Consider the following 121,896-nt stretch of genomic DNA (forward strand, 5'->3'; position numbering starts at 1 on the left):
CTGAAAAATAAATTGGCCTTTCCTGCAGTTGTTAAGGTGGTATCTTCTGCTAGTAAAAATAGCTTCATCAGATAGAAAGGAGTTAGTTAAACCAAGTAATATTTTAAAGCTGGGCTTTGCTGTCAACCAATATCTCATTACCACACACACACAACAAGCACGGCAGTGTAACAGGACAAAAACATGATGATTTTAATTGGATTTTTTTCTTCTGTCATTGGCAACTTCCTTGGGACCTGCTTTCCTGTAAGCCAGCATTCTATCCTCATCAAGGGGAATGATACACAAAGCTCTGCCTCGCTACTACCCCCGTCAGACTAAATCAAGACAAAGGCCTAGCATAAAACACAATGCTCAGATGTAGCAAAACAGCAGCATGATTCCCAGCCCCTCTGTAAGACATCCTGACAGCTGTGCAACTCACCTTATCAACTGGCAGAGCTAATTGTTCTAAGTGCTTCACCCAGGCAGTACCTTTCAGGAATGAAAACAACAGCCAGAAGTTGGGTAGTTTCTTACTAGGCATCATTCAGACAGTAAGCTAATGCCAGCTGCTGACTGTGGGCTTTTCCATGTGACTTCCTGAAGCAAATAAAGAGTTAACTACACCATTGCTTTTTATTCCTGGACCTCTGCTGTTTGAAGTTCTTGAGGCATGAAGCTTTCAACTCATCACAAAGTAAGATGAGATTACCTTGACTCCTGGGGACCTCTTGATTTGTTGTCTTGTGTCAGAAGGCACAAGACAAAGCTCACGTGGAAAAATATTGCTCCATATTCTGGCATCAGGTGCACCCACTCTCCCAGCTGGGTAGGAAAACTCCTCTGCCCTGTCATTCTCTTGTTTTCTTAGGTAGCAAGCAGCCAGTGTGATTTTCTTCATGTTTCTCCAGAAGCAGCCAATGTAAATGGTGTGTACTCTGCCCATCAGGTCACCCCAGGTAATTGTACCTTAGGCAAACGTAAGGCTAGGTTTATTCTAGGAGAGAAGGGAATGAGTCCTTGATCACAGCTTGCAAACATTACAAAAGTGCCTCAAAGTGCTTTTTCACTTAGGGGAAACCTAAATATACAGCAAACATTCGTCTCCAGCTATCACTTCAATTTGAAACATCCCTTAGCCATGGCAACAAACAGTCAAGTCAACTGCAGTCTGTCTTTAGAGGGCTACTTTTAGAAGGGGAGCTCAGCTCCAGTTCACAGCTCCCATTTGTCTGGAGGCAGAGGTTTCCATTGCTGTGGAAGCAAACACATTTTCCAGCACTGCTTGGCACTTGTTACTATGCCAAGGAAATGGGCTCAGGGTTTGTCAGGGACTGACTCCCCTCTCATACACAGAGGGATGCTCGGCATGCTACTACTCCTTCCCACGTTCACCTTCTGTTGGGAAGACAGCTGACACTACAGGCCTGTGGCACTGCAGCTCTGCAGTTGTAGCTTGCATGGGACATTTCTTATTGCACATCAGATCTAGCTCTTTTGTCTACCCATCTTCACAGAAACCCAACATCCCGGTATAAGGATGGACAGCTAATGGTTTGTTTCAAAGATTATTGCATGAAGGATCTCATCTTAGTTTTGCATTTCCATTTCTGGCCTTGGCTTCTCTCTGTTTATCTTAGAATTTCATTTTGTTCCTCTGTGTTCTTACAGCCTTAGTAATTGCTCTCATTTACTTCTAACTTACACTTGCCTGAAACCTCCTAACTCATCTCTCTTAAACCTACCCCCCCTTCCTTTATTTCTCATCCACCTGAGAGGCAGGCTCAGAGCTAGGGAAGTTGCTGCTTGGTTTGTTCAGCCCTTGACAGATTTTCATGTGCCAGGAGCACTGCTGTTCTCCAAGCTGAGAGGCCTCTGTAAGGGCACACAATACATCTGGCATGTTATGCTGTCAGTGTTTGATGAGCTGAAGGCTAGGTGGTTCCTCCTGCAAGTCTTGCTGCTTCGGGAAGCGTGGTGTTCCTGAGGCACATAGCTCAGAGCTGCTGATAGCAGTGGCTGATTCTAACCATCCATCCTTCATCCTACATCCTACAGTTTGGTAAATAAAATCTTCAACAACTAGCAGATGAAATGTGTGCACACATATATGTGCTGCAGGAGGAGGGAGGAAAGTGCAGGGAGTCAATGTCATAAAGGAACAACATGAAAAATTAGAAGCAAAGGAGGAAAACCAGGTGCTTGCATTCTTTTACATCCTAGCCTATAGCACCTCCTTGGTGCTGAAGTCCCATTGTAATCCTTGATTACAGACCAAAGGTAACACAATACAATAAGGCTCCTCTGAAAGTTTACTAGCTTTCTAAAGGGTCACCTTCTTAAAGTCATTCCATGACTCTCTCAAGCGTGAAAACCACAGAACATAAAGGCTATAAGGAGGAGGTAATACTGCAGAGGGGAAAGTACAGAATGGGCTTTTAAAGCAGTCTGTTTGCACTGGAATCAATGAACTAAAGGAAGGCTTTTATTCAGGAATGGCCTGATATGAAGATTCTTAACTCAAATTTTGTTCTACTGTGCTCTGAGAAGAATTTTCTTTTGCTTATTCTTCAGGAGGCTGAATATCAGTATTTCATTAACTAGCTTTTGTAAGCAGGCACTGCCTTCAGACGTTAGCATAATTAAGGTAGTTCATGGAAAGTACAAATATGAAATTCAAATGGACTTTAGAAAGGAAACACTCCTAAATGAGGTAATGCACTTACCTTAATATGAAGAAGATGAGGCATTTGAAAGGAGCTGCCTATTTGTATTGAATTCAACACACCTACAATTTCTGCTTTCCTGAAAGAATACATGACTATGAGAACACAATGAAAATTAATGCAATAACAACCTGGTAATGCATTCAGGAGGCAGGATAAAAGCAGAATAATCCAGTGAAACTCTTGGCCTCCAGAGATGAAAGCTGTTTCTTCAAAGTGGGAATAATGCAGCAGTGAACCCAAAATGTTTTTGTCTTCAGACTGGCACGGAATCACACATCTACTGATAGGTGTGAGCAATAAAATAAACACTTACACATGCTTAGCACTGAGAATTCAAGATAGGGAAGAGAAATTAATAAAGATTTGGCAAGTTGAATCAACCTGGAGGGACATCCACTTGAGAAAAGCTGGGTAAACAGTTTTCACTCTGAAACTGAGCCAGAAGTCAAAGGGAAGGGGAAAGGAAGCAGAAAAAGATAACGACGCTAGGTCTGAGTTAGCAGACGACAAATATTTGCTTATTGCAAGCAAAGGAGAGCTGATATAACCCTGAACCCTACAAATATGGTCAACAAGTTCAACTAAAAGGTTCTCTGGGAAGGACTCAGAAAAGCAACACACTATTCTGCATAGGAACACGGGTTGCTCTGTGTTTCAGGTTGTTAGTGAGAGGAAAGCACAGGGTGGCCCTGAGGTGGACTGCTAATGGAAAACTTCTGGATCAAGAGTTAATAACCATAAGTGCTAATTCTTCATTAAGCTCTTGTAATCCCCAAATTGCAGATCCAAAATTGAGTCCTTCTAGTCTTGTAACAACCAGGATTGGACTGGTGACTGCAACTAAAGGAAAGACAGAGCACTAGAAACAGGATTTTCCTCTCAGCTTTCTAAGACATCCTTTCTGCTGCATCCCAGTGACTCCTTGTGTCGTTTGACCTCCACATCAGAACCTACAGCAGTGAACATCCAACCTCTTATTTTCAAATGGGATAAAAAGCTTATGTGATGTCCTCATACAACTCAAAAGTGCAATGGAAAAGTAGTGATCTCCATTTCCTTCTGTGGACTGCTGAGCTAGGCAGCTAACTCTGAGCCACGACGCTGGGGTTTGAGAATGAGCAGCAAAGAGTTTGCTTTCTTAGCAAATGCAGGGAAGGCAAAGAAATACTTAGCCAAATGCATTAACTTTTTCCTAACTGGGACACAGTATTCTTGTTTCCAGTGTCTAAGCAGCAGATTGTGATAAATGTGCTTGAAAATCATGATGGAAGGCGAAGGAAAGCACTCTTCCTTCAATGAAAGTGACTCTGTTGCTGTATTGATGGAAAAGACGCAGTGGCTGCTGCAGTTGTGCATCAGGCTCCCGATTTACAAGCAATTATAACTGGAGGCTGAAGCCACTTCTTCCTCTCCCTTCTTGGACATCTGAGTCACACTTGCTCAGTTCTGCCATCAGGAAATTCGAAGTGACCATCAGTTAGAGCTGTGCAATTTAAAATCATTCTGAGATGGAAAATGTCTATTAAATTAAGAAGGGGAAAACCCACAACCTTACAAAAGTCAGGAGTAAGTCATAGGGAAATTCTTATGTAGAAATGAGGTCAGTTCAGTGATTTTGACAGGAACATAGGCTGTTTTGAAACTATTTGGGGAAAAAAATGTAAAGAAACAGAGTGCACTGGGATCTCTCAAGTCTGTCAGCGCAGTGAGATCACACAAACCCTCCCCTTGGACACAAGAGTCACCAAAACTTCCTTTAACCGGAAAAATACTCCTTGCAACTGGGCATGGGAGGAACTTCCAGCCTTTCCCTTGCAAAGTTCTGATTGTCAGATTGTTTAGAGTTGAGAAGAAAAGTTAGGAATATCTTCCTCTATTTCAACACTTGAAATGCCTTTTCATGCAGCCTGGAGTTATGCATACAGGCTCAGAAAGCATAGAATGCTTTACTTCCTCAGTCCTTCACTCTTGCACATGCTTTCAGCTATTGGGAGGGCTCAGGAAAGATGGCCAAACTGGAACTGACACACTTTGAGCTAGTTTGAGCAAGAGAGCTGAGTCATGGTTCCCATAACTGGTTAGCTCTATTTCTCTCCTTATTTACAACTCAAGATCAAGAAGCCCACGTGGTGCTATATCAAATGATGCTAATGCTGAAGATCAGACACATGAACAGTGGGGCCCCAGCAACAGAAATATCTTTAGCTGCAAAATTAAACTAAGAGATTATAGCTGTCACTGAAACAGGCTCATAAAAATATTCTTATTAAATCTCTCCAGAGGGCTGAGGAGCTCATACACTAGTTAGGTCACAGAATCACAGAGATGTTCAGGTTGGAAAAGATCCTCAGGATCACCAAGTCCAACCCAGAACCCTACTCTACAAGGTTCACCCCTAAACCATATCCCAAGACACCATATCCAAACAACCTTGAAACACATCCAGGGTTGGTGACTCAACCACCTCCCCGGGCAGCACATTCCAATGCCTGACCACCCCTGCTGGGAAAAAAATCTTCCTAATGTTCAGTCTAAACCTGCCCAGTCACAGCTTGAGGCCATTCCCTCTCATTCTATCACTAATTACCTGGGAGAAGAGACCAGCACCAACCTCTCTGCAATGTCCTTTCAGGTAGTTGAAGAGAGCAATGAGGTCTCCCCTCAGCCTCCTCTTTTCCAAACTAACCATCCCCAGCTCCTTCAGTCACTCTTCATAGGATTAATTCTCCAGACCCTTCCCCAGCCTCCTTGCCCTCCTCTGCACTCACTCCAGCACCTCCACATCTCTCCTGTATTGAGGTGCCCAGATAGCTTTCCAGCCACGCTTCCCCAAGCCTATAGCATTGCTTGGGGTTGTTGTTACCCAAGTGCAGGACCTGGCATTTGTCCTTGTTGAAGCTCATCCCATTAACGTTGGCCACAGATCCAATCTATCCAAGCCCCTCTGCAGAGCCTCCCTGCCCTCATACAGAACACTCCCACCTAACTTGGTGTCATCTGGGAACACCCTCTATGTCTTCATGAAGGTCATCAATAATGATGTTAAACAGAAGTGGTCCCAACTCTGAGCCCTGAGGAACACTACTTGTGGCCAGCCACCAGCTGGATTTAACTCCACTGACCACCACTCTTTGGGCTGTTTGCCCAGCCAGTGCTTTATCCAGCAGAGCCTGTGCTCATCCAAGCCACAAGCAGCCAGTTTGTCCACGAGAGTTCTGTGGGAAACAGTGTCAAAAGCTCTTTGAAAGTCTAGGTAGACAATATCCACAGTCTTTCCCTCATCCAATAGTCTGTCATCCTGTCATAGAAGGAGATCAGGCTGGTCAGGCAGGACCTGCCCTTCATAAACCCTTGCTGTCTGGGCCTGACCCCCTGGTTGTCCTCTGTATGATATGCAGTGGTGCTTGAAATGACCTGCTCCATGACCTTCCCTGACCCAGGTCCTGAAAGAAAAATTGTGAAGTATCACCCCCAAGAATGGATATCACCAGGAATTCTGAATAGTTTCTCCCACTCCAACAAAATAAAACAAAGGTCCTGAATATTTGCTTAGATGTCTATTCCTAATTGGGTATCAATTACAGGATAAAATTCAAGCATGAAAATGATACCATGAGGCTTGCACAGCCTCAGGCAAGCTATTTGATGTGCCACTGCACATGTGGCCAGTGTGTCAAAGACAGGGTGAGACTGTGGAGCTGAGGGAATGCAATGTGCAGGCAAGTGATGCCCAGAAATATCTCCTATTGATTTCACAGAATGCCAGGTTGGAATGCCAAGGACCATCTGGGCCAACCTTTCTAGGTAACAACATAGTTGAAATGAGGTGGCCCAGCACCTGTCAAGCTGAGTCTTCAAACTGTCCAATCTAGAGGAATCCACTGCTTCCCTTGTGAGATGACTCCAATGTCCCACTGTTCTCATAGGGAAAAGATTTCTTCCAGAGTCCAATTGGAATCTCCTGAGTAGTAACTTGTACCCGTTACCCCTTGCCTTTTCCATGTGACTCCTTGTAAAAAGGTGGTCTCCACCAGCTTGGTAGCCACCCTTTATACAGTGGCACCTGGTCATAAGGCCTCCCGTAAGCCTTCTCAAAGCTGAACAAACCCACTTCCCCCAGCCTCTCCTTTTGTTTCAGAACAACAGGGCAATGAAATCCAAAGAAGTCAGGGTGACATGACTTGTTGCAGGTTTCCCCTGGAAAATCTGTCTCACCCCTCTTTCCCAGAAGTGCTCTGTATTTGCAGAGCTGTGCAAAAGCTTCGGAGGTTATGAGACTCTGCTCAGATGGCTGAAAGGAAGCCATCTCTCTTTCTCTCAGTTTCTTCCCTGAATTCATAAATTCAGGAGAAAGAGGAGGAAAAAAATAACAAAAAGAATGAAATGGCACACTAGTGGATGTGAAAGATTCCTGTTAGGGAGGTAATGTGCCAGCCAGGGAATGACTGCATCTAGCTGGTGAGACAGACTCCTGGGCTGCTTCATGTGTGGGACCAAACACATCAGGCAGTGGAGGGGTATCATGTTCCCTGCTTTTGAAATCTTTCATGGTTTTCACTGCTGGTGCTGCTCCTAATGAGAGTCACTTGTATTGTGTCAGGAGAAGAAAGCAGAGCTCTCATGCTGCTGGGGATGAGCTGTAAATGAGTCAGTATTACAAATCAAGCCATACACTGGAAGGTGCTGGTGCAGGTGCTGTGCAGCACAAAGGAGGCAGCAGATTAGCAGAGACCTGGCTCTAGGCTTACTCCTGCCAGTACCACACAAGCCATGGCAAGGCTGCTCCTGGTTGTACTGCACTGCAGCATCGAGCTGGCATCTCTCCTGGCTTCTGGGACTGAAGCACTGCGGGGCTGTTGGTGGAACAACTGCATCTGCAGATGAACCACTGCAGAGAGGAGCAAGCATCTCCTTGTGCTCTTATTTGCTGTTTTCCAGTTTAGGCTAGCTTTTATGGATCTCTAGCACTCTGTAGCACTGACTAGTTTTGGAAGCATTGCTAAAGACCTTTTGCAATCTTTTGAATGTTAGAAGTGAAAGAAGAGAAGTTGTTTAAATGGGAACTTAAAAAGAGGATCTCCTGCTCACGTGCCAGAGATTCATAGACTCATAGAATAGTTTGGGTTGGAAGGCACCTTGAATATCATCTAGTTGCAGCCTCCCTGGTATGGGCAGTGATGCCTTCTACTAGACCAGATTGCTCAAGGCCTCATCCAAGCTGGCCTTGAACACCTCCAGGGGAGGGGACATTCACAACCTCCTTCCTGTGTCTCACTACCCTCACTGTAAATAATTTCTTCCTAATACCAATGTCTTGTGTGAGTGCCTATTCCCCTCCATAGCCAAGCACCTAGAGAGGGCAGGGAGCCCTGCTGGGTTGTCAGGTGTCACATTACTGGTTACAGACCTTCTGCCCATTACTCACTTGCTCTCAGTGGACATAATTACCATCCCCTACCAGTAAAGCAAGGCTCACACCATCAGAATGACTCAAGTCACCATACCATACACCATATGAAGAAAGGCTGAGAGAACCGGGTTTGTCCAGCCTTGAGAAGGCTTAGGGGACACCTTATCACCATGCAACCATCATCATGGGTGGTTACCAGGAGGGTGGAAACTCCCTTTTCACAAGCAGCCCCATGGAAAAGACAGGAGGTAATGGGCACAAGTTACTGCCAGGGAGATTCTTGTAGGACTCCAGAAGAGCAATTTTCCCCATGAGAACAGTTAGACATTGGAATCCTCTTGCAAAGGAAGCAGTGGATTCCTCCAGGCTGGACAGCTTGAAGACTCAGCCTGACAGGGATGTCTCATTTCATCTATACTATCACCTAGAAAGATTGTACCAGATGTTCCTTGGGGTCCCTTCCAACCTGGCATTCAGTGATTCTGTGAAGTACAAGGCAGGTGGGGAGGTGCCTACATCAGTGCAGGTATGCTGCAGTGCACCATAGGACTGCCAGGCATGCCTAAGGTAGCCAACATCAAATTAGCTGACTCTTCCTCTGAAGACCATCATACACAGTGAGACGGAGTGATAAACAAAACAGCTGAGACACAGACTTGTCCTGCACGGGGCCACTGAAACCGAGAGCCAGTCAGGTGTGGCTGAATCCCAGGTTGGCATGCTGGTTGCTTTGCTCCAAGTTGCTCTGCCTCTCTTTTCCTGTACCCTGGCAAATGCTACAGGTTGGGAAGACTGGAGGGAGGGAAGAAACTGGAGTTAACACAAATTACAGCTAGCAGTAAACACTGGCATGCATAAGCAGAAACTGCTTTTAAGGAGTTCTTCATTAAAAATTTAAGTTGAGTCAAGCCTGATTATGGTCCTGCAAAGGCATAAACAGACCTGCTGTCAACCTTTTCTTAGCTTCCACTCCGTGCCTGCTCACTTGGCCTCAAATTGTTTACATGTTAATATTTCCCAGACTGATGGCTCTTTTTCAGTTCTTTGCCACGTGCTTTATTTGCTTGCTTCCAGCACTTCAACATTTTTATTGGTGCATTTAATAGTTACAGGTTTTTAAATGAAAGCTATCAAAATGTCTGCTAGATGCATTCCCATTTTATCAGGCAAGCACAGTGTGAGGGCAGGCCGTGCTTCCACAGGCTTTTGAAGCTGATCAGGATCAGCAGGAAAATCTGTGCTAGTTTCTTCTGCTCTTCCTCTACGTGAGCACATTTTCCTGCAGGCTGTTTCTGGCACTTGGTGCTGGCTGCACAAGCAAATTTGAACTTGCCCTTGGCTATTCAGGCTTTTCCAAAGCCAGTCTAGTTGGCTTGGGTTGTGTCACAAGATCCATTTAAAATGTCTTTATTTAACAGGAGTTTACTTACTTATCTTTATTGAAGGACATGGACATCAAGTGATAGAAGATGGAGCTGATTTCAAAGATGCCCAATACCCAGACTGCTGCAGTGGGTTTTACAAAAGCCCAGAGAGAGAGAGGGGCTATGAACTGTCATGAAAGGCTGCCTAGGCTGGAGGCACAAGTGGCCAAGCATTTGTGACTGCAGTGCTAATCATGGCTTTCTGGGTTTCACTCCTGTTATCTATCCCAAATTTGCCACAGAAGTGCTTCATTTTGAATGGCCTGCTTTCTACCAAAAGCACAGACTACAGGCCTAGTTTAAGCTTTTAATTGTCAATAAGAAACTCTGGGCTCCTTTGACTTTTTGCCACATTAGGAGACTTAGCTTCATTTCCAAGCTTCACTTGAGCTCACTGTTGATTCACAACTGCTGTCAACAGGGTCCTTACGGACACAGTGCCTCCAGAGAAACAACCTAGGGGCTTTACAAGGAATGCTTCTGAAAAGCCGCTCAAAGAAAGTGATCCAAAAGGGTTATGGAGCTACTGAGCAAGACCTGAGTGGGTTGAGGAGAGGATTCTATGATATTAGACAAAATGTCTTTCCCCAAAAGGTTGTCAAGCCCTGGAACAGGCTGCAAAACATAGTGGTGAAGTCGCCATCCCTTGGGGGATTGGAAAGCCATGTAGATGTGGTGCTGAGGCACGTGGTTTAGTGGTGACTTGGAAGTCCTAGGTTAATGGTTGGACTTGATGATCTGAAAGGTCTTTTCCAACCAAAATGATGCTCTGGTTCTCTGATCCTGTAACTTCACACCCATGGCAGTAGGATGCTCATCCTTAGATTTATTGCAGGAGGCTACCAGAGAAGCCTGGTGACATCACTGAAACCCAGGCACAGTTAAAAGTTCTGAGCAAATTTTATATTGCAGAAAAATAGCCATGGAAAAATACCAGTGTCCATTAGTGAGCAGGGAAAAGGTCAGCAAATGATTCATTTGCTCAGCAGATCCAAAGGCGAGCCCCAGGTGATGATTTTCCTCACAATAACAGAAGGACAATATTTTCTCATCTGTGTAATCAAGAATCTAATCCTTTCTCTTTGTGAGTATAAAATGTAAGGCTCTTCACCATAAGCTTCTGTAAATGTATAAACCATACTCTAATGAAACTGACGGGCAGTAAGCATTCTGTTTTCCCAACACTACAACATGCAAACCCTGGAGGACTGGCAACTCGAAACAAGGGAAAAATAATTAGAGGCTCTCAGAAGTTGATCTGTCTTTCCAGAAGGGGATCAGAATAGTAGTTTTGAGAGGAAATTTCATGAATCATTCTGGTTTCCAACTCAACTGCTTACTTTTCACTTAGTCAAAATCTCAAGAAGCAAGCACCACTGTTTCTTCAACACAAACATCTCCTGCTCGCTCTCCTTAACTTCTAGAATACAATTCAAGTATTAATTGTTAAAATATTAACATTTTTAGATTAACATAGGAAAATTCTAACTTAACTTAATGAAAGCTTAAAAAATGTTTCATCTTCCCTCAACTAAGCATGGGTGTTCAAGAAGGGAGGGGTGTTCAAGAAGGGAGAGGTGTTCAAGAGGGGATTAGGTGTTCAGGAGGGGATGGGACATGGCACTTGAAGCCATGGTTTAGTTAGTCACGGGGTGTTGGGTGACAGGTTAGACCTGATGATCTCTGAGGTATTTTCCAACCTTATTGATTCTATGGTTTGGGTAAGTTGAGTAACACCTCAGACCATTGGCAAGCATCCTGTGGTCTTGATCCCTAAATGCTTGCAGTGGGACACCTGCATATAAAGACCATAATAAATGCTGTGCCTCTAAAAAGAGCTGTAACTTCTGTATTACTGTGAATGCTCATTTCAGCTCAGAAACCCTAAGTTTGGTTGGTTCTTCCCTGGGTTTCCCAACAGCTTATGCAGCAATGTTGTCACTTCTCCCAGGCAGCCAGTGCCAGAACAAGAGGACACAGTCTCAGGCTGCACAAGGGAGGTTTAGATTGGATGTTAGGAAGAAGTTCTACACAGAGAGAGTGATTGCCCATTGGAATGGACTGCCTGGGGAGGTGGTGGAGTCACCATCATTGGAGGTGTTCAGAAGGAGACTTGATGGGATGCTTGGTGCCATGGGTTAGTTGTTTAGGTGGGTTGGATTGGCTGATGGGTTGGACACGGTGATCTTGAAGGTCTCTTCCAACCTGGTCTGGTCTATTCCATTCTATTCCATTCCATTCTATTCTATTCTATTCTATTCTATTCTATTCTATTCTATTCTATTCTATTCTATTCTATTCTATTCCATTCCATTCCATTCCATTCCATTCCATTCCATTCCATTCCATTCCATTCCATTCCATTCTATTCTATGGTCCAGCCCTCACATTTCAACCTGACTTTTCTTCTGAGGCTGAAGTTTTAGCTGCCATGACAAGGCTGGAGTTGCAGCCCTGCTTCTGCTGGATGTGAGCGGAATGTTGTAGTCTTGCCTGAGATACTCTTCTCACTTTCATAGGTTTATGAAAAGCATTTCAACCGTGGAAAGAAAAGAACAACAGCCAAAAGTGTCTTTTGCCTGGCACAAATGCTAGGCAGTGACATCAACTTACTCTTAAGACAGAGTCAGATGGCTGCACCCTGGGAGATCCATACCGAATCTCTTTACCATTAGGTTTCAAGTAGTCTCCCTTTTTTATTTAAGTAGTGACTTTCTAATGAGAAACAGCATGTAGCATTGTTAAGCTTGATTAGGCAAATTTAATTGGCTATAGTTAATGTATCTGTGAAAAAGACAAATACTCAGTTTAAACATGGTTCTTAATCTCTCAGTAATTTAGAGTAATTTAACTAACCATGAAGTCTTTAACTTTTAATGGGCTGTATTTCAAGGAGCTTCCTCTTTTTGTCTCTTCAGCTGTCACTTCAACGTTATACACTTCCATTTCTGACAGCAGTGACCCCAGTCTTCATGACTCACACAGATATGGCTGTACCACTTTCCATACCCCGATGGTCTGGATTCCTTTCCTGTAAACCCTGGTATCAAGCCCATCTTTTGTGACTATCCACTGCTCTCTAGTTTGGAGGTTTACCATTAAGGATCACAGCTGTAATTAGTCTCTCAGCACACCAGCAGTGCTTGCTTTGATATTTATCTCCTTTCTGTCCCTGTTCATTAAGCTGCTGCCTTCACACAGCTCCTTCCACTGTCGGAGTCTGCAAGAAGTTCAGGATTAGAACAATTGAACCTCACACCACAGAGCTAGGTCGGTAGAACGGATCTGCTTCAGGAGTATTCTAACATTTTTAATCATCGCTTTCCCACCAGGAACTTAGCTTCTTTTTACTTAAATTCATTCAGCTTCATTCCCACTTTGGCAATCCTCAGCAGCGAGATGGCAGCTCAGGACACTCAACATTTAAACAGTCAGCTACAAGCAGCTACCAACCACAATTAGCCTTAAATGCAATTGCTTCTCCTCTTGTTATTTCATACTTCTATCCCAGCTGTTATGGCACACCTCAACACCTACCTGCCTACCCTGGCTCCACAATTCTAGCTATTAGTTGCTCTCTGTTCTGTTAATGCTTCTAGTTTTTTCCTCACAGGCTTGTGTTAATGCTCACATAATGGTTCAAGGTGCCTAAATGCCTTCTGATGCATGTCACTTCATTTTCTATTGTATTTTATCAAATGAACAATCAATCAACTTAAACACATCACGTTCTTTGAAGTATGCACTGTGGATGCTAAAGAACCAACAGCTCTTTGAAAAAATGGGACCTTGCTCCAACTTATTCTGTGTATTTCAGCCCTGTTCACATTCTAATTGAAACCCAGTTTTAACCCACAAGGTTTTGCTTCATTGCTATTGAATGCTGGTGTTCAACCAAATCAAATCGAAGGTGATTGTTGGAAGAGGCTGAAGGCTTCAGTTAGGTAGATCTGTCCACCTGTCCTCAAAACAGAGCACAAGCATGACTTTGCTAAAGGGTAAAAATACTCTGCTTTCCAGCATTCAGAATAAACACCACATTTGGCTTTTCCCTTTTTCAGCTAAATCAGGAACAAGCAGGACCAATGGACACTTAGGGACTGGACAGGCAAGCAGGTTACTCAATGATCTATCATTACTGATATGCTTTCTGCGTTCCTGCTTCTTGCAAACCAGAGGGGGGAAATTATGTTCTACAGCATGCTTATCATAAAACAAACAAACAAAACCAAACCCAACAAACCAAAACCAAAACCAAAACCAACCAAACAAAAAAGCCATCAAAAAGCAGGCATCAAATTCAGCACATCCTGTCATACACAGAATCACAGAATCACCAAGGTTGGAAGAGACCTCAAAGATCATCAAGTCCAAGCTGTCACCACAGACCTCATGACTAGACCATGGCACCAAGTGCCACATCCAGTCCCCTCTTGAACACCTCCAGGGATGGTGACTCCACCACCTTCCCTGGGCAGCACATTCCAATGGCTAACGACTCTGTCAGTGAAGAACTTTCTCTTCACCTCAAGCCTAAACTTCCCCTGGCGTACACACACAATAGTGAACATTGCTGTTCTCTCTTTGCATCTAAGTTCTCTCTTGCAGTGTATTTCCAAAGGTACCTGCACTTTAGAAATGTGCAATCCCATTATTTCTGCCAGGTTTCATTAGTGCATGAAGCAAGCCCCCAGGCATCATGCTGGTCATCCTTATCCTTGCGTAAATGAGCAAGCTTTTGAAGCAAGACTGCATAAGTTTCTCTCAATGAGGTTGAAGAAGGCTCCTCACTGCAATACACAGTTCCATTATTGCCTCATTCTTCACAAGGGACACCTCTGGCAAATTCTAGAATTATCTGTAATAACCTTTTCTCCTTTACACCACAACAGAGTGAGCCTGCCAGCTCACAGTGTTACCTACCATGCAAGGGTAAAGCCTTGCCTCTTGTACCGGGAGCTTTAGTCTGTTTTTGCAAAATATTCCATTGCTGTTAAAGATGCCTCCAAGCTTTGCCTCAGTGAGTTCCACCACCACACTCCTCAGCATTTTACCAAATGCATTCAATTCACAGAATCGTAGAATGGTTTTAGATGGAAGGGACCTCAAAGATCATTTAGTTCCAATGCCCCTGCCAGGGGCAAGGACACCTTCTACTAGACTAGGATGTTCAAGGCTTCATCCAGCCTGGCCGTGGAACACCTCCAGAGGGAAGGGAATGGAATGGAATGCAATGGAGTGGAATGGAATGGAATGGAATGGAATGGAATGGAATGGAATGGAATGGAATAGAATTATCCAGGTTGGAAAAGACCTCAGAGATAATTGAGTCCAACCTATCATCCAACACCATCTAATCAACTACTCCATGACACCAAGCACCCCATCCAGTCTCTTCTTAAACGCCTCCAGTGATGGTGACTCCACCACCTCCCTGGGCAGCACATTCCAATGGCCAATCTCTCTTTCTATGAAGAACTTCTTCCTAACATCCAGCCTAAACCTACCCTGGTGCAGCTTGAGACTGTGTCCTCTTGTTCAGGTGCTGCTTGCCTGGGAGAAGAGACCAACCCCCACCTGGCGCCCCCACCCCCACCATCTCATAACTGATCTTTGCAGAAGTTCATTAGTTAACTGCCCCTGATAGTTCTAATATTTCCCTTTTGTTTCATCTCATTCAGAATTACTTGCCCAGGGAGGTGGTGGAGTCACCATCATTGGAGGTGTTTAGGAGGAGACTTGATAGGGTGTTTGGTTGCATGGTTTAGGGGGTGTTGGATGATAGGTTGGATGCAATGATCTTGAAGGTCTCTTCCAACCTGGTCTAGTCTAGTCTATTCTATTCTATTCTATTCTATTCTATTCTATTCTATTCTATTCTATTCCATTCCATTCCATTCCATTCCATTCCATTCCATTCCATTCCATTCCATTCCATTCTAACAGAACACTCAAATTTAATGTAGAAGCATTTACAAAAGTTAAAAAAATGGATATTACATTCCTTCAATACAAGACCACAAAAAAAGTGCTTCATTAATGGCCTTTGATGTCTGTGAAGGAAAATCCTTATGCAACTCAACAACCTCAAGGTGCTGTGAGCAAGCAGACCCTCTAAGCATCCCAAGACAAATAATGAACATCCAAAAATGAGCTTTTCAAATACACCCAGAAACTTGTTTGTAACTTGTTTAGAGTTAATAAGAACTCAACAGGTCAATTTAAATCTTCTGACATAGATTCCTGTTTCAGCCTTCAAAGAATGGTATCCAGAGTCAAGACTTACTTTATATTGGTGGGTGGCAGCACTGCATGGCCAGCTGCCTGACACTTCAAATCTTTCCATGGTCCAAACCTGTTTGAAGGTTACTGCCGAGATATTCTTCCATTTTCCTTCTTCACAGCTTTAGTTAAGCACACAAGGCCTTGTTTTAAGCCACAAGACCAGCTTAAATGATGAAGCTGCTGCTTTTTAGAGAGCTCCTCATTCCATCAATCCATTACACTTCACACCTTGTCAAAAGCCAGTGATGTTTAGTCAATCAAAGTCTGTGAGTGTATATGTTAGTGTATAGCTTTGAATTCTGCTTTTGCTTCAAAAATCAATACCAGTTGCCTTTCCAGGATCAAATATTTGGCTGCTATCAAGCATTTTTTTCACTGTTTGAGTTTCCTGTGTAATCCCAACCTGCAGCATGAGCTACCTTGGCTGTTTTCACTGAGGTCAAGTTTGGTGTACAGCTGGTGTTTATGATGATATCAGCTCTGGGTATCCCTGTACAAACAGACCTCACCTACATGGTGTAGACACTTGTTTAGCCAAACAGTATTCTGGAGAAGTTAACGGTTGTGCTGTTGCAGAGAAATCAAATGGCTGGATCCTGATGAACAAGAATTGTCATGTTTTCCTTATGGAGAAGGAGAAGGAGAAGGAGAAGGAGAAGGAGAAGGAGAAGGAGAAGGAGAAGGAGAAGGAGAAGGAGAAGGAGAAGGAGAAGGAGAAGGAGAAGGAGAAGGAGAAGGAGAAGGAGAAGGAGAAGGAGAAGGAGGAGGAAAAGGAAAAGGAAAAAAAGAAAAGAAAAGGAAAAGGAGGAGGAAAAGGAAAAGAAGGAAAAGGAAAAGGAAAAGGAAAAGGAAAAGGAAAAGGAAAAGGAAAAGGAAAAGGAAAAGGAAAAGGAAAAGGAAAAGGAAAAGGAAAAGGAAAAGGAAAAGGAAAAGGAAAAGGAAAAGGAAAAGTCCCATAAAAGTTTATTGTGACTCAACAAATTCAGATACCATTTTAGAAGCCCATGTTGTGGTTTGTAACTTCCTTTTAATAACTTCCCTACAAATCTCTTCTTGGGCTCTAAGATTAAGGGAAAATAGCCTCTTTGCCTCAAGGGTGCCAGAGCCCTGCAGCTGGCTGCACAGAGAGGTGATGGAGTCTCCCTCTCTGGAGACTTTCAAGACCAGTCTGGATGCCTTCCTGTGTGACCTGCCCTAGGTGATCCTGCTTTGGCAGGAGGGTTGGACTCAATCATCACCTGAGGTCCTTCTAACCCTTGCCATTCTATGAATCTATGATTCAGCTCCTTTATCTGAGGACAATAGCAGACTCATGTCCCTGCAGGATACATAGACTCTCCTTCACTCTTAGAGACCCCCAAAACTGAGGCCCTGATGCCAGTTCCCTTGTATGGATACTCAGGAGGAAAAAGCATACTTCCTCACTCCTTCTGAAACATAATTTGCATGTGGGACTCCCTTCTTACAACCCCAACTACCATGATAAGAAAACATCACTGATGCCCTCTGCCAGGTTCCTCTCCACTGCCTAGCGTGCCATATTCATCCAGGGGTTAAACATTCCACTGTGCATCATGCAGTCTCTGTGTGTGATAAGATACTGAAGGTTTGCATTTCCAGTGCTTTTGTTCTTCCCTCTCCCAGGACAGTCCTTCTCTTCATTCTGACTTTTCTGGCTTTACAGTGTGCCCTGCAGAACCTGTTCAGCTAGTTTTCTGTTTTCCTCCACACCAGCCAGGCACAGCCTGCTTTCCAGCAGCACTATTCTGCCTTCTTGCTCACTGAACTTTGCAGTAGGATTGATTGCATTCTAATAAACTGGAGAATGATGGTGGAATATACCTTGTTTGGCAGTCTGGCACCTGACCATGGCTTCTTATTGCATCAAGCTCCCTACAATCCTGTATGCCTTTAGAAAACCATGCATTTGATATTGAGATTGGGATAAAGGGCTACATCTCTTTGCAGAGCATAGATCTGTAATTTTTAGTGGAGATCTTAATGTATCAGCTTGGAGCTTGTCCAGTATTCTCTTTTACTCAGCCCACAACTTTCATGCCAAGCATTAAATGACAATAATTGACATGTTCTGGCAACCTGAATGATCCAGGATCGTTCCACAGACAGCCTGACTCCTTCCTTTTCCCTTTTTTTTTGTGAGCAGGTTTCCAGCCAGCCAGTGTTGCTGTTCAAAGCAGAAGGGACAGGCTGGGATGGACTTGGCTCCGTGCCATAGCACAGGGGTACTGCCCAAGCAGCTCACAAGTGACCCAGAGGACTGCAGCTAATTTGGGATGCTGGCACTGCAGAAAGGTGCTCCCATTGTGCTTGAAGCGTGAAGAGCTCTTTGAGAAACCTTTGCCTCTCAATCCTGGCAGTCATGTCTTCTCAGAACCACAGGATCATAGAATGGTTTGGATTAGAAGGGACCTTAAACATCATCTAGTTCAAACCTCCATGCCATGGGCAGGGACACCTTCCACTAGACCAGCATGCTCAAGGCCTTGTCCAACCTGGCCTTGAACACCTCCATCAACACATGAGTTTTTCCTTAGAGCCTCTGAGCCATGCTAAAGGAGTTGTTACTCATACACAACAAAGTTTTAACTAAAGGATTTAGTTTTAATTTTGCATAATGGAATAAAAGCTCAAAACCTTATTTTCTTTCCCCCCTGTAGAGCTTTCAGGGCTGTCAGAGTTAGTCACTTCTAAGTGTGCACTGCTCCAAGTATGTCATTTGCAAGAGTTAAAACCTGACAGTTTTACTCTGATGAAAATCCTGCTTTTGTCACCTGGAGTCTAACATGTTTGCCCTCTCCTGCTCTATCCTGTAGTTTTTGTTCTTTTGTTCTTTCCTATGCTGTTGGTAGCTACATGCACAGATCTCCATTTTCAGCCTTTCCCAGAACTTGCCTACACAAAAAGTCACATTTAAGTTCCAGAGCTCCATGGGGATAGGAGGGCAATGTGTGTTAATCTTTCCATTTAACCTCTTCTGCAGCAGGATGGCACATTTTTTTCATGACATTTTGTTGGGCATTAAAGCATACCATTTTTTCCCCCCCCTCAGTGCAGCAGCAGCAGCATCAGCAGTCACTTTTTGGCCCTTATTAAGTAAAAGTGAAACCATATGGCTCTTCTCTTAATTCTAGAGATACAAGCATGGGGGGAGGGGGTGGAATCTAGTTTTTTTCCTGTTATTGGGAGGAGAGAAAGTCTATTTTGTCCTGATATTCAATTTATACTGAAATTGTGATTATTATTCTTCTTTTCCATTGGAATATTCTCTCAAAGCATACTGGAAATGTTACTTTGCAAAACTCTTCAAATAAGTCATAATGTACACAATCATTTCATGGAATCTTAGAATCAATAGGGTTGGAAAAGACCTCAAAGATCATCAAGTCCAACCTGTCACTCAATACCTCATGACTACTAAACCATGGCCACATCCAGTCCCCTCTTGAACACCTCCAGGGATGGGGACTCCACCACCTCCCTGGGCAGCACATCCCAATGGCTAACAACTCTCTCAGTGAAGAACTTTCTCCTCACCTCCAGCCTAAACCTCCCCTGGCACAGCTTGGGGAAATCCTGTGTCAGAATATCATAGTAGTTCTAAAATTACATGGATTATGTCTTGCAGCATCAGTTCTAACACAGAAGTGTAGCACATTTCAAACACTACTCCCTTGCTATAACAATTTTTGTTTGCAGCATCGCTACTGCAAAGTTGTGCTGCAGGTTTTAGACCTCTATCCTGGCAGCCTTAGCATGGAAACTAGCTTTTGACACCTACTAGAAGGTAGAAATAGCCTGAAAAGAAAAAGCATGCAATTATTTATTTTTCTCCAAGACAGAAGGAAAAGTTGCACTGCTGGATGACATCCTCCCCCCCCCCCCCCAAAAAAAAAACCCCAAACAAACAGAAAACCCCAAACAAACAGAAAACACACAAAAAAAAAACCAAAACCAACCAACCCACCACACCAACAACAAGAAACAAACAACAACAAACTCACCACAACAACAAAATATACAATTTCTTTTGGATTTCCCAGAGGACAGAAAAAAAAGGAGGAAAAAGGAGGTTTATTTCTAATCCAGTTTATGAGGATGAACTGCTGGACTCACTAGCATTTTCTTCTCCTCACAGTGGTAATACCTATTTACAGTCAGACATTTCTCCTTTTTCCTGTGGAATTACCTATTTACAATCAGACTTCCCCTCTTTGTCCAAGTTGCCAGCATGTGGTTATCAAAAGGAGAAGTCCCTCATCTCTTGAAGCCATTGGTTCAGGTTTTGGCTGGCTCATGTGTTTGCCATTCAGTGTATTCCTCAGCTCTAACTTGTCTTATTGCCCACAGATAATAGTGCACTATTTCTGGGTTTTCATCTGTCAAGGACAAGCTGGCATTTAAGGGCTGGTGACTCTTTTGCATGCTTCCTTGTGCCAGCCCTAGAAAGGCTTCTGAGCAAAGGAGAGCTAAACTGCTACCTAACCAATGATCCTTTAACTTATAGCAAAAGTGACTTTCAGCACATCCAGGAGGAGAGTTGCTACTCGTCAGGATCAAGCAGGGTTTGTGTTTTAATCTAAATATATGCAAGTAATCTGAGGCTTTGTTCTGTGTTCAGATGCAGTGCAACATAGAGCTTTCTGTGCTTGTTTTATTGTGTGGATTTGAGCAGATCTGAGGCAGCCACCATCTCTGTCCCCGTTGTGCCTCGGGGTTTATTAATTGTGAACAATGGGTCACTGTCTCTGAGAATGAAGAGAGGCTAATGCTTCCTAAGTACATTATTGCCTATTCATTTGCCCCTAAAATTGTTTGGCTGAATTTCATCTGTCCCTCCATCTGTGAAATCATCATTTAGCTGAATGGTGATTATGCAGTTGCTTTTCAGTACTTCATTACTGTTTAATAGCTGTGCTGCCTTTAAAGGATTGCCTTATTTATACCATAGCTCAACTGCTTGAATCAACTGTGGCTTCATTTGTGATGAACCCTCTTCCCATCATCAAGCTGCCCTGGTGAGAGCTCTAGAGCAGCTCTAGTATGGACACTGGAGGCTTTTTTTTGTCTCCCTGTGCTCAGACCTGAAATGAGCAAGTTTAAGCTTGTTTCTCTGCACCAACGCCATCACTGTGGGCATTGAACTACAAGTGAATCTGAACTGGGATTGAGCAGGGTTGTAAGTGACAACAATTAACTTTTACATCATTTCCATGTAATTTATCCCTCACTCCATTTCTTAATCACAGGGAGCTTCCCTGGGCATAGAAAGCCTTAGATAAAATGAGCACGAGCTTCCATCTAGTACCACATCTTAATGCTTGCAGAAGTACCAGGACCACGCTGTAAAACTCCTTCCTTTACTACCTATATCAAAACCTCAGCTTCACAGAATATTTTATAGCCTTCATAGCTGGGATGTATCATCATACTACCATGCTTTTTCTTCCATTGACACTAGTTGAAAGTTGTGATTGAGTGATTGATTTGTTTGTTTGTTGCTAAAGGTAGTCTTTTGGGAAAGAATTATGTTCCTCTGTGAAGAAAACTAATCCATCTTGCAGCTGATTTCCTGGCAGTTTCTGTGCCCAGTTCTGGGCCCCTCAATTTAAGAAAGATATTAAGACATTTGAATGTGTCCAGAGAAGGGCAGCGAGGCTGGGGAGGGGTCTGGAGCACAGCCCTGTGAGGAGAGGCTGAGGGAGCTGGGGGTGCTTAGCCTGGAGAAGAGGAGGCTCAGGGGAGACCTTATTGCTCTCTACAACTACCTGAAGGGAGGTTGTAGCCAGGTGGGGGTTGGTCTCTTCTCCCAGGCAACCAGCACCAGAACAAGAGGACACAGTCTCAAGCTTCACCAGGGAAGATTAGGCTCAAGGTGAGGAGGAAGTTCTTCACAGAAAGAGAGATTGGCCATTGGAATGTGCTGCCCAGGGAGGTGGTGGAGTCACCATCCCTAGAGGTGTTCAAAAAGGGATTGGCTGTGGCACTTGAAGCCATGGTTTAGTAGTCATGAGGTGTTGGGTGATAGGTTGGACTTGATCTCTGAGGTCTTTTCCAACTTTGTTGATTCTATGATTCTATTATTCTAAGAAAAAAAATGTACAGAGCAAGCAGAGGTTGTGTTGCCCTGCTAGTCCTACAACAGGCAGTGTCTGGATGTCTCCTTGTTAAGCATGACCAGCTTTTAGTGGGTACATTTCACTCCTAAGCCACAGTCCAACCTGAGCCAAAAACACTTGATAATCACTTGGCTAATTTCCATCAGGGTACCCTTTCTGCCTGGACAAAGATGAGGACTGTCTTCTAAAGCTCTTTGGTCACAGGCAGGCAGGTCTCTATTTTCCAAATGTATGCTGTTAATACCTAACAAGTCCAAAAAGTATTTACTTTAAGTTGTATATATTTTGGACTTTACCTCCTCACAAGTTACTCTGACATTGGAGAGGCACAACAATAAACAAGTCACTTTCAGTGTCTTGCAAACAAATGAGCCACAGCTCTCAACTGTGGACGGGGGCGGGGGAAAGAAATGAAAGGGGGAAAAAAGCTTCCTTTTGGGAAGGCAAAAAAAGGGTCACTGTTCCCTGCCACAGGCTTTCCTACCCAAATGGAATTTAGATCTACACAGCACAATCAAAGGAGATCTTATTGCAGGTGATGTGGCATCAGTCGATGTCTTCTGTCAGGCAGGTAATCCACCCAGGACCCTGGGGACCTGTGCTGGGCACAGGCTCTGACACCTGCAGCTCACAGGGGAATCACTGCAGAGCTGCACAGCCAAGTGTGCATGGCCACAGCTCTATTACTGCTCTCTAGGCAGAGCAGTAGGGATTTTCCTCAGGAAGATGTATTTCAATATCTGATGGGGACCTACAGGAAGATTGGGAGGAGGGTGGGATTGTTTATAAGGGCTTGTGATAGGATGAGGGGCAGGGGAGTGGAGCAGGGTAGACTTAGGTGGGACATGAAGAGTGGTGAGTTACTGGATTTACTCTGGGTGATCATGCTCTGGCAGGGAATTTGGACTTGATGAACTTCAGAGGCCCCTTTCACCCCCTACCATTCTTGGATCCTGGGATTCTGTGATATTATATTATTATTATTGGTGGTGGTGTTATTATTTTTCACTTCCCACAGCCCATTGTAAGCCTGTGCACAGTTGCTTCTGTTTTAAATCAAGCCAGCCATATTGGTTGGAATGATGCTTGAATACTGATACATGAGACAGAATTAATTTTAGACAGCATGTGAAGGCCTATTAGAAGCTTATTAGTGAAAGTTCATTTGTATTACTTCCTGACCATACTCCTGGGAAGCACACAGGTAAATGCAGTACACCCTGTAGCACACACCAGTACAGGCTTCTACTTTCTTGTGCACAGGCACGACAATGCCGAACTCCATTTGGCTCTGGACCTAGCCTGCTCTAGGAAATCTGTCTTGGCAACTCCACGACAAGAGGCTAAACAGGTTAAGTACACATTTCATCTTGTTTGGCTGCTAGGAAAATTAACATTCAGTTTGACTCCAATAAATGGTAAATCACAGGAATGCAGCCACTAACACAGACACAGCTTCAACAGCCTGCCAGGTGAGCAGTGCAATGTAGCATGTGCAAATGTCTAGTACCCCCAAGTACCTCCTTTACCACTTTGCCTCTTGATTTTACCTATTTGGAGGTTCATTCATGATTAGGTCTTCTATCAAGCATTAGGAAGAGCTTAGAAGTATTTAATTCCCATGCTTTGGACAAAATCATTCTTGTTTCATTTAAGAAGGGAACTATGTCATTTCAGAGTTACCAAGATAATCAAGCATTGGAAAAATACCTGGGCTTGTAAAAGTCATGTGCGTGATAGGTGACACTGTGGAGTACTGTGGCACAGATCAGGGAATTTTAAAGAGCTAGTGTTGTCAGAAGAGTGTCAGAAAAGTTCTGTTACTAAGAACTTTTCATCACTAGGATTTCTTTTTTAACCTGAAAATGTCTTTGTTTTGATAGTTCACGTTTCTCTCAATAATCAAGGAAATAATATCTATGATTGAACATCTATACATTACCCTAACTCTATAGCACATTTTACTTCTAGGAGGCCTAAGAAAGCCAGGGAGTGTCAAGGAAAAAATCTCTACTGTTCAATTCAATGTCATCCATTACACCCTTGCCCTTTAATAGGGTGGTGTTGAAGTACAACACATAAAGTTGCATTTTGCAGTGAAAAAAGGCATCATTTTCCCTTGAGACAAATGAAGCTGTGTTACTGGAAAAGTATTTGTACAGCCAATGCCAGCCTGTGTGAGTTATATCAGACAAAAGGTTGCCCAGGGAGGTGGTAGAGTCACTGTCCCTGGAGATGTTCAAGAAATGTGTGCACAGGGCACTTTGGGACGTGGTTTCATGGCCACAGTGGTGTTAGGTTGAAGGTTGGACCTGATGATCTTAGAGGACTCTTCTAGCCAAAGCAGTTCTATGATTCTGTAAACTCAAGCTGTAAGCTCATTTATGACTAACTGCTTGAAGACTTGAGGAAGCTGAGAGGACTGGAACTGCAATGTTCCTTCCATTCTCTCAGCAGAGTTCTGGGGAGCATTAGATAAGCCTACAAATCAGACTCACGTTAGGCACCTAATCCCTCACCTAAAAGGACAGCTGCATGGTTGTGTATTTAATTAGTGTGTGCTTACATGCAGCAATAAAAAGATAAACAATTTCTTCTTTTTCTAATAGAAGCATTTTCCCTTAATTCTTTGCACTGTAATGCTGGCATGTGAACAACAATCTTTGGCTTGTACATCCCCCAGAAAAAAAACAAGGGAAAAAAGTCAAAGGAGAGCATTTTCCACAAGAGAAAACGAAATCACCATTTTTTCATCAGAGATACTCACCACCTTGCTCCAGCTCTGTAACATTTAAAAGGGTGAAAAATTAAGATTGTGGTGGCCAGGCTGCCAAACCTGATGCATCTCATTTTCCTGGAGGAAGAATGATACAAAAAGCAGTCTTGAATCTTCTAGAAAAACAGACAAAAAAGCAAATAAAAGATTCAAATCCTGCCAGAAATAAGACTAAACAAATTAATCCTATCCCAAATAAATAATCCTATCCTGAATGGCTTCACCACAGATTTGGAATGGAATGGAATGGAATGGAATGGAATGGAATGGAATGGAATGGAATGGAATGGAATGGAATTGAATTGGATTGGATTGAATTGAATTGAATTGGATTGGATTGGATTGAATGGAATGGAATGGAATGGAATGGAATGGAATGGAATGGAATGGAATGGAATGGAATGGAATGGAATGGAATTAACCAGGTTGGAAAAGACCTCTGAGATCATCGAGTCCAACCTATCACACAACACCATCTAATCAACTAAACCATGGCATCAAGCACCCCATCCAGTCTCCTCTTAAACATCTCCAGGGATGGTGACTCCACCACCTCCCCAGGCAGCACATCCCAATGGCCTATCTCTCTTTCTATGCAGAACTTCTTCCTACCATCCAGCCTAAACCTCCCCTGGTGCAGCTTGTGGCTGTGTCCACTTGTTCTGTTTAGTTTCAGTGCTGAGGCTTTGCAATTTCTAGAGAGGAGAAAAGAAAGGAAGAAAGAAGTTCTTTTTGTTAATGTTAAGGGAAAGAACAAGAAGCTGTTGGTGTATTTTGGCCCTGTGGTATCCAAAGAAGCTTTTTGCACCTGTCCTGAAAAATAAAATTATAATGAATAAAAAATAAAATGACAAATGTTCTTCCTGCAGCTGATTTTTGGTGATACAAGCACAGCTTCCCCGAGCATACCCTGGGATCTCCTTTGTAACTCTAACTCCAGCTATCTTCTCATGAGAAGTGGGGAACATTTTCAGAACTAAGCACGCTCTTCTGCCGATCCTTTCTGAGTCCAGCAGAGGATAATGCTTCTCTTCCTCTTTTTTTGTTTAAGCTCTGTTGTTCTTCTAGGAAACTCTACAGACCATAAGAAAATGTTTTAAACTTATTAGAAGGAAATCAGAAGCAAATTAGAAAGAAATCTGAAGGAAATGAGAAGAAATGCTAATGTCTTTGTGACAGTCTTTGAAATATACCCGTGCCCAAACACAAGTTTAACTTGGGGCAAAAAAAACCCCAACCTATGTTTCTGATTGTGGCAACCCTGCTGTCTGTGTGAAGGATGTATTGCCCAAACCAGCACATACCTTCCCAACACACTCGGACTGTGAGCATAGGTTCTCACCACAACAGCTCAAAATATTTACATCTTGGGAGACAAACTGTGGAGCCAAGTAACGCAGTTTATGTTACAGAGCTGTGTAACTGATAAGTGAAGCTGGAAAGCTCAGTTGCCTTTCTGATTAATGCAGCAATTAAACATAATTCTGCAAATTATTCCAGTGCAAACAAATTCCAGTACCTGAAGGGGGCTATGGGAAAGCTGGGGAGGGACTTTTTGCAAAGGCTTGTAGTGACAGGATGAGGGGGAATGGATTTAAGCTTGAAGAGGGAAGATTTGGACTGAAGAAATTCTTTGCAGTGAGGGTAGTGAAACACTGGAGCAGTTGGCCTGGGGAGGTTGTGGATGATCCCTTCCTGGAGGTGTTCAAGGCCTGCTTGGATGAGGCTTTGAGTGACCTGCTCTAGTGGGAGGTGTCCCTGTGCAGAATGGTGGGGGGAAGGGGTTGGAATTTCTTCTAGGTCCCTTCCAACCCAAACAATTCTATGAATCCATGGTAATTTAAAATAGTTCTGCAAGTATAGCACTGCTGAATTTTCCAGCAGTCATTTCTGATGTAGCTGCTCTGATTTGCTAGGGGAAGCAGCTCGACTGTCTCTGTCAGCCACCTCAAGTGTGCCACTCATCCTCGTGTTCTCAGCTTGGCTGCGTATCTTGTGTAGGTGCCATGTGAGGGCTCTGCAGCACAGCCCTGTGAGGAGAGGCTGAGGGAGCTGGGGTTGCTTAGCCTGGAGAAGAGGAGGCTCAGGGGAGACCTTATTGCCCTCTACAACTACCTGAAGGGAGGTTGTAGCCAGGTGGGGGTTGGTCTCTTCTCCCAGGCAATCAGCACCAGAACAAGAGGACACAGTCTCAAGCTGTGCCAGGGGAGGTTTAAGCTGGATGTTAGGAAGAAATTCTTCCCAGAAAGAATGGCCATTGGAATGTGCTGCCCAGGGAGGTGGTGGAGTCACCATCTCTGGAGGTGTTTAGAAAGAGACTGGATGAGGCACTTGGTGCCATGGTTTAGTTGATTAGATGGTGTTGGGTGATAGGTTGGACTCGATGGTCTCAAAGGTCTTTTCCAACCTGGTTAATTCTGTATGTTGCAGCACCTCAGGATTGTCCCATCCCATGGAGACAGCTGGCAGCCCACTCCAGCCATGGCAGAGCATGCCCATCCCTGCTGCCCACACTGGCAGCTAGCCACACTCCAGCACCTTCATGGTGCACCAGGAAGGACGTTGCGCTCCTGAAACCTTGACGTTTTTGTTTGCTTACAAAAACGAAAGGGTGGCACCCTTGAATCGAAACACATCATACAGGCAGTTCTCCTGAAGAGAGTGGAAACTGAATTTGGAAGTGTAACAAACTAGCAGGTTAACTCTGCACTCTTTTGTACAAATAGCTCAAAGTGATTCCCAGGACATGATAACCTTCTTTGTCCCCGGTTACAGGTGGGAAAACTGTACATCAAAACCGGCATGGGAACGCCAAGCCCTGACACTTGAAGGTAATAATGCTATCTAGTTGTGATTCTAGCAAGGCTGGCATGCGTGTGCACATTTGATTCACCACCACTGAAGCACTGGCAGGGATGGATTTGTACTCCAAAGCCACACTACATGTGTAACAAGGCTTCATCATTCTTCCTGCAGGCTAAGGAATGTCAGTAGATTGCTTCACAACATAATGAATGTTTGTAGTAATAATTTCCTGGGCTGGCTGCTATTTAATAGCCTTTATTTTCCTGTAAGCTCGTGGAGGGTATCAGTGGTGGGCAGGTTCCTGTGAAATATGTTCTGTCAGAATGACTATTAATCCATTGTCAGTATGTTTGTTGCAGCTTTCACATGCTGTTCCTGCTTATGTGATGAGCTGGTTTCATACAAATTTACACACCAATTAAAAGCTGGACACTTGCAAGGGCTGCACTGAATATTCTTATTGATTAGCCAGGAGCTGGCATGGCTCTGGGCTGTGTCAGTTTTATGCCTCTCCAACGCACATTGCTTCCAAGTGGCTCGTGATTTACTTAGTGCCAATCCACAGACACTTTGCATTCTTCCCCTCCATCTGCCTGTGAATCTGCAGTGTCAGAAGGCATCACATCCACCTCCCAAGGGATTAATTTCCCAGTTATCCAACAGGGACAGAGTGAGCAACAGCCTTCTATACACAGACCTGCCAATGTGCTCAGCCTCTGCTGCCCCCAGGGCAGAGCGAGTAATGTGTTCCCTCTGCTGCTGCCTCTGTAATGAAAGCACTGCGAAGGAGGGAAATCAGAGCTATTAGGAGCTCTGCCGAGAAATGGACCTTAGATCTCTCACTTGTGATTTGAGCCGGTGACCTGAAGATGAAGTCCTTGTATGCTTTTAGTGAACCTTGGAGACAGCCAGGCTCGGCAGTTGAAATACATATTTCTTTTGTGTTCACCATGTCCAGCACACAGTGAGTTCAGCGCTGTGGTGCTGGATTGGGTTCTCGGCAGCAGCGCCGGCCAGGGAAGTGCTCATTGCCCATTGCCACTCCCTCCCTGCACCCCACTCTCTCCATTGTGTAGCAACAATTGTTTGTGCAGTGAAGCAGATTTTAACACGGAGTGCCATGAAAAAAATACACAAGAGAACAAAGTGAGAGCTACATAAGCCAGTATTGGTGCCAAGATTAGCTCTGCCATGCTCTCTGCTCATCCTCTTCTAGCTCTGATGGCCCTAAATATTTATACATTAACAACTGCTGGATGGTGCAGAAGTTATTTGCACATTCCAGAGCTTGCACAATAAATCTATACAGTGAATTAACAATGCCATAAACTTATCCTCTGTATGCAAACAACAGAGCTCAAACACTAAACTGTTAAGTTGGTGGTGAGGAGCAGCAAGGTACAACAAGGACAGCAGGAAACTGACCTGAGCTCTGACAGTTCTGTCCAAGTTATTTATAAGTGCTGCACTTTTATCCCTTTAACAGGTAAGAAAAGAACAAAATCACCTTTTGCTGTTAAGACCTGAGCTCTGGAGGGATAAAAGGAGCCACAGAAGTACAAATTTCTATGCTTACTCATTTATATTAAGAAAGTATCAGGGTTTCATTAATGTTTTGCTTTGTTCAGAAGAATGAGATCCATATCTTGATGAAACAAACCTTTCTCATCCTACTCAGATGACCAGAATGTGTGATTCATTTGCTGCATTCTGCAGCCTTAAGCTTTGCAATAGCTTTTTCTGTAGCCCATAATGGGATGGGCTATGATCTCAGAGTCTGGAAGCCTAGGGCATGATGCAGGATGGGGTGGGAGATCACTACTAATGTACATTACATAGGGTTTTCTTTGCTTCATCAGGTGTCACATTTCCTTTAACCACTGTTGGATGAAGACCTGAGTGTGGCATTAGGAAGTGGTGGGCTTTTGGAGTTGTCCTTTGGCCAGTGATGCAGTAACACCAGAATCTAGCTACTCCTTGACCCAGTAACAAACACCAGGATGCACTTGTCTGCAGGGAGTCATAGATTCATAGAATGGCTTGAGTTGGAAGGGACCTTAAAGATCATCTAGTTCAAATCCCCCTGCCACAGGCAGAGACAGCTCCCACTAGACCAGGTTGCTCAAGGCCTCATCATGCCTGGCTTTGAACACCTCCAGGGAGGGGGCATCTACAACCTCCCTGGGCAACCTGTTCCAGTGTCTCACCACCCTCACTGTAAAGAATTTCTTCCCAATATCCAGTCTAAGCTTCAATCCATTCCCTCTCATCCTATCCTATGTTTTATCAGGGATACTTAGAGGGCTCACAACCCTGACTAGCTGCAAAGCAACATCACCTACTTGTTCCCTTTTAGAGAAACACCAAATTCTTACTGCTCTAGAAATTACAAGTTCTTATCTTAACTACTTTATCTTATCTTAATCCCCTTGGGGGGGTGAGGGAAAGGAAGAAGTAGTTTCTGCACTCCTGGCTGTAAGACTAACCAGCCTGCTAATTCTTTAGCAGCGTGCCCAGCCAGCTTGTCACTCAGTGCTGCAGAGGTTGGTATCCATTCTCTCTTGATCTATTCCATTTGTATTGCTGTCTCTCATCTCCATTCTTATCAGAAAACCTTAGATTTGCTCTTCACTAATCCACTTTGATGTAACACCATCCACTGACTCACCCATTAGCAGGCAGTGTCAGACAAGGTTCTGTATTCAGGACAGCTGTTTCCAGCTGCCTGCAGCACAATTTTCTGTTGGGCCAGGCCAGAAACATGTATGGACATTGCATTCCTAGTAGCCACATGTTGCCTACACACACACATACTTTAATTGTTATTAAGCATCCTCTAATGTGCTGATTATTAATACTGCCAACAGTGAAAATGAGCTGTACTTACTAGATGGGAGAGCAGCTGGTGAGAGGTTTGGAGCACAGCCCTGTGTTGAGAGGCTGAGGGAGCTGGGGCTGCTTAGCCTGGAGAAGAGGAGGCTCAGGGGAGACCTTATTGCTCTCTACAACTACCTGAAGGGAGGTTGTAGCCAGCTGGGGGTTGGTCTCTTCTCCCAGGCAACCAGCACCAGAACAAGAGGACACAGTCTCAAGCTGCACCAGGGGAGGTTTAGGCTGGGTGTTACAAAGAAGCTCTTCACAGAAAGATTGGCCATTGGAATGTGCTGCCCAGGGAGGTGGTGGAGTCACCATCCCTGGAGGTGTTTAGGAAGAGACTGGGTGGGGTGCTTGGTGCCATGGTTTAGTTGATTAGATGGTGTTGGGTGATGGGTTGGACTTGATGATCTCAAAGATCTTTTCCAACCTGCTTAATTCTATTCTATTCTAAGAGGTTGAAAAATTGAGGAGACAACTTCCCCACACCAGTTACAAAGTGCTAAGGATAGAACATCAGGAAGGGGTAAATAGTCTCAACCTGCTCAAAGTAGGCTTTGTGACCTGCTCCATCCAGATGCTGACCTTGACCCAAGTGCATTAGATTAGCCTCAGATCTGCTAACATCAGCCTCTCCCTGCTGAGAAAAGTCCATCTACCCTCACTGGTGACATCCTGATAGGCTGAGATGTGTCCACTGGCCTGGCAGCAGAAAAACCATCTAGAAGCAGGGTGGTAATAGCTCCAGAGCACTTGGAAATCCAGCAGTGGAGGGAAATGCCCTGAGTGGACAGACATGCCACACAGAGGAGTCACAAGAAGGTTGTAAAATGATCTGTACCTGGCCTATAAATATCTAATGAAAGGGGGGAAAAAAAAGAGTGCTTCAGGAAAACAGAAAGTTATATAAATGTATTGTCAGGTTTCATCCAGCGTGACTTCATCCCTCCTTTTGCTGTTGTTTATGTTGTAAAAGGCTGTAGATGTGCTCAGTGTGCTAACAAGAGTAATTACTGCCTACTTGCCATTTCCAGTGGCTTGTTTTGCCATCCAAAAGCACATCCTATTCCATGAGTTCTAGCAAGCTGATATGCTACCAAGACTTCCCTATAGCAAGCTTGCTTATTGAAGCAAATAACACTCTGCTGCTTAACACCTGCTGTGCAGGTCTTGGAGCTTCCTAGTTTGTATTAAGATCCAGAGAGGCCTAAAACCTAACCTAAATGAGGCAAAATATGCTGTCTGCAAAATATTCTGTCTGTTAAACCAGCAATACAGATGTAGCCTCCTCTGGATCCACTGGTGAGGCTTCTGCAAAGTCATCAGAAAGATGGCACCCCTCACTTTTCCTTCTTTAGGCTTAGGGCTGATGGCTTCCATGGGATGCTCAGATGAGTATTAACAAAAGCATCCATGACAAGACATTTTACATTCTGCATGGCTGCCCACCTCACTTCTGAGGTTGGAGAGGGGAAGCCAAGTACAGGAAATTAAGTTCATCTGTGTCAGTGATGATGTATGGCATCACAAAGTACTTTCAGCATTAATTACATCACTGGGGAATGAAAACAAATCTTCCAAAAGGATAAATGGAGATAAATATCCAAGGAATATTGCCATGCACCTTAGCTGGTGCATGGAGGGCTAAAGTGGACTCTGAACAGAATCCAGCTCTGAGAGAAGTTTTCTTCTTGTCCTCCACAACATTTGCTGTTGTTTCTGAAACTTTATGAAGTCAAAAAGTTGGCTTTGGCATGACTGAACCCAAGGCTATGTCCTGAGTAGGCTTCAGACTCCTTAGTGCAGAGCAGCAGAACTATGAATGCTAACTCCACACGTCAGAAATATCACCACCAGGGCTGGGAGCAAAGGGGGATTGCTTCTATCAGCCATGAGGTTCAATTCTGGAAGTTTAAACAGATCATGAAATTACATCACTTTTCAAAACCTAGTCTTCAGTACCTGTAGAGTGAAATAATTGTATTGCATGAGTCACAGAATCACAGAATGTTAGGGGCTGGAAGGGACCTCGAAAGATCATCCAGTCCAACCCCCCTGCCAGAGGAGGATCACACAGAAACACAACCAGGTGGGTTTTGAATCTCTCCAGAGAGGGAGATTCCACAGCCCCCCTGGGCAGCCTGTTCCAGTGTTCTGTCACCCTCACAGTGAAAAGGTTTCTCCTCGTGTTTCCATGGAACTTCCTCTGCCTCCATTTCCACTCACTGCCCCTTGTTCTGTCACTGGGCATCTCCGAGAGGGGCCTGACTCCATCCTCTTGGCACTCACCCTTTACATATCCATAAACAAGAACGAGGTCACACTTAGCCTCCTCCTCTGCAAGGTAAAGAGCCCCAGCTCCCTCAGTCGCTCCTCAGAAAGATGTTCCACTCCCCTAATCATTTTTGTGGCTTTGCACTGGACTCTTTCAAGCAGTTCCCTGTCCTTCTTGAACCGAGGGCCCAGAGCTGAGATGCTGAGGGACATGGTTTAGCACCAGAGCAGGTAGGGTTAAATAACAGTTGGACCCCATGACCTTAAACATCTTTTCCAAACAAAAGGATTCTCCAGTTCTAAATATCTCTGTCATGGGAACGATGTTTGCTCCCCACTGCTCCCAAGAGAAAACAGGGAAGATAGGCACCAGCTTCATCTCTAGTCAGTTCTTTCATGTGTCACCACACTTAGTGTCTGCTTCTCTGCTGAAGCAGTCCTTGGGCACTTGTGGAAATTTCAGTCAGTCACTTCCTCATGCTTTGCTGGCTCTTTTTGTCTGCAGACTGGTATTTCTGCTTCATGCTTTGTATTGTTTTCTCCAATGAGAAAAGGCACTTTACCCTGCGAGCTAAAGGTAGCACAGGCTGTTCCCAGCAACATCACTTTAACATCAGCCCATACAGAGAAAGGTTTTGTTATGTTGTGTTGAGCTGCAGGGAACTTTTCTAGCTTTGCTTATGCTGCTCCTACGAGCTGCTGCATGCAGCTCTCTGAAATGGCTGTCTGCCTGCTAGGAGCTGGCTTTCAGGGGATGGGAACTGGCATTTAACATCCATTCCCGTACAACACTATAAAGGAAAAGGTGCTTTTTATTCTCATTTTCACATACAGCTTTTTGTTTGTCCTCCCAGGCTGAAGAGAAGGTTAAAATTAGGCAAATGCAAGGCAAACACGTCACTTCACTTGCATGAATGCTGTATTATGCTCCCATCACTTTACACAGACATTTTTCTGTTAACCTGTTAGAAAATAAATGGCTAGCTCTTTGGGGTGGAAACTGTCTGGTTTATGTTGTTGTTTTTTGGTTTTCCCCTTTGTGTTTTCCTCTTAACAGGGAAAGGAGGCTCGAAAGAGGGGAAATAAAAATGAGCCAGAAAAATGATGAATGACATCTGAATGAGTTGCATGGGAAAGTCAGAAAGTTCCAAAAATAAGGGCACTGAATTAGGATGGCATCTGTTAAGAAGTGAGTGTAACAGAATTAAAGCAAGATGTGGATTAGAACTTCGTATTTCTAGGGTACAACACCAAGGAAATGATAACTGAAACAAAGATCTGAGGAGCCAGTAACGTACATTCCATTTAATATGGATTGAAGAGAGAGAAAAGGAGCAGCTAGGCTGAGGCTGTGTGAGCTGAGACAAAGAAAGTGCATGCTTTCTGACTGTGGTGTGCCTTCCACAGGAATGCAGACAGCTGAGGAGCTGGAAAAGCTGCTACACTGATGACAAGGCAGAAGGACTGGAAAAAATACCCAACCTACTGTATTCTACTTGCCTGCCTTAGCCACTGGGTGTTTCTGCCCTGGCTGGTCACTTGATGCAGAGCCTCAAGCCAGCTGTGGAAGGTGAAGGAAGAAAGCAAGCCTGGGCTCTGAAAAGACTTGAGCTGCTCAGGGGGCATAGGCAAAACAACGAGCCAGATAATTTTTAAGGGAGAAAAAGCAACACTGGTCAGAGCAGGGAATGACTGCCATTTGTTTTGTTGCTGGCTGACAGTTCAGTTTCATTTGTGGTTAATGTAAAACCTTTAGACAGTATTTTCAATCTCAGTTGCTCAAATAAAGGCTTTTAAGTTCATTTTCAGCACAGAAATGAAGGAGGCCTGGTTTTCAAAGGCAGTGACTTCAGCAAGGTTTAGTGGTACCATGTCAGGTCCCAGCTAGCTGACAAAACATGGAGTTGGGAGGGCAGCCGTAGTCAGACAAGTATGAAAAGTCAGGCCACAAAATCTACTGTTGGAGGCCACGTGAGAGCCTGAGGTGTTTAGAGCAAAGCTTTGGAGGAAAGCAAGCCACACCAACTTTTTGTTTGGTGTCAAACTGGTTGGGCTGATTGAGGCAATGCATGACACCGCTGTATCAGTAGGCAGGCGGGCAGCACAACTCTGAATGTCCGCAGGCACGCAGACACTTAGGGTTTTCTCTCCCCATCTGCTAAGTCACCTGGTTAAAAACCTCAGAAGCAACTGTTTGCGAAGAAATGAGTCACTGCCATGTCACAGTCCAAGCCCCCAGCTAGTGTCAGGGCAGTGGGGGCAGCAAAGGTCACTGAGCAATGCCGGGTGAAGTCAAGCCTTGGACCAGAGCTCCATCCCCAAGCCAGCATGCTTCTCACACAGCTTTCCTTTCCCTTTCCTCATGTAGAGCCTTTGAGGTGTGCTAGCAGGAAAGAGACAAACTTGCTCATGAAATGCAACGCACTTTCTTGCCTGAGATGGTGGAAATGGCTTAGCCCTCGCTCTGTGGGGTGACTGGCATGGGCAGGTGTGTTGTGGGGGCTGGAGAATGGAGAGGACTGAAGCAGAAGGATCTGTAAAGTTCTCACCTGTTTGGAGTTTGTGCCCCCGGGAACAATGCGTGACAAATCCTCGGATCACCCACGTTCTTCCTTTTGAATGTATTGCCTTAAATATCCCTTTTGTTTGTCTGTCCAGGGGCGAGCTAGGAACTTCTCAGGGAGTAAATTAAATTGTTCTTTTGTCTCCTGAATTGCATTTTACTTGCACTGCTCTCTGGAGGATAAAAGCTCCTGTAGGTTTCCCTTCTAATCGGGAGGCAGAAGTCTTTTGCAGTATTGACTCATCGACGAATTAAGTGAAAATGTTTAAAAAGCCCAAACAAACAAAGTAAAGGAAGTATCATTTAGTTCTTCTAAGGCAACTGCCAGTAATTTATTCCACCCCATTAAATTCTGACTCGTTAAAAACCTGGGATGCAGCTATTTGTGAGGAAAACTAGATCATCATCAGTCCTTGTTGACTCATGCCTTTTCACATTGCTGGAATAAACACTCGGTGTGAATGCAAGAACTTTGGGGGTTATTTTTTTACTGCTGTTTCTAAGTTTCATCTGTCCAGTTCAACACTTTCTAACATTGATCAGTCTGAAAGTCATAGAATCAGAGAGTTGCTCAGGTTGGAAGGGACGTTAGAGATCAAGGGGAAAATATTCAGCCAGGGACCAAGGCAAAGGAAATAATTTGGTCCTTGTCAGACAAGGAGCACTGCACACACTGTTACTCTCTGGCACTTTATGAGATGATACCTCACTTACAGGTTCCTAGCAACACTAGAAAGGGTCTCATGAGAGTTATGAAGGCAGCTGCTAAGCTGCCTTGTTGAGCATGATGTATATGATCAATGAAAAGCTGGCAGCCTTCATAGTGTGGATCACACTGGTGTTGCCACATCTGGGCACATCTTTCATGGCCCCTTAAAGGTCCAGGTGAACATAACTGCTTTTATATATCAGCATCTGAACGCATCCTTGTGACAGGGGCTAGAGAAAGCAAAAAGCACCATAAACAGAGAGCAAAGAAGTCCAAAGATACAATTGCCATGTAGATTTCTGCTCTGGCAGGGGGGTTGGACTCAAAGATCTCCAGAGGTCCCTTCCAAATCCTAACATCTTGTGATCCTGTGATGGCTGAGAGAGGCTTTTTGTCCACACCACTGCAGAGCCACACAATGTCCTTCAGCATAACTAGCTGCAGGATGAATTTAAGTGCTAGCTGCATAGCTGGTTAGACAGGACATGACATCTATGTTCCAATCCCTGGATTAGTCCTGCAGTTTGCAAGAGGCAATCCCTGAGGTCCCCTTTGTAACTGTTTCTCATCATCCAAGGATTTCCTTTGGATTAATTAACAGAAATCCTGGAAATCCTTTGCATTTCCTTTCAGCAGCATACAGAAGCAGTGGAGTCCTTTGCCCCACCTGCAGTTGGCTTTCCACCATTATTTTAGAAGTGGTGATTTGGGAACACAGATAAATCAATATTAAAATGACAGCTGTCCACCACTCCTAATTCATCTCTAATTCATGCTCAGCTGCTGCTGCTGTCAGGATGATTTTGGATCTTATTTGTATTTAAACTTGTGTGAGTGGAGGTGCGAATTGGGCACGCTGTTGCAGCTCCTCGGATGCAGCCTCAGAAATCCTCATTCCAGAGATGCTTCTTGCTCACCAGACAAATGTGAACAACTTTCTTTTCACTAAATCCTCCCTAGACAGTGAACTCCTTCACAAATTGCTATCAGAGGATCTTTCCAACAGCTGACCATTTTAAATCCTGCTATTGTCCCTACCTGCTGCAAGTAGCTTAGCCAACTTTGAACCAAACCCGGAGTCTTTTCACTGGATTATGCATTGCAAAAGGCTTTGGATTATTTTGTATGACTGGAGCCCTTATTTATAACAAGAAGATTATGGTATTAAACAATAAAGAATTTTTTGACTCATGAGGGTTCAGATATTTTAATTAATTTGCTAAAAACTTCAGGACAGAAGGCTCTTCGTAATCTTTGAGAGCAACTGATACCACAGTAATTGCATTTCTGAACACTTAAACACAGTGCACAGATCCTGGAGTACTGTGCCCAGCTCTGCAGCCCCTATGACAGGAAGGAGATGAACACACAGAGAAGGGCCACAAGGATGATCAGAGGGCTGGAGCACCTCTCCTATGTGGACAGGCTGAGACAGTTGGGGTTGCTCAGTTTGGAGAAGAGAAAGCTCTGAGGAGGGCTTAATGTAGCCTTCCAGGATCTGAAGGGGGCCTACAAGAAGCAGGTGAGGGACTTTTTAGGATGTCAGGCAGTGATAGGACTGGGGAAATGGATCCAAGCTAGAGGAGGGTGAATTTAGATTAGACATTAGGAAGAAGTCCTTCACCATAAGGGTGGTGAGACACTGGAAGAGGTTGCTGAAAGAGGTGGTGGAAGCCCCATCCCTGGAAGTTTTTAAAGCCAGACTGGATGTGGCTCTGGACAGTCTGATCTAGTGGAAAGTGTCCCTGCCCATGGCAGGGGGATTGGAACTAGATGATCTTTGAGGTCCCTTTCAACCCTGACAATTCTGTGATATTCTGGGTGGCAAAACAAGTCCCACTCACTTATGCTGTATAGATACTGATTGCAGCACTGGGGTTGCCAATTTGGCTACTAGTGTAGAAAAACCAACACTTGAGAACTGATAAATTTTAGCAGCAGTTATTATTCTATTGTTATCAACACTTACATGTGTCTGCACCACAATAATTCCATTTCTTCATGATCATTTATCCAGGGAATGAGTAAACCAGATGAAATCCACAGTGGTAGAAGAGGATGCCCAGTGAGAAATCCATCACCAGAGCTTCCACAAGCACTGGATTCATGAAGTTTCATATTCATTAAATTAGTACCCATAAAGGATTCACAGATTCATAGAATGGTCTGGGTTGGAAGGGACCTTAACAATCATCTAGTTCCAACCCCCCTGACATGGGCAGGGCATCTTCCACTAGACCAGGTTGCCCAGGTCTCCATCCAGCCTGGTTTGGGATACCTCTAGAGAGAAGGCACCCCTGAGCAACCTGTTGCAGTGTCTCACCACCCTCACTGAAAAGAACTTCTTCTTAATGTCTAGTCTAAATCTCCCCTTTTCCATCTTAAATCCATTCCCTCTTGTCCTATTACCACAAGCCCTGGTAAAGAGACCCTCCCCAGCTCTCCTGAAGCCTCTTTCAGGCACTTAAAGGCTGCTAGAAGGTCTCCCTGGAGCCTTCTCCTCTCCAGGCTGAACAGACCCAGCTCTTGGAGCCTGGATAAGTACTTGAGTGGCAGGAAATCATTTTTTCACCAGGGATGAGACATGAGAAGTACAGATATTCTCAAAGAAATCTGACTACCTTATTTATACCACCACTGACCTCAGCTCACAATCCCTTGCCCCACAGGAGTTTTGGGCCAACCTTTACTTCAGTGGCTGTGGCCCACACAGGACAGTAACCTGGTGGCATTTCTATTTACTCTCAGCAGCTTGCAATCTGCATTGCCTCACCATGTCCTCTCCTACCGTAATAGCCAGCGACCTTGGAGTGAGCTGAACCATAAATAACTTCTAGGGCTTATCAGACAAGGAACAGTGTGGAGAATAATAAAACTGTTGCTGTACTTGGTATTCAGAGAGCTCCAGGTTAGCCTCACCTCCAGCGAGGCAACTAACTACCGTATGATGAAATACAGCAGCAGCTCCTTTCCCAAGACAGGGAGCCACGCTTTGAGAACAGATGGTGCTACTTTTGATGCCAGGACTTCTGAACTTCACTGTTTGTCCAACTGGACAGAGAGGACCAGCTCCCAAAATAATACATGTGAGCCATGATGTGTGAGCTGTGCACACCTAACCCTTGCTCACTCTGAGGACCTTTTATGCTGCTAAGAAGCAGAAGACACATGACTGAAAATCAGTTCCTCTGTGATTTTTATTCCTCCAGTTCATTTATTCTTAACTCTGTTTCCATTTTATTCTTCCATTCCTTTTCATTTTATTTTATTCCTTTCCCTATTTTATTGCAATTCATAGATTCATACAACCACAGAATGGAAGGGATCTTAAAGATCATCTAGTTCCAACACACACACACACACACACGCAGGGACATCTTCCACTAGACCAGGTTGCTCAAAGCCCTGTCCAACCTGGCTTTGAACATCTCCAGGTGTTGTCTCCCTGGGTGACCTGTTCCAGTGTCTCACCACCCTCACTGTGAAGAATTCCTTCCTAGTATCCAGTCTAAATCTACCCTCTAGTCTACATCACAGCAACAGCTTTATTCTGCCCCCAGTAGAGATGGTGTCTAAAGCTGGTGGAGGGGTCCATAGCTCTTCATTATGGCTTTAGTTCCTCCTGAAATCACTGCCAACACTTCTGTGTCTTCAGCAGCAGCATGCCCACAGTTTGCAGCAAAGCAGAAAGCAAGATTTTTGTTCCAAACTTTCCATTCCTGGAGGCATTCAAGAAACATGTGGACATGGCACTTCGGGATGTGGTTTAATAGCCACTGGTCAATGGCTGGACTTGATTTTAGAGGTCTTTTCCCAACCACAACAATTCTCTGATTCTATCTTTCACTTGACCCAGTGGTGACCCAAAATGCAGTTACATCCAACATGGATCATTGATATTTGCTGTTCCAAAGGAAGGAACTGAGACACTGAGATGCTTGGCATGTCTCAGGATTCAGCCATATCAATCTTTTCAGTCTCAGTTGCTTTGTCAGCACTGTAATACACCAGAGTATTATGATCCACACTAAAAGAGATGCCACACAGAGCTGATCTCTGTGAAGCTTCAGTTTCTGGAAAGAACAATTCCCATTATTGGTATTGATTATTTTATACTTTTGTATTTAGCAATTGCTCTGAAAGGAAAGTACAACCCTGAAAGGGAAGTGTAAAGCCCTTCACAACAGCCTCAAGTGCCTGACAAATGCAGTTTCACATAACCTGCAATCACTAGCTACAGGGGACCCTGCTCTGCTCTCAGCTCTAAGAAATCCCTGCCATAGTCCCTTAGGAAGGGCTGGGGTGGCAGGGGGAAGGCTCCTGAAAGAGCCAACACCAACCACAGGCACTGCAGCTCTGGCCTGGGTGTGCTGACTGCCAAAAGATGGGAGCTCATAGAATGGTTTGGATTGGAAGGGACCTTAAAGATCATCTTGTTTGAACCCCCCTGACATGGGTAGGGACAACTCCCACTAGAGCAGCTTGCTCAAGGCCTCATCCAAGCTGGCCTTGAACATCTCCAAGGAGTGGGCATCCACAGCCTCCCTGGGCAACCTCTTCCAGTGTCTCACCATCCTCACTGTAAAGCATTTCTTCCTAATACCCAATCTAAACCCACCTATGCCCTCTGACCGCTTCTGCATTCACTTCCAAGACTTCTCTTTTCTTTCCCTTAAATAAACTATATATATATATATAAGCCACCTCTGGCTTTTCTTGCATTAGAGATACATTTGTGTTTTGGGTTTGAAGACTCAAAACGGCTCTTGGTACAAATAAAGATACATTCCTGAACAGGAGACTCAGGGGTGACCTTATTACTCTCTAGAACTACCTGAAGGGTGGTTGTAGACAGGCTGATGATGGTCTCTTCTCCCAGGCAGCCAGCACCAGAACAAGAGGACACAGTCTCAGGCTGTGCCAGGGGAGGTTTAGGTTGGATGTTAGGAAGAAGTTCTATACAGAGAGAGTGATTGCCCATTGGAATGGGCTGCCTGGGGAGGTGGTGGAGTCGCCGTCATTGGACGTGTTCAGGAGGAGACTTGATGGGGTGCTTGGTGCCATGGGTTAGTTGTTTAGGTGGGTTGGATTGGTTGATGGGTTGGACACCATGATCTTGAAGGTCTCTTCCAACCTGGTTTATTCTATTTCTATAACATAGCTCCTTAAATAAGGAAGTCTGAAGCCCACAAAGATCAAAGTGGGGAAGAAAGTGTTATGTTGAGGAAGCTGGTCAAAGTCCCAGAATTACAAGGCATCCGATGCGGCATAATCAAACCTGGCCTCTTACAGTTGGTTCCAAAGTCACACCAAAAGGCAGGTGTCAGGACCTGCAGGACAGGTTTACTGGAAGTGCACCACCTCTGAAAATAGCATGCAGCAAGGAGGAGGCAGGGAGAGGGAACCCAGCTGAGCTAGCAGGGAAGCAGTGAAGGAGCTCTGACTGAAGAGCACCCGTTTTGATTTCCATGTGTCTGGAAGTAATTGTCATTTCACATTTGTTAGCCCAGAATACCTCAGGAAAGCAGCCCTTTTCTTCTTTTTTAAATAACCCTCACTAATGCACAGGAGAGTGCTGGCCAGTGTGCTTGTTGCAGTTATGCAGTGGGATCATGGCATACACTTGGGGTTTGCATGAGGAATCAGATCTTCCAAACAGGACTCGGTCACTGCTCGGTCACTGTGTCTCTTGCACAGGTCTTTGCAACAGCATCTTTAAACCTCTGAACCCCTTGTTTTGCTCAGTTCTTATCACCTAGCAGCCCACAGCTCTAGCATACCTGTTATTTCCTCTTCTCTGAGGAAAGAAAGAATTGAGAGCATAATCTGGTCTTCCATTAGCCTGCTTTAATTAAAAACATATTGAATCTGACAGTTCTGGGCAAGGCTGGAGGAAAACTGAAATTCAGCCTGATCATTTCTCTACTGAAAATACAATTTATTAGGATGAAGTTAGCTTCTTCATAACTGAGAATTACAGTATCCTATAAAGTCTCTTGATACTCACATTTCATAACCAGCACATTTCTATAAAAGAGCCAAAAAACAGTCTGAAGAGAGAGGAGGAGGAGGAGAGGGAGAGGGAGGAGGAAGTGGTGGGGGAGAGAGAAGGGAGAGAAGAGCAGGGGAAGGGAGGGCAGTGGCTTTTTCTGTAGGTTTCAAAGCAGTATCACTTCTTGCAGCAAAACAACACTGTTTTACACTGAAAGGGAATCTAAACTGACATGACTAAACCAGTACCTAAACATCTGACTCAGAACCCAAAAAGTGCAAAAGAAAGCTCCCACTGACAATGGTGTTTTCTCTCTTTTTATGTGCATATATGTAAAGCAATCATTATTATGGCAGTGCATTTACTTGTTCCTCTCCAAACAATCACATTTCTATGGTAATCTTCCTTATCTTCAGAGCTTTTATCTTAGCTTTGCAGGATTTCCACTGTACAACAGCACTCTTCACTGAGGGCTGCCAGCGATGCCATAACTCATCTGTAGATGTTGCAGTAAATATTCTTCAGGGCAGCCACTTTCCAACATGAGAGAAAACCTCCAGTGAACCTCTTCTTTTGGATCTGGATTCTGCAAACTTAAAGACTCTCAACATTGGCCAACACAGGTATGTAACACGAGTTGGATCCCTGCTGGAAATGTTCTGCAGCCCACAGCACCAGATATCTTGTTTTGATATTAAAATGGCTGAAGAAATGCAGATGTAGACAAACAACATTCCCCATTTCCAAATGATATGATTGCTGCTCTTCAGAAAAACATCTAAAACTCCTAGCCATAGGTACCCAGACAGCTTTGTATTTCAACATGAATGTTCACTAGAACATCCAATAGCTTTCCTGGTAGATTGGTGACTTTTACTCAACTGTTAACTAGGAGTATTGAAGTAAAATGCTGAACTCAAAACACAAGCAGATTCCCCAGATAATGTCATTAGCTCCTTCTTTCTAATTATTGCCAACACCATATGATGTGACTCATGCATTCACTGAAAACACAAACCCATTGGAAGTGATTCTTTCCTCACCTCAGTCATCACCAACAGCCATACCAGGAGAAATTCATCGAAGTTCCATTCCTCCCCTTCTCAACAGGTCTGCATCTGTCCAGCTATGAACTCACTATATTCAGTGATTTATTAAATCATTGCAAGGAATGAGATGAAGTTTGCTGGAATGAACAAACAAGACACCAGTAAAACACACCAGAGCTTCATATATGTCTAAAAAAAAACCCCACTTGTTATTACTTTAGTGTTTGTATTGTGTGTACAAACTTGCTCTCATTGCATGGTCTCCACTCAAGATTGGTGTAAGTGACTATATGGTAATAAATGGATAATAATGATTGGTGTAAGAGACCAGAGTCCTGGCTAGCTGTCTTAACTAACATTCTTTCTTCAAGCTTTGAGTTTCTGCTCTTCTGTGCCTGTTATTACAAACACCCTCACATTTGAAGCAATCAAATGCCAGGCATTCCCACGGACAAAACCAGAGCTTAAAAAGAACTCAGAGAAGATTTTGCACAGTTCACATGTCAGGCAAACTTCTGCAGGCTCAAATTGCAGCAGAAGACAAAGATCAGAAATTCCTAGAGATCTGCACACACACATTCACCAAAGTGGTCTCTGGCTCTTGAGTAATATTCATGCAATGCTGTGCAGGCACAGAGGAAACAAAAGGAAGTTTACAAAAACCTCCTTTGAGAAGACAAAAGCAAGGAAAGACAAGAAGCCTGTATGCAGATTCCAAAGTTGTTTCAGTCATGGGAATGCAAACATGGGTCAATCTTCTTTTTCAGTGAGATGTAATGAAGGGACTCATGCATGATACAGGCACCAAGTAGGAATGATCACGGTATAACAATGGCACGGACACTGAAAATGCGAGGATTAGGCAGAAATGTAATGGAAGAGAAGTCTCAAATCATGTCAACATTACCTGCACAAATAAATATGTGTGTGTGTCTGTCTGCATTATGTGCAGCCTCCCTTCCCCTGACTTCTCACACAAAAAACTTTAAGCAATTTGATCTTTTCCTGAATCACTTGATGCTTCCCCCTCCGAATTCCCCCTGACAAGTAGAAATGCCATCAAGCAAATGCAGTCATATTAAACAGAGCGATGAACAAGGGTCATTTTCATCTGGCAAAGAATTCACCTATGAGGTTTGCTTTCTGCAGGTACCAAATCTGCAACAATCATCACTCAAATCACAGAATCACACAGAATCACAGAATGTTAGAGGTCGGAAGGCACCTCCAGAGATCAGCGAGTCCAACCCCACCTGCCAAAGCAGAATCACCTAGGGCAGGCTGCACAGGAACACATCCAGGTGAGTTTTGAAAGCCTTCAGAGAAGGAGACTCCACAACCTCTCTGGGCTGCCTGTTCCAGAAGTGTCTCCTCATGTTGAGGTGGAAGCTCCAGTGTTCTAATTTGTACTGTTCTTCCTTGTCCTATCACTGAGCACGCCTGAAATAAGTCTGGTACCTTCATCTTGACACCCACCCAGGTAATTATAGACATTGATAAGATGATATTTTGTAGTGTGTGAGGGATAGATACTGTCTTTTCTGTGGCTGTATTAAATTGTAGGAGTGATTTAAAAACATAGTCCACTGTGAGGCTGAGGTCTTAGAGCTCCTCACTCTGCTTAGTTCACCAACTCATAGCTTCTGGGAGAGTTTCAAAGAGGGGAGTCCTCAGCTTTGTGTTTGTTCTGACCCCTGGACATCAGGCACCCCCTCCTCCTCACCAGCACCACGGGGTAAGATGACCTGCCACCAACTCACATGCTGCCATGCCAGTGGAAATAATGCAGAAACAAATGCTGCTTCACACTGAGTGAGAGGCTTCGCCCATTGCCTGGGGCTCAGTGAATGGCAAGCTAATCGAGTGTTTTTCTATAGAGTGCTTGAGCATGCACTTAGATTGGCTACACTTACTCTGAAATCCTGGGCAGCACTGCAGTGTAATTGCTGGTGATAGCAGTGTAGATTATAGTCTGGGTAGATCTTAACGTAGCCAAGATAGAGACCAAGATAGAGACCATGTTTATTAGTGATGTGATTTCAGCTTTATATCCCCGTGGTTTCAGAGGTACAACAAATAGCAAGGCTAAGGCTGACACTGATGCCTGCAGTGTCTTTTTAGCACAAGGATTGAAATGGGAATGTAGATTGAATGTAAATTCTTGAACAGCACTTGTGCCTCATACACATGGGCATCAAGCCATGCTAGACACTGAATTTCATTTTCAGGCTGGTAATTTTGTCATTTGGCCACATCCTATATCATCATCAGAACACAGATTAGACTCACAGTTTTGACACCTCAATATTTACGATTACAACACCTCCTTATTTTCATTTGCCATCAGTACAGTCAGTGCTTTGAACAGTAGGAAATTATTATGGTTTTTTTATATGGGGCATCACTTAAATAGTAAGGATTTTAGCTGCTGTGCATAAGCAGTAAGGATCTAAATTGCAGTAGGAAACACAAAAGTGAGCAGAATTATTTCAGTGTACCTCATCACTCTACTGATTTAGCATCAATCCCAGGGGGAATGTCATCTATTATACACCATTGTTCCTCCTTTTTTTTTTCCCCCCCTAGGTCTAACTTATAGATTCCAGTGACTAAAAGTAGTAATGGGATGCAAAATTTTAGAGTATGCTTAAGTAGCTATAAGAAATTCAATCAAGATATCCTTCTGAGCCACTATTTAATTCTTAACCATGGCAACAGGGGATGTCTTCTGCTGAAGTTCTTAGGCTTTCCAGACAAACTTGTCCAAAGAACTCGAACTTCAGGCCACCAGCAATCATTGCTGTACCTAATAAATTAACTACAAGGATAAATCTCAATATTCCAGTCAAATACTCTATCGGGGGGGGAAAAAAAATCACTCCTATTAAGTCCTCAGAATTTTTCCACTGGGGTTTTATTTTAACAACCCCTTTTAAAACACCTCAGCCACACCAGTCTTCCTAACACTGTGGTTTAACTCTTAGTTAAACTTAGAGGAATATTTCTAGGGAACTAGACACCTGCAAAACATCACCTTTGATTGTAGTTTGGTACTTTTTCAGTTAGTAATTTGGTTTGTTATGTTCTGTGATAATTAGCTCTCCTTCAACAGAAAATGGCTGGACTCTCGAGATCAGTGGGGGAAATGTTCCCTTTCAGCAGCTCCAGAACAAGTGTGAGACTAGTCAGTGATGTCAGCTGATATTGAGTCACTACTGTTTGATATGGATACAAAACCTTCATCATAATATGACAAGAGTAACCTGGGCCAGGTTCAGGAGCTACAGCTCAGTATCATGCCAGAAGCTTTTGTGCATGGCACTAAGCTGGAAAAGAGAAGGCAGAAGGTCAGTACAAAATGACTGCCTTCATGTCAACGTGCACGGGTCTCCAAAATGTTAATCTCTCGTGAACTTCATCCTTCAGTGGAACTAAAGGGATTTGCCATGTGGATTAAAAAGGTAGGGGGTATGCTTTGCAAATTACTGTCCTAGTGGGATGCCAGAAGACACACAAAACACCATCCAGCTTTCACATTTGAGCTGGATGCCTCTGAACAGAGAAGCCTTAGAGTGGAAACTGGATTCCCAGCACCATCTCTATAATCAGTTAGGGCCAAATCTCAGGAAAGAGTAGTTTTAGGCATCAACTCATATGCACATGCATGCTTATGTGCTCATTGCCATGGAGGGATTAGTAACTGGACACACCATTATAGCAACACCCAAACAAGCCTGGGTGTCCTTCAGAGCCTGGCACCCCTGAAGGTGTCATTTTAAATGACATATAACCAGAGTTCTGGCTGGGATTCATGTCAAAGGGAACCTCAGCAGGAAGAGAAGGCTGATGCATATTAGAGGCCCTAAGGATTCCTAACCAGACTGTTAGCTACTTCTTGCATAGCCCCTGACACTGTTGGTCTCTGCAGCTTCCCTGGAAGCTAAAGGTATTTATGAATCACTTTCACTTGCACAAGACTGAAGTCAGTAAAAGGTGCTACACTTTACAACACATGAATTTGTCATTTGCACCTACAGCTGCAAACTCTGAATTACACCAATCCTACATGGAGGTGTGCAGCTCAAAATCCAATGTTCTATGCTTTTTTTACTTAGTCCAGTGAATTTTGTTCTTATGAACTACCAGCAGTTACACATTTGCACCCACATGGTGATTCTAATATCATTAGTTATTTAATCAGGATGAATCTGATTAACCAGCAGCTGGATTTCATAGAGAGAACAATGAAAGTTTTTTGCTAGCAAGAGAGCTGGGTTTGAGTGTTCTGGTTTGGAGTGATCTATGAGTAGTCTGGAATCCTGTAACAGGAAGGATTTTGTAGAAAATAGCTGGCTGCCTGATAGAGCCAAAAAGTAGCTGCTGCAGCAGTAAATCTCTGCCATAGTTTTGCATAAAGGCATCTCTGACTGGCTAAAGTGAGCAGTACATTTCAGAAACACAAGATATTAACATCACAAGTGACAAAAGGTGGCTATTTAACCTGCAAAGGGACACAAAGTGCCATGAAATTGAATTCTGTGATACATTTCCAAAATGGGGGGGGGAAAAAAACCACCTAGCAGATTAATGTTGTTTGTATATTTCCAACAGTCCTGTAGTCACCTTGTGCTTCACATTGGCCATGAAAGGATGGCAGAATCAAACCTGGTAAATATTTATTTAGCTCTAAGGTATTAAGGCTAATCCCCTCTGTTTTCCTTTCACACAAATGTGAAATAGTTGGCACATGCAAACTTCAATTCACTGGTGAAAACCTACAGGGATATAGAACCATTTCAACTTACAGAGGTGATTGCATAAGCAGTTACAAAACCATTACATTTTTGCTGCAATATAGGAGAAAAAGGTTTAAACTTTGCAGTGCAGTGGCCCTTAGTTGACTGGTGGAAGAAGAGTCTTCTGCACAAAGACCAAACCCCCAGCATTTCAAGGGGAGAACTTTGTACTGAGTGTTTCTGTGCTGCACGCAGGAGCCAGCAGATGCTTGGTGGAGTTCCACTGGATTGGCTTTACATCAGTTCAGGGGAAAAAAAAAAGAGTGAAAGAACATGGCCCAAATCCATGGATTTTTGTTTTACATCAGCACAGCTTCATTAAATAGTTAACACTTGCAGAGTTTGGAACCGTGCCACGCATCTTAACTCTTCCTTACCCAGCTGATGAGTTTTGCGTGCCATGCTTCCACGTCAAAGCTCTGAAGTTGGGCTCTGGTGTGTTGCAAATGTATCTTCCAGATACCCAACAACTTTTCTGCTGTGTAGCTGTCTGCTTCTTCAGCACATCTCCAGGCACTGGGGAAATAAACCAAAGCCAACTGAGGAATTAAAGCAACATGCCCTCCTAATATCTAACAACACAAGATGGCCCTAAGCCAGTCTTTCAATGAACTCCATGAGCTCTTGATGAGGTCCTCACCGTGACAGCTTTATCCTACAAAGCTGCCTCATCATCCCCCACACATCTTTCAAAGCAGAGAGTGAATTAAGCCAGGTTTCTTCAGAGCCCTGCCTCATCAGCACTGGTTAGGCCACACCTTGAGTACTGTGTCCAGTTCTGGGCCCCTCAATTTAAGAAGGACATTGAGACACTTGAACGTCTCCAGAGAAGGGCAACGAGGCTGGGCAGAGGCCTCAAGCACAAGCCCTATGAGGAGAGGCTGAGGGAGCTGGCGTAGTTTAGCCTGGAGAAGAGGAGGCTCAGGGGAGACCTTCTTGCTCTCTACAACTACCTGAAGAGTGGTTGTAGCCAGGAGGGGGTTGGTCCTTTTCCCGGGCAATCAGCACCAGAACAAGAGGACACAGTCTCAAGCTGTGCCAGGGGAGGTTTAGGCTGGAGGTGAGGAGAAAGTTCTTCACAGAAAGAGTCATTGGCCATTGGAATGTGCTGCCCAGGGAGGTGGTGGAGTCACCATCCCTGGAGGTGTTCAAGAGGGGATTGGACGTGGCACTTGGTGCCATGGTTTAGTAGTCATGAGGTCTTGGGTGATAGGTTGGACTTGATGATCTCTGAGGTCTTTTCCAACCTTACTGATTCTATGATTTCTTTCTCTACTATGCTCCAGTTCTCAGACCCTAGTAAGGCTAATCAGGGATCCACACATGGTGTAGCCCTCTTTCCTTCATGGCATCACCAGTGAGCTCTTACAAAAACCATATCAATCACTTTTTCACACAGTTATGCTGCTTCTCTTTCCTTCCAAAGCATAACTAGATGGAAATTGATATGCACACACTAGGTTATTTCACCTGCAGCCACCACTAATACAGCAGAGCAAACTATAATTTTTATTCACATAATTGCAATTAAAAATCAGAGGGGAAGGCCTTCTGATCCACTGGAATGCAAATTGGACTTTTTCTGTGTACACTGCTATTGAAATGTTGCAATTTGTTCTCAGATTGTGTACCTCTAATTATTTCATCTTTTAAAAGAATAGAGCACTCTCCAGTGAAAAATGGGGGGGGGGGGGGGTTTCAAAGGAAAAGCCAAAATGAGTCACTAAAATAAGTCAAAATAAGCAGTTGGTGTTTCTGGAAGGAACCATTTCAGGCCTTTTTGTAAGGCCTCCATATTTTTTTCAGTCACAATTGTTTGCCAAATTACACTTATTGGAGAGAACAATTTTGGTCACTTTAGAACCATACTGTCAGTAACTTTTCCAGTAATTGGGGGGAAAAAAAATTTACCTATTCCTGCTGCTACAAAAATAACAGATGTAAACGTATTCACTGCAAAATGAAGTAAATGAAGTATTTCTGCTTCACTAAAGTGGTCCAGGAGGCACTTTCCAAGCTGTCTGCTCTTAAGTCATGAGTGGCCCATAGCTACATCTAAAAGCAAGCTTTCTGGCACCCCATGGATATAACACTCTTCTATCTCCCAGGCTGAGGTTCCTTTTTTGCCCAACTTAAGAGTCTGCATTTGGGTCTCCTAAAGCCTGGTGAAACAGGACCTGGAGGTGCTGGCTGACAGGAGCTGAATGCCTCCAGGGAGGGGGCATCCATGATCTCCCTGGGCAACCTGTTCCAGGGTCTCACCATCTTCACAGGAAAGAATTTCTTCCTAATATCCAGTCTAAGCCTCTCCTCCTCAAGCTCCAATCCATTCCCTCTGGCCCTACCACAGTTCTTACAGTTCATGTCATTACCAGTGAAATTGTTTATTGTTGCCTCAGGTAGGCTGGTTTCCTTGCTCATTTCTAAGATGATTAATAAGAACATTATCATTAAGAATTCCAGTCATTCTGAATTTGGAGATCCTTTTCTATTCATCTGTCATTCTGAGAGCTCACAACCTTGATGAAGACTTCTCAGGGGAAACTGAAGAGATGCAACTGTAAAAATCAGCTAAAATGCCTGTCAGGGTTTGGACTGAGTATTTGAGACCAGTCTCAGCCAAGGATCTGTGGAAAAATTGATCATGACTGGTTACACATTTTGTGCTATTCAAGTGTGAATATTATCTGTCCTGATGAAAACATCCTTGCTTTCTCAATTAAATTCTACGTGTTCTTGTAGGCTGGTTTTTATGTTGGCATTTATTCCTGAATACCACTTCTCCCCAGCAAGATCTGTTAGAATCACTGTGCTGCTCACACAATCCTCAATATTGATGCAGTTCATCTAAACCCCAGTCTAGCAAAGACGTCCTAAAGCATCCATTCTTCAGCTCATGGAAAAGCATCTGTTTCTGAAATCCTCCAAAGAGTCACAGGGTCACAGATTTCCAGGTTGGAAGGCACCCCTGGGATCATCTGATTCAACTTTTCTAGGTGATAGTGCAGCTGAAATGAGATGACCAAGACAGACTTGGAGTGGTAGAGGTCAGAGATGATTTGGACTATCTATGTTACTTCTCTGTGTTTCCTACTGTGTTTATTGTGAATTTCACTTAATGAATTGAAAGCAGGGGGAGAACATAACTGATTATATTAGAGAAGCCTGAAAAATACCATAAAATGGCCATTTTGGCTTGACACAATTAACATCCATCACTGTCAAGGCTAATGGCAGAAATCTATAGAGGAAGTGTGGAGACTTCTCTGCAAATGCAGCTCCTGAATTGTCCGCTGCCCTTCCTGAACTGCATGGAGTCATTCACACAGTGCTAAATAGTATTTTGTGCTGTTGTTCATACAATTAGGAACAGGTAACAAACACAAGGGCTTGATGTGGTAGGTAGAAAGAGAATGGATTGAAGCTTGAAGAGGGGAGATTTAAACTGCATATTAATGAGGGTGATGAGACACTGCAACAGGCTGCCCCGGCAGGTTGTGGATGCCCCTCCACTGGACAGGCCAGGTTGGACAGGGCCTTGAGCATCCTAGTCTAGTAGGAGGTGTCCCTGCCCATGGCAGGAGCTCATAACTAGATGATCACAGGGGAGTCAATCTGTGCCCTTCCAACCCAAACCATTCTATGATTCTATGAAACAGTCTTCTATCCCTGTAGAACCAGGAGCTAATGGGGCTGAGGACTTACTGCCCCAGGAATGAACACAGCCACTGTTGTGGAGCTTCAAGACTGGGTAACTCTGGAAGAGAAATGCAAAAAGCAGGATTTGTCAGCTTGGCATCGTTCTTCACGCTCATCAAATTGTTTTGAGAGCTTAGCTGGAGCTAAAAGTGAAACAGGATAGCAGCTGGTGTGCAAAGATCCTTAAACAATGTTTGGTAGACAATGTAGGTGAGGAAAGCATGGCGCTCTGGCTGAGGGAGAACAGCAACAAAGACCTCAATTCATTTTTGCCATCCTACCTGTTATGCCAGAGAAAACAAAGCAATCACAGCATTGTTCCTTTCAAGTGCAAAGTGTGACTGCCTGTGGCTCATCCTGTCTGCTCCTTCTGCAGATTAAAGCTCATTTTGGTTTTCACACCAAACTATAGACACATGAATAAACCATTGTTTAAAAAGCATGGTGTGCTGCAAGGCAGATGTAAACGAAGCACTTGCAGCCCAGAAGTGAAATGGATATCCAAGCCATGTGCAAACAGCCCTAGGATTGGCAACTCTCAAAAGCCAGGAGATTCCTATTTAAGGCTGGATCCTTAATTCTGATGGGCTTCAAAAAAGAGACACCATACGCTCAGGGGTGGGAGCAGGGTGGATACACCAAAGCTACATTACATAGAAGCTATCATGAAATCACTGCTGAAGAATTGATCCCAGATGACATGCTGTTAAATGTACTTGGATGCAAATGAGCTGACAAAAAAAAACAGAGAAAAGATAATTAAATATCTAATGAGGCCCTCCAACCTGCTGTTGAAGGGTAGAGTTGAGGATGCAGCTAATTTTACAAGGCATTAGCTGGTGTGAGTTCGTGGGCAGCAGAAATATGTTTTAGAACCTTAGTTTCTCACGGCATTTAGATGTACATGCAGCTTACAGCAAGTCTGCTTTCTTCTAACCAGGTTCTTTTCAAACTTGAAGTTACATGTGTTCTTTTCACCACTTAAAGCAGTATTCTTCTTTGATTGTGTCTGCTAAAGGATGGCATTAGAGGAGCATCAGGTGTTTGAGTTTTACACACAAAATCATGGAATCACAGAATGTTAGGGCTTGAAATGGACCTTGAAAGATCATCTAGTCCAACCCTCCTGTCAGAGCAGCCTAAACTTCCCCTGGCACAGCTTGAGACTGTGTCCTCTTGTTCTGGTGCTGGTTAAAGTAGTTAAATATTGACTACTGGAGCACAAAGAGGAGGATTTAGAATAGAATAGCATTGGAAAAGACCTTTGAGATCTTGAGTCCAACCTATCACCCAACACTATCTAATCAACTAAACCATGGCACCAAGCACCCCATCCAGGCTCTTCCTAAACACCTCCAGTGATGGTGACTCCACCACCTCCCTGGGCAGCACATTCCAATGGCCAAACTCTCTTGCTGGGAAGAATTTCTTGGTAACATCCAGCCTAAACCTCCCCTGGTGCAGCTTGAGACTGTGTCCTCTTGTTCTGGTGCTGGTTGCCTGGGAGAAGAGACCAACCCCCAGCTGGCTACAACCTCCCTTCAGGTAGTTGTAGAGAGCAATAAGGTCTCCCCTGAGCCTCCTCTTCTCCAGGCTAAACAATCCCAGCTCCCTCAGCCTCTCCTCACAGGGCTTGTGGTCGAGATGGACTTCAGCTCCAGCAACACTTTCACTGTGAACTGGTGGACTTCTCTGTGCAAAGGCACACCTGGGGACAGACCAAAGACTGCTGAGGTCAAACTAGAGCTTTAGAGATATTCTTGGGCTTCTAACATCATCTATTAAAAAATTGTACAGAAATGGAGTGCTCTTTGTACACAGAGACTTGTTTTTAAAGTTTAATAAGGTTCCTTCAGTTTACAAATGTTTTTTCAAAGGATCAAAAGCTTGTGGGTGCTTTCTGAGCCACTCTTTTCAGACTGAAAGTAGAGGAGTAAAGTCTGAATTCAATTATACATGTAAAAAGGATAAAAATAGCTGTCTAAAATTAATGCATATTCCTCTTTGCCACTCAAAGTTTTAAAAGACTTGATCTAGAAGTGATTTAAAACATGCTTGAAAATCATTCAGAGACTGAAACAGAATCACAGAATGCCAGGTTGGAAGGGCCCCCAAGGACCATCTGGTCCTACCTTACTAGGTAATAGTAGAGTTTCATTTCCATTCAAGCCAAAACTAATCTTTTATAGCTATTAAAAAATGGCATAAAGAAACTGCAATGTGCATTGGCTTCAGGCAGCAGAAACCTACAGGTGTAAAAAAGGGGCTTTTTTCCTCACTGAACCATGGCATGTTTCAGTCCTATGCTGGCTTCTGAATTTGCTGAAGTTAATCTGGTTTCAAGTCCAACCCATGGACTTGAAAAGCAGCACTACAGCAGGTTACTGCAGTTACCTTGATGCATTCTCATATTGTACATATCCTAGGACACAGGCAAAACTTTTGGCTTCATGTACTCCACTCACCATACTCTGCTGCATTTAACAATCAATTAGTTGAGGAAAAGAGAGTGAGAAAGAAGAAAGGCAAAGTAATAAGATTAAACCATTTGCAGCAGCTAAAACCTCACCGAGATGTGATCATTTCTAAGGATGAGAATAAACGCTCTCAAGGAAAATGAAAAGACCAGGGAGGAGCAGTTCAGAAGATGAAGGGAGAAAGCCTGAGCAGAGAAAACAGTAAGTTCCTCTGGGGAATTCTAAACCTGCTTATTCTCCCATAATTAAATGAAGCCGGTGTAACCGTGCTGATACTAAAAATGACTAAAGGCTCCCATTAAAATGAACCTTAAAACTCCCTTCCTCTTGAACCAAGAACTCACCTCCTGCTGGGAGCTGGATCCCCTGCTGGATCATGTCAGTGATTGAGACAATAAAAGGATCACTGTGAAATGTAGGTATGCACTACAAAAACCATTGGCATAGATTCTGATTATTATTTTTCTTCCTGAAGTCACCTTTCTTCTTTGTGACCCTGCAGAGAAGCAGATTCACTTCAGCTCTCCAGTCACGAGAGAAACGTCTCTGGGGACATCTTACAGGGCTGAAGCAGGACTGCCTTGGGTAAACACCTCCTCCACCACACCACATGGGGGCTGGGTCAGGAAAATCAGCCAGGAGCTGTGCCTAGTGCATCATTTTGAGACCACTGCCAAAGGCAGGGAATTGGCACTGCAGCACAGCAATGTCCAGCTGGCACCCAAGCAGACTGGCAACAGCCTCTGCTGCTGGCTGACAGTTTTGGATGGGGAGTAGCCCCAGGGGGAGTGACACAAAAGGCAAGACTTAGCATCCTCCCTCTGCCACATCAGCTACTCCCCAGCTACAGATCAGAGTCCTGTCCTTCAGGTTTCTTCTCACTGTACTGCACTCCTGCTTCTGAAACCTAGTGGCAGCAGCCCTCACTCACCATCTCTTCTCCACCTGTCCCCTTCACTTTCCTCTCTCCTGCCTTCCTGTACTCTCTTCATGCTCATCTTCAGTATCAAATGTGTGTGCCTAGGAAGAAATGTGTTCATTTTAGAACAAAATGAGCAAATTGTGCACTTGTCCACACAGACACTTTCAAATCAAGGGTGTTTTCTGTTTATTAGTATAAAATCTCACACTTCAATATAAGTATGCACAAACAAATAAAGGAGAGAAAGGCAAGGAAATAGGCAGCAAAGACTGCAGTGAAGAGAATCACAGAATCAGGGAATGGTGGGGGTTGGAAGGGACCTCTGAAGATCAAGTACAACTCCCCTGACAAGGTAAGTTCAGTTATGACAGGTTACACAGGACACATCCAGAAGGGTTTTGGAAGTTGCCAGAGATGGAGACTCAACCACCTCTCTAGACAACCTGTTCCAGTGCTCTACCACTCTTAAAGAAGTTGCTCCTCATGTTTAGGTGGAACTTCATGTGTTCAGAGCAGAAAGAAAATAGGAAGCACTGTCATGAAGATATTCTCCTGAAAGGAATCCTTAAGTTTTCTGTCCTCTTTCTTAATAAGGCAAGTGGCAAAACAGGGAGTTCTAACTGGAAAGCAAACCATCTCCTCACCTACTGGTTTTTGTCTGCCAGAAATGTATGAGAATTTTACTTATTGGCTGGGAGTCTTACACCTCTTGGCTGAGGCAATGGAAATCTCAGTTGCAGACTGGATGATGTGCACACCTGACCACAGGTAAAGAAGCATCACGTTGGAGAGTGACTCTGTCGGTAACTGCATTGCTCTTCTGTGAAAAAGGCACGAGCTTTGGGACTTCCCTGAGACACAGAAATGCCCGGGCACAAATGGTGAGAGTGGGGCCGCTCTGCATGCAAGAGAACCAGTTTCCTAAGGGTGCTTTGCAGTGAAGCTAGAGCCAGTCACTCGGCTGTCTCCTGAAAGGGATGCTCTTTGGTTGAAACAAGATTTAGGGATGTCCTCTTTAATAAGCAAAGTACTGGGCAAATGGGTTTGAAAATTATCATATACTGTGTGGCTGTATGCATGTTATTCTTGGCTAGGCTTGCTTATGACTGGAATCAAAATATTGTGATAGATCTTTCTAGGAGATGACAACCCAGATGATTCTGCACTACACTGTATGCAAAGAGCTGGGAAACATGAGAACAATCCATCTTTGCAATACATCCTGAGACATTTCTTAGTAACAGTCCTGTTTGGAGAGCATCTTAGCCCCCCCAAAAAAAAATCCCTCTGTGTATCCAACACAACTTAAAACAGAATTTGCCAAGGATAAGCCAATCTCTATGCTCTGAGGGGTGTTGGGGGTGTTGTCTGAGCCCTTCCAAGTGTGTTGCCGGATGCTCAGAGCACTGAGTCCACCACTGGGTCACATAAACATGCAGCCCACGCTCTCCGGTCTTGCTGGGACCGCTGTCAATCACGCCTGCTGCTCAGCCTACAGAAATGCTTTGCTGTGGCTTTCCAGACAAGGAATCAGACAGGCACCTTTCTCCATCCAGCACAGAAAACAGCACCTCTGGTACAGTTCTGATGAGGGACACCCCGAGACACAACTATTCTGCCTTCAGCTGGAGGAAGGATGCAGAAACACAGCCTCCTGTTAGCAGACTGCAGAAACTCTGTGTAAGCAGATCTCATCCAGCTGGAAGTGCGTGGAGAAAAAGGCAGCTTTGGTGTGGGGCTGGTTTGGTGTCACTTTGTGTGGAAGGGCACATTGTTCTGCTGCACATCGAGGTGCACATTCCCACTGCAGTGAATAGTGCTCCTCTCCAGCAGGAACCCGGGCTGTCACTTCCAATGCTATGCATAGCAGTGAATTTCACACTGCTCCAGGACTTTGTTTCCAAAAGGGTTAAGAATAGAGAAGCAAATCCTTGCCAAACACCCTGCTCTAAATTAGGGGTAAAGGCTTCTTTTTTTTCCCTCTCACTGTCAGGGAGGGCAGGTGGGTGGACAATAGCCAGAGAGGGAAATCTGGACTGGATATAGCATTTTGTACTTTTACAGTTCAAAGATGCCTTTGAACAGGACTGCTGCCAACTGTAGAAAACATCTTTCTACAGCAAAAAATATGCCAGTAACAATTGCTTTACACAAACTGAGGCTGTGTGCCCTATATGTATTTATTCAGTACTCTGCAAGATTAATTGTTTGGAGCATAATGCCTTCAGGAGTGTGCTAAGCACTGGGGAGCCAAATTTAGCCTTGATATCATGAAGTCAAATTTCCTTGTGTATCACAAAGTCCCCAGGATGCCTGATTACAACAGTGCTGAATTTGGCACTGGAGGATGTTACCCACAGACTGGGCACAGCTCTGTTTAAATATGACACACTGCATTTGCTTCCTCAGCCTGCATGAATCCAGGTACATATTTTGGTGCTAGACCTTCAGATCACTTGATTTTTTAAAAGACCTAATGCCTTTTGAATGAAAAGAAATGAAATTCTAACAGCAGATGACAATTTTATTACAGGTGTCACAAATGGGATTTTAAGGGTTGCACTCTCAACTGCTCTCTAGCCACATTTATTATGCCTTCAGCTGTTAACAACAAAAGGTGATTTATCTGTATGGGACTCATCTATACAGGGAAATGGAACAATTACACTCAGTTAAAACATCTACCTGGAATGTGACATCAGCAAAGCCACACCAGCAGCAACTACTCTGCTGCAATTACACTGATCAATTTTCCCAGGTAAAAAAGCTCTTAGTATAAATTCAGCTCTAATGATGAATTCAGTATTATATTTATCCAGGTTTATTGGCATGGTGGAATATATTGGTTTCCATGGAATCAAAAGATTCAAACAACAAAGGATCAGGCTTTAAAAATATCAGCAGAGGAGGAAAGTGTCTTTCTCCCCTTTTATCAGTCATGCAAATCTGTTTGGGCACTTTTTTGGACAGCATCCACGGCAATCCTGACCCCAAATCCCACAGCAAATGGGCATGAGGGGGATTAGAGTTATGGAATTACATTGATTCCACTAAACTTTGGATGTTCTCTCAGTTATGTTGGTTTATCACAAACTGCTGATGAGCACTGAACATCCAGCACCGCTAGCAGTGCGTCTCTAGTAACTCTTAGCCTGGATTCTGTTTCACAGTTACAAATTAATGAGACCAGTTAATTGGCAACCATTCAGTGTAGCTGAAGAAGGGAAGAAGAACATCCCATTGTGAGCATCTGACAAACGTAGTCATGCATGGCTTTGAGGGACACTGCTGTTCATGGCCACCATTGGAGCATGTTGTGGAATATTGCTGTGTGCTGGGAACACACAGTGCTTATGTGGAACCTGCTCCCAGCAGATGCCACAGCAGTAGGGGTGGCCTATATTCAATGTTTTCCTTCAAGCTTTGCAAGGACAGTACATCTGACATGGAAAAGCACACCTACACATTAAAAAAGCAAGACTCCTGACCCAATGCTTTTGAGCTTCTGTATTTTGTTGTCAAAAATCTGATGTGTGCATAGTGGTACCCAGGCTGTCCTTGCAAGGTATTGCAAGGCTGGGTAAAAATATGCCCTGCAGCTCCAATTGCCTCATCATCCAGATTGAGGACTTGCTTCTAGAGCTCCCTAGATATCCTGTAGTGAAGACTGGGGTAAGTTAGGGAACATCTTAGTGTCTTCCAGACAGTCAGGACACAGACACAATTCAGTACTGGAGCTGATGTGTGGTCAGTGTGGCTATGGACACCTCCAAACTTTGGCTTCCAACTTAAATGTATGGCTTCTAGGACTTCCAGTACCTGAAGGGAGCCTACAAGAAAGCTGGGGAGGGACTTTCTACAAGGGCTTATAGTGATAGGACAAGAGGGAATGAAGATTGAGGAAGGCAGATCAGGGTATTAGGAAGTAATTCTTTACAGTGAGGGTAGTGAGACACTGCAACAGGTAGCCCAGGAGGTTGTTCGTGTCCGCTCCTGGAAGGGTTCAAGGCCATGTTGGATGAGGTCTTGAGAAAAATCTGGTGTTGTGGAAGTTGTCCCTGCCCATGACAGGGGGGTTGGAACTAGATAATCTTTAAGGCCCCTTCCAGCCCAAACTATTCTATAACTCCGTGATTCTACAGATCCATCAACACCATGCCCACAACACTGACTTCCAGACAAGCACTGAGATTAACACAGAATCTGTCTCCTAGCAGAGCCACCTTTAATTTTGTGACCTGCTTACAGCCTGCTCTAATTCTGAGCCAGCTCTCCTGGGGCCCTGGCAAAGGCAGGAAGCCCCACTTTACCTCGGGAGCCTTAGCCTACCACCTTCATCACAGCGCTGATGTCCTCCTCAGGGCTGGGCTCAGGGCTGGGCACCACCACTGCTTTTAGAGAAGCCATGCTCTCATGGATGCTAGGCTTGCCCAGAGCTGTGCTCCAGCTCATAACCCTACAGGTGACAGTCCTGCCCTGATGCCCCCGGGCCCCGCAGCCCCTCTGAGAGGGCTGCTCGGGAGTATCTGGGGCTCCTCAGCGGTTTCTGCACACGGGTGGTCCCAGATTCCCTGGCTCTGCCAGAGCCCACCTGTGAGCACCATCATCTCACCCAGGTTTAGGATGGGGTCCGCACCTTCCCGACCCCCTGCGCTCGACGCTGCCCTTCGGCTGCCCGGCGCTCGCAGAAGGCAGGCTGGGAGGTGTCGCGGGAGCGAGTCCCTGGCATCGCGGCGGGGACTGGGCCTTTCACCGAGGGGTCTGCCGGCGGCGCAGCCAGCGACAGGGCACAAGAGCGGCGAAGTTTAACGACGGGGCCAACCCGGGGCATCCGTTGCCAGGGGCCCAGACACGAACTGCTGCGTCCCGCGGGGCAGGGCACGGCCCGGCCCGATAAGGGGGCTCCGCCAACCGGCATCGGGAGGAGCCCTGACCGGCACCGAGCCAACAGTCTCCGCTCGCGGCATGAGCGGCAGGCCGGTCCCAGCCTGCGGGGCGGCTCGGCTCCCTCTCTGCCGCCAGCCGCTCAGTGCCTCGGCAGGGACCCGGACAGCGCTGGGAGGCGGCAGGACGGGAGAGACATCAAAGACCGACAAGGTCCGGGGAAAGGACGGCGCGGGGCAGCGGAGCATAGCCGCGAGGCAGGCCGGACCACGGGGAACGGCGCCCCCGGCCCCGCTGGAGGCGGCGGCGGGCGGGGCGGGGGGCGGGCCGGGCCGTACCAACAGCGCCCGGGGGAAGCTGTGCGGCCCCCGCCCTCCCGCGCCCCTCGGCGCTCGCGCTGACGAAGAGACCACCGACTCCAAAGCGGCCAAAGCTCTGAGTATGAGGAGCGGGCCGGGACTGGCGACGACGAGGTGGCTTATCCCGAAGGGACGGAAAAGCGGGGCCGGGGCCGGGGGTCGGGGTAGGCGCGCACAACGCACGCCTCACTCCCCCTCCCCGCGGCGCGGTGGTGCAGCCCGCCCGGAGGAGGCGGGAGCGGCGGGCAGCGCCTCCCTGCTCAGTGACACACGCCCGGTGCGGGGAGGTGGTGGCTGGTCGGGCAGCGGTAGCGGGCGGGCGTCGTAGCGGCGGCGGCTGGGAGCCGAGCCCGGAGGATGGCAGGGGCCGGAGCTGCTGCGGACTCTGCGGCTGCTTTTCCCCCTTCGTCAGCTCCTCCCGTCCTCCGGGAACTTTCTCCCGTGGCCAGCGGCAGTGCCTTCTCCCGGTGGCGGCGGCAGCGGCTGCGGGTGCGTTCGACGGTGCCCCCCGGTCCGCGGCTGGGGCTGCTGGCGCTGGTTCTCTGCCGCTTTTGCTGCGGTGAGTGAAACTTTCCCGCGGGCGGGGCAGGGTGAGGGGCGAGCGCAGGAGGAGGAGCGACGCCGGGCCCCGGCGGCTCCGGGCGGCTCGGCCAAGTTGGGGGAAAGTTTGGTCGGCCGGCGGGGCGGGGTGGCCGTTCTGTGCCGCCAACGGCGGGGGTGGCTGGGACGGGGCCGGGGCCGCGGGAGCGGCGCGGGGGGGTTGGGCTAGAGCCGCAGCCCGCAGTGCCGGGGAGACCTCGGCCGCTTTCTCCCGAAACACTCCGCTCCCGACGCACTCCACGCCCGGAGGTGGACGGCGATGGGGGAGAGCAGGCCGGGCGGCCCGGAGGCCGCGGCGGGGCGGGGAGGGCCGTGGCGCCGGGCTCCTTGGCTGCGGCGGGACCGTTACTTGCCGGGGGCCGCTCCGCCGGTGACTCCGCCAAGTTTCTGCGGCCGCCGGCCCCGCACCCCGGCTGGGGAAGCTCGGCCGGGGCCGGGGCTTCCCTCCGCGGGCGGCAGCTGCCGTCCCGAGCGACGGGCCCCGAGCTGTGTGCGGCGATGCTCGGCCGCGGCGGGGCTCCGTGTGCCCCGGGGGCTCCCCGGGCAGTAGCGGTGCGTTGCTTGGCTCGCATCGCTGCTCTTTCTCCAGCGGGCTGAGACCGGCGCAGGATGCTGCAGGCTTAGGGGTTTAGATCGCTTCTCTCTTGTGCTCCACGCCGCCCGCATCCCCGGCAGCCGGGGGGGTACTGCGGGCCCCCCGTTGGGCTGGAAACCACCGGCGCTCCCCTGATCCCGGAGAACAAGGAGGCACCTAGCAGCTGCAAACTAAATCCGAGCAGCCTTTATTGTGTTGCTTTGTGCCGCATGCGGTGCAGTGCCTGTGGTGGTGTTCTCGCAGCAGTGGAAGGTGAAGAGCAAAGTGGACTTATGCAGGAGCACACCACCAATGACCCTCCTGCTGTTGTGTTCCCAACGCAGCGCTGAGCAGTTGGCAAGGAGGTTGCGTTGTAGGACACACCGTGTCCTTTCCCTCCTAAAGGAAGGAGGAACAAGTTAGAGGAAGTAATCTCAGGAGGCTGGTGTGATAAAAATACCGAAGAACTTGTAAGGCACCATAAAGCAGTTGTGTGGTTTCTGAGAAGGGCTCTTTCAGGGAGTTGAGGCAGTGCTGCTGTAAGATTGTGCTCCTGCATGGAGTAGTCTCCCCCATCTGGCAATGATGTAGCTCTCAGAAAAGAAGATCATCGCTAATTTCAGCTTAAACAGGCGTTTGCTGCAAGATTCCTGATGTTCTTCTATCCCTAAAGAAAGGCTGTTATGGGAAGGACAGAAGAGCGGGTCTTGATGCACAGAGGGTTTATTTGACGGAGGAGGAGAGTTCACTGCCATTCTTTGTTCTGATGGTGAACCCCTTACCGTTTCAGCTTACCCAGAGCAAATGTGCTTACATAAATTTTGTTGAGAGGACAGATTTGATCCTGGTCAGACTGTGTAACAACTGCCAGCTCTATTGTTACATCGCAGGAGCTCTGCAGGACCTGGTGCCTGTCTCCTTAGTCAGACGTTACTGGGATGCTTCCTTAGAGAAGTGAACTAAATGTTAGTGAAGCAGCCTAAAAGTTGAATTGCTTCTGCAGAAATCCTTCTGTGTTACACAGCGTTAAGTCCTGGCTATAGGATTAAATCTCTACTTTGATGGCTTGCTTATTTTTCTACTAGATTATCCGCTATTAAACTAAGTTGCTGCTAAAGTAGCTGAAACAAGATCTATCACCCTCTTTTACGTTCTTGTTACGTTAAAAAGCTGTTCTCCCTCCTCTCTACAGTAACAGCCAGCGTTTTCTTTCCCCACGTGTAAAACCTTGGAGCTCTTAGTTGATAACCAACACTTACTGTGCAGTATTTGGCTTCGTTTGTGGTAAATCGTTTTCGGTATTAAGGTGCAACATTTCGAAGCCTTAATGTTTGAAGGCTTAGTTTCTATAGGGGTGGGCAGCAGGCTTTTCTCCTCCTTTTCTGATGGTGATTTCTGCTCTTTTGTGATGAAAAAGGCCAAGCTGCAGACTTGACATAACTTTGCCATGCTATTTTTACTTGCAAATGTGGAGATAACATTGACAATGAACTCGAGAACACCTGTGTCAGGCAGTGGCTTACTATTTTAGCTTTGACGGGTGTAACAGGGATGTCAGTCTTCCCAGATTCCTTTTGGCAGCTGGGAACTTGACTGATAACGCTGTAGAACACCTGCCCGAAGTGGGCATGTTATGTTGAAATAATGCTCTTTTCAAGCCCAACACTTTGAAGTATCATATATGGATGAAAGAAGACTCCCAAAGGACCAGTGGTAACTTTTGGAGTGTGAGGTGTGGAGCAGGGGAAGGTATTTTATCAGTGTAGTCTTTTTTTTTTTTTGATTACTTTGGCCCCTGAATTCTGCCACATTTAGTTTTATTCTTTCTGTAACTGCCACAGGTGAGTGTGAAGGAAAAGTAATGTGATGACTGTGCCTTTTAAAAAGGCTTTAGGTGAGCCCGTATGACAGTGGAAAGAGAAGGTACAGGGCAAGGGGGGTTGGACTTGATCTCTTAGTCCCTTCCAACCCTTACTGTACTGTGATACTGTGAAACCATCTATAACGTGAAGCTGGAGAGAAGGAAAGGCTGGTGAGCTAGGGTGTAGGTGGGGCAGTGCATAAAACTGTCCTGGGAAGAGAGGGAGGCACTGCACTGGTAGAAATAGCAGAGTAACATCAAACAGAATTAGAAGTGAATCTGGATTGTTTGGTAAACAGCCAGAAAACTGAAGCCAAATGTTTGTCAAGTCTGTCCTCAGGATAATTCAATGTACTATGAGGTGTACTCTTGCAGCAGCTCTGTTTTGTTGTGGAAGCTCTGTCATGTTCGTGATCACTGTTAGGGGTGCTCCTGTAAAGTAAACATGAAATAACAACATAGGTGCTAATATTTTAATGAAGTATGTTGCAGAGGCTTACAATTCTGGAGTATTACTGAAATATTAGACAAAACAATTTCAGCTTGTCTGTAGCATCTCATGGAAATGGTGCAAACTTGGGCTGCTCTGAGAGGAGTGGTTATAAAACCCACAGGGAAAAGGTTACAGGAATCATTCATTTTGGGAGGAGTGAAAAGCAAGGATGCCAACTAAGGTTTTGGCTTGTGGGGTGCAGGTATTGCCATATACACAAGGGTGAAGTGTAATGGTATGTGAGTTGGTAAGAGCTGCTTGCTTTGAGTGCTTTAGAAGAATTGTGATGGTTGTTTGGCCACTTGTGCTCTTTATTGATTTAAGCAATGTGTTTGTCCCTTGCCTCCTTAAATAACTTAGATTTGTCACGGACTTTGAAGATTGATATTGAACAAAAGGAGGCTCTAGCAGGATCTGTTTCTTGTAAGATTCCAGAGTCAAATACCCTCTTCAGAAATATGGCCAAATTTAGGTTGTTCTCATTCCCATCCCCTTGCTGTAGTGTTGCTCTGAGGCTGATATTGGGAAGCATTTTTCTGTAGCAGGAGAAGCAAAAATATATTGTCTTTACAGAGCATCTGTGCCAGCTTATTGCCTGTCAGGTGCTGGGCATGGAGCTCTTAATGTATGCAAAATCACAAGTGAATACATCTGCTGTGAAAAGGGAAAAGGAATTGGGGGTGTGTTCCCTCAGTAAACAGTGTGTGGGGCTGGAAGAACAATTGAGTAGAAGCTTTAGAATCCAATGTCTGAATCTCAGTTTTATGAAACAAAACCAGTAGTGAGTGGAAGTGGAGTAAGAGAAATATAAAAACCAATGTGTAAGTTAGCAGAAGATAACCTTGCTAAGCTCCAGCTGCTTGCAGTCCTGTTAGTAAATGTCCTATTTTTAGCATTGATTGGGTTGTTGAGGAGCAATAAAACTTGGGAGTGTCACTTTCCATCCCCTGCTACACCAGATTGTCGCTGTGGAGGTAGGTTGACCTGCTGTCCTGTGTTTGCACACAGGTTTGTCCAAACAGAGCTCTCTGTCAGAATGTGTGGCTGCAAACTGGTTAGAGAAGCCTGCCCAGAAGTGAGGGTGCTGAGATTGCCGGTGGCTTCTGCTTGTGCCGGAGTCCTGGGACATGGGTGCTTGATGATGGGCTGTGTGGTGGTGGTTTGTGTTTGTACTTGGCCTTCTTGTCTCCAGCTTTGAGTGAACGTGTTGTATTGAATCAGGATTGTTTGAGCTTTCTGTCCTGCTGATTGCAATACTGAGCATTGTATAGATACTAGCACAGAGGTTCCTGTGAGGAGTTTTCTTAGCATCCATTTATCAGGTCCCTGTCTGAGTGGCTAGAATTTCCTGGGCAGTGAAGAGTAGCTGTAGGTGCAATTTATGATGTTTTTGTTATGCTATGTGTTGTTGAGTTCTGTTATTTGAAGGGAAGGAGGTATATTTGATCTTTGAGGGTCCAAACTGTTCTATTTGGGGCTTTGGGGGGAGAAGGTTAGCCCATATCAAACAGGATTTTGGCAGAGTACTTACTCGAAGGACAGTTGTGTGCAGTGCCTCAGGTCACAGCTGTTTTGGAATGCAGTAATGGGGTTTTTTTGAGAGAATGATCAAGATGATGAATTACTGGATTAGACATGATACAGGTGAGTCAAGTTTTCTTGTTAGAGGTAGAGGGATTATTAACACTAGCTGTTTCTGGTTAGAAAGCAGGTGGACTCTCTAGAAAAGAATATGGAAGAATGGAAAGAGATTTCAAGAATAGGTAAGAAAGCAGACAGGAGTAGCTGAGTGTGGGTAAAGTACAAGGAAATAGATGAGGAGCAATCAAACAGTGGCATGTGCAGTAAAGACTATCAGGAAAGTGCTGGTGGTTTTTCTGTCTAAAGAGAGGTGGTAAAAGTGCTAGGTGAGAGCTTGTCTTGCTCCCTTGCATGGGAAAAGGTAGGGAAGGCATAATATGAGTTAAAGCAAGATGTGGCTGTGTATGAGTAAGGCTCCTGAGTGGGTCCATGGCCAATATTTACTTTGGTCAAATCACTGTCCCTAGAGGTGTTCAAGAAGTGTATGGAAAGCACTTTAGGATGTTGTTCAGTAACCATGGTGGTGTCAGGTTGATGGTTGGACTCGATCTAGAGGTCTTTTGCCATTGAAACAATGATTGGTTCTGGAAAAGGTAGGCCAGTGTTTGCAGGTGATGGTGAAGAAGTTCAAGGCATAGCACAAGGTTCAAATCCTAGTAAACACCAAGCATTTAAAAATTATCCAAGAGATTAATGCCTCAAGGATTAATATTTAGACTGGGGACAGTTTCAAATGCGAACTCTCAAATGGATCTTTCTGTCCTGGAGCTACCAGTGGAATGAAACTAGCAGCAAAGTAAGAAACTGACACTCCTGAAATCTGGCCTCTGTTTCTTCTACTTCTGATTTTCCAAGTGTGGGGAACTGAGTAAAGTTTTAATCAACATGCTCTCAAGAAGGTCATTAGTTTAGGTAGTGAAAAGTAGCAAGCTTCCAGGCTGGCATCGTCTATCACCACTACAATCTTCTCTTCAATATTTCACTTCCAGTTGTTATTTTAAGTAGTGTACAGAAGAAAATGACATTTACATTCTGTAATACCTTTAAAATAGCATGGTTTTGCATTCTCAACAGAAAGGGCCACTCAAGTGTAGCTTGTATTGACTGGTATGCTAGAATTACCTGCAGCAGTAGATGGCTCTTGCTGATTGCCTGCGCTGTCCCCACCCCACTCCCCACATATCGGATTTTCATTATCAGGCAGTTAAGATACTTTTGTATGTCTACAGGGGATCACTGTTTTTCCCTTTCCTATTAGTCAAGGCTGGTATAACATGATAGTTTTTGAACTTGTCATTAGTATCTTCCAGGGATTTGCTGGGCAGATCAGAATGCTTTCCTCGAGTGACTGTTGGTTTAAATATGTAGGTAGTGCTGGTGCCTTCACTTTGCTGCAGTGGCACATGCAGAAAAGTGATTGAGATGGCAGTCTCCTGCCACATACCAGCACTTGCTAGAAGATGAACAAAGGCTGATTAGACAGGTCTGCACACTTGGCATGCCTACAGATGAAGGGAAGAAACCAACTGAGCTGGGTCAACCAGTTTGTCCATTTGGAATCTGTTCTTTCCACTAGGCCTTCAATTGAAAAATTGCAAATTAGTGTTTGACTTATTTTTTTTACAATTCTCATTAGTGTGGACACTCTTTGCCCTCTTTTGCTGCTTTTTTTACTTGCAATACCACCTGTGTTGCATATGGTTAAGCTGAAAATTAATTATTGCTGGGACAAGTCTGCTGGATGAAGGGGTGCTGAGGAAAGAATAGGGGGGAAGCTAAGCTGAGAGTGTTGAAGTTGGGCAGCTAGCTTTTCTTGATTTCTTTTTGGAGTACATCATCTGCTAGAACAGTTTAGTCAAACATCACTTAAATTGCATCAAAGGCAAGGAACTTCCTCATAACAGCAGAGAACTGAAGGTGTAACTGAACTGGGGCATGTGTTAAGTTGGGATAGATTGAGTTTTGTTACTTTCCTCCTATGTCACCCGTTGGCCCATCCCACAATGAAATTACACTTAGTCAACAGTGCTGAAGATGATTACTAGAGGTCAGAAAAGCAAAGATCAAGAGCTGTTAAGCTTAATTTCCTTTTTGAACAGCCTTGTAAAGATTGGTAGTATTTGCATTACAAAAACCTATTGCTTGCCCCTTCACCGGTGATGCTGCTTCTGTGCTTTAAACTCTTCTCTGCACTGAAACAGAAGTGATGTTGTGACCTCAGGAAGGTACCTCAGCATTTAAAGAGGCACTGTGGATCTAAGGAACACAACTGTAAAGATTTGGTGAGGCGCTGTGGATCTGAAGAACTCAACTGTAAGGACTTGGTGGTTGTGACCATACTATTACTGCATAATAGGAAAAGTTTCCATGTGTTATTGGTAGCTGAGGTAGCATCAAGTAGTCTGCCTCTGGGAAGTAGCAAGAGCAATCAGTGTTTTCATGTCAGCATTTAATAGCACTTTCTGAGGAACTGGAATGTAAGCTGTTGTCAAGAAATAGTAGGTTTCATATAAGGTATTGTAAAAGTTCTACTGAGATTCTTGTACCTTACAGAAAGAGAACTGTGGGACTTGGTGTTAGTGAGTTCCCTTGCTGAGAGCTACTGTAAAGCTGTGAGCTCCAAGGCTCAAGAGGCATAAATTGATGTGGCTGAAAATGAGGTGAAAACTGAGTTAAGTGAGGAAAAGAAACTGTAGTGTCTCCACAGTTTGTCACCACTGCTCTTCAAAGAGGTCCTCAGTGCTTGCTATAAGATGTGACTGTGGGCGGAGGAATAGCAGTGAGTGGTGTTAACCTTGAGTGGCTTTTAACAAGGATTCCTTAAAACATCTTGTAGCCAAATTGGTGAGATGTGGTTTAGATGAGTGGGTTAAGTGGGTGGAAAATTGCGTGTGCTGCTGGACTCCAAAGGTTCTGATCAGCTGTGGAAGTCTACCTGGAGGCATGTTGCTGGTGACATGCCTTTAAGGATCAGTGCAGGGGCCACTTGTTTGCATTCCAACTCCTCTTCTGGGTCAGTGATGCACTTTCAGTGATTCTGTGAATGTTACCAGATCTTGAGAGAGGTAATTGATAGGCTGGAGACTGTGGGGCTAGTTGAATGGAGCAGTGGTTGTCAGAAACCTCATGAAACTCGCCAGAAGCTAATGCTGAGTCCTTCAGGAGTGAAATGACACTGTACAGCAGGACAGATGTGGTGCTAACTGGGGAAAAGACCACAGAGGTCCTTATGGGTTGGGGTGTACTTCTGTGGTGCACAAAGTAAAGAGTATACTGGGCAAGGTCAGCCAGGGGAATGAAGCAATATTCCTCCACTATTCTGAGCTTGTGAGACTGCATCTGGAGTGCTGTGCCCAGCTTTGTGCTCCCAAGCACTGGAAAGATCCAAGGTGTCTGTGGAAGGCCACCAAGAGTCAGTGGGACATGGTGTATGGAAGAGGGGCTGAGAAGTGAAATTGTTCAGTCTAAAGTGGGGATCTTCGTTGCTGGCTATGGCTGTTTATTAGGAAAACAGAAAATGAATAGAGACTACTTAAATGTGCTCAGGTAAAGGAGAAGAAACAACAGACAAGCTGCACCACGGGAAGTTCTAATAATGTCTTAGGAGTAAGCTTTCCCACACAGTGAAGCAGTGAAACAGGCTGTGGAATGTCTGTCCTTGAAAACATTCAGAACCTGGCTGTGGTATGACTCTCAGCAACTTGATCTGACTTCAAAGTTGGCCCTGCTTTCAGTTGGGGATGGGATAGAGTAACCTCCAGAAGTCGCTTTCAGTCTCATGAGCCTCATTTGTGCATGGGCAGGCAGGAGCTGGCACACTGCAGTTACTAGCCCTTGAAACCTGGAAGTAGTTGGAGGTATTTTTCTGAGATCAGAACATCCAACTGAATTCAGAAACAAATTTTTACTCTGAAGCAATTTGACTGCTAACAGTGTACTTTAAATTTGAGTCCCATTGTTTGTTCCTACTGTAAGCAATAACTTCTAGGGAATTCGGTAATGATCTGCATGCATTTCTTCTGCTGCTCCAGTGAGCAGTCAGTAAAACCAGTCCCTGATGGCACAGAGCTGAGTGTGACCATGACAATACAGCTTGGCAGTACATTGAGCCACTCTTATAAAGCATTTACATGCTTGGCTGTTGGTTAACCAGGCTTCCTGTCTTGATGCAGCTCCTGGGCAAAAAGGGTTAATTCCTGGAATAGCTCAGTTGAGGATGGCCTTATGAGCTAAAAAAAAAGCCAGCAGTGTCAGCAGTGCAGGGGACAGCAGGCACCCACATCACTGTCATGTCAGGGGTGACCCTTCGGGTCTGGGACAGCTGAGATTTAGCCACTGCAGTTTATGCTTTGCTGCTCCTGAGAGAGCCTTTCATTTCAGATTTCATTGTATGTGTGCAGTTGTTAAAGATTGGCAGATCACTTCTTCACTGACTTGCAAACTTTGAAAGTGAAGTTAATGTTTAGCTGGCTTTCTGAACTTGGGACTTTGCCACTTGATCTAATGCCAGCTGTATCCTCCCTTCTCTTCAGGCCTCACTGCTTCCCAGAGGAGGGGGTACATGGGAAGACAGAATATAAAATGTGAAGGAGTGGTCTGCTGAAGGGGATGAAGGCTTTTTAGGGGCTGAAGGGACATTTAGGAATGTCACACACGTCAGGCTCCCTGACCTGTTTTGATTGGTTCTCTAATGTCATAGATTCGTAGAAGGATTTGGGTTGGAAAGGACCTTAAAGATCATCTGGTTCTAACCCCCCTGCCATGGGCAGGGACACCTTCCACTAGACCGGGTTGCTCAAGGCATCATTCAGCCTGGCCATGAGCACCCATGGGGTGGGGACATCCACAGCCTACTTGGGCAACCTGTTCCAATGTCTCACCACCCTCACTGTAAGGAAGAAAATTTCAGTATAGAAGGGACAGCTCTGGGGATAGGGATTGCTGAATGTTTACAGCCATTGCTGAATGCTTTGCAGAATTTCAGGTCCTTCCTTAAAATGAACTTCAACAATGAATATATGTTCAGTGATGTTCACAAGGCTTCCTTTGTAGAGAAGTAACCCTCATATATTGTCTCTGAGCTGACTGTTAGTGTACTTGGACACAAGACCTTGGCTGTGTGGTGCTCCTTTTTCTTTTGATGTTAGATACTTCTGAAAGGGGTAGGGGATGCAAATCAAGTGTAGGAGTAAAAGGCTTAGGGTTCTAGTAACTTTCAGAATGCCTGGAAAGTGACAGCTTGTGTAATGTATGTAATTGTCTCATTATGGCAGGAAATGCATCTGGGAGTAGGTGATCACTCTGACTGAAAGACAAACGAAGCTTCTTGGTTTTCAGACAGCAGAAAAGTTGGAGCACTGGCTGACAAAAATGATGAGGTGTTACTGTGTCCTGAGCAAACTTTCTGTCATCACCTTGAATTCACAGCCCTGTGGAGAAGTGGAGCTTTCAAAATAAATCTTAACTGAGCAACACCAAACTTAGGCCAAAGCATCAGGTTATAACTTCCTAATGAACATGCTCAGGGTGAGTTCCTCGTCTCAAAGCTGAGGGCTGTCTCTCCAGGCCTTTTTGGCTTTTTTGTGGTCAAGAGTGAGGAAACCAGTGATTGGAGTGTGTCACAGTGACCTAACTGAGGAGAAGCTGATGCTAATGGAGACTTTGTGTGGGTTCATACACACAGATCTAAAGGCTTTTAAGAGAATTGACAGTAGCTGAATATCTGCTGTTGGATCAGAATACAAGAAATAATAGAGAAGATTGATTATCCACTGTGAGCTGGCTGTGGCTGTCCATCTGATGGAGAGGAAAACCTTTCCTGAACAGAGGAACTGAAAAAGGATATAAATAGAAGCAGAAAATGGTGAGAAACATTGGGTGGGAAAACAGCTATCTAACTGAACAGGACATTCAAGTTAAACCACAAATGCAGTAGACCTGAGGATGAAAATAGTACTTGAAAGTGCTGTCTTAAGTATATATGTAGTGGGTAAAAGCACTGGTCCTCCTCCAACAAGCAACTTTTGGTTTCCTAATTGCTGATTTTCAATGCTGTTTGTAGCACTTCAATGAGTTAGCCACCCTGGAGGTCTTCCGAGTCAATTTCTTCTTGCTGTTTTTGGTGACTGCTTCCTCTGCTATTGTGTTGGTTCCTGGATTTGCAAAGCAAATGAGGGTAGTCCGGAAACACAGGTGGGGGAGAAACAGTGAATCAGCATGTTGCTAGTAAGAGGACTGGGAATGAGACTTAGAGGACAGTGTAATCTTGTCAGAGTAGTGAGATCTGAGGAACCTAATGGTCATGAGAGAGCAAGTGGTGTAAGTATATTGAATGAGTTGTTGAAAGCAAGCTCCTAAAAGGAGAGCTTGTAATTGAAACATGTAATAGCTAACAAGATTTTGAAGGGATCCTAGGTTATTACTTTGCCTGTTTATAATCTTAGAATTGAGCTGGCAAAATTCTTGCAGAGATCCTGTCTCTACCCCCATGCAGGAGCTGCCTAGGTTACTTTTCTGTATGCAGTTACTTGGCAGCCCCACCAGGAAAAACAAGTGCAGTGCTCCTTTTGACCTCTCATTAGATCTGTCAGGTATTTTGATTGTGTTTAAACTGGATGCTACCTAGAAGGACTTTAACCTGTTCCTCCACATTGGTTTGTCTATTGGCTCATCTTTTCTTCCAAAAGATTCTGGACTGTCTGGAACTCTTTAAATTCTCTAAACAAAGTCTAGTGTTTCATTACCTATTGCCCTGGTACTAGGGCATTTCAATGTAAGTAAACTGGAGTGTGAATTACTTTGTGGCATTGAGAGAAAGTGGCTGTATTTCTATGGATAACTTTTGATCTACTTATTTGCCTTTACTCCTAGTGTTTTGAGACATGGGACTCAAGGCAAGATGTTCTCTTGCAGTCCTGCATTTGAGTCTGACCCATTTATCAGAAAGAGTACCTTGTCCTGCTTTTTTCCTTCTAAAGGGGGTGGGATTGAGAGGCTTGTCTGGTGGAACAGACATTGGGATGTTCATTGCAGAAGAGCTGCCAGCTGCTCATAGCTTTCCTTAGTAGCTTAATGTGCCTTGGAAATAGCTGAATGCTTAGTACGAGGACAAACATTGATGCCTTAATTTGCTGTGTGTTCCCATACAGAGAAGATTATAATTGAGGAGTGTGTACAACACTGGTGCTGGTATGGTTTAAGATGAAATTCCAAGTGGAATTTTTGAAGTTCATAAAACTTGGTAAACATTGTTGGTGAGCAGTTTTATAAGGTTAAAGCTTTAAATCTCACTGGATTTCTAAGAGTGTTTTTCACAACTCATTTTGAATCATGAGCCTAACCTTTCTTGAAACATCCCTCTAGTGTCTTGGGTTGTGTTTAGCTTCCTGCTGCTTGATACTAAAGGTCTGTGCAGCATGGGAAGAACCAGAGTATTCAGGGGCACATCTCTGCCCCACATGAAGGTAATGAAATTAGAACAGGAGTGCCAGCTGATGTGAATAAAATGGCCTTGTGAAGTAGGAAAGGGGGCTCACAGCCACGCCTGACTGCAACAGATACAGAGCTTTTGTGAAGCTCCAACTCATGACTGTAGTTGGACTCAGGCTGTGTTGATGCCAAACTCTTGACCCTTCTGATAGGTTTCCTTGCTTTCTGTGATGAAAACACCCATTTTGCTGAGAGATGTTTGTTGTGGCACTGTAGAGGCTTGCATGCCTTTACTGCCGTGACCTGTCTCTATTGGGATGAGAGTCTTTTGTCCAGTATTGCATTATCTGGCCTTCTAAAAGGCAAGTGTGAGCCTTCTCACTGTGGGTGCTGCCTAGTGAGTGGTGACTGGAGACTTCCTCAGAAATATCAGTTACCTACCTGCAAATAGCCTTGTTACCTAGATGGTCATTGCATCAGCAACCAGAGGAAGATGGCTCACTGCCCCTTCCAGCAGCTGTGGGGCATGGAAGAGTGAAGCAACAGGAGCCTGTTGGTAGAATGGTGTCATGTTTTGTCAGCTTTACCCTGAGAAGCAACAGGTGGAGGCTCAAAATACTTGAGAACTCTACAGAACACCCTATCCTAGCACTTAACTGACAATTTTGCTGTCTGGAGCTTGATGTTCTGAGTAAAACTCCTGCTTGAGCAAGAGTTAACTTCTGAAGAGACTAAACTCTTCATGCGTCCTCATCAACTCAACCAGTTCTTGTGACCAGTGTCTTCAGCTTCTAGATTGCTTGGGAAATTCTACCCCTGTGCAACCTTTTTTTGCCAGTTTTCAAGTAGAAAGCTGTGTCCCTTACTATAGCCTGTGTAAGCATGTAGGCTGTAGTCACCTGCTGGGAAGCTCCTTGCATAGATGCATAGAATGGTTAGGGTTCAAAGGAACCTTGCAGGTCATCTGGTTCCAAGCCACCTGGCATTGGCAGGGGCACCATCCACTAAACCAGGTTGCTCAAGGCCTCTGTGTGTTAGATAAAGACTAGAGTTTGGTTTGGCCCACTTCTAGATATAAAGTATTAACATTCAGAAGTTAACAGATTCATTGCCTAGTGATGAATGTGTGAGAGCCACAGCAGTGATGCATTGGTGCAATTGGAGAAATCTAGGAATAACTCATTATTTGAATAGTTGTGATAATGTTCCTAGCTCCCTTTTGGTGTCAGGTAAAGTGGGCCTCTGGATTCAAAAGACTGGAGTCCCTAGAACATGAATGAAATGGCAAATGCTGAGAAAGGCTGGGAGGACTTCTTGGAGGTGTTCAAGAAATGTGTGGACTTGGCACTTTGGGATATGGTTTAATGGCTGTGGTGGTGTTAGGTAGGTGGTTGGACTTGGTGACCTTGGAAGCCTTTTCCAACCCAAACAATTCTATGATTCTGTGACTTCAGACTATTCAATTGCCTGTGCCTCATGTCACTAATTCATTCTGCCTTCCAAACAAGGTTTGAAGAATTGCTCTTCTAGGATGGAAATAGCATACCTTTGGTTTGTGGTTTGCCAAATAAAAGTGAGTGCTGTGCAACAAAGGGAAGCTGAGTCTAATGAATGTAATGTGTGTGGAAGCCAACCTCATACCCACTTTCTGCCCCAAAAATCTCCATTGACAAACTGGCACTGGCTTCAAGCAGTGGCTGTGATAAAGCAGATCGTTAATAACACTAGGTTGTAATATTTTTCTCTTTGATCTAAGTACAGTTTCTTCCCTAAGCACTTACTTAACTCTCACTGAAAGCTGGTGTAAAGAGCATTTTGTACTGCTTAATCCTGAATTCCTGAATGTCCAACATTGTTCAGTTCTGATTCTTTTTGACACAGTAATTTGATGGTGCTCTGGTGCTCAAAAGACACACACTGACTTCTTCCTAGCAATTTAAGTGTATATCTTTATAAAGCCTCAGGCTTGAGGTTTCAAGCTTGTTTTCTGCAGTGTCTGAGGGATGTGATTCTGTAGGCACATTGGAAAATGCCTTTAGGATGGGCAGCTGTGCTCTTGTTGCCTCAGCGGCATTGCTGCTTGGAATGGGCTGTTCAGAGAATCAGCCAGCTCGGAAAGCAAAATCAAGAGGAAAACAGGTGAGGTTTTGTAGGCTGGGCTCTTGAAGGTACCTAGTGAGGGATGGTAGAATGAGACTGAGTTCTGCTGTCAGCTAAAATTAAACTGACCTCACAATAATGCTCAGCCTGACCTCAGAAGTGTTTGATGGGAAGTTCTGCTGACAGAGCGACTTGCTGTCCCCAGAATGGGATGTTCTTGTTTTGCTCTGCTCTTGATTGGAACCCTTTCTGTTTTCCTTTGTTGGGGTGTGGTAAGGTCAGATACAGATTGGTTAAGAATTACTGGTGAGCAGCTTCTGGTCATCATGGTCAGTATCTGATCAGCTCTCCTTCTGTGGCTTTTAGTGCTAGAAATGTGATTTAGGTGTTTTGTTTACTTTGCAAACTGCTTTTTGCCAAGGTGAGAGCGGTCAATACCTTGCTGGTCTGAATCAGGTTCTTTCAGTAGTCTGAAACTGGAGAGCCAGTGAACACAATGTAAATCTTGATTCAAAAAGTGGTTTGGAACAGATGCTGATATCTAATGTGTGTGTTCTATTGTCAAGGTTGGCTTTCTCATTCCATTTGTTACCTTCTTAGAAGTCTGAGCAGCTTCCATGTAGGTTTACTCACAGGGCTTTTCTGTACTGAGTTTGGAGCCTGTAGTGGTTTGAACCTGTGGTAGTTTTAGGCTATGCCTTTAAAATTTTGTTACAGATTGGAAACTGTCATTTCCCTGGTCTCTAACTAACCAGGGGAGTGGCTGTGTTGTTTGTTAATTGTGAATGTTGTAAACCCTGTCTATTTTGTACATATTTGTTGCATTCCATTGTAGGCTGCAGTTTTGTCCTTTCGTGGCAGGAGGTGGTGTAGAATGCTGAGCTCAGAACGCAGTTGCTGCTGTGGAAAGGGGTTTAGGTATTAAACAAATGTTTGGAAGCTTACACAAACACTTGACTGTACCTACTGGTGTGGGTTTACTCTGCTAATGCACCTTGGAGTGCAGCAGGAATACTGCATGTGTATGATGGTGCATATCTTTAGTGGGAGCTAGGATGCCTTACCTGAAATGGAATTCCTAGGTTAACTATCACTGTGATTGGGGGGGTGTCATTTCTCGGGTTGGGGTGTCTGGTTTTGTTGCTTTGCTTTATTAGTAGTTACTGGAGTGGCAGAAGTTTCCCATTAAATTATCTTTGTTGGGAGTCCTGTCTTTTAAAAAATAAGTGCAGTAAATAAAATCTGCATTTTTTAACCTGATGGTCTGGAGCAGCACTCAGACTGCCAAGGTAGCACATCTGATGACTGGTTTTTGCAGTAGGACTCAGTATATGCAGTGCTGCATACACCAGTTACACGAATATCAAGTAATTTTTATAGGCAGTTGTGCATTAGTGATAGTATTCTCTGAAGCATGGTTGATCTGCACCTGTTTTTCCTGTTTCAAGTGTGCTTTGTAATGTTTCCACACTGCTGTGACTCAGCTAGAATACAGCTCTTCAGAAGCAAGCAGGAATCCTTTATGACAGAGTTGAACCAATCACTGAAGAAGACTTACTGTGGAGACTTAGACTTAACCCTCTTGTATATGAACTCTTCTCCCAGGCAGCCAGCACCAGAACAAGAGGACACAGTCTCAGGCTGTGCCAGGGGAGGTTTAGGCTGGAGGTTAGGAGGAAGTTCTACACAGAGAGAGTGATTGCCCATTGGAATGTGCCGCCTGGGGAGGTGGTGGAGTCACCATCACTGGAGGTGTTCAGGAGGAAACTTGATAGGGTGCTTGGTGTCATGGTTTAGTTGTTTAGGTGGGTTGGATTAGTTGATAGGTTGGACACCATGATCTTGAAGGTCTCTTCCAACCTGGTTTATTCTATTCTAACAACTGCTTTGTTTTTCAGGTGCCTTAGCTGGACCAATTGTTCACCCTCAGGAGAAAGCAGTTTGGGGGAAGGAGGTTGAACTCAAATGCATAATCGATGTGAATGAAACCATAACACAAGTTTCTTGGGAGAAGACACATGGTAAAAGTTCACAGACTATTGCAGTACATCATCCTAAATATGGAATATCTATTCAAGAAGACTACCAGGGGAGAGTGTCATTTAAGAACTACTCACTCACCGATGCAACAATCATCCTAAAAAACGTGAGCTTTTCCGACGCAGGAGAATACATTTGCAAGGCAGTTACGTTCCCCCTTGGAAATACAGAGTCATCAATAACTGTGACAGTACTGGGTAAGTCAACTTCTTCATGCAAGGAGATGACATTGACAGCACAAACTGTTAGTGGCATTCTGCAGACTTGTTAATATGTTGTGGTTTACCTTTTTTAACCCAAAGAAAATATAACAGTCTATTCACCTGTCTGTCGTAGCAGGTGTCTTGGTATTCTTACTAATGTGGCTGAGGAGTCTTCTCTTGGCTCCTGCTCCTGTACAGCTTGCTCTTTAATTGTCCAGGCATTAAAAATAAGTAAGTACTTCCTGTTCAGGCATTGTGCTAATCTGAAGCAGTGTCCAAATGTTTAGAAGTTAGACCTGGCAGTGCTGATCCTGGGGACCTCTGTGTGTGTGTGAAAGCTGCCAAAGACAGACTGAGTGACCACCTTGACCAAATTCCCTCACAAATGTGTTGCTAATATGGTGGAGTAGGGTAGCTGCTTGAGCCTGGTCATGCAAACTTCTTTGCACAGTACCAATGTGAAAGCAAAACTGCCTGGACTACTACAAGGAGTTGTGGGAAGGAAGAGGTAATCAAAGGCCTGTATTGGTTGTGGGTAGTCATAATGTGAGGCTTACATAAAGTAATTTTTTTCCATAAACCACACTAATTTTACCTTCTGGATGGGTCTGCCTGGCTGTCATACAGTACTACAAGTACTGAAGCACAGCTAGACTTAGGAGACAGTGCAATATGAAGTGAAATGATTTGATCTCTTTACTTGCCCTCTTCCTTAAGGTATTACACCCTCCTGTAAGAGGGTGAGTGACTTCTGTGTCCACTGCAGGAACTCAAGGGAAATCTTCTCCAGCCATGGTCTTCAGTGACTTTGTTTTCACAAACAAACCTTTTATCATCTTTTTGGTCTTCAGTTTCTGCTCTCCACAGCAGCAGAACACTGGGTGAGGTTGATCAGATGGTTGTACCACAGTATGTAAACTGCCTTTCACCACAAGGTGGGGCAAAGCAAACGCATCAAAGCAAGTGGCTTAATCCGATTTGAAACTACTAACTTGAGAAGTTTGGTGATAGACAAAGGGTGTAGCCTCATGGCTCTTCTGTCTGTGCTGCAGGTGGCTGTGTCTGTTGCTCGTGTAGCAGACTTCTGATTTCAGGTTTCATCTGTTGTGCTTAATCAGTGCGCAGTAAGAGGCTCCTGCTGTTCTCCCTCATCTCTCCTAGTCAGTTCTAATTTCTGAGATTTTAATTTCACAGAACCATTTGAGTTGGAAGGGACCTTAAAGGTCACCTTAGTTGCAGCCCCTCAGCCGTGGGCAAGGGCACCTTCCACTAGACCAGGCTGCTCAAAGCTCCATCTAACCTGTCTTGGAACACTTGCAGGCTTGGAGCCTCCACAACTTTTCTGGTCAGCCTGTTCTGGTGCCTCACCACCCTTAGAAGGAAGAACTTCCTCCTAATGTCTAATCAAAATCCATCTCCTTCCAGTTTGTATCCATTACCCCTGGTCCTATAATAAATATGGTTTCTTATATATCTATAATATATTGATGTATATAAATACAAAATCCTATTACACATACAATAGAAGCAGATCAGTTGTATCTGCCCTTTCCATGAAGTACTGGTGGACAATGTGAGATGTGAGTACCCCTAGAATAAAGCCCTAGCAAATATGAAACTGCAGACTTGCAAGCCAATGAACCTGTACATCACAGTTTTTCTTTTTACCTTTATATTCCCCCCCTCAAAAAAAAAAAACCATGAGAAAAAGCTGTGTGTTGTTTCTGTGTGTTGTTTGGGTTTGTTTGGTGTGGGGTTTTTTAATCTGAATTTCCTCTGGTTGTGTCCACTTTGCCCTTCAAATTTTAGGTTTGTGGAAAACTTGAAGAGGAACTTAGAAAGCAGAATTACAGCTTGTATGTTTATTGTGTTAGATACAATCAAAAATTGCAGTTAGAAAAGGTAAATAACTATGTCAGGCATGTAGTGCTTCTGATTATATATATATCACACTATAAGGTTGGATATTTATTTCTTCATAGTTTATGTAGATGGTTGCTGATAGTTGTAAATAAGCCTCTCAGTGATTTGGTGCCAACAACTGGGAAGGAAAGCAGTTGAGTCCATTGGACATGTTGAAAAGATCTGTAGATGCTGCATTAGTGACATGGTTTAGTGGTAGGCTTGACAGTGTGAGGCTGACATTGGGCTTTTGGTGATCTTAAAGGTCTTCTCCAACCTTTAGCAATTCTAGGTAGCAGATGCTTGTGTGCTGCAAGGCAGAGACACCTCAAGGCAAATGCAGGAGAAAATAACTCCAGGACAAAATGTCCACTATTTGGCCCCAGTGCACTGCTCACTTAAGACCATGTTTAACTCTGTTTTACTCAAGCTTACCAGACTTGCCGTGTTTGTTGCCTTTGTTCCTTGTTTGCTTCATGTAGTGCTTTGTGTTATCTTGAGGAAATGAACTGGAAAGAAGAGGTTAATATGGTGAAAACACACAAATTACTCTTGGGTCAAAGAGATGTATTGACCTTGGCCAAAATGGTTCTTCAAACTGGGGGGGGGAGGAATGGCAACAAATGTTGTCTTGTTTCTTTCTCAAGGTACTGACTGAACTGGCCAAGGTGGTGTTTGAAGGCAGAAGAGGTGGTGTGTGGCAGGATAGCTTGCAGAGCCCTAATTTTGACTAACTTGAGCACTGTACATGACTGGTTTTAACACTTGGTTCAGTTTGGCTCTATTATCTTGCTAAGCTGGATTTCTCAGCATGGGTATTGATAAAATAGCTAGCCTGCAGAAGAGCAAGACCTCTTACCAGTGCTGCAAGGGAAGAACAAGCTGTACAGATGGGAAAGTCCATGGTGTGCATCTGTCAGCATGAGCAGACATGCTAGTCTAGACGTTTTTACAGTAAGGCATTAAAGGAAGAGAAGTGTCAGTGTGGAAAATAGGCCTTCTCACACAGGTCTGAAAAAATCATGGTGTTTGGAGAGTGCAAGTTGCAGAGAAGTATACATCCTTCTTAAGTACCACTCTGGGCCAAGAAAAAGTTATCCAGCAGATAAATCCCTGAACTGTCTCCTCTCAAAACAGAAGATAAGTTCAAAACAACCAAACACACCTTAAAAAAAAAACCCAAATAACCCAAACCCCCACACAACCACCCAAACAAAACCATTGAAAGAAATAAATCCCAAACACTCCACAACAACAGCAGAAAAACCCAAACAAAAATCCCCTCAGACAACAGCAAAACAATTTAAACCCAGTAAGATTGTCTCCTGTTGTGAGAGGTGAGATGCCAATGGATTAATTAACATGTTTATCTCCATCTGTGAGTGAAACAGCTAGAAAGGTTGCAGCACCAGATTTGCTGCTGATTTTGCTTGAGTTGCTGGGGCAAAGCAATCCTGAACAACAGTGTACAGAGGTATGAGAAGAGAAGGGTTTTTGTCTCCTTTTTGGTCAGTGGCTGTTGTATTATCTTGGAGTTGATGTGTGATTTATGGGAAGACAAGACATGAGAAGCCTAATCATTTGTGAAGTGTTTTAAAACCCCAATCTACTAAAGCACCAAAAGACACTGGCCTGGGAAAATGTGTATTTTATGGAGTAGCTCTGAATAGCTCAGCTTTGTGTCAGTGTAAAAGTTCAGAATTCCCTAAGTGCTGCACTTCAGCCACAACAACCCCAGGCAGTGCTACAGGCTGGGGTCAGAGTGGCTGGAGAGCAGCCAGGCAGAAAGGGAACCTGGGGGTACTGGTTGACAGCTGACTGAACATGAGCCAGCAGTGTGCCCAGGTGGCCAAGAAAGCCAATGGCATCCTGGCTTGCATCAGGAATAGTGTGGCCAGCAGGAGCAGGGAAGTCATTCTGCCCTGTACTCAGCACTGGTTAGGGCACACCTTGAGTCCTGTGTCCAGTTCTGGGCTCCTCAGTTTAAGAAGGACATTGAGACTCTTGAACGTGTCCAGAGAAGGGCAACAAAGCTGGGGAGGGGGTTGGAGTACATGCCCTACAAGGAGAGGCTGAGGGAGCTGGGGTTGCTTAGCCTGGAGAAGAGGAGGCTCAGGGGAGACCTTCTTGCTCTCTACAACTACCTGAAGGGAGGTTGTAGCCAGGTGGGGGCAGCTGGCAACCAGCATCAGAACAAGAGGACACAGTCTCAAGCTGTGCCTGGTGAAGTTTAGACTTGAGATGAGGAGAAGATTCTTCCCAGCAAGAGAGAGTGGCCATTGGAATGTGCTGCCCAGGGAAGTGGTGGAGTCACCATCCCTGGAAAAGTTCAAGAGGGAGTTGGATGTGGCACTTGAAGCCATGGTTTAGTAGTCATGAGGTGTTGGGTGGTCGATTGGACTTGCTGATCTCTGAGGTCTTTTACAACCTTTTTGACTCTATGAACTGAAACAGGCCAAGCTCTCACACTTCAGATATCACTTGAAAACAATGTATGCTTTTTTCCTAGTAATGATGATAGTCTTAGGAGAAGCTAGGCTTTTTAAATGAGTCTAGATGCTGTTCTCTGGCTCCTATCACCTTGATACTTGAAAAGATTTTCTTCCTTAAAGCATGGGAAGTGGAGCAGCACACTGAGTAGTCTGCTTTAGATCTGGAGATCTCTACTGCCTTAATTAAGACTTCTTGTTGACTTATGTATCCTCTTAGAAAGGGGTAGTGGAAAAACTCTGAAGCTGTGTGGTCTTTTTGCTTTGAAGAAAATTCAAAGGGAGAGAGTATATTAAACTATTTCCAGCTGAAATGGTTTGGGCCTGTAAGATGTGGCATGAAAAGCTAATGATACCTGCTAATTTAAATTATCTCGTGGTGATGGGTATCTTGGGCAGCGAGGTGGAATACAGCAAAAATGAGTGTTTTTGTGCTTCAGAGACAGAGAATGGAAATTTGAGTGTTTCCTCCTGCACTCTAATAATGCAGAAGCTGTTGAAAAGGTTAATACTGGTGATTCAGAAGCAGCAAGATGGTAATGTTTACATTAAATCAGGGAAAGCAAGTCGCGAATCAGATAGCAAAGCTATAAAGTGTTCATCTATCCTGGCTCCTGAAGGCTTTTTCCAGGTGATAGAATGCTGCCTATATACAGTAATTCAAATATCCAAGTTTAGTGCAGAAAGCTTTAGCTGTTGCTCGTGTTGGAGAGCAGGGAATTGAGTTTTGGAAAGCTCTCATGCTTGAGATCTGGAATAGTAGGACTTGGAAAAACCCTGTTGTTGGTTAATTCACAGCAGGGCATTCAGAGCAGGCATTCACAGAAACAAAGCAGGCAATAACCCCCTCTCAGTATCTGCCCACAAACCCTTCAATTTGCTAATAAGGTATATTCTTGAAGCACTGCTAAACACAGAACAAAACACATCATTTTATATTAGCCGTTTTGTGGCTGCCTTTCTTTGTAGAGTAATTGAGCAAGTAATAAACCACCACCTTCAGCCTTGAGCAGTGTCAGAATGAGCAGCAAACAATCAAAACCTGATCCTGCCACTGAACTCACTGAAGCTGAAAATATTTGTTACCCAATTATCTCTTGAAAGTGTAGACAGGTGAAGTGTCTTGCACAGGTATTGTGAACTCCACTCTGTTTAATTTCAGGATGTGTGAGGCAGCTTCAACTCCATGGAAAGAAATTCTGTGACCTGCACTTCTCCCTCCAAAGGCACAGAACAGAACCTTCAGGAGTTGTCCCTGCTTTGTGGTTAGTGAGGGCTAGACCACTGAGATGGATTCTGAAGCTTTGCAGTATGTAGTGGTGGTTTCATTTCAGATGACCCCTGTAGCCTCATTAGATCAAAAGACAAGGATTATGGAATGGGAAACCTGCATCTTAAGGTACTGATGATAGACATGGGCCATCCTAGACACTAAAACCTGGTTTTCATCTGAAGCATCAGGTAGTGTTTTTGACTTAGGCTGCAACTGGTAGATGGCTTGTACAGGGATGAAACATGTCTTAAATAAGGAAATGCACTGAAAAGCTTTCCAGTCTGTGGTTTCAACAGTAGACTTGTACCTAGGATCTTGGCTTCCTTTTGAAAGGAAGTGTGTTTTCTCACCTCTACTATGGTGAGCTGAGCAGTGGGGTTTACAAGGCAATCAGGTCCTTCCATTGGTGGATTTCTTGAGTCTTGGATGTAGTCTTGAGTTGTGGTGGTGTTTTCTTTGGTTTTGATTTCCCTTACACCATGTCCCAAAGTGCTGTGTCCACATATTTCTTAACTACCTCCAGGGATGGTGATTCCACCACCTTCCTGGGTAACCTAGTCAAAAGAATATGTATAGACAGAATTATGCTTATATATAGAAACAATATAGTTCTGTATCAACCACATAAAATGTATATAGAAATTACTTACATTTGTCTACCTACTGTATTTTATGTATCATGTACATACACAGATAAGTTTTGTAGAGGTTAACTATCCAGTTCTGTGCCCCTCAATTTAAGAAGGCTGTTGAGACACTTGAATGTGTCCAGAGAAGGACAATGAGGCTGGGGAGAGGTCTGGATCACAGCCCTGTGAGGAGAGGCTGAGGGAGCTGGGGTTGCTTAGCCTGGAGAAGAGGAGGCTCAGGGGTGACCTCATTGCTCTCTACAACTACCTGAAGGGAGGTTGTAGCCAGGTGGGGGCTGGTCTCTTCTCCCAGGCAACCAGCACCAGAACAAGAGGACACAGTCTCATGCTGTGCCAGGGGAGGTTTAGACTCGAGGTGAGGAAAAAGTTCTTCCCAGAAAGAGAGTTTGGCCATTGGAATGTGCTGCCCAGGGAGGTGGTGGACTCCCTGTCCCTGGAGGTGTTCAAGAGGGGATTGGACGTGGCACTTGAAGCCATGATTTAGTTAGTCATGAGGTGTTGGGTGATAGGTTGGACTTGATGATCTCTGAGGTCTTTTCCAACCTCAATGATTCTATGATCCTTTTCATCATGGAATGAATTTTTGATGTACTGATCAGCAGGAGCTTAAACTGTTGATGGTGGTTGTTAACCCAGTGAATTGGGTAGCTTTGAAGTGACAAAAACTAACAGTATAGAGTAATACTTTTGAAGTGTTCTGCTGCTTGGAAATGCAGCAGAATCTGAGCTTTCTGGAAAAACTGAAGTAGAGTTTCATCCCAGCATCTTCAGTTGTCTCTGAGCCATGGTAGCTGAGGTACTGTGCATGGGATGGCAAACCTAAGCGGGTTGGAGTTCTTTGTCAGTGCATTCAGTGTAGTGAAGGAGTAACCTTCAAGTGGATGAGTGGACAAAGGTGAAAGATTTCAGCAGCTAGAAGCTGTCTTCTCTGCTGTGTGACATGGGCTTAATTCTGGGGTATCTGGTTAGCATGGGCTTTTGCAAACAATTAGATCTTGTTTGACTCTTCTCTGTAGCAACAAAGATGTGGAGTCTTGTTTAAATTTGCTTCTCTTCCCCCCTTAGTTGAACCTGTTGTGAGCTTAATGAAAGGACCAAGCCCTCTCATAGATGGTGCCAATAAGACTGTAGCAGCCACTTGCACAGCAGCCACTGGAAAACCTGCTGCAGAGATCGACTGGGAAGGAGGTCTGGGTGAAATAGAATCCAGCTCTACTGTCTTTCCAAATGGAACAGTGACACTTGTAAGCCAGTATGTGATTGTCCCGACGCGATTTGCAAGAGGAAGACTCATAACTTGCATTGTGAAGCACCCTGCTTTGGAAAAGCAGATAAGATACCCTCAGGTGTTGGACATACAGTGTAAGTATTTTGTAAGGTGGTTAACACCTGGTCTGTATCTTGTAAGCCCCCTCTTTATCAGTGTATACCTTCTACAAGAAGCAGACGAGCGCTTAGGGGGGGAAAAGGGGAAATTGAAACTACAAACATACAGGTGATAAGAGGTAGGAGAGTCTCTGTATTAAAATAACAGGAAAGAAAAAGTAAATCCAAAGCCAGAATACTACTATGCTGCTGGGTTTTGGTTTGGATATTGGCTGAAGGGTAAACATTGTTATTCATGTTCATATTTGACAATGAAGGGATTACGGACGAAATACCAAACCCCGTTTAGCCCTGAACTGTTTATAGTGCCTTGCAATTCCAGCTGTATTAAAAAAGGAATGCTAATGAAGATTCATGCTGGAGGTGACAAGTTGACAGTAAGCCCTCTGGGGGGTCAGTCAGTTGTTTTCAAATTACTCACTAAGCTTTTCCCCCTCTAATTTGCATAAGGAAACAAGGATGTATTATATACCTCACTAATACTTGTTTGTCAGCTTCGGATTGCTTCTGTAATGCAAACCTGTACCAGGCTTGCTTAACACGTTTGGGCTTTACAACACATGAATGTGGAGCAAGAGGGCTCACAACCCTTCTTAGCTGAAAACAGTTAAGACAAATAAGCTGCCTTTTTTTTTCCCCTTTTTGACTACAGTCAGATGTTTTCAGGTTCATCCTTTGGTAGCCTGCCTTCAATTGCCTAAATCATGGACATCTCTCAATTCAATTCAAAGTGCAGTGGCTGAGAAAACTAAACTTTGCTATTACCCTTTGACTAGAATCTCTTGTGGGCTTCTTTTTGTTCTGTTTGGCAAAGAATCACTTAGCCAGGCATAAAACAGTGATTAGTACTGGGTTTATTTTGTCACAGAGCCATTCCTACAGAAATGGAAGTAAAGGTTATTTGTTCCTATCAATCTTTACTTCCTACAGAAGTAAAGGTTATTTGTTCTTATCAATGGCAATGAAGTTCTTATTTGAAGTGCAATGGTCTTACTTCTTTTTGTGTGAGAGTAGTGCTGAGGCATGTTTCAGAACTTCTAACATTGTGTAGGAGGACAGCAGGAAGGGAGAACTGAAGATTCCTTCTGTTCTCTACTGTTCCTTCAGTTCTGTCTTATGCTTACAGCTTTTGTAACTGCTCATCCATCCCTGCTGGAGGGGCCTTTATCAGATCACACTGGCACTTCTGTTCTCAGGGTTCTGAATATTTCCCTAGGTCTTTCTGGCTTATCTGCAGTGGCCTTGGTTTTTAGAGCCATAACATCATAATTCCATATTATGATGCCAGTGGATAACTCTTAACCTCTTTTTAACTGATACCTGTGATTTATGATTTCCTAATTACCTGGATTCCCAAAATGCTGATTGTGATCCTCTGCTGTGAGAAGTAGCTCTCAATTACTATTCCTCATTCCCAAAAGACCTTATTAAACAGATCTTGTACTTCTGAAGCCCTCTCACTTTTCCCCAAGTGCTGTATGTTTGCTAAAAGCACACAGAAGGACAGTTGCACTGGCAAAACAGCTATTCCTGATCTACTCCTCTGCTGCATATGGGTGTGTTGTGGCTTGGAGGAGAGAAGGGGCAGGGAGGGAAGGGGAGGAAACAAACCAACCCAACATCTTCTGCTGCTCTGAGCAGAACTTGGATTATCACAGCAGAAAATGCCTCTGTCCCTTGGAGGCAAGAGCGACATTGCTTTGCAAAGATAGTCATGTTTATTTTCCTCAGTAGTATTTTAAAACAGCTCTTGTTTGGAGAATCTACTGTGACTGTTGATAGGTTGCTTTTTTTCTTGTCAGATGCCCCAGAGGTCTCAGTAACTGGCTATGATGGAAACTGGTTCATCGGAAGAGAGAACGTTCAGCTCAGATGTAATGCTGATGCAAACCCATTACCCATGGAATTCACGTGGACCAGGTAAATACCTACCTAAAGGGACTTGCCACATGATGGAAATGGTGTCATCTCTTACCACAAACACCTGAGTAAAAGCTTCTATTGGGTTGCAGTGCTGTTACCCAGCCTTTCATAAGGAGTATGTATGACATCCTGGCCTGTATCAGGAACAGTGTGGTGAGCAGGGAAGCCATTCACACCTCGAGTACTGTGTCCAGTTCTGGGCCCCTCAGTTTAGGAAGGAGGTTGACTTGCTGGAACGAGTCCAGAGAAGGGCAACGAAGTTAGTGAGGGGCTTGGAACACAGCCCTGTGAGGAGAGACTGAGGGAGCTGGAGCTGCTTAGCCTGGAGAGGAGACTCAGGGGTGACCTTATTGCTCTCTACAACTACCTGAAGGGGGGTTGTAAACAGGCAGAGGTTGGTCTCTTCTCCCAGGCAGCCAGCACCAGAACAAGAGGACACAGTCTCAGGCTGCGCCAGGGGAAATTCAGGCTGGAGGTCAGGAGGAAGTTTTACACAGAGAGAGTGATTGCCCATTGGAATGGACTGTCCGGGGAGGTGGTGGAGTCGCCGTCGCTGGAGGTGTTCAGGAGGAGACTTGATGGGGTGCTTGGTTACATGGGTTAGTTGTTTAGGTGGTGTTGGATGATAGGTTGGACACGATGATCTTGAAGGTCTCTTCCAACCTGGTTTATTCTATTCTATTCTGCCCTGTATTCAGTGCTGCTCAGGCCACACCTTGAGTCTGTGTCCAGTTCTGGGCCCCTCAGTTTAGGAAAGGTGTTGAGATGCTGGAACATGTCCAGAGAAGAGCAACAAAGCTGGGGAGGGGTTTGGAGCACAGCCCTGTGAGGAGAAGCTGAGGGAGCTGGGGTTGCTTACCCTGGAGAAGAGGAGGCTCAGGCAGCAGTACAAAATGCTTCTTAGTATGACTTAGTTTTTAGAGCTTGGCTTGGATCGTTCCTCCAAGTTCTATTAAGATAATGTTTTTCTTAGTTGTAATAATGGTCATCTGTAGACTGCTTGCTAGTGCCAGCAAATTTGGAATTGAAAGGATCTGGCACAGAAACCAAATCCTAAATGTTCAGTTACTCACTGAGAATATCTGATGAGAGCCCACTGATGGTGTCGGAGCACAGGGAAGAAATTTCTCTAGATTATACAAGACATGATATTTAAACTAGTTATACTTAGAATTAAAAGTACCTGTTTTGTTTCAGGTTGGATGGACACTGGCCTGAAGGATTGCTGGCTGTCAACAACACTCTGCAGTTCAGCAGCCCATTGACTTACAACTACACTGGGACTTATATCTGTAAGGTGACCAATTCCCTTGGTCAGAGAAGTGATCAGAAGACTATCTACATTCTAGGTATGTCTGTCGTCTCAGCAAAGACAGGAGGTTAACTTGGGGGTTTGTTGGTCAGTGGTTGAAATAACTGAGCAGCAAGTTGATGCATAAAATATTTGTGCCTTTTAATTGTGTGAGAAGCTATTGAAAGTATGGATTTGAAAGCTGCACTAGAACCTGGGATTAAACTGACTCTTCAATAAGAGCAATGCAGAGTGAAAATTCTGCTTCTGAGATTACTCCTTTCTCTTGCTAGGTGAATTTAAGTGTTAACCTGCACTTTCCAAGACATTGACTGCAATAAACTGCACCTTGTTTATGATACATTTCTTTAAACAGGGGAACAACTCCATTTAGAGAAGTCAGAGATCCTCTGCTTTAAGCAGGGTAGGATTATGTGACAGGTGTGTGCTGTGCTCCATGTACTCATCACCTTTGCTCAGGATGCAGATAACCCAGAGACTATGAAGTTGTGTTCTCATACAAAACTCTTCCTGATCTGCTTAGTGTTATAGGGCAGACTTGTGTCTGTTTAGCACCATGGCTGCTGAAAAACATCTCCATAGGTATCAACCCAGTATGCACCCTGACACCTTTGTGAAGGAGCAGCACGACAGAGTGTGTATGAATGGTGCTGTACATGTACCAGAAAGCTCTCTGGATCTCCAGAATGGAAAGGGGGTGGTAAAGCATAACCTCAGCTACCTGGAGACCATACATGGTCATGATTCTACACATTCTAGGCACTGGTGAAAACAAATGCTTCAGCTGACATGAATTTCAGTTGTTAAAAGCTTTGTTACTCTTGGGAGTGTGTAGCAGGACCAACATCTACAAAATACAGGCAGCTCAGAATTAGTCTGGTGCTATGTTGGGCTTGATGATCTCAAAGGTCCTTTCCAACCTGGTTAATTCTATTCTATATCACTACAGCTGATCAGTTTAACATTGAGACCAGCATCCTGCACCCTGGACTAGGTGCTGTAGAGAAGATTATACCAAACTGATTAAAAGCACTGTGTGTTAACTTCTAGTCTATAGGAGAGTTGATTAAAATGAGAGAGGTGAGGCCATCAAAGTTATAGCACCTGTATTGTTTACAGAAATTAATAGTTAGCACATGCATTGTAACTCTTAAGAACAACTCTTCAGTCTGACTGTCTCACTAAACTGAAATGCACTGAAAATGGTTCAGGATGGGTGACTGAAACAGCAAAAGTGTCCATCTTAAATAACAGTCATTCAGGGTGCTCTACAGAGACAATGTAGAGACTGGTATGAGGAGCACAGAAAATGAGAGTGAAGTAGTAAACTTGAAGTTAAACTGCTCATCAGCTTAATATTTGACTTGACATCTAGTAATGGTGAACATGGCACTGCTGTGCTGTAGAGGGATCATTTAATTAGCTTGTTTTTCTGTCTTAGCTGTGTTCCACTCTATAAACCTTGGCAAAAACACAGTGAAGCTTGGAAGCTATCAGACAAAGCTGTATGATCACACCATCTTTTGGGTTTTAATTATGAAGCTGTCAAAGAGGATTTATAAAGTTAATGTTTCTGAGTAGTCATGGTGTTGGTAGAGAAAACAAATAGGAAGTTGGAATGTGGTGGAATTGGAATGTAAGCTTAGGAAAAGTGCTGTTGTTCCTAATACACCTTGTTTGAAAAGGAAGCTCTCTTTTTACTTGTTCTTAATACTCTTGAAGTGGACTAGGGAAATGGAAGTAGCTGACAAAGGACTAACTGATAGATTGGCCAGCTTTCAGTGATGGGAGGTGATACATGGATATCTGGCTAGTGAAATACCAATGTGATGTTTGAAGCTATTGACTCTCTTTTAATATTGGTTTTAAGACACAGATACTTTGCTACCTCTTACTTGATCATTGTTAACCAGGTTAAATTTGGTTTGGTACTTGGCTAGCAACAATAAGTCATGATTCTCATGGAGTTCAGAGGTGATCAAGTGTTGTTGCAGTTCCTGTCTTAGTCCTGCAGCAGCAGGTTTTCCAAAAGAAGCTGTCAGCTTGCTAAGTGAAGCAGCTAATCCTGTAATCTAGGCCTGCTCAGGGTTTTACAGGTGAAATCGAGCTTTATTTCTTACCTTGGTGTTCTTTCACCTTCATAGTGCTTGCTGTGGCCTCCTCTATCCATTTGCAAGAGGGGTGAACATGAGCCTCACATTCAGATGGGAACATAGTTGTTGCTTCTGTAATCTCTTTTGGAAGAGTCCACTTTTTGTCCTCAGTGAAGCCATTGTTTGGTAGCTGGCCATCCCAGCAGCTCTAGAGAGATTCAACTTGGAAATGCAGAATCGCTTCATCTAGAGTGGCTGCTCTCAGGGTACCAGGTCATTGCTTTTGTTTCTCACTATGTAGATGTCCCTTCTGAGTGTGTTGTGAATTCAGGCACTCTTGCATTTTCTGAAGTGTATACTGAAAGGGATATTGATAAATTACATAGTTCCTGTCCCAGGATACCCAGACCTTGCATGCTGCCTGGTATAGCAGGCTTGGAACTTTCAGCGCTGTTCCTGAACATTGCTTGCAAGCTTGAGGTTATGTTCATGATCACAGCTTTTCTCTTGTGTCCCAAGGAAATGCCAACACGTTTCACTTGGTGCCTGGAAATCCCCACTAGAAACTGCTGAAGTGCAGTGAACTTGGGAAACGGATGATTGACTCTTGAGGAAGAAAGTGTTTGTTCAGGCTGACACCAACCTTACATTTATCATGCTTCCAAAGTAAGGGGAAGCAAACTGAATATGATCCAAAGGGAAACTCCAGTATGGAACCTATGTAGACAGGACTTTGTGGGGAGAGGGTTAACAGTGTCCTCACTGACTACTTGAGTTTAGAGTGGGAATAGTTGAAGAAACAAAGATGCGTTTACAAATCAGACCTTTAGAAAGCCTCTTGCATGCAGAGCCTGCTTTTCCTGCTGTTGCTGTAAGGCAGCTGCAAAATCAGCTTTTGAGCAGCTGAAAGTAAGGGCTGTTTATATAATGCTCAGCCACATAACTATCAAGTACTTGAATTGTTAGAGTGCTGTATTTCCCTTAGATGCTGTAACTGCAGGTTAAGAAGCAGAGGTAAATATGGCCCTGTGATACGTATGCAGGCAGATGCCTGCCATCAAATGAGGACTGCAAACACCACCCTGCATTTTGGAATGCAGGTAACTAATGGTAGATCCTTCTCTTGCAGAAGGCAAAGGAAAGGATATGGGAGTCGAAGCATGGATCTTGAATTGTGTGGGGTTTGTGCTCTATTTCTTAAATGAAGAGAACTAGATTTTACTATGGTGCTTGAAGCCATGTGGGCTTTGCCTGTATGAATGCACAACCACCAGCCAAGGCTTTCCTTTCCAAAACTTTGTTTCTGTAATGCTCAAATGATAAATTTTAGTGAAAGGAGATGTGGTGGAGTATTGAGTTTTCTTCTTACTGGTCACCCTGGCACAGTGGGCTGCATCCAAAATGGTTTGTGGTTTAAAAAATCCTGTGTTGTGTAGTTGATTTTTACAGTGGTGTTTGTGTTGATACCAAAACTGAAGATTTTGGAGCTAGTTTTCAGATTCTAAGGATAATCCATCCATCTCTTTTCCCATTCAGCTTTCTCATTGGCCTTTCATTGCTTCAGAAGCAAAGGTGGATGCTGGACATCTGAAGGAGTCTACTGCATGGGGTTTGAGGAGTGGCAGTGCAGTGTCTGGGGACATGAGCTGTATGACACAGTCAGATGTCTCTACTGAACTGCAGTGTAGAAACTCACGTGCCCAAAATAAGTTGGTTGCATTGCAAGAACTGGGAGAACTGTGTCAAAAAGAGTCAGTGAAAATACCAGAGTTAAGCTGTTTAAAGTTGCTGCTAGTTTTCATGGGAAATGTGTGGAAAATAAGTAATACAGGGAAAACTAAGCCTTGTGTAGAAGGACTACAGTGCTTTGGTTGAGGAGGTATTAGAGCTTCATGTGAAATAAGGAGCAATTCTTGCTTTTCTTGATAGGAAACTATCAAGACTCATGCCAGAAAATATGGTTTTGCTGTTTTGAGTTTACTCCTATCCTATTTTAATGAGGATGGTAGATATGGAATAGTAGAAGGAATTGTTTGTGGGTCTTCAGTTATCATTACTACGGAGTATGTGTAATAAGGATTTGAACAGGGCCCAGAACATAGCAAGAAACAAAAACACAGATCCTAACCCCACACTTTGTCAGAATTGCTGCCACTTCCTAGCCTGCAGATGTCGTGGTTTGTGCAACGAGCTTATGTTGGTGAAAGATGAGAGCTATTAAGGTTGTAAGTAAAATGTTAGAGCAAATCAGGAGGAAATGGATGCTTTTGAATAAAGTGTATTTGAAGCAACTTAATGATGTGCTTAATGTTTTGTGGGAAGCAAGACAGAAGAGGCATTATCTCAATTTGGAAGGTAGTGCTTGAGATGTGATTTGCAAGCAAAGTGTTATGAAGCGGAGGCGAGGAACTCTGGCATTCCTGGTCTTAATGTTGTTGTTCCATTTGGGAGCTTGCTTGGTGCAGGAAGGAGCAAAATAAAAGGTTAAAAAAATTTAGTTTTCCATTCAGAAATCCTAGGATCACCGCAGAAACTAACTGCCCATGTTCCTCTTCAAAGGCCAGTTACAGCTAAGGAGGGATGACTTTAACTTTGTCACTCTTCAGCACTAAAAGGCACTGACAGAAATAGAGAGCTATTCTTGGGTTTGTAGTCTAGGACTGCATATAGACACTGAATTCATGCTACATTTGCAATGAATTTAAGATCAGAATGCTCATTAATGCTTGGAGATAATGCAGCTGCACAACCTGAACAACTGGTGGATGCAACAGAAGTTTTAAGGGGAAAAACTTCTAAAACACTGATATTGATACATTGGTAACAGAGTGTAATTGCCACTGTTTATTTCACGTGTCTGATGGTTACATTTGCCAGAATGCAGATATTATATGCTTGTGAATGTGTGTTTTTTTTGTTGTGGGTGTAGAGGAAGACCTCAGAAGGAAACAAAACAATTACAAAGCCAGTTCAAAAACCCCAGAGAGTGTAGCCTGAAAGAAGATATTGCTGGTGCTTTCTGAACTTGTATTTTAAGCTAACAAATCTTCTCTAAAGCCAAAATGTTTTTTCAAGGAAGAGGATTTTGAGTTTAACTTCTTGACCAATGGATTTGTGGGACATGGGAACCCTGGTAAACTTGGATTCCTTAATCTCTGCTGCTTTGTTAAATTATTAAACTCACCCTAAATCAGTTTTTACTAAAATCATCATCTGAACTCCTCTTGTTCATTTTGGTAGCGCATCTTCCTCCTTCAGCTTCCTGTCCTCTGTCAAATTAATTTCATTTATGTATACATATATACACACACCCCTCTCCTAACAGAACACCACACTTACATAGTCAAGTCATAGAATTGTGTGCTTTGAAAATCTGTGTAAATCTTCCCCACTTAAATCCAGCTCAAAATGCTGCATTCAGCAACGTGATGCAGCCTGAGGTGTGGCTCGTAGTGACCGTGACAAATGTGGCGATTCTGTTTGGCTGTCTCTGAGAAGGAACATTACATTGGATTTATGAACCTTCAAAGTTAGCATCTGTCAAATAACTGGAACCTTGACAAATCTCCAGTCCTCTCTGTTTTACTTTGTGGTGGTACATTTAGGGTGCCTCTGTAACGTGGTGGTAGTGGTTCTTGCTTCCCTGCATAACCTGACACGAAGTTAGCTGCTACTTGATCCTGAGGAGTGAATGTGGAACACTTTTGTGTGTGAGGGATCAAATTGCTTAGGAAGAATGCATAGAAATATTTTTTTACTTCAAATGTTTTGGTGGTTTTTCATTATTTTGTAGTCCTGAATGCTCCTTGCTCAATGTGTTATTTTGAGATTAATACAACCCATTTTTAACCATGCTTCTTTCACTAATCCCAAGGTGAAGCCGAGTAAGTTGTGTTAATGCAACGTTTTTATGGAGAGAACAGCTTAAAAATCAGTAGTTCATGTGCTGCTGACTGAGCACACAACTCATAGTTTTTCATTCTTCTCTTCTGTGCCCTGAAAAAATTTCTCAAGTGGGAATTAAATATGACATACTTGACGCTGGGGCATAACCAGTTGATTTGATCCAGTGGTCCTAACTGCTGGCTGGGGCATAATCAATTCATTTGATCCAGTATTCCCAACTGCTGGCTGGTGGAAAAAGAGGGCTGCTTTGCAGTTTTCCTAACAGCATTCTTCCACGGGGGAGGTAAATAATGAACTCTGGACAGTGGACCCCTGAGCAGACACAGCTGCATCTCCTCCTTGGAGCAGGGCAAGGTGTCTACCTAAAGGTTGTTTCTTTCACTTTTCTCCCCATACTTCCTGTCCTGCTGCAGCTTGGCTCAAACCCACATGTAATGAAGCTGGTTCAGAGCTTGTGGAGAGTGTGATACTTCTTGAAATGCCATGAACTTGAGAATGAAAAACTATTCTTGTAGAACACACCCATCAACTTTGCTTTCTTATAAACCCTTAACTGATTTAGCTTGCATTGACATTCTTGTGCCTTTTCTGTGTCTTGTCTACTTCTTTGCTCTTTCCATTAGATCCTCCTACTACTACCACTCGGCTGCCCACGGTTCCCTGGCATCCTTCGACTGATGGCATCACAGGTTTAGCAACAGAGCCTAGAATAATAGCGTTCCCAACAGCCACCTTGCCAGCCATGCAGGAAGACTCTTGGGGCACTGTCATCGGTAGCGCGGTGGGTGGGGCTCTCTTCCTCATACTGGCCAGTGTTCTGGTTGGAGTTATCTGCTATAGGAGAAGACGGACGTTCCGTGGCGACTACTTTGCTAAGAACTACATCCCGCCCTCAGACATGCAGAAAGAGTCTCAGATAGATGTCCTGCAGTCAGATGATGCGGACTCTTACCCTGACAGTCTAAAAAAAGAGATAAAGCATCCCACGAACAGCTTAATACCTAAAGATTATTTAGAAGAACTTGAAAAGCCAGACTGGAACAACCTAGACAATATTAACAGGTACCAGGAACGTTATGAGAGACCCATGGATTACTACGAAGGTGGAACCTTGGGGATGAAGTACCTGGGTGGTGAATGTTTCGATGACAATGAAGAAGACTTTGTTTCTCACATAGATGGCTCAGTAATATCTCGGAGGGAGTGGTATGTGTAGTGACCACTGGAAACCAAGCATACCTGCAGCTGATGGCATTGGCTGCTCACTTGCAGATTGTTTATACTTAACACAGGAGCAGGAAGACACTTTTTGCAACTTGACATTGGTTTGGTTGGTTTTTTTTTGGGGGTTGTTTTCTCTTTTTTTTGAAGGTGTTTTTTTTATATTGGGACTCAACACAAAATATTGAATCTGGGGAAAATGTATTGGAGCTGCTTTTGGTTTTTTTTCCCCTTTCTCTCTCTTTTTTTTTCCCCCCTATGCTGTACTACTGTTTACGGTTTGAGTCTTCATGCAGAGTGCTTATCTTGGTCTGTGTCAGAGGTTCAAAAAAGGCTAAATTAAAGTTGCCATTCAAAAAATTGTTGAAGGATCCCAAGTGGGTGTCTTTGCTCTCTGATTTCAAAAGAAGTTTACCCAAGGCAAGGATAAAATAATGCGCTTCTGGGTCGTTTCCTTTGCAGATTAAGTGAATTAGTCCAGTCTAGATACCATCCAGGGTAAAGTCAGCGCTTCTGTATAGCAAATACTTCACCAATTAAAGTGAGCTACAGCAGATTCAAAGCTTTATTTTTAGTTCTTTTCTGCACAAAAGTGAATACCTCTTAGCATTTTAATGAGCCTTCTTGTACTGAAGTCATTGCACTGAAACTAACTTCTGAACAAGAGTTTGAGAAGTAACTGTGTGACCAGGTCAAAAGGCTTGTCACTGAATCAGATGGAAGGTTATTTTTGTAGTCACTGGTTTCCAAAGCTTATGCTGGTGTCTGTACATATACCTACAGTAGGATATTTTGTTAAACCTGTAATCAGCAGGGTGTCAAAGCTCGTTAATGGTTACAAGACTCTCTTTGCAAGTGAACAGGGTATCATTTGAGACCAGTTTCTGAGGCTTTGTGGGAATCTTGCTATTGAATTTGAAACCTGGAGAACTGACACAAGTAAGAAGAAAACTAATAGCTTTTGAAGCTGGAGGCTAATGCCAGTTTCCTTGTTTTTCCCAGGTACCACTAAACATAAAGCACGCTAAGAGTTGTCAAAGCTTTTGCTTTGTTTTACCACCAGAAGCTAAACCACCAATTTCCTGCCGTTTCTGAATAAGTTAAGAGTTGTTGCTTTGAAGACAGTGACTAGAATTTCACATTATTAGCTAGGGAAGTGAACACTTGCATTGCCACTTCGTCTGCTGAAACACCTTCCAGTGGTTTTGGAGGAGCCTAGATGTGTTGTGCACTCTTGGTACCGCAGTGGGTTTGTTTTCCCTTCAAAGAATCAATACTGGTTTAACAACAGGTTTTTGTTCCTTAAAATGACATTGGGTGCACTCAGTGTAGGGCACCTTGCTTGCCACCTGAAGCAGTTCTACTTTGCCTTGAGCAGGTTCACCAAGCTAATTCTGCCAAACGTGCAGGGAGGAATGAAATCACTTGGGATGGATTGCAGAAGAATGAGAAATTCCTAATTAGAATAGTAGGCCCTTTTGAAGTGCCAATTGTACGTGTTTAGCTCAAGAAAATGAAGCTGATCAGTGTTTGAAGCTATTAGTATTTGAAACCTGGGAAGGGGAAACATCTGTGCTAACTCTAATATGAAACAGGCTACCTGATTACAAACGGTTTCATGAGCATTCAAGCTGCAAGTTCCTTTCTATTCTTATCTTTTGGTAGCTTACAGCATTTAGAGCTTGACAGAAATGGTTGTATTAAGCACTGTGGTTGCACATGACTGCATGCCTTTGAAAAGGATTAAGACAACAGCTTCATTGGAAACTCAAGTGGAAAAGCATCCCTAAACAACTCGAGGTCCATGTTTGGATTGGTGGGGTACCAGTACATTACTGACCAAAGTCTCAAAGAACAACAGCAGATGACATAGTGTGTATCTGTAGTTTGAGTGTAAAAACAAGGGAAGGAGTCAAATTTCTAGCAGAAGGTTCTGATGCAAACTGTTTCTGGAATAAAGAGATCCTGAGTCTCTTCAGATAATGAAATGCTTAATATATCATCTTTAAAAGATGGTGTTACTTGGAAATAAACATAACTAGAAACCTGTTTTCCACATGGGATATCTTGGTTCTGTCTCTGTGGATTTCTTTTTGGTTTGGGTTTTTAAAGTATATATAAATATATATATAGATATATTTAATTCCTCTGGGTTAAGAACTTGAAATGTTTTTGGAGTTGAAGCTGGTAATAGGGGTAGGGCTCCTGCGTGTTGCAATGTTTTGTACCTTCTGTCTGCTGTAAAAAGAAATGATTGTAAGTACAAATGGCTTTTGTGTGAATAAACTTTTTCTTATGATCTGGAACATAGACAGTGGTCCAGAAATGTTTGACAGGTGTGGCCTTGAAGCTGGAGGTGGAAAAAGCCAGAGGCTCAGTTGAATAAGCTGAAGTGTGGAAGGAGGACTTCTTAGCCTTTCCTCTTGGACACCCTGAGCTTCTAAAGCAAGTGTCTTTAGAAACTGTTTTTTCAAGTCTGAACCTTGAGGAAGATGGGTAGGGATAGTTGCTGTCCAAATAGTCTCACTGCAAGCACAGCTAGCACACCAGAGATTTCATGTTCCCAAAAAAACCCAAACATAAATATTTGGGGCTTTTTTTGTGTGGTTTTCAGTTGCTGTAGCTCTGCTTTACCTGTATTTCTTGCAGTTTATCTATTGTCATCTCTGCTGGTTATCAAGCTGTGTAGCTGGCACCATGCATCTTGGTGTTCTCTCACTTACTCAGCTTGGCATGGTGGTCTGGGCTTCTGATTGTTCCTCAGGTTAGACTGAGAGATTTGAGGGTTTTGTGACTGCCTTTTTTGCAGACTAGAAGGAAATTACACAAGGCCTGGGATAATTGCGCTTGAGTTCCTGTACGTTGCAGCACCTGCTGTGACATTGCCATTTTCCCCCTGGTGTTCAGAGGTACATGGATGGCTGTTACCATCTCATCCAAAATGGGATTTGCTTGTTCAGCTCTTATTGGAACTAAAATACTCTATGATGTTTGAAAACTGAAAGCAGAATCTTCCAGGGGGACGGGGAAGGCACTGTAGAGTTAGCACAGTTTGAAACAGTGAAGAAACTCCTCTGGTGTAATCACAAGACCAAAGCATCTCCATGAATTCTGGAGCTGAAGAGGCTCCTAAAATGTTCTCTGGTCAGAGACTGAATAGACTGAATAGAACAGAGAATCATTCTATGCTGGAGAAGCATAGAATGATTTCTGTAGGAAAAAAGCCAACTGCATTAGAAATGTTACAAACAGAACCATATTAATTGTAAACTCCTTTGCTGTTACCCTTCTGCCCCAGTAGCTAATGTCAGCAGAGCATTAGTTCTGTATGCTACCATCTCAAAGGTTTAGTCAAGCTCATGTGAATTACTCCAGTTGTGCAATGTTTTGATAAGTATGTAAATGCAGGTTGGAGACACTCAGATGAATGATGCTGAGCTAATGCATGCTAGCAGGCTTCACAGTTTGGAGACATAAACCTGACTGAATTCCTGACATAGTGAAACAGATGACCTTTAAAGACTGAGAAGTGTGTTAATGCAGAATGAGAGCTGCTTTAACATCAGATTTGACAATGCTAAGGTCAAAAGGAAAATGCTTTTCCCCTGAAAAACAGCTTTTCCTCCTGCTTTGTTAACATTTGTTTGTAGAAGTGATTGTTTCATGCAGCTTGAAGTATGAAGTCCTGGTGATGCTAGATGGTCATAGGGGTTGCTGTGATAAGTGTAAGCAAAGTATTAGTAAGTTTGTGTGTTCATTGCTCCTAGCAGTACATCTTTCCCCCTCTGATTTTAAGATTTCCCTCTTCTTCTTTCTGCAGACTTCAGTGGCTTGCCAATAAAGCCATAGCTGTCTAGCTTGTTAACACCTGGTATGCTCATATAAGTGCAAAGCATGTGTTCTGTAACTTCATCTTGCCCTGAAATTGGAAGCAAAAGCATGGGGTTACTGCTTACTGAAAGTAGTCAGTGGCCCTTTGGAAGTGATGTTGATGAGCTCTCTTCTTGCAGACAGTTTGAGTCACTGAAGCCAGTGCTGCCAGACTGCTAGTACAGGACAGGGGTTTGTGTGGTCACAGAGGCAAGAAACGTTTCTCAGACCAGTGCTGAAGTAGCTTATCTGAGTTTTATGTGAACTTCTGAAAGGTGTCATCTGTGCTATCACATTGCAGATGTGCCATTTAAGCAGACCTCTTCTGTTGCCGTAGCAGGGGCTGTGATTGGAGCAGTCCTTGCTCTCTTTATCATTACCATCTTTGTGACAGTGCTGCTGACTCCACGGAAGAAAAGGCCCTCCTATCTTGACAAAGTGTGAGTATCTGGTGGGTGGGTTTGGTTTCAGTTTGCCTGGCTTGATTGTTTTCATTGAGAGTTTGTTCTGTGCAGGAATTTCAAGGTTTGAGTTCCCCCAGCAGCTGTTCTGCTGTCGGTTTCAGAATGTTTTGAGTGTGACATCTCTTGTATTTCTGGAAAAGAAACTGGGGAACTGAAGGCAACTTCAGGGGTGATAGAATTCTTTATCTCTTCAGAAGTTACTTTAAAAGAACTGCTCATTGATTGAACTGGAGGGCAGGGGAGAGGGTCGACCTTGACAGATGCCCCAGGCTGCTGGCTTATCTTAACTGCAGGTCTTACAGGAGAACAAAGCAGCCAAGCTCTGCAGAAGGGAAGGTCCACTGCGATTTATCCTGAGATGTGTAAAGTGAAGCCCAGGCCTGTGGGTGCTTGCTTAGAAATAACTGACTTTAAAAGTGCTTTCTGGAAGGCTGTTTGTTTCCTCAAGTCTCTGGCACAGATGTGATTTACTTTTTAAAGCAACCAATATGGTCAAACAAGAAGGATTTTGTCAGTTCAAGTGGATGGTGTCTAGACTCTGTTTGGAATAGGCATCCAAAGCAATGATGGCTTGGAATATCTCTAAATATGAGTTGTTTCACACATGCTGTATCCAGTTAACACTTCAACTGAATGGGGAATGAAAATGTCTGTCGTGTCTGAATATACTTAATGAGCAGCAGAATAAAACAACTTAGCTGCACATAAAATAAGGCTCAGCACTTGCATCTATGGAGCTAGCAAGATGAGTCAAGCATTTCTCTACAGCATAGCTCCTAGCATGGTCAGAAGTACTGTTTTCTTGGTTTGCTTTTAACTTGTGTAGCTGAAGCACATTTACATGAGTAGTCTTAAGCACTGTAATTGTTTTATAGCCATTTGCTTTCACTGAGAGAGTTACAGTGCAGTAGCCTTGCATGTACTGACTGCAAAGCTTTCTCAAGGGCTTTCCAGAGAAATAATGTAGTAGTAACTGTGGCTCAGTGTACCTTATAACCTGGAAATGATGATAGATACCAGTAGCCTCTAATCCTGCTTGGAGTGTGTGTGGAGTTCAGTCTGCTTGGCACTCTATAGGATACATAACAATGATAAATAACAAATTACAGGCAGTGCTTTTCAATAGGCAGTGTGTGACTGAGTTATTGCCACTGGTGGATGTTACCCTTGCCATATTTCACGTGTGTCATTGGTGATTGAAAGTGATTTGTCCCTGAATGTTGAGTGTTGGATGATTTTTTGCAGCTAACATAAAAAATATCTGGCCTTTCAATTGGACTTCACAACACAGCATGTTGTATTTCATTCTTTATTACAGGATTGATCTTCCACCCACTCATAAACCATCCACCTGTGAGGAGAGAGCATTCTCTGTGCCGCAGAAAGAAGCTATGCTTCAGGTAAGTGTTTGTGTACAGCTTAACATGAGGTAGACAAGTGTGAACTATCCCCTTTTATTATGCTGGTTTAGTCAGATTTTGCTTCTCTAGCAATGATTAGCTCACAGCCAAGAGGTTTCCCAACACATGTCATACCTGAATCTTACATCTTTGTTGTTGAAGTCTCAGAGGTGAGGAAACTGGCAAATGGATCCCTTTTGTATCTGTAATAGTGTTTGACAGACTCTGCTCCTCTTGAAGCAGAACAAGCTCCAGCTGAAGTTCTGCATGAAGAGAAGTACACCATTTTATAGAAGAGTCTTCACAGAGGGGGACAAATATGGTTGGTAAGCTTAGCAAGGGGCTTGAAACAGCATCTTGCTTACTAGTAGCAGCTGCTGGCTTTTAAGCTGATGAGGTCTGAATGATGGGAGTATGCTGGAATTTGGGCTTTGGTGTGACTGCTTGTACTGGAGTATGGGTTTGATTCCCAGTGCAAATCACTAAATCACTTCTAAATGCTTGTGGTTATGTACCTTACAATTTTATCTTGTTTCCTGAGTATATCAGCAGCAAAAGACTATCAATTCTGTGGCAAATACCTGACTTCTAGAGTGCCTTCAGGGATTTTTAGAGTATATTATATTGATCTGGTTTTTAGAGTCAGGTTGCCCAGGGAAGTCGTGGATGTCCCCTCCCTGGCAGTGTTCAAGGCCAGGTTGGATGGGGCCTTGAGCAACCTGGTCTGGTAAAAGGTGTCCCTGCCCATGGCAGGAGGATTGAAAGTAGATGATCATGAAGGTCCCTTCCAACCCAAACCATTGTATGAATCCTTTGCAGAGCTACTCAGACAGTGCATACCTTATTCTTTTCTGTCTTAGAATTCTGCTGGCTTTGAATTGTTCCTTGGGTTTGCTTACTGTGGCTTCTGTCAGAGCATACATGAGAACTAAGAAAAGTTGGAGCTGCCTGCAGTCTTGGAGCATACAACCAAATGTTTTATCTGAATGTATTTTGTAAATAAAGACCCTAAACAGAGAGAGTGGAATGCTGCTTGCCTTCACACTGGATAAATACAGTTTTAAGCTGTTTAGGGGAAGGGAGGAAAGAGATGATTTATTTCAGGCTAGATGTAAACTGTGCTTTATTTAAAGTAATGGATGCTGGCATTGTTACTGCACCTGTTCTTTCTCTCTTCTGTGGAACTCCAAAACTGGAACTGCTAGAGCTGGAGGCTGCCTTCCTAGCTGATAGTGCCTGTAATCAACACATACTGTTATGCCTGAAGGAAGTGACAAAAAGCTGGCTTTAGCCAGGAGATGGCTGGCTGCATTTGTTTGCTGTAACAAGCCAACGCTTGGATAGCTGTATGAGAGGTAAAAGCAGCACGTTAGCAGCCTGTCTTCTTGTGTTGGACTAAAAAGTCTGTGCAAGGCATGGAACTTCTGTTCCAAATGCTCATTGAGCTGCATTGTCTGGTCCTGAATGAGAGGCATGCTGGTGAGCCTCTCTAGGTATTTGAGAAGTAAGCTTCTGGTGTGACTACATTGGCAGCAGCAAGGTGTGATCAGGTTCAGTCGTGGTGGAAGTATCTGCCACGAATCTGAAGTGTAAGAACTGGCCTGACATTGTTTTGGAAGGGAGGTTGTAGCCAGGTGGGGGTTGGTCTCTTCTCCCAGGCAACCAGCACCAGAACAAGAGGACACAGCCTCAAGCTGCACCAGGGGAGGTTCAGGCTGGATGTTAGGAAGAAGTTCTTCACAGAAAGAGAGATTGGCCATTGGAATGTGCTGCCCAGGGAGGTGGTGGAGTCACCATCCCTGGAGGTGTTTAGGAAGAGACTGGATGGGATGCTTGGTGCCATGGTTTAGTTGATTAGATGGTGTTGGGTGATAGGTTGGACTCGTGATCTCAAAGGTCTTTTCCAATACTATTCTATTCTAAATCCTCCTCTTTGTGCTCCAGTAGTCAATATTTAACTACTTTTTACCCATATCTGAGTAAATGGGTGTTGGTATGAAAGCAAAGGAGGATGTTGTAGGCATTTCATAGTGATGGGTATCTGATGCCTCATACAGTTACTCCCTCAGATATGCAAGCTTGAAGTATACATCAGTGTTTGCATGCTGATGTGAAATAAGCTGCATAAATGTATGAGTACAGTGTGACTGAGTACTCACTGTCATTTCTCCATACTGGTGTTTGAAGATGCCAGTTTGTGTTTGTGTGAGTCTTAAGAACTAAATAGACACAGTTCACTTGAAGACAAGCAGAGGGCATTTGGCAAGGATGAGCATTTGTGTCAGATAAGGCTGTTCTACAGGTTGAATTTTTACTTCTTTCCACTGTGACTTTTTTTTCCTTTCAGAAAGAACATTTTGCTCTGCAAAGCCAGTGCAGAGAGGAGGAGACTGGAGACTTGCACCACATGGTAAATAACAAGCTGAAGCTGGTTCAAAGTGCTGATGGAAGCTTTGATTTAGGCTTCTCCCTTACAATGAGTTTATAAGGATGTGTTCCATGGTGAACAAAGTATTTTTTCCATCCTGGTCACTTACTGTTGGATGTGTGGGTTTGCTGTCCAGGAGTTGGAAAGTGTCAGTATCACTGTAATATTCTGGATTATCTGGGGAGCTTTGCTGACTAATTTAGGTACACAAGCAGTACAGCTCTGAAGTTTTACTGAATTGCATTCCTGTGCTTTATTTTCACAGCTTGTGATTTGCTTTTTGCATTTATTGGGCTTTAAATTCTAACTTCCTTCAGAACAAATGTAGGAGGTCTACTCTGAACAGATGCTGGCACTTCTGTCATGTCTTTTAGTGATTGGAGTGTTTAGGTTCTTGATTGATGGCACTGTTTGGGAGGTCATGCAGCTTTTATCTTGCTTAAAGCCTTAACAAGAATGAGAATTGCAGTGTCTGTGCATGACTGTGAAACTGATTGCTGCTGCTTCAATTTGTGTTTAGAAAGCTGTGAATGGAAGGCAACTTACTTGTGAGACTGAAGAGCCCCAGGAGCAAGAAAGTCTCCAGCAAATGTATCCTGTTTACCAGCAAACCTACTACAAAAACTGGAGCAGCAGATACTCACAGAACTCAGGACCTGGAAGAGTCTACATCAACCCAAGGGAGCATTATGTATGATTCTGTGCCAGGATGTCTCAGCTTTTAAGACAGGAAGGTTTCAATACGTGATGACTCTGACCAATGTGTCTTGTTGGCTTTCATCTCAAAACTAGTTGGCCTGTTTTCCTGTGGGAGGAAATTGCATGGAGAATTGTTTATAGGGGAGCCCAATGGTATTTGAGACACCTTGGCTTCTGGTGTTGGCTGTGTACTTGGATTTGTAGTTCTGTCACCCTGCCGAAAGAGGAGAGCTGTGTAGCTGCTTTAACCTTCATAGCTGTGAGATGTATGCGTGAGATGGACTGGCATGTGCCACACTGGGGGTAAGCTGCTGCCCTGCTTGTCTCTGGAAGCATTCTCTCCTTGAATGACTGTCCTTACAATGACCTCACCTCTGTAACAGTGAGTAGATGTGGGCAAGGAAGCTGAATCATAAGCAGCCCCATGCTGAGAGTCTTCCTCCCTTTTTTATTTCATCTTAGCTCGTTTGGGATAGTTACTGTTTTGACTGGCCTTCCCTACTGCTTTCTCCACTATCTCTACCTCTGCCAGTCAAATGAGCAACTAGGCTACCTCTCAAATACTGTTTCATAACCTGTGTTATACATCTTCCTACCTTCTTAAAAGAAAAGCAATTTCTTTACATCAGAAACTTGCTGGTTTATATTGATCCTGGCTGTCAGCTGATGTACTTGCTGGTTGCAGTGTCACAGCAGATCTAGATGAGAGCTGGTTGGAGGAAGCAGATGACTGCATAGGCAAAACTTCCTGAAAGTGTTTGATGTGGAGCTGCATCTCATCTACAAATTGCTATGTAGCCATTTCTCCAGGTATGACTCCCATGCTAAGTGTTGCTGAGTTTGGCTTTTTGGGTAATAAATGCATTTCATGTTCTTTTGGTTTCTTCTCAGTTGGCAATAAAACTGCCTATGGTGTGCTCTTAATGTCTTGGCAAGAAACCTTCAGTAGACTTCAAGCAGTTTTCAGCACTGTTGTTTAATCTTAACCAGTAATGTGAAGTAACTGGAAAAATCTCCTGATGCTACCAGCATCCCACATGACAGTTTTTGCATGTGGGGTAATGCTTGAAGATTTTGCTCAGGATCTTCTTAGGAAAAAAAAGTTTTCCTTTGGGATAATACAAAAAAGTAGTTAGCAAGTGGAAAAAAACTTGTGTATAATGGCTGAGTGCTGAAAGGAGCTCACAGGACAATCTTCAAGCATTTTAAGACAGCAGGAAGGAAGACACTGAGTAAAACTTGCTGGAGAAACTTAAATGGCTTGTATGTATCCTTCTCCTTCAGTGTATCTGGCCACAGGAGTGCAGAATAATGATTGTCCATCAGATGACCTGAAGGCAAGACACTGAGCAGAATGGCTGTGTCACACTCCACTGGCTTTTGTTACAGAATTAAACATCACTGCTGTGTTGCTGGGGTTTTCTCTGTAGATAATCAGATCTTTTTCAGGTGGAGTCATAGCTGGAGAATCAATAGCATTGAAAACTAGTCTGATGAAGTGTGGTGCAGGCAGGATGCTGCTGCAGTGCCTGTGTTCAACCTGCACTCATCTCCACCAGAATGAGAGTTGCTGAGACCTCTCTCCACATGGCACTAGGTAAACAGTTCTTGTTTGCAGGTAGCAGCAAGATGATGACTTGGGTGCACCTGTGCTGGGTGCTACCAGTAGGCACTGACTGTTCTCTGGCCAAGCAGCTTTCTCTTACAGGATGTGGATGAGGCTAGCAACTGAAGGAATGGCAAAGTGAAAAGTTGGAGAGAACCTGTTTCTTTGGAGCTTTCTTTGAAGCACTGTCAGCTTGCTTTTCTCTTAAGGACTGGGCTTGTTCATGTAAACTAAGAACTGCTTTCAACTTGAAAGCCTCCTGTGTTTCAGACCTAAAGGGCTTGTGTGCCCCAACAAGATTTTTGCTCACTAATGTCAGTTAAGCAGCTACCTCTCTCCACAAGCAGTGCCTCACCCATCCTCACGTAACTGCAGCTCCAAGAAAGACCTTCTACCAGAGCATGAGAGGTAAGCAGTGTCCTGGCCAAATGACCAAGAGAACAGAGTGACAGAGCACTGAGATGAGCTACACTGCTTGGTAGTTTCTCCATATCACTGAGCATACAAAAACACTTGGAGATAGGGCATGGGGTGGTTGAAAGCAGTGTTGCTGTGATAATGCTTCCACTTGCACATTCATTCATGTGCAGTGTGACACCGAGCAGGTGAGCATTCCAGTTCCTTGTGTAAACAAAACCCTTTGTGTTCAGACCTCTTCCACTGCTGTTTATTTTTATCTGCAGATGCATTTCACTGTTTGAAGAGCTGACATTTTTTGAGGGAGAGGGAGGAAGAATGCTGTCAACTAATCTATAATTGTAAAAATAGCTTAAAAAAAAGACTAGTGTAGGCCATCTGTGTTGCTCCAGTTATGTATCAACGAGCTGCAGAGAGCTCGACACCCAGCAGCAAGTAGTTTGCTCTACAGCCCTTAGGGAAATATTATCCTCTTTATTGCCTGTGAGAAATGGTTTCTTTGTGAATCTATTCAGGGACACTTAGTGCATTAGCTTCATCAAAATGTTGCTTGTAGCCTGAAGTGTGGCTGGGGCTTTTTTGGGGGGGAAGGGATTGGGCATAGACTGCTCTGAAGAGAACAGGACAAAACAAAAATGCCTTCTGGTTAGGATTTTCCCACAGAATGGACTGCACATAGAGGAGGAAGTTTGATCTGCCCTCTTTTGTTAAGATGTAGAAAATGTCCCCCCCTTCTTTTTTATTATTATTTTTGTACTATTCCAAATATTTGTATTTGTATCTTGATTTGAATAAAAACCATTCTGAAAAACCAGAAACTTCTCATCTCTTGTTGGGGTTTAACTCTTCTGAAGGTCTGGTAAACACATCCACTCTCTTGGTGATGGGTTTGCCTCCCCTCTCTGGGTGGCTATGCAGAGCAGGTGGGCTGTGTCCTAGCAGTACCACTTTTGACTACCTGTGAGGCTGGGTGCTGACATGAGATGCTCTTTCAATGCCTCTACAGTTTCCTTTAACACAGGGCATACAGTGGTCAATCATTCCAATGGTCAATCACTCTTTCTGTGAAGAACAATGGTTGTAGCACCATCCCTGGATGTATTTCAAACCTACCTAGATATGGTGCTGAAGATTATGGCGCAGTAGTGACCCTGGTGGGGTTAGATAATGGTTGGACCTGATGAGCTTAGAGGTCTTTTCCACCTGTAGTGACACTGTGGGTCATTCTGTGAGTACTTGCCATGGTTTAGTTGATAGTGTTGGATGAGAGGTTGGACTCAATGATCTCAAAGGTATCTTCCAACCTGGTTAATTCTGTTCTATTCTGCTTCTCAGTGCTTTGTGAAAATCCAGCACTCAGGCAGTCTGACCTCCCAGAATCCCTGACTGGGGAGGTGGGAGTGGAGGGGAAGAGCAGCAATTCACATTGATAGCTTTGAGAAATGTAAATTGCCCTCTGCTTGACTATCTCTATAGTCTGCAAGCTAGTCTAATGGTAGAAAAATACAGGATTTAATGTTTGGTGTGTGCCTGAAATGGGTATGGATGTAATACAAAGGAGAGCTAAGAAAGCATGCTAGCTGAAAGGGAAGCAATGAGATTATTAAAGGGCTGCTTGCTGTTAGCTCCCCAAGTGATCCAGCACTTCGGGTGTCCACCTCAAGGAAAGCCCAGTGAAAAGGTGTGGTAATGCATGGAGAGTGAATGTTTCCACTCTTGGTGTCAGCTGCTTTCTGGCAGTGCTGCTGGTTCCTTCACTGTGTGATACAGGGCTGGGTGCAGAATGCTGTTGTATAGATGAGTGCTTAAAATATGGTAGGGTAACTTCTTTGATGCTACAGACCTGAAGTTACCTTCTCTGATCCACTGTTTGCAGACCGTGCCTGGGAGGCTGCCCCAGCAGACCGTGCCTGGGAGGCTGCCCCAGCAGACCGTGCCTGGGAGGCTGCCCCAGCAGACCAGATGAAATTGTTACACTTTAGAGGTTACTGATGGAGAGAGCTAAAGCTCCAGGGGGGAAAAGGGAAAGAAAAAACCCCTGGCCTTGGTATTTCTTAACTCAGTTGCCTGGTGGGAAGTGGTATAGAGACATTTGTCCCCTGGTGGCATTGGAACACTGGGCTTGGCTTTTGGAACCACGTTTCTTTCCAACAGCAAAGCTCATGCTTCATTGCTGATTACTTATAACAACACCTCCATGTTATCAAAACATTAGCTTGGCTATTGATCAAAGCCTGTGCTTTCAGTGGTGACAGCTGTGTAGAAAACTCCTCCGTTTCTGATGTGTCCTAATAGCAGGAGGGATCTGGTGAGTTTGGATGTTGATGTTGTAGGATGTAGCAGGGTATCCAAAAGCCACAGTTTGGAGGCAAAGTGAGAGATTCAAAATTGTCACTTTGCAATGTGTTACTAGGGAATCACATCCAAGCTCCACCATCTGTTTAAGGCTGAATCTCTGCATAAATAGCTGTCTGCCAGTCCGTCCAAAGATGCATGGAAAAATCCAAAGAGAATTGGAGGTGCAGTGCCACTGGTCAGGCTGGAGTGCACGACTTGCCCAGCACCTGCAGTTTGTCCCAGGGTCTGTGATTGCCTGGCCTAACCCTTGAGTGACTTGCCCATTTGTGGGGTCAGTTGTAAGATGCAGAGGAATGTAACAGAATGCCAGCATCATGCTGGCAACACTGCTGCACCTTTGTAGATGCATTTTGTCTCTTTGAGCACAGCTTTTCCCTGCTTTTTCCTGTTAGAGAGCAGTGCATGTGCTGTGAGACTGAGCTGAGGCACACTTTTTCTCTCCCAAATTGCAAACCTTTTAGAAGAAACATAGCTGAAACTCTAATGTCATGAGCTGCTGTTAAACCTTTTCAAGAGAGTGTGGGCTTCCTTTTAGCTTTTGTGAAGGGTGCAGCTTTATGTTGAAGTGAAGCATTGCTGCTTCTCAGGAGCTTGCATAAATTCTGAATAGCAGATTGCAGAGGGGGAAAAATGTCCTGAAGTGGAATAATTTTGGTTAACTTCTGTCCTGCTTCAGTATCCTCCTGAACTCATGTATTTACCTCCAATAGCTCTCTCTCAAATCTATTCAGCTGGGACTTCTCCTAAGAGCTCACAGATTCTCCTGATTTTCTTTTTTCAATGTATTTTGTTGCTAATAAAATAATAACTGAGCCAGAGACTAGATCTCTCTCTGGCTGTAGTGAGTGTGTCTTAGGATGCAAAGCAGAGCCAAGATCAGTGTTTTGCATCAGAATGAGACACCCTCAGCAGCCTAAAATGGTGCTGCAGCAGCCTGTGCAGTGCTGTGTGGTGGGTTCTGGCACAGGGCAGTAGCTGTGATGCAGCACAGCAAATGTCACTGTGTGAAGTCAACACAGAACATCAGGTGGCTTTGGTTGGTGTGTCACCAGATTGTGCTGTCCTGAGTGCATCTCGCTCACTCCACAAATCCCTGCTGAAGAGAGAGGGGCTCCCAGTCATCTGCAGACTCCTGTGTTTCCAAAGCTAACCATATGGAGGGGAATGTAATTAAAGGATGCCTGCTTTGGCAGGTGCTTGCAGTCCCAAGTAACTAAAGATGCCCTGAATACTTCAGGAATTGCCTTAAAAAGGAATGAAGATCCTCTTGGTGGACACAGGAGAAAAAACGATAGGATGCTCTTCTCAGACTTGCCTAGGGTGCCAGAACAGCCACTGGAAACCAAGCTGATGGATGGAATTTACAAGCAGAAGGAAGGTTTTCAAGGAGGAGAAACAAAACCCAAACCAACCGGGGGGGGGCGGGGAAGAGTAGTTTGCACCACTGTGACTTCCAGAGGCTAGAATAGGTTCATCGCTGTCTTGCTGCACAGCAGAGGGGTTTCCTGGAGACCTTCTCTCTCCTATCCTGTGTCACACCATGTCTCATGGCAGCCCAGGCTGCTAGCAGGTTCACAAAAACCTTGACAGTGTGGGCCCCATGGGTGGTGCCCATGGCAGCAGTGCAGCCTGTTAGAAATGTGAGTGTGCAGCCATGCCTGTGAAGAGCTGCTGCTTGTCACCGGCGCTCACAGACAAGACAAATGCACTCCCTGCACAAATCACTGGCTGGTAGAAAACCTCTCCTCCAAAAAGTCTCCTCATAACCTCTAGTGAGCCTTTTTCTTCCACAATAAAACAAACCTTAGCTGAATGGCACATTTACCTTCTCTCCTTGAATTATTGATTCACATCCAGCACACACTTGGTCATTCTGGGATTTGACATCCTGTGCTGAGATGGAGTCACAAACATCACAGTGGCAGGGCTTGGAAGGGACCTCTGAAGGTCATGGAGTTCATCCTCCCCTAGAGCAAGATCAGCTAGAGTAAATCACACAGGAACACATACAGGTAGGTGTAGAGTGCCTCCAGAGCTGGAGCCTCCACAGCCTCTCTGGACCTTGAGTACTGTGTCCAGTTCTGGGCCCCTCAATTTAAGAAGGACATTGAGACTCTTGAATGTCTCCAGAGAAGGGCAACGAGGCTGGGAGGAAGTCTGGAGCACAGCCCTGTGAGGAGAGGCTGAGGGAGCTGGGGTTGCTTAGCCTGGAGAAGAGGAGGCTCAGGGGAGACCTCATTGCTCTCTACAACTACCTGAAGGGAGGTTGTAGCCAGGTGGGGGTTGGTCTCTTCTCCCAGGCAACCAGCACCAGAACAAGAGGACACAGTCTCAAGCTGTGCCAGGGGAAGTTTAGACTCAAGGTGAGGAGAAAGTTCTTCCCTGAAAGAGTAATTGGCCATTGGAATGTGCTGCCCAGGGAGGTGGTGGAGTCACCATCCCTGGAGGTGTATAAAAAAGGGGATTGAACGTGACTTTTGAAGCCATGGTTTAGTAGCCATGAGGTGTTGAGTGAGAGGTTGGACTTGATGATCTCTGTGGTCTTTTCCAACCTCATTAATTCTATGATTCTATGACAACTTGCTCTAGTGCACTGCCACCCTGTTTACATGGAACCTCCTCTGTTCCAGTTGTTTGTTCACTGCCCCTTGTCACTGGACACCACTGAGAAGAGTCTGACTTCATCCTGCTGACACCCTTTGTTGTGGTCCTGTAACCAGAAGACACTGCTGTGTAGGAGAACTTGCCAACAATGCAGCTCTCACAGGACATAGGAGGAGCTGCCTGTGTGGTTGCAGAGTTCAATGGAGCTGGACACTTAGAATAGAATAGAATTAATCAGGTTGGAAGAGACCTTTGAGATCGAGTCCAACCTATCACCGAACACCATCTGATCAACTAAACCATGGCACCAAGCGCCCCATCCAGTCTCTTCCTAAACATCTCCAGTGGTGGTGACTCCACCACCTCCCTGGGCAGCACATCCCAATGGCCAATCTCTCTTTCTGTGAAGAACTTCTTCCTAACATCCAGCCTAAACCTCCCCTGGCACAGCTTGAGACTGTGTCCTCTGTGTCCACTTGCAGAGACTATTCAGAGATCTGCTTCTCAGGCTGGGGTGAATTTTCCCTTTTAAACCTCCAAGCAGATGCTTTAGGAGAAAGGTAAGCTTTAAGGCTAGTGTAAATAATGATACTGAATCCTAACAGGCATGTCCACAGCCCAGGCACATGTTAAAAGGGATGAATCACTGTGTCTGCCTGCTGAAAACACATTGTATTAATGCTCAGCGTGCACTGACATCAGCCACCGAAAGTTCTCCGGCAGTGTTTTATCTCCAGCGTTTTGGGATCAATAACACAACATTAGAAATGGTAAAGCTTTTTGTCTGATGGCTACTGCTGACTAGCTCAGGAAGGATTCCAGTCAACTCATTTTATTCTGAGGGCCCTGTCTCTAATTGTAAGATGCTGATTAGTTATAATAACACGTTCCCAGCATTCGATGAGTCATGCCAATGGTCAGCTCAAGAGGTTTGAGGAAGGAGTCTAAATATAGCAGAGAGAAAGGAACTGAGGAATCTGGAGTCTCATTACCAAGGGCATTGTTAGCACAGCTGTCAGAATGCATGGAGGGAGAGAATCAAAAGCCCCTCGATTTAAGAAGGGTATTGAGACTCTTGGACGTGTCCAGAGAAGGGCAACGAGGCTGGGGAGGAGTCTTGAGCACAGCCCTGTGAGGAGAGGCTGAGGGAGCTGGGGTTGCTTAGCCTGGAGAAGAGGAGGCTCAGGGCAGACCTTCTTGCTCTCTACAACTACCTGAACTGCAAAAATTCATGTAAGAAGCCTGGAAGAAACCAAATCCAAATGTAAGCTGGTTAAGAAAGTAGGAAGAGCTGAGCTGCTGGGCTACCTGCTAAATAGAGAGGGGAGGAGAGAGTATGGAAGGACTGTGCCTGCTGTTAGTGGCCAACTTGTGGGTGCAAGGTGCTCATCTTTCTCTGACAAAATCCCCATTGACCAACCTGAGCAGACATCAGAGGAATCAATCCATATGAAACTTCTGTATCTATTCACTTTGCTTTAGCTGCTGATGTTCTAAATGAAAGGGTTGTGTGGCCCCAGATGGCGCATTCAGTGCCAGATCTTTTATATGCTTTACAGCAGAGCCGAGAGCTTCATTCAGAAACCTGTTAATTGAAACTCAGGGTGAATGAATGGCCCTTGAAGTTAACTGCACAGTTCCTTTAGATGTTGTTACTGTCTGCCAACCCTCCACAGCCCTGCACCAGGGACATTGCCATGTTTACCTGCTGTATGAATAACGAAGAGAAACCTGGTTTTCAGGGTTCTTACTCTTTTCAAGAGCTCTGCTTCTGATTTGTTTGGTTACTTACCAACCTTCAATGTGTGATTTTTGTTTTCAGGGATTTGTGGTTTTTTTTCACCCTGGTTTAAAAAGTAATTGTTACAAAACTCACAGCTTCTGAAAGGTGAAGATGTTCTTTCTAGGATTCACCTGGGTCTGCATTGTCTGTCAGTAATTCCATCATGGTGTTTTGATGTGCTAGGATTGCCTTGTAGGTCCTCATCTACAAAAGATGTCAAATGGTTTACAGCTCTGCTCTGGAGCCATGTGGTCAGCTCTCAGCTTGCCTCCTTTCTCCCTTGTGCAGGCTGCTCTGCTCATAGTTAAGTGTTGTAGTGGAGAGAGGGAAAGAATCAGGTGTGCTCTGGGTGCCCTGCAGCTGTGGTGAGTTTCACAAGGCACACAGCCTTCCCAACACTTCCATTTCAGATTCTAACAGCTTTGTATAGGACAACAGAGCAATGCAGAAGGTTAGGTTCCACATAAATGTAGAGCTTTAAAAAGTACATAGTGAAGATCCAGCATCTGAAGAGGGCCCACAAGAAGGCTGGGGAGGGACTGCTCAGGATCTCAGGGAGTGATAGGACTAGGGGGAATGGAATGAAGCTGGAGGTGGGGAGATTCAGGCTGGATGTGAGGAGGAAGTTCTTCCCCATGAGAGTGGTGAAGCCCTGGAATGTGTTGTCCAGGGAGGTGGTTGGGGTTGTCCAGGGAGGTGTTTAAGGGCAGGCTGGATGAGGCTCTGGCCAGGCTGATCTAGTGTGGGGTGTCCCTGCCCATGGCAGGGGGGTTGGAACTAGATGATCCGTGTGGTCCCTTCCAACCCTGACTGATTCTATGGTTCTATGAAAATACTACAAGCTCTGCAAGAACCTGATCAGGTTCCTTTGAAGAGCCTGCATCTGAAACTGACTTGGCAAGTGAAAATGTTGCCAAACAATAGCTTCACACCTTTGCTTATGTGGCTGCAAGAGAGAAATTGGGCTGTGCAAAAGCTGCTGTGAGCATGTCTCAGCTCAGGTCATCTAGCATGGTCCCAGGTTTTTGCAGCCTGGCTTAGAGGGCTCAGTGAAGCCCCCCCTGCCCAAATAAGTGTCTGACAGAGCAATGATTCTTTTAGCTCTAGAGGAAAGAGTTGCATCTCTCTGAGCTTCATTTAACCAGTGGAACTTGTCTGAGTGTGAGCCTCCACTTTTACTGCTGGAGAGTGGGATTTCCATGCCTGTGCTTCCTCAGCTGTAGCAGCTGACGAATCTGGGCAGGATCCCAGATGATTCAGAGGTCTGAGCTGAGCCTGTCTCTGGAAGGGGTGTGTGTCAGTGCACTGAGTGCTGCACAGGAGATCAATGTCACTGTGTGAACGTGGGTGAGCTGAAGGATACCATGGAGTACTGTTAGCTTGCTGGTGCTTGGAGCTCCTGAAAGGCTGATCATACTCTCTGAAGAGCTTGTGGCTCCAAAATAGATCATGACTGAAGTATTGAAATAATGCTGCATCTTGCTGCTAGCAGCAGGTGATGCAGGTCTCCAGGCACTACGGCAGTGGGAGGTTTCCTTGCTCACCCAAGTGGATCAATGATTTATTGTAGCTGTTTCATGCCAAAGATTCATAGGCTGGTTTGGGTTGGAAGGGACCTTACAGATCATCTGGTTCCAACCCCCCCTGCCACAGACAGGGACTCCTGCCACTAGACTAGGTTGCCCAAGGCATCATCCAACCTGGCCTTGAACACTTCCAGGGAGGGGGCATGTCCAAACAGCTGCATGATAAGAGAGAGGTGAGCAGAGATGACAACTTTCACCAAACTGTTTCAGACCATGGAGAAATTACTTTGGATGTCATATGAAGTCAGAGATTCAAAGGCTTTGTGGGTGGGAAGTGTGATCATTTTGCTACCAGAGTTCCACTGAAGGGAGACAAAACATCTTCCTTGTATAGCCACATGCCTCAGCAGGCCAGAAACGAACTTGTTTGATGTAGACAACATTTAGCTTGTAAATAGAAGGAAGGAAAAAATAGTACTAATGTATTTCCTTGGAATGTTGTGCTCAGCATGTCACCATGTATAAAGAAAAAAAGGATGTTGAGGCAATAAGACAAATGTTAATCATCATTTCCTTTCTTAGATCACTGTTTAACAGCTGGCTTATTCATTGCTCTGTTTCCACCAGGGGCCAATGAACTGGAATTACAATACTTTTATAGCTTCATTTTCCTCAGCCTTCTTTGGCAATGCCAGCTCGTTAGTGGGAAGCCACTCTAAAATGCTCCACCTTGCTTATCTCTGGCTCAGCACCACCAGGATGCAGGGGAAGCACAGGTCTCAGCACCACCAGGATGCAGGGGAAGCACAGGTCTCAGCACCACCAGGATGCAGGGGAAGCACAGGTCTCAGCACCACCAGGATGCAGGGGAAGCACAGGTCTCAGCACCACCAGGATGCAGGGGAAGCACAGGTCTCAGCACCACCAGGATGCAGGGGAAGCACAGGTCTCAGCACCACCAGGATGCAGGGGAAGCACAGGTCTCAGCACCACCAGGATGCAGGGGAAGCACAGGTCTCAGCACCACCAGGATGCAGGGGAAGCACAGATTTCTTTTCATCTCAGATGGACTGAAAAAAACTAACTGCTGTTAGATTTTTTTGTGCACATGGGTCATGCAGTGTCAGCTCGGGACTTGGTGGTACCTGGGAGATTGCAGCTTGATTGCAAGCAGTCCTGGAGGCTGAATGTTGTCCGTGTGTGGGAGGATCCACACAGCTCCACTGGAAACCTAAGGTCAAACTGTTTCATAAGGTTCCTGTTGTTTGCTTTTTCCAGCTGGGCTGTTTACACTGAAATCTCTTCTTTAGTATTGCAACATGTGTGTCTCTCTCATTACTGTCTTCTTCCACCTCTGTGAGTCAACAAAGACTTGTATGAATATAGAGAATTAGCTTGGCAAGCATTTGAAGGCTCTTAAGATTGCAAAAGGGATGGATATGGTTCTTCAAATGTGAATAATCCTGCTTTGTGTCCTTTATCTGTAATGGATGTGGCCAGTCTGGAGAAGAGGAGGCTGTGGGGAGGTTTCATTGCTCTCTACAACTCCCTGAAAGGAGGTCGGAGTGAGGTGGGTTCAGTTTCTTCTCCTGAGTATCAGGTGATGGAATGAGAGGAAGTGATCTGAAATTGTGCCAGGGGAGGTTTAGGATGGAGAGTAAGAAAAGTTATCTTTGCTGCAAGTCTTTGGAACAGACTGCCCAGGGAGGTGGTGGAGTCACCATCACTGTCCCTGGAGGTGTGGACATGGCACTCATGGTTTAATGGCCAAGGTAGTTGGGTTAGAGTTGCACTCAGTAATCTTAAAGGTCATGTCCAACCTTAATGATTCTGTGATCTGAGTCTGAAGCATGGGAGACAAGCAGAGTGCAGTCACAAGGCCACACCAGCCAGAGAAGCTTTTGGCAGAACGCATCCCCTTAAGGTTCCCAGGTCGAGGTCCGAGGTGATTTCAGTTGCTTTTGGAAATTTCATGACATTTGCTGGGGTTATGGATAAAGAGGTCACAGCACTGCACCTAAACCAAGCCTGCAGCCAGCCAGGTGTTCTCAGACTCGTAGGAAGCAGTAGCTGGTACAGAAGACTGTGGGAAGAGCATGTCAGAGGTAAGGGAAGCTTAGCCAGCTTACCTATAGCAAATCTGGATATAATACTGAGTTACACATCAGTGAAGAAAGATTTGAATGTAAAATAGTGCTAGAAAATGGATCAAAATACTTAGCTGTGGGCCCTGGAGGAAAGAGGTAGAAACCACTGACAGCATGCTCCTCTTGCTAGCAAAGGGCTGGATGTGCTAGCAGCTTGTTGCAACCCCTGAGCTCATTCTTGAGGCTGACTGTCTTGGCTGTCTGACACTTGAGAGGCAGAGGAGCAGGGTAAGAAAGAGCATGACACCAGAGACCACTTTGGCACATCAATCTTTAACTGATTCACTGACCTTTGGGGAGGACAAAAACTCTCTCCTTAATATTATTTCTTTTCAGTGCTGGTGGACTCATCACTGACCTGGCTGATGACTCAGCTGGTGAACTCAGCACTGACCTGAGGGCTCCTCTTATCCAAGGAGTCTGCAGGTGGCTCCTCCAAGATATTTGCCTCCAGGAAGGGACTAAACCCAGTGCCCTTTCTCAAAGAAAGGAAGCTCTGTCTCCTGCCAGACCAGGAGCAGGTTCTAGTTCTGTTCCCTACCTGAAAGTGTTCTACTGGGAGTATTTTAGGCTTCCCTGGGCAGTGGTGGATCCCCATCCCTAGATGGGTTTCAAAGCCGTGGAGATGTGGTGCTGAGGGACACAGTTTAGTGGTGACCTGGCAGTGCCAGGGTAAGGGTTGGACTCGAAGACCTTAAAGGTCTTTTCCAACCAAAATGATTCTGAGAGCTGTGCATGGTGTTGTTAGGATAATTGAGAGCCTGAAGGCTGGCATCAGTGCAACTGCACTGCTATAACAGTTTGTTGGATTTCACTAAGGCTGTTAAGATTTTAATTAGTCTAACAATAAATTCTTGGCTTCCCAAATGAAGTGTTTCCCCTTTTGCCCATAATAAGGCTTGGTGTGTAATAACTTGTCACACAGGCACTCCGAGGATTGAAGAATGACAAGTGTGTTTGCAGGGAACAAAGAGCGAGCTGTGCTGGTGCTCTGAAAGGAGTCACAGAGACAAGCAGACAAAGACAGAGTGATCTTCACCCCGATGACTAATGACAGAGTACTTGCTCTGTGCTACTGAGGTTGGCTTAGCAGTCTCCTGAGAAACCCAGTGGGAGGTGCTCCTGGTGATGTATGAAAGCAGCCAAGGGGGAAAAAAACCCAAAGCTGTCTGAAAGAATTTCCCTGCAAAAAGCAGGAATAGGATGCAGGGGAAAGAAATATTCAGTTGAGAGAGTTTGCATAATTCATGTCAGTCTCTGGTGGTGGTTTGGTTCACAGGTGATTTGCCTCGTAGCCTTTGCAGGGAGGGGGAGCACTAAAGGTCTGAATGTTTTAATGTTTCAGATCTGTTCTTAGTGAATTGTTGGGGTCGTTTGGGGTTGTTTTTTTTCAGGATGAGGGGATTGAGCCCATCATCAGTACGTTTGCAGATGACAGCAAGTGGAGGGCAGGTGTTGATCTGTTAAAGGGTAGGAAGGCTTTGCAGAGGGACCTTGCCAGGCTGGACAGATGGGCAGAGTCCAAGGGCATGAGATTTAACACATCTGAGTGCCAGGTTCTACACTTTGGCCACAACAACCCCATGCAGTGCTACAGGCTGGGGTCAGAGTGGCTGGAGAGCGGCCAGGCAGAGAGGGACCTGGGGGTGCTGTTGACAGCGGCTGAACATGAGCCAGCAGTGGGCATCTCAGTGTGCCTCTGAATGTTGAGCTTGCCGAGAGAGGAGCCCCAGGTCACAAAGGCCTGGCAAAGAGCCTTGTGCTGGGATGCAACTCTTCATCCTGCAACAGCCAGCACCCTGCATGCTGGTGTGACCTGAGTTCCACAAACTCAACAGAGAAAACACTCAGGCTCAGGTCTTAGAGCAGAAGGGCTGCCGGTATAGAACATTGTCCTCCTTGCTCACAAAGCATGAAGGAATTCATGTGATCTAGCAGCAAGAGCTGGTGCTTCATTGTGCTGCACAGCAGAAGTGTTTATTGGGTGTGTGTGGAACAGGGCAGGCAGAGCTACCTCACCACACAGTAAGGGAAATTACTGATTTCCTTTCCCTTCTCTCCAGCTCCATGGCACGGGGGGCTGTGTGCTTGATTTCTGTGGGGTTTCCCCTAAAGCAAAGATGGACTCACAGGTTGAAGCTGTGAGGCAAGTGCATTCTAACCTTCCCCTATGAAGGGAAGTGATGACATCAAAATCTGGAGTGAGGTGATCTGCCAAGCAGCCCCCTCATGAATTTTCTTTAATCTAGGGAAGAACTTTTACCTTCCAGTGATGCATCTGTTTCTCTTCCCAAAGCTGACAGCCATGCTGATGGAATGGGCTGTTCGGTGCTGCAGGAAAGCAATCTAAGAGAAAAGGGAGCTTATAAATGATTATTAATCCCTGGGCACCCACAGGTGCAGGTAGGTGGCAATTTGGCCTTCTCCACTGCATGAATTATTCACACATTTGTTAGAATTTTTAGGTAGATGTGGAACAATTCTTCTGTACCCACTGGAGGTGAAGGATGGAAACAAACAGGAAACCCAAGAAATTGCTCCAAAGTGAAAAGTCAGAACATGCTCTCATTGTGTTCTGGGGGGATTGTATCTTAAAGCTTTGGGTTGTGATACTTAGGACTGTGTCCTCTTGTTCTGGTGCTGGTTGCCTGGGAAAAGAGACCAACCCCCTCCTGGCTACAACCTCTCTCCAGGTAGTTGTAGAGAGCAATAAGGTCTCCCCTGAGCCTCCTCTTCTCCAGGCTAAGCAACCCCAGCTCCCTCAGCCTCTCCTCATAGGGCTGTGCTCCAGATCTCTCCCCAGCTTTGTTGCTCTTCTCTGGACATATTCAAGTGTTTCAATGTCCTTCTTAAATTGAGGGGCCCAGAACTGGACACAGGACTCAAGGTGTGTGGCCCAACCAATGCTGAGTACAGGGTGCAATGACTTCTCTGCTCCTGCTGGCCACACTTTTGCTGATGCAGGCCAGGATGCCATTGGCCTTCTTGGCCACCTCGGCACACTGCTGGCTCATGTTCAGATGTCTGTCAACCAGTAGCCCCGGGTCCCTTTGTGCCTGGAAACACTTAGGGAAAAGAGAGAGGAAAATCTAGCAGGGATAAATGAACGTGGTACTACTCAGAGGCTGGTCTGACACGGGTATATGCTCCTCCTGCAGCTTCTTTGGAGAGGAAGGTGGTGAAGCATAAAGTACAGCATTGTCTTCAGCCTTGGAGGTATCATTGATTCATCTGGAAATAATGACAGATTATGGTCTAATTGTGTTTTGGAAGACAGCAAATGAAGTACATTCCACTATGTGTATGACCCTTGGCCGTAAATTCCAGCAGATGACAGTTACTGGGCACATCCATGAGGGGACAGAGGGAATCTGGCAGGCTGTGCCAGTGCAATCAGTGTGGAGCTGTGTCACCACAGCAGATTCAGTGAGAAGCCAGAGAGGGCTGTAGCTAAGGTGTGCTGGTTTGAGCTTTAACTGGAGTTTAAAAGCTCAAATGGTGAGAGAATGAGATTCCACACACCCCCCAGCTGCTGTTAACTCTGCCTTCAGTCCCTACTTACACTTGATACAACGTTTCTGCGCTGTAGAGATTGTTTTCTTCTGCTACCACATTGTTTGTAGATTGAATGCACACAATCACAGTCATGTGTCAAATTACCCCTCCCTGCCCTGTCAGTATCAGGCAGCAGATACCTGAAGGCCAGGATGGGACTTTTAGCAGGCTATAAAAGCCTGTGGGAAGTCTTCATGCTAACGAGCTTCCAACCTGAATCCCAACCAGGTGAAAAGCGTGAGAGAGTGTAAAACCATTTTTGTAGAAGCCTGTTTTCCTTAGAGAGGTGTGAGCTGGAAGATATCCTTTGAATCCAGGGAGCAGTTGGCTGGGTTGGAGTGAAAGAAGTTGCTACTGAGACTGGAGAGGGCAGGTTTTACACAGTCTTATTCTCTTTAGTGATGGATTATAACTTAAACATCTTGGCACATTTGAGCTCAGAAATTATCTGCTGAAAGAGATGAGAGAGGTGGGCTTAGCATGTGAGAAAGAGAGCAATGCAACTCAACCACATGAGCTTTGTGCTCACACATGGTTTGGCTCTGGAGGTGGACAAAGCTCTCCAGCCTGGCAAAACTCAGCGTACAGCAAAACCTTCTGAAGTAATTGATACTCTTTCTATGAACAGTCAATCTATCTGGAGCCCCAGCATTTAAACCTGGCCAACACAGAACCTCTCTGTTGAGAGCTGACTGGCACAAACAGCCCTGGAGGTTGAGACATTTCTAATACCTCTGAAGCGTTTGGGGTTCCCTTGCAATTCTTTAATTACAGAAGCTATGCTTTTGGAATTGCTCTTAATTAAACATGCTTGGTTAGTTTCTCCCTGGCATGCAGAGTTCCCAACTCATCCAACACTGACTGGCCAGAGGAGCTCCCTGCAGCCTGAAAACCATGTTGTTGTGTGCTTAACTCTCTGTATACCAAGGCATGTATCAGCTGATTGATTTGAATCTGTCCTATGGAGATCTCAAACTTAGTTGGTCTTGGTGATCCTTGTGGATCCCTTCCAACTCCAGATCGCCTATGATTCATCTATATGAAGGTCAATAACAAGAATGACACTTAAAAGCTAGGCTCCTAGCTCCTCCTCTTGACTGTGCTCTTACTGATGGAGATTCCAACTCAAAGAGATAGGGTTGAAAATTCAGACAAGCTTTAGCAGGAGCTCTTTGCCTAACTAGCAGCCCCTTGCAGTGCCACTGCAAGAGCAGTTATAGCAGGGTAAAGAAATGCACTTGAGACAGCACTGCAGCTACAATCAAATGCTGATGGTGTCTTCCCTTGGCACAGCTTCCTCTGTGCTGTCATGCCCATCTGATGAACACATGTCTCTGTTCCCAGGGGGGCAATTTCTATCCCATCTGGTGCAGCTCCACAGCTTTAACTGTGGAGCAGAGGTGTAAAGGTTGCTCAGCAGGAACGGCCTTGCCTATGGAGCTTTCTTGGTGCTTGATTTCCCTGTCCTGCTGCACCTTCAGCACAGACTAAGTTCTGAAACATGTTTTCACACATTCCACTATGAAAGAAGGGGGAAAATGTGACTTTGGACAAATTCCATAGGACAGAGAGCCGTGTTTGCCTCTTGTTTTGGCCATACCTCTTGTCCACTTTAGAGGTTGAGTCCAGCTCCGATGACTGTGTTGCTGTAAACCTGTCTTAGTAGGGGAAATATAATAATAGCTTTGCCTGCTCATCAATAGGCATTTGTCTTTCATGGCTGGGCATGCATTCTGAAGCTGGAAGGCTTTTGTTCTTATTTCAAGCACAGCAAAAAGAAGAAGAACAGAAGACAGGCAAAACAAAGTAGGTTTGATTGCAGTAGAGTTGTGTGGTTTGCTTCTATTTATTTTTCTTA

The 121,896-nt window shown here is 44.6% G+C and overlaps 1 protein-coding gene across 2 annotated transcripts; it reads left to right on the top strand.

Moving 5' to 3' along the window:
- The first annotated feature begins 60,434 nt into the window (after positions 1-60,434).
- NECTIN3 (nectin cell adhesion molecule 3) lies at positions 60,435-106,875 on the top strand. Of its 2 annotated transcripts, XM_068163073.1 has the most exons (9): positions 60,435-60,705; positions 76,682-77,020; positions 84,406-84,702; positions 86,529-86,646; positions 87,847-87,998; positions 99,353-99,491; positions 100,834-100,915; positions 103,263-103,325; positions 103,864-106,875. In XM_068163073.1, the coding sequence occupies exons 1-9, from the start codon at positions 60,504-60,506 to the stop codon at positions 104,038-104,040; spliced, it is 1,569 nt and encodes a 522-aa protein (XP_068019174.1). In that variant the 5' UTR covers positions 60,435-60,503; the 3' UTR covers positions 104,041-106,875. The 2 variants fall into 2 exon arrangements, with proteins under 2 accessions (XP_068019174.1, XP_068019173.1); XM_068163072.1 differs by lacking the exons at positions 99,353-99,491; positions 100,834-100,915; positions 103,263-103,325; positions 103,864-106,875 and adding an exon at positions 94,584-97,491.
- Positions 106,876-121,896: the final 15,021 nt, after the last annotated feature.

The sequence above is a fragment of the Melanerpes formicivorus genome, unplaced genomic scaffold (genome assembly GCF_026170545.1).
Source record: "Melanerpes formicivorus ecotype bairdi unplaced genomic scaffold, bMelFor1.0.p_v2 SCAF_70, whole genome shotgun sequence".
In the NCBI taxonomy this organism is placed as follows: domain Eukaryota; kingdom Metazoa; phylum Chordata; class Aves; order Piciformes; family Picidae; genus Melanerpes; species Melanerpes formicivorus.

What these genes read in the sequence shown, in the direction of transcription:
- NECTIN3 (XM_068163072.1), top strand. Translation starts at nt 60,504, where the DNA reads ATGGCAGGGGCCGGAGCTGCTGCGGACTCTGCGGCTGCTTTTCCCCCT. An exon ending in AATAACTGTGACAGTACTGG is followed by an intron (nt 77,021 to 84,405) that starts GTAAGTCAACTT and finishes TTCCCCCCTTAG; the next exon opens with TTGAACCTGTTGTGAGCTTA. An exon ending in TCAGGTGTTGGACATACAGT is followed by an intron (nt 84,703 to 86,528) that starts GTAAGTATTTTG and finishes TTTTCTTGTCAG; the next exon opens with ATGCCCCAGAGGTCTCAGTA.